We start from the raw sequence: 144,179 nt of genomic DNA, 5'->3' as shown, positions 1-144,179 counted from the left end.
TTATTTATTTATTTGCTTTAAAAAATTTTTTTTCTTGTAACCTAGAATAGATTTATAAGGAGATCCTGCTGAATAGCATTGAGAACTATGTCTAGATACTCATGTCGCAACAGAAGAAAGGGTGGGGGAAAAAACTGTAACTGCAATGTATACATCTAAGGATGACCTGACCCCCTTGCTGTACAGTGGGAAAATAATAAAAAAAAAATTTTTTTCTTGTAAATGATTTTTATTTTTTCCATTATAGCTGGCTTTTTAGGGCTGCATCTGTGGCATATGGAACTTCCCAGGCTAGGGGTCCAATTGGAGCTGCAGCTGCCAGTCTACACCACAGCCACAGCAACACAGCATCCGAGCTGCCTCTGCAAGCTACACCACAGCTCACGGCAATGCGCGATCCCCAACCCACTGAGCGAGGCCAGGGATCAAACCCTCATCCTCGTGGATACTAATCGGATTTGTTTCCTCTGTGCCACAATGGGAACTCCTGTTTTGACTTATTTAAAGGGCTGAAAAAGAGTAAACATATCTATAAAGCCATGTGACACCTTTCAAAATAGAAGAAATGTACTTCATATATTCTCTTCAAAATAGTCATTTTGGGAGTAACACTGAGATATGGAGAGTATAGGTGAAAAATCAAGGTGAACTCTAAGTATGTGACTAGGAGACTCACCTTAAATGGTATTTCAACACAGGGCTCCAGGCAGCAAGAACTTCAATTGGGTGAGCATATAGGCCTCCAAGATGACTGCTTTAAAGAAAGCACTGACTTGGAAGTATGTATTCTGTTCTCAAAAACAACAAAATTGCTCATTTGAGACAATATGCCTTAATATTTAAGAGTATGGACATTCGATTCAGACATCTAAGTATTCGAAACCAGATTCCATCCCTTACTAATTGTGTAAATTATTTAGCTTTCTGATCCTCACTCTCCTCATCTGCAGTGTAGAATAGTAATAGTACCTATCTCATTTTTTTTTGTATTTTTGTTTTGATAGAATTTCAAACTTAGAATTGTTTATATTTTACCTAATATGCTTTGTTTACTTTATCATTGTGTGTGTGTGTGTGTGTGTGTGTGTGTGTGTGTGTGTATTTTTCCTCCGAACATTTGGGATCAAGTTGGAGACATTATGCTTCTTTATCCCTAAATACTTCAGTGCATATTATCTAAAAACAAGGACTTTCTTTCTTTCTTTTCTTTTTTTTTTTTTTGCTTTTTAGGGCTGCACTCACAGCATATGGAGGTTCCCAGGCTAGGAGTTGAATCGGAGCTACAGCTGCCAGCCTACACCAGAGCCACAGCAACGCAGGATCTGAGCCGCATCTGCGAACTACACCACAGCTCACGGCCACGCCAGATCCTTAACCCACTGAGTGAGGCCAGGGATCGAATCAACGACCTCATGGTTCCTAGTCAGATTCGTTTCTGCTGGGCCACAACGGGAACTCCTGAAAACAAGGACTTTCTTTTACATAAACACAGTATATTTGTCTACGTTAGAAAATTTTAAATTGATACAACACTGTTATCAATAGTACACATCCAAATTTGTCACTTTTATGAATGTTATCCTTTAGAGCTATTTTTTCCAATTCAGGATTCAAAACAGGATCATGTGCTCAAGTCAGTTGCCATGTTTTATTAACTTCCTCCAATCGGTAATAGTTCCTTGGTTTTTATTTGTTTCATGATATTGACATATTTGAAAAGTACCGGCCAGTTATTTTGCAGAATGTCTCTCAGTTTGGGTTTGTCTGTTGTTTTATCATGATTAAATTAAGATTCCATATTTTGGACAAAACTACCACTGAAGTTATGTTGTGTCCTTCTCAGTGCATCGTATAAGCAAGCACAATGTCAGATTGTCCCCACATATGTAGTGTTAACTTCGGTCACTTGATTAAGGTAATTTCGGTTGGGTCGCTCCACTCTAAATTTACTATTGACCTTTGGTAACTAATAAGTCATTTATAGAGCACTATAAGTTAATTTTCCTAGGATCAAATGAGATGATACACAGCAAGTATCGGGCACCATGCGTGGCGCATTGTAAGTGTACAAAAAATATTAGGCATCATATTTGTTATTATTCCTACTATTGTCATTGTTCTTATGAATCAAAACTATTTTAAGACCCAGACCTAGTTTTCTATACCTGATGTAACATGAAAGAAGTCAGAAATGTAGAACAATATGTTAAGGAACCATAGAGTTCAAGTTCTTGGTGATATGGTGGACAGTGGTCTCTGACCATTGAGCCTTGGGATCCTAGATGATGTTTTTTGAACTAGTGGCTGATTATAAGATGCTAGAGAAGGCTGTTTTGCAATTTCATTAATTTTATTTTTATTAAAAAATTTTTTTATTAGATCATTTCTTTCTTTCTTTCTTTTTTTTTTTTTTGTCTTTTTGCTACTTCTTTGGGCCGCTCCCTCGGCATATGGAGGTTCCCAGGCTAGGGGTCCAATCGGAGCTGTAGCCACCGGCCTACGCCAGAGCCACAGCAACGTGGGATCCGAGCTGCGTCTGCAACCTGCACCGCACGCAGCTCACGGCAATGCCGGATCGTTAACCCACTGAGCAAGGCCAGGGATCGAACCCGCAACCTCATGGTTCCTAGTCGGGTTCATTAACCACTGCGCCACGACGGGAACTCCAATTTCATTAATTTTATACCCTCACTTCAGGTTATCTTTCTTCTTACTGTGCTGTATTCCTAGAAATCACATCACTGAAGGAGCATTATAAAGGTTACTGGATTCCTACATGAGCAACATCATAATTAGATGACATGTTCCTGATTAAGCCTGAACTAAATCATAGCTAAGGTAAGGTAAAGCAGATATGGAACATTCATAAATTTAGTCACAACTGTTTTTTATGTAAAACCAGTTTTAAAAGGCAAAGCTGGAGTTCCCTTTGTGGCACAGCGGAAACAAGTCCGACTAGGAACCATGAGGTTGCAGGTTCCACCCCTGGCTTTGCTCAGTGGGTTGAGGATCCGGCGTTGCCGTGAGCTGGGGTGTAGGTCGCAGATGCGGCTCCGATCCTGCGTTGCTGTGACTGTGGTGCAGGCCAGTGGCTACAGCTCCGATTTGACCCCTAGCCTGGGAACCTCCATGTGCCACGGAAGTGGCCCTAGAAAAGCAAAATAAATAAATAAAAAATAAAAATAAAAAGTCAAAACTATGCCTATAGAGGAGCAGACCAAACAGTACAGAAGATCTTATGACGAGATGCAGATTTTCTCTACTCCTCTCCCGCATCTCCTCTCCCCACCCCAGCTCCACATACCAGAGGTAATGTCTTAACAGTTTGATGTTGGGTTTTTTGTTGGTTACCATCTTACCTCTGGATCCGTTGCACACAGAAGGCCACCAGGTCACACCTTTCCCAAAGATGTATTTTGTTTAGTTCATGTAGTGTTTTCTTTCCCCCTCTATTTGTTAAGGTTTTTTTTCTTTAATAGTCACACCTATGGCATTTGGAAGTTCTTGGGTCAGGGATTGAATCCAACATGCTGCTGTGACCTACATCACAGCCGTGCCAATGCCGGCTCCTTTAACCCACTGCACTGGGCAGGGATTGAACCCACACCTCTGCAACAACCCAAGACACTGCAGTCAGATTCTTTTTTTTTTTTTTTAATTTTCCCACTGTATAGCAAGGGGGTCAGGTTATCCTTACATGTGTACATTACAATTATATTTTTCCCCCACCCTTTCTTCTGTTGCAACATGAGTATCTAGACAAAGTTCTCAATGCTACTCAGCAGGATCTCCTTGTAAATCTATTCTAAATTGTGTCTGATAAGCCCAAGCTCCCGATCCCTCCCACTCCCTCCCCCTCCCATCAGGCAGCCACAAGTCTCTTCTCTAAGTCCATGATTTTCTTTTCTGAGGAGATGTTCATCTGTGCTGGATATTAGATTCCAGTTATAAGTGATATCATATGGTATTTGTCTTTGTCTTTCTGGCTCATTTCACTCAGTATGAGATTCTCTAGTTCCATCCATGTTGCTGCAAATGGCATTATGTCATTCTTTTTTATGGCTGAGTGGTATTCCATTGTGTATATATACCACATCTTCCGAATCCAATCCTCTGTCGATGGACATTTGGGTTGTTTCCATGTCCTGGCTATTGTGAATAGTGCTGCAATGAACATGCGGGTGCACGTGTCTCTTTTAAGTAGAGTTTTGTCCGGATAGATGCCCAAGAGTGGGATTGCGGGGTCATATGGAACTTCTATGTATAGATTTCTAAGGTATCTCCAAACTGTTCTCCATAGTGGCTGTACCAGTTTACATTCCCACCAACAGTGCAGGAGGGTTCCCTTTTCTCCACAGCCCCTCCAGCATTTGTTATTTGTGGATTTATTAATGATGGCCATTCTGACTGGTGTGAGGTGATATCTCATGGTAGTTTTGATTTGCATTTCTCTTATAATCAGCGATGTTGAGCATTTTTTCATGTGTTTGTTGGCCATCTGTATAGCTTCTTTGAAGAAATGTCTATTCAGGTCTTTTGCCCATTTTTCCATTGATTGATTGGTTTTTTTACTGTTGGGTTGTATAAGTTGTTTATATATTCTAGAGATTAAGCCCTTGTCCGTTGCATCATTTGAAACTGTTTTCTCCCATTCTTTAAGTTGTCTTTTTGTTTTCTTTTGGGTTTCCTTTGCTGTGCAAAAGCTTTTCAGTTTGATGAGGTCCCATGGGTTTATTTTTGCTCTAATTTCTATTGCTTTGGGAGACTGACCTGAGAAAATATTCCTGATGTTGATGTCAGAGAGTGTTTTGCCTATGTTTTCTTCTAGGAGTTTGATGGTGTCCTGTTGTATATTTAAGTCTTTCAGCCATTTGGAGTGTATTTTTGTGCATGGTGTGAGGGTGTGTTCTAGTTTCATTGCTTTGCATGCAGCTGTCCAGGTTTCCCAGCAATGCTTGCTGAATAGACTTTCTTTTTCCCATTTTATGTTCTTGCCTCCCTTGTCAAAGATTAATTGACCATAGGTGTCAGGGTTTATTTCCGGATTCTCTATTCTGTTCCATTGGTCTGTCTGTCTGTTTTGATACCAGTACCACACTGTTTTGATGACTGTGGCTTTGTAGTATTTCTTGAAGTCTGGGAGAGTTATGCCTCCTTGCAGTCAGATTCTTAATCCACACTGAGCTCCAGCAGAATGCCTAAAGATTTGTTAAGATTTTATTTATTTTTAAAAAATTTTTTATTTTATTTTATTTTTTTTAATGAGAGTTGCAACGTTTATTTCAGGTTCTCTCTTGGTTTTTTTTTTTTTGTATTTTTTTTTCTTTCTTGCCACACAGGCAGTATGTGGGAATTCCTGGGCCAGGGATTGAACCTACGCCGCACAGCAGCAACCAGAGCCACAGCGGTGAGAACAAGCAGGAGCCTCAACCCGCTAGGCCATCAGAGAACTCCCTGTTAAGATTTTAAAATTTGAAGATTTCATACAAAATCGAATTTCCAGCCTCTCTTGAGAAATTGGAACCTCGGAACTGGACATTGTGCAGCCTAAGTTGGCTAGCCAGTTGCCCCCTCTATTCAGGGTATACACTCTCTAGTTCATTGTGCTCCTCACCTAATCAACTTCACACTTTTGCTACCTGCCTAGCTTTTATAAGCATTGGAGTTTGCAACCTATTCTTTATCTCGTTGTTGCTCAAAATAAAGTTTTCCTATCAGCATCATGGGCACCAACTGGGAACCTTCTTAGAAATGCAGAATCTTGGATCTCATCTCAGACCTACTGAATCAGAACTTGCATTTTAACGAGGTTCATAGGTAATTTGTATACACATGAAATTTTAAGGAGCTCTGGGATACAGAATATGCTTACATCTGACTCACTTTCTTGATATATCAATTTTAGATGATTTCTAACTACATCATATGAGAGATGAGGAAGTGGACTTTCAAGCTCTTAGTTGATATACATCTTCAACTTTACTAGATATCACCAAATTAGGCTCCAAAAATTTTTTGCAAATTTTCACTGTCATCGGTGGAGTATGAAGTTCCATTTCCCCATATTCCCGCTGACACTTGGTGCTGAATCTTTCAAATTTGTAGTCAGTCTGATGGGTATTAAATGGTATCTTGTTGCTTCATTTTGCATTTCTCTGGTGACTAATGAGGATGAGCATTTTTCACATGTTGTTTACTTCCAGTTCTGTGAATCACCAGTTTATGTGTCTGTCTTCTTCTGCCCCTTTGGGGTTGGTTTCTTTTTTATTTACATATTCTAGAGCCTGAATAGAGCTGAGCCATGATGGGAACTCTGGAACTGTTAAATTATCTGATACACCTACAAAGTCAGAAAAAAAATTGGTTGACTTCTGACTGATTTAATAAAGCATTTTGATGGAACCAAAGGAAATAAAAAAAAAAGCACCCTCTAGTAACCCTAGGAAAAACAAAAAGGAGTAGAAGAAAGGAAACACAATCATAGAATCTACTTGCCTCAACAGTGCAAGATATTTACATGATCATAACCATGTAAATACTGACCACCCATTTAGCAAAAATGAATTGGGAGGATGGGGGCCGTGATCATGTATCAAAATAAGAATTCAATAGATAATGCAAAAATTGATGATAAAGAAATAGTAATATAAGCTTAGAGATTACACAGAATTATGCAGTTAAATATAAGAAGAACCTAGTTAAAAGTGATGAGAGTATGAGAGTGGTTATTCTTTTATTTATTTTTTGGGCAGCTCCTGGGGCACTTGGAAGTTCCCGGGACTTCCATTGAACTGTCGCCTCAGCAGCAACACAAACACAGCAGGGACAACACCAGATCCTTAACCTACTGCACCACAGCAGGAACTCTGAGAGCAGTTATCCTTGAGAACTGTGACTAGGGGGGGAAGAGGAAAAGAGATCACATCACTTTTCATTTTAAGCCTTTGAGTACTATTTTCTTTTTTAGATTTGTTTGTTTACGTCAACTGGTACAGACTCGGGGGTTCCTTATTTTACCCATGGGTTCTAATCTCTTATACGCTCATGTATTTATTTTTAAATAGAACTTTTAACGTTGAGATTATTTATTTTTTAATCTTTATTTAAAAAATTTTTTTTGTCTTTTGTCGTTTTAGGGCAGCACCCGCGGCATAGGGAAGTTCCCAAATTAGGGATCAAATCAGAGCTGCAGCTGCCAGCCCACGCCACAGCCACAGCAATGCAAGATCCGAGCTGCATCTGCGACCTACACTACAGCCCACAGCAACCCCGGGTCCTTAAGCCACTGAGCAAGGCCAGGGACTGAACCTGCATCCTCATGGATGCTAGTCAGATTTGTTTAGGCTGAGCTATGATGGGAACTCCTATTTTTTTTAATCTTTAAATTTTTGTTGGAATATGGTTGATTTACAATGTTGTGTTGGCTTCAGGAGTACAGCAAAGTGAACATATAAACATATATATATGATTAATTGAGATTATTTCAGATTCACATGCACTTGTAAGAATTAATACAGAGACAGCTCTTGGATGCTACCCAGTCTCCCCCAGTGGTAACATCTTGCAAAACCACAGCACCCACTCTCAAAAGCAGGATATTGACACTGATACAGTCAAGATACAGAACAGTTTCTTTACCCTTATGTTGCCATTTTACAGCCACGGACACTTCCTTCCTGCCTCCAACCCACCCCTTAACCTCTCGCAACCACTAAAACTACGATTTTTGTCATTTCACGCATGTTATAGAAATGAGAGCAGACCATATGTATTCTCTGGGATTCGCTTTTTTCATTCCTTGTCTATGGAGATTCATTCCGGTGGTTGTGTGTATGGATGGGTTGTTTCTTTTTATTCCGGAGGAGCATTCTGTGATATGGACCTGCTCCAGATTGTTTAACACTTGGCCTGCTGAAAAGCCTCTGGGTTGATTTCAGTTTTGACTTAAGTGCAAATTAAGCTGCCATGGAGTTCCCGTCGTGGCGCAGTGGTTAACAAATCCAACTAGGAACCATGAGGTTGCGGGTTCGGTCCCTGCCCTTGCTCAGTGGGTTAACGATCCGGCGTTGCCATGAGCTGTGGTGTAGGTTGCAGACGCGGCTCGGATCCCGTGTTGCTGTGGCTCTGGTGTAGGCCAGTGACTACAGCTCCAATTAGACCCCTAGCCTGGGAATCTCCATATGCTGCGGGAGTGGCCCAAGAAATAGCAAAAAGACAAAAATAAATAAATAAAAAACAACAAAAAACCAAATTAAGCTGCCATTAACATTCATCTGCATATTTGTGTGTGAACAGGTCTTCGTTAATCTGAAATAAATGCCAGGTGTAATTGCTAGGCCACATGGTAGTTGTATATTTATTTTTATGGGAAACCGCCTAACTGTTTTCCAGAGTGGTTTCACCACTTGACATTCCCACCAACAGTGTAGGAGTAACCCAGTTTTTCTACTTCCTCACCAGTATTTGATGTTGTCACCGTTTTTTATTTTAAGAATTCTGTTTCATTCCTGGTATCAGTAATTTTTGTCTTTCTTTTTTCTTTGTCAGTCTGGCTAGAAGTTTGTCAACTTTATTGATCTTTTCAAAGAACCAGGTCTTTGTTTCATTAATTTTCTTGATCATTTTTCTTTTAAAGCTTTCTTGGATTTTTTTCCTAACTTTATTATTTCTTTTTTATGGTTGCTTTGTGTTTATTTTGCTTTTATTTTTCTGGTTTTTTGAGGTGCGAGCTCAGATTATTGATTTGGGACTTTGCCTTTTTACAAATAGAACCATTTAGTGCTATAAGTACCTGGCTCAGGACTTAACCTATGTTCCACAGATTTGGGTATATTGTATTATCATTTTCATTCAGTTCCGTGCCTGTTTGTTTTAAAAAAAAATTTTAAGACTTCCTCTTTAACTCATAGATTTAGAGGTATGTTATTTATCTTCCAAGTGTTTGAAAAATGTCCTGCTATTGATCTCTATTTTGTTTCACTATGATTGGAGAACACTTTCTGTATGATTTCAGATCTTTTAGATTTGTTGATGCTTGTTTATGGCTCATGATATAGTGCATCTTGTCATGTGCTCTATGGGTGCTTAAAAGGAATGTGTATTATTCTGTTATTGTGAGGAGTTCTCTACAAATTTCAACTAGATTCTGTTGGCTAATAGTGGTGAATTCTTCTATATCTTTGCCGATTTCCTCTCTGGTTGTTCCGTCAAGTGTTAAGATAGGGATGTTGAAGTCTCCAACGATAAATGTGCTTTTATTTATTTCTCCTTTGAGTTCTATCAGTTTTTTGCTTTACAAATTGTGTAGCTATCTTTAGTATATGCACATGGTTTCTTCTTTCCATCCTTTCTTTCTTTCTTTCTCTCTCTCTTTCTCCCTCCCTCCCACCCACTTTCTTTCTTTCTTTTTATTTTAGGGCTGCGTCCATGGCATATGGAGGTTCCCAGGCTAGGGGTCCAATTGGAACTGCAGCCGCTGGCCTATGCCACAACCACAGCAATGCAGGATCCGAGCCGAGTCTGTGACCTACACCACAGCTCATGGCAATGCTGGATCCCCGACCCACTGATTGAGGCCAGGGATGTAACCTGCGTCCTCATGGATGCTAGTCAGATTCATTTCCATGAGCCATGACAGGAACTCCCTGAACATGGTTTCTGAAGAGAAACAAACTGTCATTCAATTTAGTTTTCTCCATATAGGCAAGGTGTTTTTCTCGGGCTGCTTTCAAGATTTTTCCTTTGTTTTTAGTTATAAATTTAATGATGATGTCTCTTTGTGTGGATTTCATTTTAGTTTATTTTGTTTTGGGTCTGTTCAACTTCTTGAATCTGATTTGTAGGTTTATGTCCCTTGCCAAATTTGGGACACTTTCAGCTTTGCTTGCCCATTTTTACCCTTGCCCATTTTCTCTTTTCTTTCTGGAATTCTGGTGATATGGATATTAGATCTTTTGTTATAAGTTCATAGGCCTTGACTGTCCTTTTTCTTTTTAGTCTGTTTTCTCTTTATTGTTCAGATTGCGTCATTTCTTTTGTTCTGTCTTCTAGTTTATAGATTCTTCTCTCTGTCCCTTCCATTCTGCTGTTTAACCCATCCACTGAGCTTTTCATCTTGATTATTGTATTGTTACATTCTAAAATTTTGACTTGTTTTTTTAGTTCTTTGTGTCCTCTATTTTTTTTCCTGAGATTTTCTATTTTTTTTCATTTGTTTCAAGTGCATATGTAATCATTGAAGTTTTTAAAATCACAGCTGCTTAAAATCTTTGTCGGATAAGTCTGACATTCTCTTCATCTCATTGTTGGCATCTGTTGTCTTTTATTATTCAGTATGAGATCATTCTGGTTCTTGATATGATGAAAGATTTTAAATTGAAACCTGGGCACATTCATATTATATTATGAGACACTACGCTTCCTTTAAAAGCTTCTGTTTTTTACTGGCTTCTCTGATACCCTTCCAGCAAAGCAAAGGGTAGGGCTCCTTCATTAATTTCATGTAGAGGGAGATGTCCAAGATCGCCACTTGGCCTGCTGAAATGTGAGTTAGGGTCTCCTCGTTACTGCCATATGAGGGTGAAAGTTCTGGCTCCCCACAATAATCTCCACTGACACCATGGCAAGTGGGGGAGGGATTATTACTGGCCAGCCAAGGTGAAAGTCTCGGCTTTCTCTGACATCACTTAAGTTAGGATGTTGAAGTACCTCATTGCAGTCTAGTGAGAAGATAAGTCTAGGCTAACCAGTTGGCATTTGCTGTATGTGTGTGTGGGAATGAAAGTCACTGTCTTTTTCTCTCTTGTTTAGCTAGACTAGGGTGGTATTGTTTGAAATTTTTCTGCTTTACTAGGCTGCCTCTTTCCCAGTTCTTTGATTAAATAGAACAGACTTAACTGCCTTGATATTTTTTTTTCTGTGTGTTGGTGTTTCTGGGTTGCCAGTTTCTTCAGCTCCAAGTTTAGAATGTGTGATGCAAAAGGAATATCCAGGTAAATTAGAACTGTGCACTTCCTTGGGTCCTGAAGTCCCTAGCTGCTCTGGTTTCGTTTCTGGACCTTTCAGAGTCTTCTTATGTTTGCTTTAAATGTAAGATTCAAGGTTTTCAGTTGCACTTAGGGGGAGAAATAGGGAGAAGTACAGCTACTTCATCTTCTGAGGAGCAGAAGTCTCCTATTTTACTTTTGTAACCATGCCCATGCTTATCTTGATCTATCTATATCTCTCTTTAAAGAAAGCCATCTAATGAAGCTGCAGCTAAAGTCTTTTTTCCTCCCTTTAGGAAGTAGAGATATTGGCAATCATTGCATTTACTTTAAAGCCATACTCAAATCACAAAAGCATCTGCTCAATATATTTCTGTTGATGTTAATGGCATTCCTATCATTACACTTATTTTATAAGATACAAGCTGACTAATATTTCTCCTCTACATTTTCTCATACTATGAAATGTGAGCGGTGATTGGAGGAACAATAACCTAGATAGTGTTGCTAAATGGTATCTGCAAAAATACTGAACACAGTGGATAAGTATCTGAAGCCCTAATTTTGACAAGGCATGACAGAACATCCACTGATAAAAATTTTTAACGCTTTATTAGATTTCACTGCCCATGTGTATGAAATTTCTGCAATAACACAATGATATGATTTAATTGGACAGTCATATATTTGGTATTGTTTTATCAGACAACAAGCTCAAATGCTGGACTGTCTTTGTCAACCCAGACACCTGGCAACCCCTGAACCTGGTCAGGGAGGGCCAAACCTGCTGGAGCAGGGCAGACAATCTGGGAAGTTTCCAGGAAGTTAAATTCAATAAGCATTTATTGTGCAATGAGAGGACATCTGGACCAGTGTATAGCACATTGGTAAAGTCTAACAACAGGCACTGGGTAAACAGATCGTTGGCATCAGAGGGCTCTCACCAGGGACTGTAGGTGTGTCCCCCAGTAGCCTGGACAGGCTCACTGAGAGAAGCATTTGGCTATAACCAAAGCACTGGGATGGCTAGGCGTATCAGGAAACAAGTAGAGGAGACTGAATTTTAAGCAGAGATGATGGAGAGAGAGAGATGGGAATGACAGAGTGCCAGGTCTAGAGGAATTAGTATTCTGAGGTGACCCAATCAGGTATGCAGAGATAAAGGAGCAAGATGAAGACCAAGTTAAAAGAAACAAGGCCAGAGTCTAATTATCAAAATCTGAGTACAAAGAAGCCTGAGTCATCTACTTGAGTCACTTTATATGCACCTTGTACACCAACTCATTTAAGCCTGTGCTGTGATTGGGTGAAAAAAAAAAGTGTGAAGCTTCTGTACTCACTTTGTCTCTAGAATTTCTTCATGGTTGATATTATTCACTCAACTCTCCTTTACTTCTTTTTAAAATTTAATTGATTAATTAATTTATTTATTTTGTTTGTTTTTTTGGACTTTTTTGTCTTTCTAGGGCCACACTCGCAGCATATGGAGGTTCCCAGGCTAGGGGTCGAATTGGAGCTGTAGCCGGCGACCTACACCAGAGCCACAGCAACACGGGATCCAAGCCACGTCTGCGACCTACACCACAGCTCACGGCAATGCCGAATCCTTAACCCACTGAGCCAGGCCAGGGATTGAACCCAAAACCTCATGGTTCCTAGTTGGATTCGTTTCTGCTGCACCATGACGGGAACTCCTTTATTTATTTATTTATTTATTTTTTGTTTCTCTTTTCCTTCTTAGTGCGTTGTTATTTACTTGCATTCATTTTGTTTTGCTTTGCCCTTAGTCTGATTCCAGACTTTAGCTCTTGCTTTCTATTGAACCTTTTGGAATGTTGCCTCCATAGTTAAGCAAACTGCCTTGGCTTTGGTTCATGGCACCCTCCAGGACACCTGGAAGGCCTGGCTGTGCTCTCAGGCTTTTCTCACTCTAGCCACAGAGAAACTGTGCTGTGTTCTGGTTCCGCTAAAGTCACTCACTTGGTCCTACACTTTGTCCAGCCCCCATCTGACAGGGGAATGGGATCCAATACAGACTAATACCACAGTTGGCTTACTGCTGAGACACCAGAGCTATTGGCCTAGGGCTTCTTAAATCTCCTTGATCAACATCCTTAGTCCTTGCAACCAGGGTGGAGCTGTGTCTGTAGGTGGGGTCTAAAGGCAGATGCCCAGTCAGGCAGATCATTTCGCTGAACTTCCTACTATCTTTAGAGCTCACTCTCAAATTTAAACAAATACCACTTGGAAGGAATAATTGTGGTTAAATCACTCACTTTTTGACAGCACTTTAAAAGAAAAATTGTATATGACAATTACTAGGTTGTTAAGGCAGAGGTACAAAAACAGTTCTCATAGAATGTCCAAGACAGACGTAAGACTGCATATGGGCTCTTGGTATGTCCAGACACTGGTGGGAAACGCTGAATGAATGGAGGAAGGACAGCAAAATCGGAGGAGTCTCAGAATCCATGACAAGTAAATAATTAAAAGCCTATGCTTTTAGAATCACCTTCCTTTCCATGTTTCCTTGGCACCAGAGTGCCTTAATCTTCCTGCCAAATACTGTGCTTTGTCTTGCTGGTACCCTCACATCTCAGCCAGGGATTTGCAAAGAGCCGCTCTCACCTTCAGGGTGTCGATGAAGTTTTCCGGGATGGATTCTTGCCTTAACAGGAATGATATTAAGTTCCAAATCTCGGGAACACTGGACCAGTGTCAAGCTCTTATTTGTCCCTTTTACCTGTTGCCAGGACTTCTAGCTTTTGTTCTAATCTTTGACATCAAAACTTCAAATCTGGCTTTGAACCCTTATAATCTTTGCCTGAGTTTCTAGTCCATTCTTTTTTTTTTTTTTTTTTTTTGTCTTTTTGCCTTTTCTGGGGCCGCACCCACAGCATATGGAGGTTTCCAGGCTAGGGGTCGAATTGGAGCTGTAGCCACCGGTCTACGCCACAGCCACAGCAACGCCAGATCCGAGCCACGTCTGCGACCTACACCACAGCTCACGGCAACGCCGGATCCTTAACCCACTGAGCAAGGGCAGGGATCGAACCCACAACCTCATGATTCCTAGTCGGATTCGTTAACCACTGAGCCATTATGGGAACTCCTCTAGTCCATTCTTTTTAGTGTGTTCTAGAACCACTCTCTATTCTAATTTTATACTTTCCTAAACCTCCGCTCTTGTCTGAGTATCTCATTCTGCCTACCATCTGGCTCTGCTAACCTTTCTTAATCTGGTTTTCAGACTTCAAACTTTGCCTTGGCCATCCATTTCTGTGATCCTCACCAGACATGGCCTATTGTGTACCTATCTTTTGTGGATCTCTAGCCTTGGCTTCTGTCGTTCAGACCTGGGCCTTTATTCTGGGCCTTGGTATTGTCAGCCTCCCCCATGTTCCTAGTTTTGATGCAGGACCAACCTGACTTTGGTCGTGCAGTCGGTAAGTTGCCCTTTGGGCCTTCATATTGATGACCTTGCCTCCTATTCCAGGGATCCCCATCCCGCTCATCCTTCCTGTAACTGCACTCTATGTCTCCAACTTTTCTATGCTCCTCCCTTCCAACAAATATTAACCAGCTTTTTGTCCTAATTTCTTACCTATGCATGTCTTTTGACCATGCCCATGGCATGAAGAAATTCCTGGGCCAGGGACTGACCCCTGGCCACAGCAGTGACCTGAGCCACAGGTGCGACAATGCCAGATCCTTAACCTGCTGAGCTGCTGTGGAACTTTATATTTTTAATAAACTAATTCATGTTAACAGTTATCTAACCATCCCTTCCCCCACCCCCAGATCTTTGTGCATTTTAAATGGGGATTTTATCTAGAAACTTTTTTGACTTGAAAGAGGAACTCTAACCAGGGGTAGGTGGATTGTTAGATACTAAAGTAGGCAACTAGAGACAGGTTTTTGGGTGGCCGAGACTTTGGGGTTCCTATTCAATCACAGTAGCCCATCTATTTAAAAAATTTTTATTTTATTAGAGTTGATTTACAATGTCGTCCCAATTTTTGCTGTATAGCAAAGTGACCCAGTTTATATCTATATATCTATATCTATTCTTTTTCTCATATTATCTTCCATCATGTTCTATCCCAAGTGATTGGCTATAGTTCCCTGTTCTGTACAGTAGGACCTTGTTATCTATCCATTCTAAATGGAATGGTTTGCATCTACTCACCCCAAACTCCCAGTCCATCCCACTCCCTCCCGCCTCCCCCTTGGCAACCACAAGTCTATTCTCTATGTCTGTGAATCTGTTTCAGTTTTGGTGATAGGTTCACTTAATTATTTTTAGTTTTAATTATGGTAGAAGAACACATAACACAATTTACCCTTCTTAACCATTTTTCAGTGTACAGTTCAGTAGTGTTAATTCTGTTCACATGGGCAAACGACAGATCTCCAGACCTGTTTCATCTTGTAAAAGGGAACCTGTATAGAGGTATCCCCTGCTTTTCAAAAGTTCATTTTCCACTATTTCGCTTTTATGAAAGACCAATATTAGTGCTTGTTTTCACTAACCAAAAGAAATCCAAAGAGGATTTTCACTTTTACAAAAAAAAAAAAAAAAAAAGCAAAAATAGCATTTAGGGTTTGTTTTGCAGGGAGCTATTTTAGAGGCAGTGCACCTAAGCAGGGAGAGTGGCCAGATCTCAGCATCAAGCTGCCATAGGCTTTCAACTGTATCTGTGAGCATCTGTGATTTATTTCAATTCATTTTGTGTGTCAATTAGTAGGATGTGTCCTGAGGTAATTGTTTCTTTGCCATTTTGCTTATCAAAGATTTCATAGGAATACGCCACTTTGACATAACAGGGGAAACCCCCTACTCATTAAACAACTCCCCTTTCCTACCCCTCTTCTCAGTCCCTGGCAATCACCCTGGATCTACTTTTGAATGGCTTTGGCTTCTGCTTATAACGGGCCCAATATGGATATTAAAGGAAAACCATGCTCGTTTTCCTTTTTAGCCCCAAATTATGAATGGTAGTTATGGGATTGTTGATGGACCAGTTCTATTCCAACAAGCAAGAAAGACCTAAGTAACCCTGATGGTTGCCCCTCATTTTGAAATGTGAGAAACTCTAGAGGAAAAATAAGTGCTAGGGAAATCCATTTTTTGTTTAAAAGATTCTCTTGGATTGGAGTTCCTGTGGCAGCTCAGCAGGTTACGAACACGACTAGTATCCATGAGGATGCAGGTTCAATTCCTGGCTTGGCGCAGTGGGTTAAGGATCTGGTATTGCTACAAGCTGCACCATAGGTTGCAGATGCCGCTCAGGTCCCGCGTTGCTGTGGCTGTGGCATAGGCTGGCAGCTGCAGCTCTGATTCGACCCCTAACCCTGGGAACTTCCATATGCAATGGGTGTGGCTGTAAAAAGAAGAAAAGAAAAAAGAAAGATAAAAAAAGATTCTCTTGGATCTTGAATGTGCTGTGATCTTTGTCTAAATTGGAAGAAATCAGCTAATAATCAATCCCTAGGTCTTTTTTCCCCTCATTATGTAGTTGACATTTTCAGAATATAAATGCAACAAGAGAGGTTTTAAGGTGTGAGCACATTTCAACAAATAATGTCACTAATTCCATTCAGTGATATATACAAACCTGATATAGCCTTTAGATAGGTATTTTTCAGTTGAATTAAGATTAGAAGATAAATATTTCCTAATTAGTTCATAAGATAAATACCTTCAGCATTAAGAAAAAAAAATCCCTAAGAAAACTGAGGGAAAGTTTGCCTACCTAGAGGGTTTGTCTTTTTTTTGGTCTTTTTGTCTTTTTTTTAGGGCTGCTCCCGCGGCATACGGAGGTTCCCAGGCTAGGGGTCAAATGGGAACTGTAGCCACTGGCCTACACCACAGCCACAGCAATGCAGGATCTCAGCCAAATCTGCAACCTATGCCACGGTTCATGGCATTGGTGGATCCTTAACCCACTGATCGAGGCTAGGGCTCGAACCCATGTCCTTATGGATGCTAGTCGGGTTTGCTAACGGCTGAGCCACAATGGGAACTCCCAAGAGGGTTTGTCTTTTGAAGGAAGATCTGAATCACCTGTGTGTTTTAAATCCCAGAGGAACGTGAGCAAATCCCTAGAGCCAGGAAAAGGCTTTAAGATGAGATGATTTTCCTTGCTCACACTTGCCCTGTGATAGTCTGAAGGAAACATCTTTGTCAGATGTGCTGGGTTTGTTTTGTATCATTTAAAATGATATGGCTACGTCTTATCTATCATTCCAAGAAGACTTTCAATGGTAAATTCTCCCATGTATGAATACTCTCTATATTAATTTTCTACTGGCCCACATGTTCTCCAAGAAGCTCATTTTGACTCAATTTTCTGAAGCAAAATCACAAAGAGCCCCCAGTACCTAGTGTTTCTTAGAGTATTTGGAAACATGGGGACTGCCTTACATGGTCCACACTTTGGGCCATGGATGACATCAGGGCCAGAGTCATTCACGAGAACAGGACTCAGGAAGGTGAGTCAGATATTCAAGGTCAAATAGAAGTCCAAGGAGTTAGGCAAGTTGTGAGGGCTCCTGCATTTCTTAAAGGAGGAGATAGGAAAAGGTCCCAAATCCAGAAAGACATGGAATTTGAAGGGCAGTGACCGTGGGTACCGCATAACCTTCTTGTGCCTCGTCTTTATTATCTGTAAAATTAAGAAACAAGATTAGTCAATGTTATGGCTTGAATTATTTGCCCCCAAAGCTGTTTTGGAATCCTAGCTACCAGTAGCTCCAAATGTGATCTTATATGGAAATAAGGTCATTGCCGATGTAATTAGTTAATATGAGGTCATACTGGACTAGGGTGGACCCTTAATTCAACATGACTGGTGTCTTTATAGGAAGAGAATAGAGACAGACACACAGGGAAAATTCTGCATGAAGATGGAGGTGGAGATTAGAGTTATGAAGCTGCAAATCGAGGAATGCCTGGGGCTGCCAGAGCTTGGAAGAGACAAGGAAGAATCTTTCTTAGAGGCTTTAGAGGACCAGAGAATAAGTTTCTGCTGTTTCTAGCGATCCCAGTTTGTGTTACTTTTTTTTTTTTTTACATCAAACCTAAGAAACTAATACAACCAACATCTACATTTCCTTTTCCCACTAAAACTTTTTGATTGTGACTTCGGAATGCATTTCTGATGGGTATTGTAGTTTCATAGTTCTAGGCACATTTAATAGCCAGTGCAATGCAGATGGCTATTCCAGGTACCCAGAGACATTTATGCTGATCATAACATGTCAAAGCTCATTTTGAAGAAAGCCACATGTTGTCTAAAAAGTCGAAAGAGATCTTCATTCAGATCCATGGGGAGACAGCAATATTTCCAGACTGAGCTATCACACTGGAAGATAAAATACCTGTTCTAGAGCCACACAATTAATGTGGTTTTTTTTTTCCCCAAAAAATGCCTGAATGCAAGGGAGGAAAGGGGAGTATAAGTCTGTGTGATGACTCATGTTGAAATGAAATAGGAAGCAAGAGTGGGAAGAGCCTACGTCGGCCATCATGACAAGGAAATTGGAGGAGTTAAGAGGACAGACTCCTTTTTACTTGAGTCATTACGTAATCCCTCAAAAGACCAAGTTCAGGGGCTAGAATGAGAAGGTGTAATATGCAAGGTGTGCAGATATAAATGGACAAAAGACAGCATCTTCCTTTGTCCTGATTCATAACAGTAATTGGTGATGATAATGATGACGTTGATGATGATAATTGTTAGAAGCAGCAGTCTGCGTAGCCCCTGAGCATTCCAGTATGCTCTTGCTGGGTATGCCAGTCACGCAAAGCCCCAGCTACTCTTTACCTGGGCCATTTCTCAGAGCTGAGATAAGACAATTCTTCTTCCTGGACAAAGAGCAGGTTTGCTTACTGCTTACTGTAGAAGTATAAATCCCCCAAGCTCATTGTTCCTCGGCAGTGATTCGAACCCACTGTGTGCTCAGCATCTACCTGGGTTCTCACACGTCATCCCTGTGGGAACTGTGGGCAAGGGAACCAATGCAAATACACAGATGCTCATGTTGCTTGCTGTGCTGTAAGTAAAAATCCCTTATTCCTGAAACAGTAGTGTCCTGCCAGCATCCATGAATTTGCAGCAAGCCAATTTGTTAGCCTGAAAGTAGGGTGAAATGCCACATCATGACAATACGATAAAGTGTCTTCATCTACTGTGGTTAATAAGAGTAATAGTAATACTAATTTTAAAGGATAATAACAATGCCATGTATTGAGGGCTTACTATGTGCCAGGCACTGCTTTATGTACTTTACATAAATTATCTCATGTCATGCCCACACCGATCTTACTAAGAAGTTAAATGACTTGCCCAAGGTCACATATTCTCAAGGCCACCAGACTGTTATCATTACTATTCTTTCTTCTTTGCTACCATCGTTCTTTCTTCCTCACACCTACCTTCTTACTGTAATTTCTTTTTCTCACAATCAAAAAGACTATCATATAAAAATAATGCAAAACTCCCCCCCCCAACTCTTTTGTATCTCATGTTTCTTCTTCTCAGCAGGGTAGTTAAAAGCCCAGATTCTGGAGCCAGTCTTCACTCGCTAGCTGGGTGACCATGGGGCAAGTTATTTAATTTCTCTGCGTAAGTTTCCTCATTTGTCAAATAGGGGAGAATAACAGTACCTCCGTCTTGGGTACATTGTTGTGGGTCTCAGGTGGGTTAACACAGGTAAAGGGTTTATGATTGTGTTAAACAAGTAGCAACAGTTCCATCCCAACTAGCTCTGCTTCTCATCGGCCTTCTTTTCTGAAGCCAGAGTATTCCTGCCTCATCTTTTCTACCACATAAATTCCGGATTGCTGGTAATTATAGTTATTATCTTCAGTGCCATCCTTGGCTTCGATTCAGTGCGTACCATTTGCAAGATAGGTACCGTGTTTCCATCAGAATAATGGAATAATGTGGCAAGCCCTTCAGGTAGATCATTGCATTTCCACTTCCGTCAAAGTCTAGCCTGTCGGGAATCTAACCCCACTAGGTGTAACCGGGAATGCAAAGCAAGTTGAGGGGCATTGCCCTGGCCCTAAAGAACCTTACAACCTACCGACAAGAGTAACACTCATGAGCTCGTTAGAGGGGAATAATGATTGGTATGATATTGCTCATCTAAACTCATATAAGTACAAAATGAATTGAGGGAAGGGTCACAGCAGGGTGGCTAAAGCAGGCGAGGAAGCTTTCATATGGTAGAAGTAAGAATCATGCTGAGTCTTAAAGTGTGGGCAACATTGACACTCGGGGAAAAGGTGAAGACTCGACATTTAACTTTTTCTAGTTTTACATTCTTTTCTATATGTGAACTTATTTTATCTTTGCAGCAAGCCCTTCAGGTAGATCAGATCTGAGTCACAGTTACAACCGATGACGCAGCTGTAGTGACAGTGTAGTGCAGTGACAGCCCCACTGTACCTGGCCGAACCTGCGTCCTGGCGCTGCAGAGACGCCACCACGCGGCATTTTTCTTCTAGCCCAAAGGTGGATCCTGATGCACAGAGTGGTAGATAACTTTCCCTGGGTCTAGACCAGTAAGTGGAGGCACTTAACCACCCCAGCTCCAGCAGAGCCTCTGCCTACAAGGATCTTACACCTGTTAACCATGACTCTCATCCAGGTATAAAATGAACGTGTTAATGATTTTATGTAACTTGTTAGTAATGAGCGAGCTGGTAAGATGCTGCCACTAGTTCAAAGGAGTAGTCAAAGGTACACACCTTTATATGGAATAAAGAAATGTTGAAATGAATTTAAAAATAGATGGGAAACTGGCTTTTTTCCATGGGGGCTAGGAAGGAGGAGGAAAGTCATTTGAGCCTCTACCAGACAGAATTTATTTGTATGTCTATGGACAAGAATTATTTTTCCGTGCCACTGTTTATCTCCAACTTGCAATGTTTTAAAATATCTCAAAGAAAAATGAAAGACTGGAATCATATAACCCAGAAGAATCTGCTCTAAACAATGCATAGTTTCCATTGGAGACACCTGGTAATCTTTTATTTGCTTCTTATAAATTTCCCTATTCACCTGAATTATAGACATAGACAGAATACAAATGATGTAGTACCAAATGGGAACAGGCTACAGGATTGGAAGTGAGGTTTAGAGATACCCGGCACCATACCTTGAGCTCCCAAGCCAGACTGGAGCTTCTTAGGATCAGGAACCTAATCAAGGGTAAAGGAAACTGGTTTGTATTAAGAAGATGCATTCAGAGGGGTCTTCTCTAAGCCAAGCCAATTATAAATTCAAGGGATGCTTGCAGATGGGGTTTCCAAGTCACTAAGTGGTAGATGGTGGTGGATGCATTCCAGGCTGGCCAATTTTATAGCATTCAGATTCAGCAGTTGTGATCACCGTTTAATTAAGTTTACATCTAGCATAGCATTTTTTTTTATAAAAAGAAAGTAGTAATTAATTTTATGAGCTCAACATATATGCACTTGCCTTACTGCCAGAAATTAGGGGTACCAGGTGAGCAAGGAAGAGGTTTTATTGATGTCCTGATGAGGGGGTTGTACAGACATGCAATTGTGAAAGTTGCATTCATACATACCTTCCAATGTAATTATGTACTTATACAAGGTGCTACAAATATTAGTACATAGACTTGGCCTTACATGTAAGCAGCCACCTACATGGTATGATCTGAGGGGTGATTTAAAGCCTTCCCTGCTCCCAGATGTTCCCCTGGTGATCTGCCTTAATTTAAGACATCGCCACTATTAATGTTACTTCTTTGGAGAAAGAGTTCCAAAAGGACCATGTCAAAATGCAACCAGATCTTTTTTTTTTTTTTGCTTTTTAGGGACGCACCTGTGGCATATGGAGGTTCCCAGGCTAGGGGTTCAATTGGAGCTGTAGCCACCAGCCTACGTCAACAGCCACATCAACACAGGAGCTGAGCCATGTCTGCGACCTATACCACAGCTCATGGAAACACCAGATCCTTAACCCACTGAGCGTGGCCAGGGATCGAACCTGCAATTTCATGGTTTCTAGTCAGATTCATTTCCTCTGCATCTCGACGGGAACTCCCAACCAGATCTTTTAAAGAGAACTAAAAAAAGATTGGGATGTGAAGGTCTAGAATGCAGGCAGAGAGGGCAGGCCTGAGAAGGATGCCATGAGGGCATCTCTGGAAAGTGCCATGGGGGGGGGGTGCCATGATACCTAGAAGGAGGATCAGTGACAAGGAGGGCAGGAAAGGAAGACTGGAAGCATTAGAAGACAAAACTGGGAATTCCCATCGTGGCTCAGTGGAAACGAATCTGACTAGCATCCATGAGGAAGCAGGTTTGATCCCTGGCCTCACTCAGTGGGTTAAAGATCTGGCATTGCCATGAGCTGTGGTGTAGGTCGAAGATGTGGCTCGGATCCGGCGTTGCTGTGGCTGTGGTGTAGGCCAGTGGCTACAGCCCTGATTTGACCGCTAGCCTGGGAACCTCCACATGCCATGGGTACAACCCTAAAAAGACCAAAAAAAGAGAAGACAAAACTGGCCCTACCACAGAGTTGTGATGGTTCTATAACCATATCTAACAATGCAAATGCTGTACATTTAGAATTACTCTGTATAAGAATTAATTTCAAAAAGCCAAGTCAAGTATTTTATGAGAGGCATCTAATTTTCCTAATGTTAGTATGTCGTTGGAAAGAATTTGGCTGAGAACTATTAACTCTAGGAGAAAAGTTGCAAATCAGGCATTACCAGAAAGCAAAAGTGAAAGTAGGAGAACTGGTTTATCAGCCAGGGTTAAGGACATAAATGGAGTAGCCAAGAGAGACATCTTTACCACCATCTGCATCTTCATCTTCCTTGGGATCAAAGCAGTCATTAAATACCTATTGGGACAATGAGCTGTAGCAAATTAGCCAGCAGATGCAGGATCCCTTGCCCTCATGGCATTTCTAATGGTGTAGGTGATTCCATGGCAGAAGTACAGCAAATAAAGTCAGAACTTAAAAAACGAACACCTGGAGTTCCTGTTGTGATGCAGCAGAAATGAATCTGACTAGGAGTCATGGGGTTGCTGGTTCAATCCCTGGCCTCGCTCAGTGGGTTAAAGATCTGGCATTGCGGTGAGCTGGGGTGTAGGTCGCAGACATGGCTCAGATCCTGAGTTGCTGTGGCTGTGGCATAGGCCAGCGGCTACAGCTCCAATTTGACCCCTAACCTGGGAACCTCCATATGCCAAGGGTTCGGCCCTAAAAAGCTAAAATAATAATAATAATCATAATAACAATAACATCTTACGTTAATTTAGTAAATCACACATTTTCACTGAGTGCAGATGAAAAGGTAATTGCCTTTATCAGAAAGCTGAGCAAAGGAGCTCGAATAAGGAAATACTGCCGTTTTCTCTAGATTTGTCTGGTGGAGATGGACTTTTTTTGGGTGACTAGAACCTCCATATGTGGCCCTTTTATTTATTTATTTTTGGGGGCTTTTTAGAAACTCCGTATGAGGCCCTAAAAAGACAAAAAACAAAAAAACCCAAAAAGAGTGGAGGTCTCACATCTCAGCTATCTATGTCTTCCAGTCCGGTTTTGTAACTGATATTTTCATCTCCTATCTGACTCTGGTGTTTGTGTCTCAGTTGCTTTCAAATGAGGATGAGGAAAAGGAGTGTTATTGACAGTTCTCCTAAAACCCGACAGGACAATGGGTAAATTTATCAGAGAGAAGTAGAGAGGGCTGCTAAAAAGACAGAAAGAAACTCTTGCAAACTCCATGAAGAAGCTCAAACTTGACTGCCTTCCATTTTCCTCAATACAATAGTCATCACAAAGATTGGCTATTTAGTCCAGTGCTTCTTTATATCACTATCTATATGGTGAAAGACCAGTATTTCTTTTTTTTTTTTTAAATTCAAATCCGGAGTTCTGGTGGTGGTGCAGCAGTAATGAACCTGACTAGTATCCATGAGGACTCAGGTTCCATCCCTGGCCTCATTTAATGGGTTAAGGATCTGGCATTGCTGTGAGCTGTGGTGTAGGTCACAGATGCAGCTCGGATCTGGCGTTGCTGTGGCTGTGGCATGGGCCAACAGCTACAGCTCTGATTCGACCCCTAGCCTGGGAATTTCCATACACCATGGGTGTGGTCCTAAAAAGACAAAAAAAAAAAAAAAAAAAAAAATCTGGGAGTTCTCGTCGGGGCGCAGCAGAAATGAATCTGACTAGGAACCCTGAGGTTTTGGTTCGATCCCTGGCCTCGCTCAGTAGGTTAAGGATTTGGCATTGCCGTGAGCTGTGGTGTAGGTCACGGACTCGGCTCCGATCTGGCGTTGCTGTGGCTGTGGCGTAGACCAGCAGCTGTAGCTCTGATTAGATCCCTAGCCTGGGAACCTCCATATGCCACAGGTGTGGCCCTAAAAAGACAAGACAAAAAAAAAAAATTCCAATCCATCATGAGATGATGCTTTTAAAGAATAAAATGAGTCCATCAACAAGCAGATGAATGGATAAAGAAGATGTGGTATATATATACACAATGGAATACTACTCAGCTGTAAAAAAACACAAATTTTGCTGTTTGTAACAACATGAATGGACTTGGAGGGTATTATGTTAAGTGAAATAAGTCAGACAAAAACAAATACCATATGATATCACTTATATGTGATACCTGAAAAATACCACAAACTAGTGAATAAAATAAAAAAGAAGCAGACACAGACATGGAGAACAAACTACTAGTTACCAGTGGGGAAGGGAGTGAGACAATATAAGGGTAGGGGATTAAGAGGTACAAATTACTATGTATAAAATAGATAAGCAGTGGTGCAGTGGGTTAAGAATCTGACCGCAGCAGCTCAAGTTGCCCTAGAGGCGCATGTTCAATCCCCGGCCGGGCACAGTGGCTTAAGGATCTGGCGTTGCCACGGCTGTGGTGTAGGTTGGATTTAATCCCTGGCTGGGAACTTTCATATACTACAGGTGCAGCCATAAATAAATAAATAATTAAATAAATAAATAAGCTGTACCACTGTACAGCACAGGAAATATAGCCAGTATTTTATATTAACTATAAATAGAGCATAACCTTTAAAAATTATGAATCACTATATTGTACACCTGTACCATATAATACATACATCAACTATATCTTCATAAAAATACAGTAAGAATGAATTATTATAAAATGACATTAATAAAAACCAGACATATAAAACACAAGCCCCAAACTTTTAATAATTAAGTCTGGCAGACATTAAGACACTGTTGCATTGCTATAAGTGTTTGTAAAAGCTATGTCTTAATTTCTTTCTTTCTTTTTTTTTATGGCAACTCCCACAAAATATGGAAGTTCCCAGGCTAGGGGTCAAGTCAGAGCTGTAGCCACTGGCCTATACCACAGCCACAGCAACACAGGATCCGAGCTGCATCTGTGACCTACACCACAACTCACGGCAACGCCAGATCCTTAACCCACTGAGCGAGGCCAGGGATTGAACCTGTGTCCTCATGGATGCTCGTCAGATTCATTTCTGCTGAGACATGATGGGAATGCCTTAATTTCTGACTTATCACAGATGAGTAACAAGCAGTCCAAGAACCACCACTGGTCTGCAGCCCACACTTTTTAGTAGCATTGATCTGGTTCACTCAATTCACAGCATCCTCGTCATCCTATAAGGAAGCAGAGTAGTATAGTGGTTAAGGGCACGCCATCTGGCAACAGACTTCCAATTCCCAGTGAACGAATGGTGGAGGCAATATTAATACCCCCCTCAAAGGGTTGGTAAGAGGATTAGATGGGAATTTGTACAAAGCACTTGACTGTGTCAAGCCTCTTGTAAGTGTTCAATAAATGTTATTTGTATTCTGGACAGAGATCCATGTTGGGGGGCAGGTTTCTGCTTCCTGTTTTGGAAGAGACCTAAATGGGTATGAATAAATATCCCCACAATTCATTCTTTGCATGAGTCAAATTGCATTATCAAGTATTATTTTTCCAATAATTGGGGGTAATTGGGTCTTTGTGTTTTCTTGCTCAAAGGATGACAGAGTCTGTGCAAGTGAATCAAGGGGCTTGAAGACTGGGTCCTGAGGCTGCATTGGTTCATCCTCAAGAAGAAAATATGGGAGTTTCCATCGTGGCGCAGTGGAAACAAATCCGACTAGGAACCACGAGGTTGCGGGTTCCATCCCTGTGCTCGCTCAGTGGGTTAAGGATCCGGCATTGCTGTGAACTGTGTTGTAGGTTGCAGATTCGGCTTAGATCCTGTGTTGTTGCAGCTGTGGTGTAGGCCAGCAGCTGTAGCTCCAATTGGACCCCTAGCCTGAGAATTTCCATATGCTGCGGGTGCGGCCCTAAAAAGCAAAAAAAAAAAAAAAAAGCAGCAAATATGACTCTTTGACTCTCTGGGGTAAGTGCTAGATAAGTAGTCTAATCAAAATCATAGTCATAAATAGCCTTAAACAGTCATACTCAAAGGTCTAGCCTAGCTTCAATGGATCACTTCTGAAATCAGTGGATCACTTCATTCTCTCTGGAAATATTTGCAATATTCATTGGTATTACCCAGCATTGTCTCCTAAAATATTGGTTCTGTTTTCCAGGACAAGCAGGCCTGGAAGGCATGCATGGAAGTAGAACAACTCGGGAGTTAGGTGGGATGAATTGTGGGTGCCCTGGAGCCTATAATGTACCTGACTGAGCGGGATCAGGAAGCAAAGTGTGCCAAATGGCCTCATAACAGGGGCGCATAGAGATTTCTATTTTGTCAGAGAATTGGCTGACCATTCCAGCTCCTGCCCCCTTCCTTGGTATTTCCTCTTCTGCAGTTTTCCAGTGCCAGCTAAATCCACCTCATTACAAAAAAGTAGTAAAACTACACCTGAAAGGCATAGAACAGTAACTGTTTTTTTTTTTCCCCCCATACCAAACAAACAAGCATGCTTTTCAGAAAAGGAGAGCTAATGAAAGTTCGATTTGCTCTCACAGTTCTGGTCTGTTCAGTCTGTAGGGCCAGAGCTCAGGTGGCTGGGGTCAGAGGGGCTATTTAGAGCGTGGCTCGCCACTGAGTTTCCTGCTCTGTGGAGCACTGAACCGACTTAATTATTTCCAGTGTGGTCTGCTAAAGCTACAGGTTTCATGTTCCAAATTTACTTCAAGTCACTGCAGAGTTGATTCCTGTGTGATTTATAACGGGAATACCATTGCCTGAGACAGGTGAGCCAAACCTCTCAGAGATTAAATTTTGTTTTTAATTTAATTAATTAATTTATTTATTTACTTTGTCTTTTTGCCTTTTCTAGGGCTACTCCCCCGGCATATGGAGGTTCCCAGGCTAGGGGTCTAATTGGAGCTGTAGCTGCCGGCCTACACCACAGCCACAGCAACACAGGATCCGAGCCATGTCTGCGACCCATGCCACAGCTCACGGCAACGCCGGATCCTTAACCCACCGAGCAACGCCAGGAATCAAACCCGCAACCTCATGGTTCCTAGTCGGATTCGTTAACCGCTGAGCCACGACGGGAACTCCTAAATTTGGTTTTTAACAGAGGGAACAAGCTCAGTGACATCCGAGGGCCAGTGTGTACGTGGGGTTGTGGTATTGCAACGCCAGGCCTTCAACCAGTATGTTATGATCTCTGAATTTAATGCTTCTGAAGCCCCATGAATTGTCACCAATGGCAAGGAAGGAGATTTGTCACATTGTTATAGTAAAAAGAAAGCTGAGCAATGAGTAAGACATTTTCCCCTAGAAACAAGGCCATCTGGCAGGTCCCTGGCAGAATTGAAAATGATACAAAGAATGTTAATGATCAAATCCTCCTTCAAAATCAAAAGTCATCTTTGTTCCTCAGCTAATGAGTGAAAATGGTACATATTTACTTGGAATATCAGCTGCAAATTCCTGTCATCACTGTCCTTGAAGTTTTTTGAGATGAGTGGAGTGGCTTTGTCAACAAATGAAGTAAAATTAACCTCCCTTTGAAAGGATCCACTTCCTGGTGGGAAGCCTCGCTTGGGAAATCAGATTCTTTGTAGCCACATATTGAAATTCAGTTAGGGAGGCCATGGGAAATGATAAAGAGAAGAGCTGTTTTTAAGAGGAAGTCAATCTTTTGATAAAGCCGAACCAAAGACCGTCCCCCAGGAGGCCTCGCGTTCCCTTGTGTCATTTTCTGGAAAGCAGAGTATAAAGTAGTCACTAATGAATGAGAATGCCTTGGTTCTCACCCAGTGGAGTCCCTGAATAGCCTGGGCCACAGGGAGAGAATACTTGACTAAAATGCCCTGGTAACCTGGAGCTGCCAAGCACACTGTAGAAGCCACTAATGTTCCCATGGCATTTAGCCCCCACTTACACCCCAAAGTCCATCTGCCATAGAGGATTCACCTGACTGCGTTCCTCCCACCATGTGAGGTTTTGGGGATTTTTTTTGGTTCATTCATTAATGTTTCAGATTAAGTAGGATTTAGTCGTGTGGGAGTCCTCTTTGGTTAACATGTGACAATCTTCTGAAGACTTTCTAGTCTATTTTTATTTGGGGCTGACCAAACCTTCTCAGGAAGGAAGAGTCAATGGTTTCTGTTCTGGACTACCTCAAGTCCTATGAGATCCAATCCAGACCTCCAACCAGATTCTTTTTTTTTTTTTTTTTTGTCTTTTTAGGGCTGCACCTGCAACATATGGAGGTTCCCAGGCTAGGGGTCGAATTGGAGCTGTAGCCACTGGCCTATACCATAGCCACAGCAACGCCAGATCCGAGCCACATCTTCGACCTATAGCACAGCTCATGGCAATGCTGGATCCTTAACCCACTAAGCAAGGCCAGGGATAGAACCCGCGTCCTTATGGATACTAGTCGGGTTTGTTAACCACTGAGCCATGATGGGAACTCCATCCAATCAGATTCTTGAACGTGTACTGCTTTCCTGGCATCCTCATGATTCCTGAACTGGCCTAGATGCAGGCTGAGCCTTCTAGATACAATAACTGTGTTATATGGGGTTTTTAAACCTTATTGACTTGCAGGGCCTCTTAAGCCATTCGTGGACCCAAGGATGTGGGATGAATATGTTGAATGGTCTAAAAATAGTTTTGGGGCAGCAAGGCTAGCCACCTTGCTACTGGGATAGAGAGAGAGAGAGAATATTTATTATACTTAATGCTTGAATAATCTTTATAGTTTTCAATGTGTTTTAATATTGTCTCATTAAATCCTCCCAAGCTGTGAGGTGAGGGGGTGGGTATTGCCATAAGGAAATTGAAGTCAGAAGGTTGAGTAACTTCCTTAAATGAACTATTCCAAACTCTTTCAACTGGAAAGGTAACTTGAGCACAAAAGTAGATGGATTTGTTCACATAACTCTGTGGTACCTGGGAGAAGTGAAGGGGGAAAAACTTGCCAGGATCCAGGGGCCTCAGAGATTGAAACAAGGACCTGACAATGCCAGAACTTTCTCTCTACTCGTCTTGTTGTTGTTGTGCCTATGTTTTATTTTTTTGACTTTAAGTGATTTTTATTTTTCCATTATAGCTTGTTTACAGTATTCTGTCAATTTTCTACCGTACGGCAAAGTGACCCAGTTATGATATATATATACATTCTTTTTCTCACATTATCATGCTCCATCACAAGTGACTAGATATAATTCCCAGGGCTATACAGCAGGCTCTCATTGCTTATCCATTCCAAAGGCAATAGGTTGCATCTATTAACCCCAGATTCCCAGTACATCTCACTCCCTCTCCCTCCTCCTTCCCCATGGCAACCACAAATCTGTTCTATAAGTCCATCAGTTTCTTTTCTGTGGAAAGGTTCATTTGTGCCATATATTAGATTCGAGATATGTGATATCATATGGTATTTGTCTTTCTCTCTCTCTTTTTTTTTTTTTTGTCTTTTTGCCATTTTCTTGGGCCGCTCTCGCAGCATATGGAGGTTCCCAGGCTAGGGATCAAATCAGAGCTGTAGCCACCAGCCTATGCCACAGCCACAGCAATGCAGGATCCGAGCCGTGTCTGCAACCTACACCACAGCTCACGGCAATGCCGGATCATTAACCCACTGAGCAAGGCCAGGGATTGAACCCACAACCTCATGGTTCCTAGTCGGATTCGTTAACCACTGCGCCACGACGGGAACTCCTGTCTTTCTCTTTTTGACTTACTTCACATAGTATGAGAGTCTCTAGTTCCATCCATGTTGCTGCAAATGGCATTATTTTTGTTCTTTTTTACGGCTGAGTAGTATTCCATTGTGTATATCTATCACATCTTTTTAATCCATTCATCTGTTGATGGACATTTAGGTTTGTTTCCATGTCTTGGCTATTGTGAAGAGTGCTGCAATGAACATAAAGATGAAAAAATGCTCATCACTGATTATTAGAGAAATGCAAAGCTACTCATCTTTATTTCTTCTTGTCTCTGCTTGGATTCCTTCTATATACAGGCTCTCTGTGTGGTGGGAAAAGTGGTGGGTAGTAGCCCCAATCATATACCCTTAACCACTCATGATCAAAGTGAGGACCACCTTTACTTCAGACAATTTTGGATAAGGATTCCAATTTGCTTAGCTGAAGTCACATGCCCTCTACCTTGGACCAATCACCACTTCCCAGGAGATGCGGTGCCATGGTTGGGTGAGGGCTGGATTATATGCCCACCTCTTGTAGTGGAGAGTTGGGGGTGAGGGTGGAGCACTTGGTTGACTACTTCAGCAGAGGGACAAGGAATGGGGAGAGGGTTCTCTAAAGGGAAGGGGATGATGTTACTAGGCAAAGAACAATGGGGAACTATGTGGAGTAGACAAAAAGCACAATGACCACTGCCCACTACACCGATATTCTGGAAAATGCAGGTCATTCTTTCCAAAACACCATGCTAGGAGAAAGTGAAGAGGAACAAATTGCCTGAACACACTGCAGAGTGTTTAAGGAATTTTAGAGTGCTATTTTGCAGCCCTTAGTCATTATTTTTGAGGAGTCATGAAGAAGAGAGAGATTTAGAGATAAGAAACATCTGCATACAGCCCATAATTGAAAAGAGGAAACTTGTCTTGATAAGAGTGCTGCTTGGAAAGTTAAGAGAGCAGCAGTTTTAAAATATTTTGGTCTAAAGAGCCTCTTACACTCTTAAAAATTATGGAGGCTCCTAGAGATCTTTTGTCTATGGGAGGTCTAGCTATCCATAATGATCAAATTAGAAATTAAAACTGCTTAAAGACATTTACAAATATTTCTTGCTTTAAAGATAATGATAATGATAATAAAAAGAGTATTTTGGGAGTTCCCATTGTGGCACAGCAAAAATGAACCCGACTAGTATTCATGAGGATGTGGGTTCGATCCCTGGCCTCGCTCAGTGGGTTAAGGATCCGGCGTTGCTGTGAGCTGTGGTGTAGGTCGCAGATTTGGCTCGGGTCCTGCGTTGCTGTGGCTGTGGCGCAGGCTGGCGGCTACAGCTCTGACTCAACCCCTAGCCTGGAAATTTCCATAGGCCACGGGTGCGGCCCTAAAGAGACAAAAATAAATAAATAACTAAATAATGTTTTAATGAAAAATAATGATAATTTCTACTGCTTCATCAAGGGCATTCCTAAACGAAATGGCATTTCTTTTTCTGTAAGTGGATGGTGGTGAAGGATATAATGGCTAGTAGTAGAAATTCATGCCTCTGCCTTGATTCACATTAAGGCACCAGCAGGTTTACCCATCACTGCCTTTTTGCCACCAACGCAAATGCCAACACTCCAGAAAAAGCAAATCATGCTTTTAGTATTATTATGAAAGTAATTCAGACCTCTCCAATGCCCCAAAGGGCCATGGGAACCCCAAGCACCTGTAGGCTACTCTTTGAGAATCAGAACTGCTGCAGGAGACTCCAATAATCTATTTACCCATCCAGATTTGTGTCGAGTGTTGGGTAGCAATCAACCCAACTTTATATAAAGGAAATCATCCCGTGACATTGTAATTTCCTTCTTTGATAGAAAAATAGGCCAAGGAGTTCAGAGTGAAACAGTATCATTGTAATGAATTACTTTGAAACTGTTTAAAAGTCTTGTTAGGTTTGCACCATCATCAACATCAAAAAGCATTTGTTAAGCTTGCAATTCCCTAGAATAAATCCCTGTTTCTTCTAAGGATTTAAAAATGTAATTAGAATGGACAGAGTTTGCCACAGGAATAAATACGTAAGAGAAGCAGGTGGAAAAAAAATGTTTAAGTTCAGATTTAAACAATCGAATTCATATGTCAAATACTCAAATCTAGTTGATTGTCACAGTCTTGCCCATGATACATACCATCCTCACTAGCAACTCATGTAGACTTGTCACATGGGGGCCACATCTGTCTGGAAACTCACACCCCCCAAAATGATACTATCAGTGGCTCCTTATTATAACCCGGAAGTGATGTGACACATGGCGTTTCACAGTCTGAGCCCTGGGCATGATATAGCAAATCCACCTGTGATTCCAAAAAGAAATGAAGTGAGTAATCTATCTGTATATAGCTTTAACCAGGGCACTTGGTTAAACTGGGACTAAATCTTGGGACCATGCCAGGAAAGTAAAAAAATATATATCAGGCCACCGGACAGAGTTTCAGGGCATTGAACTTCTGGAGGCAGAACTTTGTTATAGATTTATTTGTGTGTTAGTTTAATGTCCTCCTTTCTCATTCACCAGAGTACCCACAGAGCTTAACACAGTGTTCAGTCAATATTTGCTGAGTAAATAAATAAATGATGGCTACTACGTGGTCCTGCATGGTCTGACTTCCACCTCTTCTCCCAGCCCCATCTCCCACCATGTTCCTCTTGACTTTTTGGACTCAAATCATACGACCTTATCTTCATCCTTTGATGACACCATACTTTCTAACATCAAAGAGCCCAGGCCGTTATTCCCTTTGCTTGGAATGGTCTTCTACTCTATTCCCTAGTAACCACTCATTTGTCAGATAGCAGCTCGAGTTTTAGGTTTAGGTTCCTCAGGAAAGCCCACCTTTTATTTTTTTTTTTGTCTTTTGTCTTTTCAGGGCCACACTCGTGGCATATGGAGGTTCCCAGGCTAGGGGTCTAATTGGAGCTGTAGCCACCAGCCACAGCCACAGCCACAGCAACGCAGGATCCGAGCCAAATCTGCGACCTACACCACAGCTCACAGCAACGCCGGATCCTTAACCCACTGAGCGAGGCCAGGGATCGAACCCGCAACCTCATGGTTCCTAGTCGGGTTCGTTAACCCCTGGGCCACCATGGGAACTCCAAGGAAAGCCCATCTTGAGCTCCATGACTAGAGGAAACTTTCCCTCCTCTTAGAAGCTTGGATGGGACCTAGCACAGGTGCAGGGTTCCACTTGTCTGTGTGACTGTTTCACTGATGTTGGTCCCTATCCCTACCTCATGAGGTTGTAAGTTACACAAAGGAAGGGACCAGGTCTGTTTTTACTCAGCATTAGAGGTCACAGCATAGTGCCTGGAGCATGGTGAGTGCTTCATCATTATTTGGCCTTTTTTGTTTGCTTTTTGTTTTTGTTTTGGCTGTGCCCTGGAAGTGCGTGGGCCAGGAAATGAACTCACGCCACAGCAATGACAACACCTGGGTCCTTAACCCGCTGAGCCAGCAAGGAACTCCCACCATTACTTGTTAAATGGAGGAGAGAATGAATAGAGCATGCTGTGCCCTTGTCATGGAAGGCATTCGATGCCATTTAGGGTGAGGGTGGGACATTGGAGGAGCCATCTCTTGTCCTCCAATTTCTTCAATTCTTCTCACTCCCTTTATTCTCCTTCCCAATTTATTTGCTCTCTATGGTTACTCAGCTGAAGTGGCCATTAGAATCCCGATAGGATAGGATAATTATTTAAAGCAGGGGTGGTCAAACTATGACCCATGGGCCAAATGTGCCCTGCAGCCTGTTTTTGTAAATAAAGTTTTATTGGAACACAGCTATGCCCATTCATTTACATATTGTCTATTTCTGCTTCTGCCCCACGGCAGCAGAGTCGAGTAGTTGCAACAGAAACTGTCTGCCCTTTGAAGCCTAAAATAGCTCCCATCTGGCCCTTTACAGAGAAAGTTTGCCAATTCCAGCCCGTGTATTGTTGGACTTCCTAGTTACACACTTAGAAATGATTTCTGTATATGAGGGCTTGATACAAAAGGTTAATAGGCTACTAAGAGTCTTTCCCACAGTCTTCACAAAAGAAGGGGTTCTTTGATTTGTAGCCAGAGCTGGCCCTAGAGGGCCTGCAAATTTTGTGTTCCTTGCGTATTGATAGCTAATATTTACTGAGCACTTTCAGTGAACCAGGCTCGATATCAAACACCTTATGTGGAGTTAGCTCATTTATTCCTCACAACGACTCTATGGTGCATAGATAATCATTACTGCTGCTTTACTGATGAGGAAAGTAATGCAACGAGAGGTTACACCACATGCCAGTATCACACAGATTGTGGAAAGACCTGAGCCAGAATTTGATTTGGGAGACTCTGACTCCAGGCAGGACTTGTGCTTCGCCACCCCACCATCCCGCCCATTTGGTTCTGTCACTCCAAAAAAGCCACTCTGCATGTGATTTCTAAATATGAAGCCAGTTTATGTGCTATTGTTGCCACGTGGGACCACTTAGAGTTTTGAGGTTAGGAGGGATGGGGAAAGGCTTTTAAAATCCTGCTGCTTGGCTGACTACCAGACACGTAAAATTCCATCAAGAAAGGTCTTCATTGTTCTTGAAAGCGAGATGACATTGAAGAGGAAGGGGATGAAGACAAAGAATTCTCCACTAGGAGTTTCACCTCATCGTAGGTCATTACCAATGCATGAGGAAATAGTTTCAAGTATTGGATTCACTGCTTAGGGATCTGGCTCCTTCTGAGTATGTGACAGGAAGTAGAAATATCTCAATACTTTGATTAGTTCTTCCTTGTAAACAAGATGGAAGATAGATGCAAACAGTAATTAATTAACTATGGTGCAGAATCAATAAGCCATACTCCGTAAAGATGAAAAATAATGAGAACACATGTCACGAAGTGAAATAGCACACCTAACCTGTTTCACTCAAGCTTTCTGACATGATTGAACCAGACTTAATCAAAACGGTTTTGTCTCCACAATCAATACTTAGCTCTTTTAATTTCCCCCTTTCTTTATCTTGTTCATTGTTCTCATGGGCTCTGGTTAGTTCAGTGGTGTACTGACTATCCCCTCCTCTCGTAAAAGTGGTTATGGGATCGGAGACACTGGGATCATTTAAAGAGTAGATGCCCAATTGCAACAAAGTTGAGATTCCCTTCCACCAGCACATTGTGCTTCAGTTTGTGCAGGAAGTTTTGCCTGCGTGCTGATAACTGCCCCATTTGGGGTCCGCATTGGTGGCAGTACATGTCACACCCTCTGTTCTCTGGTTTGTGTTGCAATGAACTCACATTTTTTTTCAATGCCAGTGGTGGTTACTGGTGAATCTAGTAACTTGGTTACTGGTAAATCTGTCCTGACAATTAATGCTAATTATAGCTTGTAGCTGACCTCAACACACTTATTTTGCTAAGATAACAAGCTTAAAGGACACCTAGATGAGATAGCCAATTCCCACTATTGGGCCCATATTGTTTTAGTGAGACGGAACTTGTGAATCTGCTAGAACTTTGCCAGATTGCCAGATTTATTCAAAAGTTGCCATAGCCCATTTCTGTCAATGGCATTAAGGACTTCTGTTGGGTCAAAATACCATGTGTGATTTTTGCAAAACCAGCCTCTTGATCAATGCCCAGCAAGAGCATCCTGCTACTTTGCATCCCACTTTGACTTCTTGAGTTCATGGTTGCCAGGTGCTGTGTTAGGAAGGATTTTGCCAGTCAAAGGAGTGGTACGGATATGTTCTTTCACTCTCCCATTCAACAACCATTTATTGTGTGCCTATGTGTGCTAAGCTCTAAGGATACAGCAGTGGAACAAACCAGACAAGAATTCCTTGTTTTCATGAAGCTCACATCCTTTTTTTTTTTTTTTTTTTTTTGATTTATTTATTTTTTAAACTCCGGCATATGGAGTTTCTGAGCCAGGGATCAGATTTGAGCCACAGTTGTGACCTATGCCGCAGCTGTGGCAATCCCGGATCCTTAACCCGCTGTGCTGGGCTGGGGATTAAACCTGCATCCCAGCGCTTCCAAGACACTGCTGTTCCCATTGCACCACAAAGGGAACTCCGGAACTTCCCTTCTTATTGGGAGAAAACCAGAAAAACAAATACAGGATGTCATGTGGATATAAGTGCTATAAAGAATAATAAAACAGAGTTCCCGTTGTGTTAATGAACCTGACTAGGATCCATGAGGACGAGGTTCCATCCCTGGCCTTGCTCATTAGGTTAAGGATCCGGTGTTGCCGTGAGCTGTGGTATATAGGTTGTAGATGCGGCTGGGATCCTGTTTTGCTGTGGCTGTGGTGTAGGCTGGCAGCTACAGCTCTGATTGGACCCCTAGCCTGGGAACCTCCATATACTGTGGGTGCAGCCCTAAAAAAATAATAACAGTAAAGCAAGGTAAGAGGAGGGAATGACAGACATGGATGATCAGTGTTAGGGATATGTGCTACTTTAGAGAGGGCAGTTAGGAACCCACTGAGACCTGAATGAAAGGAGGGGTGTCAGAGGGAACTCAAGAGTAGCAGCAAAGCGGAGGTCATGGGGCAAGACAGTGCTTGGATTATTCAAACAACAAGGACAGCATAGCTACAGGGCAAAGAGTGAGGGAAGGGGGATATAGCACGTGGGGAGGGTTGGAAACTAGATAACGGAAGGTCTAGTGGGCTCAGCTCATGCTCTGATAAAGACTAATCTTGGTTTTACTTTTTTTGGTTTGTTTTAGAGTTTCCATTGCAGACTGGACACTTGATTAATATAAATGGTTTATTTCGATCTTTTGATATTTAGTTGCAGTGGTAAAAGCAGCTAGCATGTATCTCAATCACTCAGAAATCTTTATTTTCAAAGGAAACATGATTTGGAAATAAGACCGACCAGAAATTGATACATGCGACGTGGAACGAAGTTGTGTCTTCTTTAAGACAGACTGGCTCCCATGGCTTACTTTTTGGCATGATAATGTCTGATAGTTTCAAAATGATTCCAGGGCTGTGATCTCATCAGACTCTCATGACAACCCCAAGAGATGGGGGGACAGGTGGTGGTGCTGATATGGAGACGGAGGGAGTTGATGTGGTTTACCCCAAGATCGTGCAGCGTATGAGTCAGTATCAGAGCGGGAGACTCCTGACTCTGAATACACCACCCCCCCATCGCCTGCTAAAAGGATTATTGAGTAACTTTTTGACTCAGAGGTCAGGATGTTGAATCAACCAGATTATTAGCTTGTTCCTCCCTTCTAGCTCCCAAGGGCATAAAAAAATATGCACTACAGAATTGAGTAAGAAGGCGAGGGATCGCTGTCTGTCTCTCCGTTTCTGTTTGTCTCTATCTTTCTGTTTCTCTCTTTCTCCCAGAGCAAAGTCATTGACCAGAAGCCTCTATACTTTAAAAGCATCGCCCTACTCCTAGAGAATGGTTGGGGATGCATCTTGAAGATCACAGTAATATAGGGGCTATCTTCTCCCCACCCTGCCAGAAACCACTCCGGAGAAGAGCACAGCAGCTCTCTCTGAGTCCCACGTGTCTACAAACAAGGCTCGGTACCTTAACAAGTTAAACTGAGGGCCATCATATTCTCAATTGAACAATATCCACATTTTTCTAGTTTTATTTAAAAGTATGAACAGTTATGTTTGCTAACATCTTCCTAAGGATACGTGGTTAAAAAGTAAAAGTACCCCCTCATCAAAAGAGCACAATCTCCTCCAACAAGTGGAATACTGATTTAAAGAGGGGAGAGTTATTTTTTGGACATCATCAAGAACCTGGAGTAGCAAAACAAAAGCAAGAATTCAGGATTTCCAGAGTGGAGAGAGAATGCACATATTGCCAGAGCTACCTTTTTATTACAAATGTTGCCTTTTCCTGAGGCTCAATCCTCAGGTGTCTCCCATCTCTATGCTCCCTCCCTTGGCTCACACGCTCACCCACATCTGCAGCTCAACTACCATGTGCACACAGATGAGCTCCCCAATGCCTTGTGCCAGCTCTGACCTCTCATCTGACCTTCAGGCTGATATATCCAAATGGCTACTGGACCACTCCTCTAGGATGTCCCAAAGCCCCCTCAAATTCAACTTGCTCCCTCAAACCTGTCCCCTTCCAGCCTTTCCCACCTCTGTGGATTGCCCTACCGTTCCATCCAGCTGTACTTAGGAAATCTCTTGATTTCTCCCCTTGTTCCTCCTCCACTTTGGAACATGCCTTGTTTGGGTCACATTTTTCTTATTTTACTTCCTAACATCTCCACAGTCCATCCAGTCCTTTCCATCTCCATTACCGCCATCCTACCATCACCTCTTTCTTAGACTACTGCAGTAGCTCCTTATCTACCCACAGTCACTCTGGCTCCCCTCTAATCTGTTCTCTTGATTAGAACCAGGATGGTCTTAGCATAAGGAACGCCATCTCATCCTCATGCTTAAAAGCCTAATGGCTTCCCATCCCTCTGACAATAAACACAAACCATACTCTTTCATGTAGCTTACAAGGCCCTGCATGACATGGCACATACTTCTTCAAGCTCATTGCAACCCCCTTCGCTCTCCTCACTCACGGCCACATTTATGTTCTTCATGTCACCATGCTCCCTCCTGCTGTGGGACCTTTGCATATTCAGATTTCTTGCTCCTTTCTCACCTCTTATTCATCCTTTAGATCCCATTTTGAGCGACTCCCCCAGGGTAGCCTCCCTTGATTCCCCTGACTAGGTCAACTCCAGCTGTTATCAAGTGTCTTTGCCTTGTGTGTGAGCTTTTGTAGGACTTCTTATAGTTCATGTTTGACATTTGTTATTATAGTTCCTTTTTGACAGTGTGATTACTTAATTATTGTCTGTTTCCCCATTAGATTGTTAGTTCCCTGAGAGCAAGAATTTAGCACAATAATCCTAGTGCCTAGCACACACTATATGCCTGGCGCATAGTAGGCATTTAATAAATAGGTTTTGCATAAATAAATATGTTTAAGTACATCGGGTCAGTACTTTTTTCTTTGGAGAACAAACACTGGGCCTTTTCCATTTTTTACATTCCTTAAAGCTACCGACTGGATTCCATAGCCATGCTCAAGTTTAAATAGTTGCCTAAGTTTTGTAACAGACCATTCAAGAATGGCAAAAAATAGACCTAGTTAGGGCTCCCATAAATTTAACTACCAGTGAAACAAAAGGAATAGAGTTTGCAACTGGAATTCCTGATGTAAACCATTGAAAAGAATGCCACCTTATTAGTGCCCTTAGAATGATTTAATTTTTAACATTTTGTCCATTGGGGTGTTTCTCCTTTTAAATCGACTTTATTTTGTAGAGCAACCTTAGGTTCACAGCAGAACTGAGCTGAAAGTACAGAGAGTTCTCATATACACTCTGTCCCTAGACACACACAGCCTCCCCTGCTATCAACATCCTGAACTGGAGTGGTACATTTGTCACAGTCGATGAACCTACATTGACAGGTTATAATCATCCAAAGTCCAGATTTACCTTAGGGTTTACTCTTGGTGTTGTACATTCTTTGGGTTTTGACAAATGTGTAATGACGTATATCCACCATTACAGTATCACACAGAATATTTCCACTGCCGGAAACATCCTGTGTTCTGCTTCTTCATTCCCCTCTCCCACCTTACCCCTTGGCAGCCACTGACTTTTTTTAGAGTGACCATAGTTTTGCCTTTTCCAAAATGTCATACAGCTGGAATCATACAGCATGTAGCCTTTTAAGATTAGCTCCTTTCACTTAGTCACATGCATTTAAGGTTCTTCCATATCTTTTCATGCCTTGATTTCTTTTTAGCATTGGGTAATATTGTGTTGTCTGGATGTGCCACAACTTATTTATCCATTCACCTATTAAAAGACGTCTTGGTTCCTGCCAGGCTTTAAGAATTCTGAATAAAGCTGCGATAAACATTCATCTGCAGGTTTTTGTATAGCTGAACGTTTTCAGCTCATTTGGATAAATACCAAAGAGTGCATCTACCAACCGCAAATTAGAATGGATAAGCAATGAGGTCCTACTGTATAGCACCGGGAACTATACCCAGTCTCTTGAGACAGACTATGATGGAAGATAATAAGAGAAAATGAATGTGTATATATACATACACTTATATATGACTGGGTCACTCTTTGTACAGCAGAAATTGACATTACACTGTAAATCAACTATTCTCTAATAAAAATAAAATTTAAAAGAATTTAAACATGTCAATATTTGCAAACAAATACAGAAAATATTCAGAAAAAAAAAAAGAGTGCAAATGCTCTATCGTATATTAAGAGCATGGTTAATTTTGTAAGAAACTGCCAAACTAGCTTCCAAAGTGGCTGTCATTTTGCATTCCCACCAATTACAAATGAAAGTTCCTGTTGCTCCACATCCTCACCAGCATTTGCTATTGTCAGTGTTCTGAATTTCGGCTATTCTAACAGGTGTATAGTAGTATCTTGTTGTTTTAATTTGCATTTCCCTAATAATATATGATGTGGAGAATCTTTTCATATACCATCTGTATATCTTCTTTGGTGAGGTTCAGTTCTTTTGTCCATTTTAAAAATTGAATTATTCATTTTCATATTGTGAAATTGTAAGAGTTCTTTGTATATTTTGAACAGTGGTCCATTATCAGATATGTTTTTTGCAAATTTTTTTTCCCAATCTATGGCTTGTCTTCTCATTTTCTCTCTCTTTTTTTCGTTTGCTTTTTAGGACTGCACCCATGGCATGCAGAAGTTCTCAGGCTAGGGGCTGAATCAGAGCTGCAGCTGCTGGCCTACACCACAGCCACAGCAACAGGGGATCAAAGGCACATCTGCAACCTACACCACAGCTGATGGCAACTCTGGATCCTTAACCCACTGAGTGAGGCCAGGGATTGAATGCACATCCTCATGGATACTAGTCAGGTTCATTACTACTGAGCCACATCAAGAACTCCTTTTTGTGTGTGTGTGTGTGTACTTGCAGGATGCTTAAGTTCTTGGGTCTGAGATAAAACACATGCCTCTGCAGTAACCAGAGCCACTGCAGTTTAGATAATGCTGGGCCCTTAACCTGATGAGCCACAAGGGAACTCCACATTGTCTTAACATTGTGTTTCACAGAACTGAAGCTTTTAATTTTAATGAAGTCTAGCTTATTATTATTATTTCTTTCAGGGATTTTGGTTTTGGTGTTGTACTTAAGAAATTGTCACCTTACCCGAGGTAATCTAAGTGTTCTTTTATGTTATCTTCTAGGGATTTTAGAATTTTGCATTTTACATTTAAGTCTATGATCCATTTTCAGTTAAATTTTATAAGAAATATAACTAGAAATTTCTCTTTTTTGTATATGGATGTCCAGTTGTCCAAGTACCATTTGTTTACAGGATTATCTTTGCTCCATTTTATTGCTTCTTCTCCTTTGTCAAGGATCCATTAACTATATTTTTGTGGATCTATTTCCAGGCTCTCTATTCTGTTCCATTGTTTTATTTGTTTATTCTTTCATTAATCCCACTTGGTCATGGTATATAATAATTTTTATACAATGTTGGATTTGATTTGCTATTATTTTGTTGATGCTTTCTGCTTATATATTCCTGAGAGATATTGATCTATGGTTTCCTTTTTTTGCCATGTCTTTCTCTAGTTTTGGTATTAGGGTAATGCTGGCCACATAGAATGAGCTTGGAAATATACCCTCTCTTTCTATCTTCTGAAGAGATTGCAGAGACTTGGCATAATGTCTTCTTTAAGCGCTTCATAGAATCCACCAATGAATCTATCTGGCCCTGGTGCTTTCTATTTTAGAAGGATATAAGTTATTAACTCAATTTCTTTAATAGATATTGGCCTATTCAGATTGTCTATTTCCTTTTGTGTGAGTTTTGGCAGATTGTGTCTTTTGAGGAATTCGTTAATTTCATCCATGTTAAGAAATATGTAGCCATGGCATTGTTTGTAATATTCCTTTATTATCCTTTAATGTCCATAGGATTTTAATAGTGCTCCTTATTTCATTTCTTTAAAAATTTTTTTATTAAAGGATTGCTGATTTACTATGTTATATCAATTTCTGCTGTACAGTGAAGTGATTCAGTTATATACATTTAAATATATATTATTTTTATATTATTTTCCATTATGGTTTATCTTGGGATATTGAATATAGTTCTCTGTACTATATAGTAGGATCTGGTTGTTTTCATTTATAATATTAGTAATTTGTATCATCTCTTTTCTTAGTTAGTCTGGCAAGAATATTGATTTTTTTTTTGATCTTTTCAAAGGACCAACTTTTGGTTTTGTTGATTTTCTCCAGTGATTTCCTGTTTTCAATTTCATTGATTTCCTCTCTAACTTTTATTGTTTTCTTCTCTGTGCTTGCTTTGGGTTTATTTTGCTTTTGACCTTTGGAAGTGTCTATTGACACATCCTCAAACTCAGAGATTCTTTCTTTGGCCATATGCAGTCTACTAATGAGCCCATCGAAGGCATTTCTCATTTCTGTTACAGTGTTTTTGATGTATAGTGTTTCTTTTGTATTCTTTTTTAGAATTTCCATCTCTGCTTATATTATGCAGATATGCATTAATGTTTTTTCTTTACAGCCCTTAGCATGTTAATCATAGTCTTAAAAACCTCCTGTTCATAACTCCAGTATCTCTGCCATACTGAGTCTGGTTCTGATGCTTATTTTGTCTCTTCAAACTATTTTTTTTGCCATTTAGTATGCCTCATAATTTGTTGTTGAAAGTAAGACGTGGTGCACTGAATGAGAAGATTCTTTAGTGATATGCTGCTAAGATTTAGAGAGGAGGGACAGTTTCCTATTAGTCATATGACTAGGTCTCAGTCTTTTAATAAGCCTATAAAATTTACCAGCATTTGTCAGTCCTCCCCCCATCATCGGAGGTGGGATAGGATGGCTGAAGGGAATTGGAGTTGGGTATTTCCCTTCTTCCCAAATCAGGCATTTCTCTTTCCCCATGTGGAAGGCTAGAGTAAGCTGAAATTGAGTATCTCATTTCCCCCATGTCAGTTAGGCTCCAATAAAACTCCAGTAGGTTAGGCTCTGGTAAAATAGATTCTCTTGAAGGTAAGTCTGGTTAAGAAGAACAGGATGCTCTGGACCATTTGAAAATGGCTACTTTCCTTCTCTTCCCACCAGAAGCCTAAGGGAATTTTCCTTTTTCCCTCACTATAAGAAGGTGGTAGAGCTCCAGGAGATAAAACTCATGAAAGTGTGGGGTCTCCCCTGGAGTTTCTGACTCACAGAATTGTCCACACTAGGCCTCCGGTAATTCATCAATTACAATTCAGGTTTTCCTGCCCCCGTACTGATTCCTGTGGAGGTTTCCGCTTATGTAAGCTGTGATTCTCTGTATCTGTCTGTCTTTCTCTCCAATTTTGAGGGCAGTATTTTACTGTGCGACCTAACTTCATTTGTGGATCTAAGAAGAGCTGTTGACTTTTCAGTTTATTTAGCTTTTTACTTTTTATCAGGATGGAGTGTGAACTTCGGAGCTCTTTACGTGCTGGACAGGAAACCAGCAGTTCCTGTTGCGTATTTAATGCCACCTTTCAATGTAGATGTTATCTCTGCAATGTTTAGATTAAAAACTTTAAAAACGGAAAAAGGAATCTGACCTGTGGTAAAGAGTGAATGCTTACTGAAACATTGGGGGGGCTAGAAAGATAATTGTCTGTTAACTCTACAATTGATCGACTAGTTATCATTCTCCCCTAGGCAAGGGTTACATTTTGGTAATCAAAGGACTTTGACCTCAATGGGTAGAACAATAATGGCTCACTTTCAGAAGACAGGGACTACACCTCAAGCCATTCTTATTTATTTCCACTTGCCTCCATTTCTGCATCCTCATCACCTTCTCTTATACTATTAAAAGATGCCACTGTTGGCAGAGTCCTCTGTGCGTGGAAGAGTGATTGGAGTCTCAAAAGTGAGAGTTTTCTCTACGCTCATGTGTGTAAGGAGATCTAGCTGCCATTTCTGTGGCCTTTCACAATTTACAGCTTTAAAGCTCTATTCCCATTTGCAGGCTGTCTCTCTCCAACTTCCTTCCAACTCTTCCCCAACACAAATCATCTGCTTCAACCAGGCCAGTCTTCAAACTCTCCTTGGCATGCCATGTTCATTCCCAGCTTCTGCCATTGTTCATATCGTCTGTTCTTCCAAGAAGCCCTCTGTTACCCTCTCCTGCCCTCCTTCAGTATCTGTCTGGCTTAAATCCAGACTTCTCTGTGAAACTCTCCAGTACCTTGGCCTTTTTGGACTTATTCTGACACTTCTAGTCAGCATCACAGCATTTAGCCTATTCGTTTTATTTTATAGCTTCCTCTGGTTTATGTATTGAAGTCTTGTCTTCACAATAAGAGATTATATCTTATGACTCTTTCACATGCCCCATGGCACCTAGTACAGTGGAAGGCACATCATTGTAACTTCTGCTTGTTGATGATTTGCTTGACTGTTATCTGGAGGATGTCTAAAGTTCCACTGTAATGGGAAAATTCTCAGAGCTCTGCTTTACTTTGACTTGATGGCATTTTCCAAGGGTCAAGGGGACTACGTGTTTATAGTTACCCAACTTGCACTTGCTATGTGGAAACTGTTAGAATGTGCATCAGATCTAGTATAATTCCACCTACCTTCATTCTAAGACCTCTTTTTTTGATGATCCTGGTTTTTCATTTGATTTTAAAGACAATGATGATAGAGTTTTTAAAGAAACCCTAGGAGTTCCCATCGCAGCTCAGCGGTAACAAACCCGACAAGCATCCATGAGGATGCGGGTTCAATCTGTGGACTCACTCAGTGGGTTAAATGATCTGGCGTTGCTGTGAGCTGTGGTATAGGTTGCAGACACGGCTCAGATCGTACGCTGCTGTGGCAGTGGTATAGGCTGGCAGCTACAGCTCCCATTCAACTCCTAGCCTAGGAACTTCCATATGCTGTGGGTGCAGCCCTAAAAAGGCAAAAATAAACAGAGAGAGAAAGAAAGAAAGAAAGAAACCCTAGACCCAATGCTGAAGTTCTTTGGACTGATCTAAAGACTTATGTTGCTTTAACACTATTCCTGCTTATTTAATCTCCTGAGACACTGATTTTTTTAAAAAAATATTTTATTTTATTTATTTTTATTTTTATTTTTTTTGTCTTTTGTCTTTTTGTTGTTGTTGTTGCTATTTCTTGGGCCGCTCCCGCGGCATATGGAGGTTCCCAGGCTAGGGGTTGAATCGGAGCTGTAGCCACCGGCCTACACCAGAGCCACAGCAACGTGGGATCCGAGCCGCATCTGCAACCTACACCACAGCTCACGGCAACGCCGGATCGTTAACCCACTGAGCAAGGGCAGGGACCGAACCCGCAACCTCATGGTTCCTAGTCGGATTCGTTAACCACTGCGCCACGACAGGAACTCCTAAAAAAATATTTTAAATCATTATTTTTAATTATAGTTGGTTTACAATGTTGTGCCAATTTCTACTGTACAGTAGGTGACCCAGTCACACATGATGTTATAATTTTGGTTTTCTGCTTTGTCTAGATAGCAGAATTTGTCACTCATTTTTGCTAGTTTGTCTCCATGATTATCCTAGGATGCTATGTAATGTTTCCATTGATATAGCTAGTATATGACTTCAGTAGTATTTGATTTATTTTCTTGATCATTTGCATGTTATTTTGTTAATGTTTTCCATGGCACATATTCAGACTACAGGAGCGCTTGGATCTTGTATGAATTGCATGTTAATTGAGATGCAGATTGGAAGCTTACTCCAAAGACAAGTTTCCAAATTTCTTGTTGGGTTATTAGTCTTGGCTGCCAAAGATAAAGATGAACTTACTGCACATTCTTTTTTTTTTACATCCTTAATGATAGAGGGGAATGGCCAGAATACCAATATCTACAATATAACTAATTGTATTACTATGGGATCTTAAATGGATCTCATCTGAATCCTAGCGATGAGACATGTGACTAAAGTATAGGAAATTTGTTCTAAATCTTTTGTCAGTTGATAATATGGTCTAGAAAGAAATCTTGGTGTTCACTGAAATTTTTCTGTATCTGTCACAATGCAAAAAGCAAGAAAGCCTGTTATTTCACATTAGCTAAACAGTTCAAAGCAAAAGAGACGAGGAGCAAAATAATGTTATATTTATCCAAGAATTGAAAAAGTCTGGAATTTCAGCAAAGCAATGATTTGAAGTGATCTACTTTCATAAAAAGAAACATTGGTCAATGAAAGAAGCAAGTGACTTGCTGTGAGAAGTGTTTATAAAGGATATTTAGGGCTTATCACGGGGGATAAAGCTAGATAACCCTTTCGAAGGAGGAGTGTCCTTATTGACTTAAGAGACTATCTGAGGAAGACTAACTCTTGGGAATTTACAGAGGATGAGAACTATAGCCAGTTAATATGACATTAGATAAGATAACTCGAAGGACTCTCAGTGGAAATTGCAGTAGAATTCCTTTAGATCTGGGGAATGATGGCTTAGGCCTGGAGCAGCAGCAGTATTCTACAATGGAGGTAGGCTTAAGAAGTGTCAGGTTTTTATCAGAAGTGAGACCTAGAAGACAGGAATTATGTAACACAAATAAGTCAGACTTTTCCAGCTGGTGAGATGAGATCACATGGACTCTACAATCCAAATTTCATCAGCTGCAAAGCCCCACCTGTTCACAGAGGAATTTAACCCCCTTCCTAAGACTCTCCAGGTATTTCTAGCCATCCTTAGCAGGAGGGTTTACCAAATGTGTTGAGACAATATCACTCATATTCATTTTTTTTTGTCTTTTATAGGGCCACACCCACAGCATATGGATGTTCCCAGGCTAGGGTCTAATTGGAGCTGCTGCCGCCAGCCTATGCCAGAGCCACAGCCACGCCAGATCCAAGCCTCATCTACGACCTACACCACAGCTCACGACAACGCCGGATCCTTAACCCACTGAGCGAGGCCAGGGATCGAACCCTCAGCCTCATGGTTCCTAGTTGGATTCCTTTCCGCCGCGCCACAATGGGAACTCCAATCACTCCTATTCTTATAGTCCACCAGACAAGTCACCTCATCACTGCCTCTGTTGCCCATACCTTTCATGCAAATAGCTCTGTGCTTCCAGTCCCGAGGTATTGCGATCTGGGGCCCTTACCTGACTTTATATTAATTTGATCGATTTGGCCCTAAATAGCAATATTTGAGCCCAGAACTAGTGAAGGTCCTTCAAGAAAATGGTTTATTCAGGTTTTGGCTCTATCTTCTCTATTGAGCTGGAATCCAAAGGACTAGCCTGAGCAACAATCCGACCTCTTTCTCTGTTCTTTCAAGCTCTCTCTCTGTCTTCTGTGTGCCCCAGGCAAAAAAATCACAAGCAAACCCCCAGCTTATCACTCCTTCTTCAGCCAAAACCCCAAAGTCTCCATGCATGGAGACTTATGCTAATAGGTAAAGGAAGGCATAGGGGAAAGTGTCAGCTGATTTCTTTCAAAGGTCTAGCACTAGCTTCAGCTTAGTCAAGATAGTCTGTTACACGTATACTAAAAACATAGGCTATGTTTCTTTTAGGGTAGAAATGGGAAGAGCGTATCTGAGGAAGGAAACAGTGGTATAAAAGGAACCACTACTTCAGAAAGAAAATTAAACCTTTAAAGAGTTAGTGACTCTTGGCCATTCTTTCGTACTGCTCTCTTTCATTTCTCTCAGGTTTAATTTCAATACTGAATTTAACTCTTTTGTTCCTTCATCTTTAGATCCAGAGAGGGATAGAAATTAATTAGTATTCATGACTGAACAACCATGAGTTAAGATGGGTTTTCATTGCAAAATGCTATCTATGGTGGCATTCCTATTGTGGCACAAGCGGAAATGAGCCCGACTAGTATCCATGAGGATGCAGGTTCGATCCCTGGCCTCGCTCAGTGGGTCGAGGATCTGGCATTGCCGTGAGCTGTGGTGTAGCTAGCAGACATGGCTTGGATCCCATGTTGCTGTGGCTCTGGTATAGGCCAGAAGCTGTAGCTGCAACTGGACCCCTAGCCTGGAAACTTCTATATGCCTCAGGTGTGGCCCTAAAAAAGCAAGCAAGCAAATGAACAAGCAAAAACTACAAAATGCTGGAGTTCCCGTTGTGGCACAGTGGTTAACGAATCTGACTAGGAACCATGAAGTTGCAGGTTCGACCCCTGGCCTCGCTCAGTGGGTTAAGGATCCGGTGTTGCCCTGAGCTGTGGTGTAGATTGCAGATGCGGCTCGGATCCTGCATTGCTACAGCTCCGATGGCTACAGCTCCGATTCGACCCCTAGCCTGGGAACCTCCATATGCAGCGAGAGCGGCCCAAGAAATGGCAAAAAGACAAAAAACAAAAACAAAAACCAAAAAACTACAAAATGCTATGGAAAGTGATTGATGACATTGAGTTTGGTAGACATCTTTGCCTTAAATTAATTGGATTTCATGTCTAAATCAGAAGACTTCTGTTCCAGAATTCAGTGGAATATCCTTTTAGGCAAAGCAGCCTTATTATGAAGATAATATCACTCTCAAACTACAGTTATTACAACAGTGAAGACATGCAAGTAATTGCCCCCTCCCCCACCATTCCTGAAGCAGAGAAAGGATTATTGCAGGGCCAAGCAGAGAGAACTGGTAGATCATGTTCAAAAGACCTGAACTCCACAAGTAACCCCTTTAAGTTAGTCACCTCACTATGAAGATTCTAAAATCGTAAACAAGAAACAAATAGCTGGACAATTACCCCATATATTGAAGTAGAAGAATTCACAGACTTGATTTGTTAGATATTGTTACCCCCGAAGGAATTGACAATGAACCCCACTTCAGTTAGTATGTTGCGAATTGCCAGGCAAAGTGGAGAGGAGGAATGTTCTGGAAGCTGTGGATGAGGACTCAGGAGATTTTACAATTATAAGAAAAATTCTTGAGCATCAAGAGTTGCTGACAATATACCAAAGAATCTGGATTTTAATTTAATATTTGGAAAAATATTAAAAAGAACGGAAAGTGCTATAACAGCAACAACAAAAATGGTTAGATTGATCTAGAACTGTGCTTCTCATTGGGGGAGATTTTGCCACCTAGGGGAATTTGACAATGTTTGCAGACATTTAAAAAATAACCTTTTAAACTTTGGTGAGGCTTTAGAGTTTAAAAAAATGTTGCAAACACAGTACAGAGACTTCCTGAACATCTCTTGTTAGTTTTCCCAATTGTTAACATCTCACATTAGTATAATATATTGTTACAACTAAAGAAACAATATTAGCAAATACAGTTTTTGTCCTATTCAGATTTCCTTAGTTGTTATCTAATGTCTTTTTTTTTGTTGTTGTTTCTGTTTCAATATTCTATGAAGGAAACCACATGGTGTTAATTGTCATGATCCTTAGCCTTCTCTAAGTGACAGTTTCTCAGACTTTCCTTGCTTTTGATGATCTTGGCAATTTTGATGCGTACAGCTCAGGTGTTTTGTAGAATGGCCCTACAGTTGTGCTTTGCCTGATGTTATTCTCATGATTAGACTGGATTTGGGGGGTTTTAAGGTATGCAGTGCCATTCTCTTCACATCGTATCTAAGGCTATCAACATGACTTATCACTAATGGTGTTTATCTTGACCACCTGTGTAAGATCGTATTTGTGAAGTTTCTTCACTATAAAGTTATTTTCCCCCTGCAACCCATAATCTATTCTTTGAAAGCAAGTTGCTTGCTTGTGTAACCCTCACTTGCAGGGTGAGTAGTTTTGCTTCATCTCATCGAAGAAAGAGTGTCTATGTAAATTACATGGAATTCTGTTTGGGAGGTTTGTGTCTTCTCCCACATTTATTAATTCACCATTCATTTACATTATTATGGACTCCTAGATATTTATTACAGACATTTAGAATTTTTTTTTTCCTTTTTAGGGCCATGGCATATGGAGGTTCCCAGGCTAGGGGTCGAATCGAAGCTACAGCTGCATTCCTTCACCAGAGCCACAGCAAAGCCAGATCTGAGCCGCATCTGAGACCCTACACCACAGCTCACGGCAACACCAGATCCTTAACCCACTGAGCGAGGCCAGGGATCAAACCCGCCACCTCATGGTTCCTAGTCGGATTCGTTTCCGCTGCACCAAGATGGGAACTCCAACATTTAGATTTTTATAATGGACTGGTTAAGGGTGCTTATGGCATCCAGTGGGAAGAAACCAACTGGTCCTATAATGAACAGGACAGATCTGAAAATCTTGGATGTTCTATGTTAGATATTGCCTATGGAAATGCAGGTCTAATTTTATAATTGAAGTCAGTGAATAAAAGTTCTGTTTGCAGTGAACTCTGTTGGAATGCATAAGGGGAATCATTCTTTTGGTGTTATATAGACATAAAGTAGGAGATTTAGTCTCTCTAAGGCTGTGTATAAACAAAATGAACTGGGAAGTTGAGGCAGCTACCCAGACTGTTCAAATCCAGTGGCATCCTCCACCTCCTGCCCTGCTATTGAAAATTTCTGACTCAGAGTCGTGGCGTGGTGGTTAACGAATCCCACTAGGAACCATGAGGTTTCGGGTTCAGTTCCTACCCTTGCTCAGTGGGTTAAGAATTGGGCGTTGCTGTGAGCTGTGGTGTAAGTCGTAGAACACGGCTTGGATCCTGCATTGCTGTGGCTGTGGTGTAGGCTGGCGGCTACAGCTCCAATTCGAACCCTAGGCTGGGAACCTCCATATGCCACTGGAGCGGCCCCAGAAAAGCCAAAAAGACAAAAATAATAATAATAATAATAATAATTAAAATTTTATTCCTGAGTATTTTTCCCATTTAAAAGAAATGGGAAAACCTTGAGGACAGATGAAAACATCAAGGCTTAAAATATTAGGGTTTTTTTTTTTTTTTTTGTCTTTTCTAAGGCCACACCCGTGGCATATAGAGGTTCCTAGGCTAGGGGTCTAATTGGAGCTGTAGCCACAGGCCTACACCACAGCCACAGCAACGTGGGATCCGAACCGCATCTTCGACTTACACCACCGCTTCATGGCAACGCCCGATCCTTAACCCACTGAGTGAGGCCAGGGATCCAACCCACAACCTCATGGTTCCTAGTCGGATTTGTTAACCACTGAGCCACGACGGGAACTCCAAATTAGTAGGTTTTAAGACTTAAGGTCTCTAGCAGAGATTGAAAACATTCACTCTTAGAAAACAAGCCAAAAGAAGTGAACAAGAAAAACACCTCACAACTCACTGAACATAGACTTTAACCCTGGGGGACACTGTCTATTCAGTTTTATTTTCTCAAATATTACTATCAGCATTGAAATACTACTGAGATATTATTGTTTTCTTTGATGCTTCATTTCATGGAAAACAAAGGTGTGTTTTAATTTTTAAATTTTATTGAAGTCGAGTTGATTTACACTGTTGTGATCATTTCTGCTGTACAACAAAGGGATTCAGTTATACATATACATACATTCATTCTTTTTCAGATTCTTTTCCCATATAGGTTATCACAGAATATTGGGTAAAGTTCCCTGTGCTATACCCTACTTTAATTTATTTTTTTCATTTATTGTTTTGGAAAACAGAAAATTTATAATCTTTTGCTTTGTTCTTTCAGTGCATATATTTTTTTTTTTGACAATGCTGGATCCTTAACCCACTGAGCAAGGCCAAGGATCAAACCTGCATCCTCATGGATACTAGTCAGATTCGTTTCCACTGAGCCACAACGGGAACTCATCAATGCAGATTTTTTATAATAGTTTAGTGAGGTAAAATTCACATTGTATAAAATCAACTATTTTAAAGTATGCGATTCAGTGGCATTTAGCCCATTCACAATGTTGTGCAACTGTCCCCTCTGCCTAGTTCCAAAACATTTCCAGAACTCCAAAGTAAAACCCTGTACCCATTAAGAAGTGTCCCCTCTTCCTTTGGCTCCTGATATCCAATTTTCCTCATTCTATCTCTGTGGATTTCTCTATTCTGGACATTCCATATAAGTGGAGTTAGACATTATGTAACGTCTTGTGTCTGGCCTTTTCACTTGACATTGTTAAGGTTCATCCATGTTGTCACACATATCAGTGTGTTGTCCATTTTTATGGCCAAATAATATTCCATTGTATGGTTATCCCACATTTTGTTTATCCATTCGTAAAATAATACACCTTTGGAATGTTTCCACTTTTTTGGCTATTGTGGATAATATTACTGTGAACATGGGTTGTACATGTATTTGTTCAATTACCTATTTTCAGTTATTTTGGGTATATGCCTAGGAGTGGAATTGTTGGAGAATATGGAAATTCTACATTTCCCTTTTTGAGGAACTGCTGAACTATTTTGCACAGCTGTACCATTTGGTACTCCCACTAATAATGTAGGAGGGTTCCAATTTCTCCATCTCCTTGTCAACGCTTGTTATTTTCCTTTTTTGTAATAGCCTCCCTAGTGGGAGAGCAGTGATACCTCATTGTGGTTTGGAGTTACAATTCTTAATGACAAATGATGTAGAGCATCTTTTCCTGTGTTTATTGTACGTTTTCCATGTAGATTATTTCTGACTTTAGAATATTTCTGAACTTTGACAGTTCCTTTTACATAATACAGAAGCTAGAAAGATCAGAGGTGAACAGGAATGAGAGATCTAGTGTTATAAAATGATATTTGGCAGATGCCCCAAATATCTTCTTGGCCTCAACTCCTGAGAATGTCACCTTTTCCATAACACTGGCAAGTTCCCTTCTGATATCAGGTCTTACTGGCCTTGAATATTTGCTGAGACAGTTAAATGGACTAGCAGGAATGTCATAGAGTGGCAGATAGGAAATACAGGAGGCGTGTAGATGGGGGCAAGCTGACCATCAACTCCATGGATCCATTGGGTAAGGAGGAGGTTGCAACCTGGATTAGACCTTTGTAGAGAAGATTGACCACATGTATTGGATTGACCAAGATCGACAAATGTGTTGGAAAAGTTTGCTATTTTTCCCTTAACAAATGAGATAATGGAGAAGAAATCATCTTTCCCTTCAAAATTTCCACTTGTTTTCTCAGACATATTCCACGTAAATTGAACAGGCCATATTGTCCTGTTTTTTTCCTAGATATCCCTGACTTTAAAAAAAAAAATTGAAGCAGGTCAGGGCACTTTAATAACTGTGGTTAGGGTAATTTTGCTTTATAGTTTGATTACCAAACCTTTGGGAAGTTGATATGAGGTAGGCAACGTAGCAAAATAGGATGAGCTTTGCGCCCAGTCAGGAGATCCGTGTCCTAGTCACCAGTTCTAAAATAACTAGCTTTGCAACCTTGGATAAGTGATTTAACCTCTCGAAGCCCCGATTTCCTCATTTGTAAATAGATGAATGTTTGGACTCTAGATAGTCTTTAAGAAGTTCACGTGTTGTGCTAGATTTCAAAGGCAACGAAGAGCTTTCTTTGTTTGCCTATATAAAAATTAAAGCTGTTGCTTCAGTTCAAACCTGTGTCAACAGGGTAAGCTAAAAAAGAAAAAAAAAAAAAAAAAAAGGCCCAGAGGCACAGACTTTCAAGTTCTGAAGCTTCACTGCTCCTCTTTGTGTACTGGCTAAGTGCCTCGGTACTTTCTACATGTGATGATCTGTTCTCTGCCCTGAGGTTTCTTAATCAACGTTTTGCAATGTGTGTTGTAGATGTTTGTTTATTAAACATAGTTAACTGGCTCAGACTCATAGCACTATTTCCTAGTCAGTGGCTAAAACATTTCTCATCTCCTGAACTTTCCGAGTCTTAAATTCCATAACTTCTGTGACCTCAAATGATGATACTATGACTTTCACTTAATCTGATGATGCATTTTATTTTCTGAAGGAAGATACTGGGTTTCGAAATGCCCTCCCCACCCCCCTTAACTTGTAGGAAAAGATTATACTAAATGGTAAGGGGATTCTGCCTTGTCACTGTGGAGTCTCTTTCCAGGCTTTCTAAACACAGGACCCAGGGAGCTCTGGGTCTTTTCATTGCCAGGAGAGTACAATTGGCAACTTTAGTCCCTGATGAAGTGTCAAGAGCTTACGATCTATCTGGGAAGTGTTATGTTACATTTAGATAAGGCATAGCCTAAGCTTGTTGGTAATCTTGGGATTAAAATACAAAGCCAATGGATGAGTCTAGTCATCTCAGATGAGAGGAGCTGACGTGGCATCTGCATTAGTATTTATTTCCAATTTTAGAGTTTTCTCACATGAAAAACTGTAGTAGATAAGATAAAGGCTCCATCAAAATTTATGGTCACAGGACTTTACCGGAAAACTGATCTCTTCTGCATTAGCTTAAGACCTGTTTTTGATATATTTATCACCCCTTGACTGTATCTTTTTTGTTCATTTACAAGTATAACTTTGCATCGTATTTTTCTTGGGTTTCTGAATTTCGTCTTTTTCGAAGTCCTAGGTCAGCTTGTTTATTTCCCCAAAAGCAGCAGCTTCTGCAGAATGCTGGGAAACAGGGTAGAGTATGGGGTGTGGGGGAGGGAGGTGTGATTAAAGCTGGGGGGACTTTTAAGATTAGTGTGTCCTGTTCATTTAAACTGCCTCTCTCAACGTTTGTTTTGTTTTTTTTTTTTTCCTACGACAGAATATTAAAATCTTGTACTCCTGCCAAAAAAATTCCCAAACTCAAATCCTAACAAAAGAAACAACCTCTCTACCCGGAGTCAAACACTATTTAGTTTGTTGGTGATTTCTTTCAAGAATCATTTAAAATCACCTTTGTGATTTTACAGCATAAGTACATGCATTTGTTTACTTATTGGCATCTATTTATAAATAAGACTCTTACTACAAAGTAGTATTTTCAATTTCTTTTGGAAATCAGAGGCAAAGTGTTTCGGTGATATGAGTCAATTCTGTTGAAATGTGTCATTTGATTCAGTAAGTCTAGAACTAGGAGTTTTTCTAAGAAAATAATTAGGGAGATACAAATCTATGTTCAAGAATGTGCACAGCAGCATCATTTATAGTACCAGAAAAATTTATGAACTGACCTAAATGTCTGGCAAGCAATAGGTGACTAGTTAAATAAATTATGTGACTTCCATATGCTGGAGTATTACGAGGCCCTAAACATTGGTTTTAAATAATTTTCAGTAACATGGGGAGACTCATGTTAAATGTCAAGTGATAAAAAGGACATGATATCTAATTTTGTTGTTCTTTGTATTTTATTTTATTTCATTTTTTGGTCTTTTTGTCTTTTCCAGGGCTGTACCCGTGACATACGGAGATTCCCAGGTTAGGGGTCCAATCGGTGCTGTAGCCGCCGGCCTACTCCACAGCCATGGCAATGCCAGATCTGAGCCGAGTCTGCAACCTACACCACAGCTCATGGCAACGCCAGATCCTCAACCTACTGATCGAGGCCGGGAATCAAACCCACAACCTCATGGTTCCTAGTCGGATTAACCACTGAGCCACGACAGGAACTCCCACAATATCTAATTTTGGAAGAAATATGCATAAGAAGAAACTGATAAAAATATATCAAAATATTAAGAGTGGTTCTCCCAATGCAGCAGAATTGCAGATTTGAAAACCATTCTTTAGGAAGTTCCCTGGTGGCCTGGTGGTTAAGGATCCAGCACTGTCACTGCTGTGGCTTGGGTTGCTGCTTTGGCATGGGTTCAGTCCCTGGCCAGGGAACTTCCACATGATGTGGTAGTATGCCCCCCCAAAAAAGCATTCTTTACACATTTTTGGTGTTTTCCATATTTTCTATAATGAGTAGTTATTACTTTTTTTAGAAAAATACAAACCAATGTCAAACATTTTAACAAAAGCAAGTTAACGAGATGGCATTGTTTGCCTATCAGATTGGCAAGATTTTTGAAGACTGATAATATTCAATGTTTTCAAGAATATAAGGAAGGTGGTGTTCATATACTCTAAGTAGGAGTGTTAATTTGGCCCTTTTAAAAGACAATTGGACAGTATCTTTTAAAATTTAAAACAGACAGGAGTTCCCGTCGTGGCTCAGTGGTTAACGAATCCAACTAGGAACCTTGAGATTGCGGGTTCGATCCCTGGCCTTGCTCAGTGGGTTAAGGATCCGGCGTTGCTGTGAGCTGTGGTGTAGGTTGCAGACGCAGCTCGGATCTCGAGATGCTGTGACTCTGGCGTAGGCCAGTGGCTACAGCTCTGATTCAACCCCTAGCCTGGGAACCTCCATAAGCCATGGGAGCGGCCCTAGAAATGTCAAAAAGACAAAAAGACCAAAAAAAAAAAATTTAAAACGGACATACTCTTTGACCCAGCATCATTTCCACTTATAGGGCTCCACTATAGAGATGCTTGAACAAATACACAAAGAGATATGCATAGGGATATCAACTGGAGTATGGTGAAAAATTAGGGAAAAACCCTGAATGTACATCAATAGGGATCTGATTAGTACATTGTGGTATATCCATACTGTAGAATACTGTGTAACAGGGAAAAAGGATGAGGTATAATTCTTTATTATCTATCTACATACAAACATAATGACATGGAATGATGTTTATGATATACTATTAAGTGAATAAAAGAAATTTGTAGAGCAATATGCATAATCTCATTTTGGAAAAATAAATGTATATATGTGCACAGCAAACATTTGGAAAGATAGATACCAGATTCTTCACAGTTACACCTGTGGAGAGAGATCAGAGATTCTTTACTTAATATACTTCTTTTTTTTTTTTTTTTTGGTCTTTTGTTTGTTGAGGTCCACGCCCATGGCATATGGAGGTTTGAAGACTAGGGGTCCAATCAGAGCTACAGCTGCCGGCCTACACCACAGCCACAGCAACGAGGGATCCAAGCCGCCTCTGTGACCTACACCACAGCTCACGGCAATGCCCGATCCTTAACTGCGAGGCCAGGGATCGAACCTGTGTCCTCATGGATACGCTTCGGGTTCCTTAACCACTGAGCCACGACGTGAACTCCCACATACTTCTACTGGGACAAAAGATGTGAACATGTACTTTGTTTGCAATAAAATGATAATAAAGAGACAATCAGTGGAATGTGGGGCTTACTGTGTGAAAGTCTCCTGTGTAAACAGCCCTTCAGGAATATATTAGTCCATGTACAGTGTTGTAGAGCTTCAGAGAGTTTGGCCACCTCCACATAGAATTTAATCTGTGCCGTGGCTCAATAAAGAAAAAGACTCACAGGCAGGAACTGATTCATAAACCGATCTAGACAGCCATACCAAAATTTTGCCCAGTGGCAACAAAATCAGATTTGTTCAACTCTTTCATAAATTCCATTTAAATGAGCTTGCAGAAACTTGAGGTTAGCCACCGATTCTGAAAGCTGCCTGTATAGATGGATTAGACATATATCATAGCTAAAAGTGACTCTCAAAATCTATGAGTTCACCTTCAAGGTATTTGCTTTAAACGTCCTTTTGTAGGAGAGATTTTCCCTAGGTCTAATATAGAGGTGGAATGTTCCAAAATGAGATTTTGCTTGTCTCTTAGATGGGTTTATGTGATAATGAGATGGATATGAAACACATTGCTTATTAAGCCATATGTATATTTCCTCTGGAATAATAACAGTATCTACCTCATAGGCTCATTGGGAGGGTAAAATGAAAATACCTGCAAAGAGTTTGGGGACGCACCTGGCACATACTAAGGACTCAAAATAATTGGTGGCCATCATTATCCAATCAGTGGGTAAATATTTTCCATTTAAATAACAATAACTTGACCTGTACCAGGTCCCATATATGGTTCAAGTGAAGAAGACAGTTTTCTTACAGTATTTAGTGAATTTGGTAAAGTCACAGGATACAAAATTAATACACAGAAATTGACTGCATTTCTATACACTAACAATGAAAGATCAGAAAGAGAAATTAGGGAAGCAATCCCATTTACCATTGCATCCAAAAGAATAAAATACTTAGGAGTTCCCAGTTGTGGTGCAGTGGTTAACGAATCCAACTAGGAACCATGAGGTTGCGGGTTTGGTCCCTGGCCTTGCTCAGTGGGTTAAGGATCCGGCGTTGCTGTGAGCTGTGGTGTAGGTCACAGATGCGGCTCGGATCTGGCGTTGCTGTGGCTCTGGTGTTGGCCGGTGGCTACAGCTCTGATTTGACCCCTAGTCTGGGAACCTCCATATACTTAGAAATGGGAGCAGCCCTAGAAATGGCAAAAAGACAAAAAAAAAAAAAGAATAAAATACTTAGGAATAAACCTACCTAAAGAGACAAAAGACCTGTACTCTGAAAACTATAAGACACTGATGAAAGAAATCAAAGATGACACAAAGAGATGGAAAGACATACCATGCTCTTGGATTGGAAGAGTCAATATTATCAAAATGACTATACTACCCAAGGCAATCTACAGATTCAATACAATCCCTATCAAATTACCAAGGACATTTTTCACAGAACTTGAACAAAATACTTAAGTTTGTTTGGAAGCACGAAAAACCCAGGATAGCCAAAGACATCCTGAAAAAGAAAAATGGAGCTGGAGGAATCAGGCGCCCTGACTTCAGACTACAGTACAAAGCAACAGTCATCAAAACCACATGGTACTGGCACAAAGACAGAAATATAGATCAGTGGAACAGGATAGAAAGCCCAGAATTAAACCCATGCACCTACAGCCAACTCATCTAGGACAAAGGAGGCAAGGATATACAATGGAGAAAGGACAGTTTGTTCAATAAGGTGCTGGGAAAACTGGACAGCCACATGGAAAAGAATGAAATTAGAACACTCCCTAACACCATACACAAACAGAAACTCAAAATGGATTAAAGATCTAGATATAAGACCAGATACTATAAAACTCTTAGGGGAAAACATAGGCCATACATTCTCCTACATAAACGACAGCAACATCTTCTCAGATCCACCTGTTTAGAGTAATGACAACAATAATAATTCCACTGCTGGGCATCTACCCAGAGAAAACCACGACTCACAAAGACGCATGTTCATTGCAGCACTATTTACAATAGCCAAGACATGGAAACAACCTAAATGCCCATCAACAGAGGAGTGGATCAAGAAGAGGTGGTACATATACACAATGGAATATGACTCAGCCATTAAAAAGAACGAAATACTGGCATTTTTTGCAACATGGATGGACCTAGAAACTATCAATGCTAAGTGAGGTCAGCCATACAATGAGACACCAACATCGAATGCTTTCACTGACATGTGGAATCTGAAAAAAGGACAGACTGAACTTCTTTGCAGAACATATGCTGACTCACAGGCACTGAAAAACTTATGATCTCCAGAGGAGACAGTTTGGGGGGTGGGGGGATGTGTCTGAGCTGTGTTATGGAAATCCTGTGAAATCAGATTGTGATAATCATTATACAACTACAGATGTGATAAATTCATTTGAGTAATAAAAAAAATTAAAATTAAAAAAAATAAACAAATGGGACTTAATTAAACTTAAAAGTTTCTGCACAGTAAAGGAAACCTTAAAAAAAATAAAAAGAAAACCCACAGAATGGGAGAAAATATTTGCAAATGAATCAACTGAAAAGGGATTAATCTCCAAAATTTATAAACACCACCTACAGCTCAATACCAAATCTTCTTATATGTAAAAAAGAAAGTAAAAAAAGAGAGATTTAAGGTGACTTATGATAGTCGATGACCTTTCCCCCTAACATTACTGTGCCTGAATCACTACAGAAAATGGGCAAAAATATACAAAGGTAACATTTTTGCAGATTTGATGACTACCACTGCCCATTTCACTTGCTTCAGGCCTTATGGATAATAGGAATATTTTTAGGAAGGTTGCTAAATTAATTTGCAAGGATACCGTGGAGGATTTTAATTAATTAATTAATTAACTAATTTTTGGCTGTGCTCTGTGGCAGGTGGCAGTTCCATGGGACAGAGGTTGAACCCATGCCACAGCAGTAACCTGAGCTACAGTAGTGGCAACACTGGATCCTTAACCCACTGAACCACCAGGGAACTCCAAGATTTTATTTAGAGGGGATAAGAATTTTTTTTTTTGTCTTTTTAGGGCCACACCCATGGCATATAGAAGTTCCTAGGTTAGGGGTCAAATCCAGCTACAGCTGCTGGCCTACGAAACAGCCACAGCAACCCGAGATCAGAGCTGCCTCTGCAAGCTACATCACAGCTCATGGCAACGCTGGATCCTTAACCCACTGAGCGGGGCCAGGGATCGAACCTGCAAACTCATGGTTACTAGTTGGATTTGTTTCCGTTGCGCCAAGACGGGAACTCCAGGAATTTGTTTTTTAAAAGATAAAGAATGAGTTAATGAGAGACAAGGAAGTCAAGTTTCATTAAAACCCTGTTGGGATTTTGATTTAGACCACACTGATTTTATGGATGAACTTGGGAAGAATCCAGTGTTTACTGTGTCTTCCCATTCAGACTCTTTAGATGTCATTTCATTTCTTTCAGTTTTTCAACTAATTTAAAGGACAGAGAAATATACTGGAATGAAAAGAAATAGTTATCTGAAAAAAGTCATTTCTCCAAGAATGATATTAAATCTAGCTACTATGGCTTTGACCATTTTTGAAAGGAGTAGCTTAGGTTATTATTTATGTTCACAGTGAGATCATCTTTTGTCTAGGTTTCTGATTTCACCAGTTGTTTCAGACACGCCATTGAAGACAATATTTGGCTTGGTTATTGGGTCTGAAAAAAAAATAAGGTCTTATGAATGACAAAGCATAACATCACTTGCCTATGCAAATATTATTATAAAGTCTTGCTGCTTGCAGTTGGACCAAGGGGGAAATTATTATTTTACAAACATGTGAAGTATGTTTAACATGCAAAGGCTTGTTACACAGTCAATGAAGAACAGTTGTTTTCTGCCCTTCCATAAATAACTAATGCCAAGAGCAGCCTGGCTATCTGTTTCGGCTTCTTGTTACAGGAGAGTAAAATGGGCAAGGCCTAAATATCAGTACCTGCTAATAGAGCTGCCCTGAAAAATTCTGTTTGCTTTCAGTTTAATTTCCATGCTTCCAGTGCTCTTTATGTTGTATTTTGAATTGGGCAGTTGCCCTGTACATTTTCCTAACTCTTCTGCATCTTCATATGTTTCTCTCTTCTATTTTGGATCAGACTTGTAGTTCTGGGAAGGCTTTATTACCTAGGAAGCCTGATGTAGTGGCAGGCACCCTGGTCTAGGAGTCAGGAGGACTGTGGTAGGAAATCCAGGCTCTGCTACTAGTTAGTCGTATGCCTAGACAAGTTGTTTTACCTGCATCTGTTTCTCTATCTGTGAAATAGTGATAATAATCCCCTGCCTTCCTGACTAGTAAACAATGGTGCAAATGTTCTTTCTGAAATGTCAGACAGCTGGCTGGGGAAATGTTTGGCTCCTGGGTAGTCGTTCTGGAGGGTTTCTGGCAACAAGAGATTAAGCAAGGTTTGTTTTGACCCTGAAAAAGTGAAAAAAGAGCAGCTAGAAATAGTGTGGAGACACTTGGTTTCCTTTTCGGAGATGGGCTCTTCTAGCCTCTTCACCCTGGGTGTAGTTAACTGGAGAGGAAAAGGTGAGTTATGGTGGGTGCGAGAGGTAGCCAGAATAACAGCATCCTAAGTGATAAAAATGGTGAAAATTCAACTAGTTTCTTGGTCTGATAAATATCTCTTTATATTTATACACATGCTTATACATAGGTATGTATGTAGACCTATTCATACATACAAACAAAAACTGAGAGCCTTAGGCTCTTTCCTTTATACCTTGTAAAGCTGGAGGAACTTTAATAATCCAGCACTGACTCAGTGTTCAGAGGAAACTACCTAATTGAGAAGGTCTGGGCTAAATGACTGCTAGTAAAGAAAAATGGACCAAAGTACTCTTTTATTACATGTTCTTTCTCATCTTAGTCTGATTTATGTGCTACACTGGGTCTGTTCTGTGTCTGTGTTTTATTTATTTATTTATTTATTTATTTATTTATTTATTTCTGTCATTTTTTTTTTTTAGGGCCACACCCATGGCATAGGGAGGTTCCCAGGCTAGGGGTCAAATTGGAAGCTGCAGCTGCCAGCCTATACCACAGCCACGGAAAGGCAGGATCCTAGCCGAATCTGCAACCTACACCACAGCTCAAGGCAATGCCCGGATCCTTAACCCACTGAGCGAGGCCAGTTGATCAAACCTGCGTCCTCTGATGCTAGTCAGATTCGTTTCTGCTGAGCCATGACGGCCCCGCCTGTGTCTGTGTTTTAATTCCACCGCTAGACACCAAGTCTGTTGAGAGCGGGGATGATCATTTTCTTGATTTCATTTGTATTAACCCTGCTGTACATGACAGGGCTCTGTGCACTGTAGGTACTCCGTGAATTACAGAGCTGACAAATGATTACTTATTTCTGGTACTACCACACGATCTCATAAAATAAACATGACAATTAAACTTGTTTGAAGTCCTGAACTTTCTAGGTCACTCTCGATAAAGGAAGTTATATGTCTGCCACAGCAATGTTCATAGGCATATTATATATAAATGGGTGGGCCTGTTGGAAATGGGATGAGTAATCCCACTCAAAGAAGTAACATATAAAGGCTGTAGATTTATGCTCTCCAGTTGTGGGCCTCCAACCACCTATAGTGTCACCTGAGATGCTTAGTGAAGATTCAGACTTCACAGCCCCACTCAGATCCAGGTATCAAAGAATAAGTCTAGCCTGTAATCTGAGGTGGTCTATCCACCCCCCACACATGCAAACACACGTATGTTGTTACCTCCAGTAATTCTATGGGAAAATGGAAAATAGCAAATGAAATGACATGTCCATTCCCAGCAAGAAGAGGAAGCTAGTCCTCCATTATGTATCAAGGAACTGGAAGAATACTGGCGTTTTCTTTCTTGCGGTGATACATTCTTGGCAGTTGGTCGTGGCTCCTTTGCAATTATGGTCTGCCCCTTTTGAAGTCCCAAGACAGTTCGCCAGCATTTTATTTTTAACAACAATTTCTTGAAGGTCTTGGGAACTGTATTTGCAGGACTGGCTCAGAAGCAACGATCAGGGCCAGTAAGATGCCACAGTGCTGCGGTGACTTGTCCTTATCAGTTGTGAGCTCTTTGGCCATTACACCACCGTGGAAATGCAAGGCATAAAGTGAAAAGCCTGCATTCTTGTGATATTTCATAAACGGGGGTGACGGCAGGGGTCTCAACGCAGTGAGAGGCGAGATAAAGCGAAGACAGGCGTGAGCGCGGGCTCGGAGGAGCAGGGTGTCTTAGGCAAAGAAGGTTAAGATCTCTCGCCGAAGGGAGAACAGTCAAGTCCGAAGATGCTTATCTTGAGAGGGCAGGCTGGAAGATGACCCGAGGGCAACTTTCATTACAGGGTGGAGCCCTAAGAAGCGAGCGCAGGTGCGGGCGTGGGCCCGTTCCGCACCTCGCTGAAATCAGATAGGCGCCCGAACCTCCCGAAAACACGCTCCATCACGTTGCCTCGGGACAGGAGCTGGACCCCGCGGCAGAGCCGTTAGCCGGCTCGGCTCCCCCGCCGCACCCCCCTCCATCGCCCCCCTCCATCTCCCCCCGGCAGCCGCTAGCGACCAGCTCGGGGCTCCTCCTTTTCGGCTGACGTCGGGGCGAGCGGAGGCGGGAGCGTGGGTGGGCCGAGCGGGCCGTCGCCCGCGATTCGGCCGGCTGTGCCACACCACCGCGCGCCCCCGCTCCGCCCGCCCCTCCGGGCGCGTCTTTTCCGGGCCCGCGCCTCGCCGCGCCTCGCCCCGCCTCCGCCGGCCCTCCGGGTGCGCGCGCGCCGCTGCGGCTTTTTCTCCGGCCTCCGCGGCGCGCCCCTCCTCGAACCAGCGCTAGCGGGCACGCGGCTCCTTTCCGCCAGCTTCCCGAGTGCCCAGCGCCTGCCGGCTGCGAAGACGCCGTGGGCAGCGCCTCTGGTGAGTAACTGCAGCCCGCGAGGCTCCGGCCCCGGCACCTCTGTCCTCTGGCTGTGGCGGGGCCCCCGCTCTGGCCGTGCCACCGTCCCACACCTGAGCCCAGAAGAGGTTGAGGGGACGTTCCTGTTCCCGGAATCCGCTGGCTTGCTTCTTGAGCCCGCCCCCCTCGTCCGGGAAGATCCCTAAGTCCCGGTATCATCTCCTTTGCTGAGGTCTGGGGTCCTCGAGACCCTGGCTTGCCTCTACCTGCCGATCGCTGCCCTTCGAGGGGCAAAAGCATCTTCCTGATCGGGGTGCTAGGCTTTGCCGTGACCCTTTCCGAAGGAGCACATCAGCGACTCGCCAGACCTCCAAACGACCTTTAGGGCGCCCCTGGACCTCAGCTCCATTTTGTCCCCTTCCAGTCGCTGTCTGTCTGGGAGCTAGGGGGTCTCTCTGGCCCTGGAAGCATCCGCCCTTTGAATTTGAGGGATGCCCTAGGTTCCGATATCCTCTCAGCTTCCGGATCTTTAGGTGTGTTAGAAAACGGCTGGTTTCTAGCAGAAGCGGGCTCTTATTTTTTCCTGTTCTACCTATCTACATCCCTGTCCTCCGTGGGTGCTGTATATTTAACATTAGCTTTATTCACTTCCTCTTCCTCTCATTCGAGGGCCCTACAGAAAGAACTGTGGGTGATGTCTATCGCACAGAGGAAAATCGAGGAGAATATGATTCATTGCCTAACCCCCATTAAGGGGTTACATATTTTAAATAAGACGTCATTTCTCCTCTTGACTCCAGCATCTCCTCCTTCAAAAGGCATTTTTTTTTCACCCTCTTGAAATGACTTTGCCCTAAATCGCTCTTCACCTTAAAAAAAAAAAAAAATCAATCATCGCTCTGAGAAACAACGGGGAGATGGAGAATAAGGACGAAATGGCATTTAAATGAATCTCTTTGAAAAAGCAAGCCATCTGCTTCATTGGTTAATGGTTTAATCAGCGCCTCAGTTTCCTCATTTACAAAAATGAGGATGTTGGAATGAGGGTTCCTTCTTGGGTTCTGATTTTAGGACCTCTAAATTCGCTCTTAGTAACATGTTGCTGCATAACAGAGATTGAACCTGATGAAATCCTCGTGTCTTGGTAGTTGCTTGTCACTTTAGTTTTTCTTTTGTATTGCCTCTGACTAATAGTTTTAACTGTTATTGGTACAGAAGGCTGTAAGGGGAGATTCAATGTCTGTACTGTCAATGAGCATATCAAAGATTTTAATAGTCTAAGGCCTCTTCCTTGAATTGTAAAATAGCGATGAAACCCGCTAAAAGGTGAGACCTGTAAGACTCCTCTAAGAATTAACACTCTCTCTGCCATTCAGGTGGAGGATGAAACATTAAACTGTTGGTCTACTGGCAACATAGAATGAAGTACCTTATTGTTCTGGTAGGAGAAGTGATTTGACCCTTACAAATCCACGGAAGGTTTACGCAACAATGGAAATCTTGATTACATTGGTTCCCCCCCCCCAAAAAAAAAACCCCTACTTTAAAAAGAAGTGATTCAGATTAAGATTTTTGTTGAAGTGTTTTTTGGGGGGTTGGGGTGGGATGGGTGGAGAAAGGAGAGGCTTGCCCAGTTGAGTGGAGAAGAGAAATGAATTGGGACCCTGGAGGGGCTCTGGTTCCAGTTCCAGCACTAATTCATTATATCACCTTGGACAAGTCACTTTTCCTCTCTTCAATTTAGCTTCTGTAAAAGAGTCTTGATGTTGGTAGAACGACCCATAAAAGTCCACCAATTTGAAATATATATAAAATGCAATTTGCATTTTAAGACTGTGCCATAAATCCTTAGTTGAAGTTAAGGCAAATCCTTAGTTGTTTAGGACGTTTTTCTCTAGCATAGATCTGCATGTACTAGTTCCAGTCTACATATGCAGAATTCTTAACTCATCCTTATCAAGTGAATTACTGTAGGTGGAAATCTAGAAATTGGGGAGCATTTTATAGAAGCCAGGTATTGTTAACCTAGGCTTGCAAGTGAATTGTGTACAATACCACGCTTTATTTATTTTTAAATGTTCAAGGCTTTTAAGAAATTTGTACAGAAATGTATACATACTATCTTGTGACTGTAATTGGCTAGGCATTTGAATATGCAGGCATCTCATTCACTCATTCATTTGTTCGTTCATTCAACTTAACTCCTTCCTCCATCTGTTGCTGATTTCGTGCCAGGCCACTCGGATATGATGGTTAAGAAGACAATCCTTACCCTACAGAGTTTAATTTCATAGTCCAGGATGGTGGTGATGGTGGTGGGGGTTGTGGAGAGACAGTTTGTATGTCAGTTTATTATTTTTTTTATTAGCAATGACAATCAAATCAGGGAAATAAAATCCTGGGGAAGTTAAATCTCCACAGGGGAGGAGGAGATGATTTTATTAATTATAGCCTGTAGACTGTCTTCTTGGCATTACCCCCCTTTTTTTTCTTTCCTTGACTTTCGGTTACTGAAGCTTTAGCAAAAAGAAAAGCTTTTATTTTTCACTCTTGCCACTGGCTGGTTTTATATCCTCTTTCTTTCTAACTGTTTAAGATAGTTTTAGATTCTCATAAAATTGTTATACACACACACACACACACACACACACACACCCTTTCCTTTTCTCTACTGGTAACATCTGGCATAATTGTAGCAGAATATCATGAGGAAATTGAAATACATTCCCTCCACCTGAATCAGACTTCCCCAGTTTTACATGCACTCATCTGTGTGTGTGTATGTAGTTCTAGGCAGTGTTATCACATGTGTAAATTCCTATAACCAGCACCATAGTCAACATACCGAACAGTTTCATGATGCCAAAGATCTCTAATGTTGCCCTTTTAGAGCCAAGACATCTCCCTCCCTCTCTGACCCCTGGCAGCCACTGACCTGTTTTCCATGCCTATAATTTTACCATTTCATGAACACTGTATACATGAAATCCTACCACATGCAATCATTCAAGATTGGCCTTTTTTTTTTTTTTCTTCACTCAGTGTAATTCCCTGGAGATTCATGCAGCGAATGTGTCTTGTATCAACAGTTAGTTCCTTTTCATTCCTGAGTAGTATTCCATGGTATGGATGTATCCCTGGAGATTCATGCAGCGAATGTGTCTTGTATCAACAGTTAGTTCCTTTTCATTCCTGAGTAGTATTCCATGGTATGGATGTATTATAGGCATCTGGCTATTTCCTGTAGTTTTTTTAACCTATTATGAATAAAGCCCCTATGAATAATTGTGTACTGGTTTTTATATGGACATAAATTTTCATTTCTCTGGGATAAATACCCAAGAGTGCAATTGCTGGTTGTATGGTAACTGCGTGTTTAGATTTATAAGGAACTGCTGAACTGTTTTCCAGAGTGGCTGTGCCTTTTGACATGCCCCCCAGCAGTGCATGAGTGGTCATCATCCTTGCCAACACTTAGTGTTATCACTGTTTTTTATTTTAGTCATCCTGATAGATGAGTGTGTAGTGTTAACTTGCCATAGTTTTAATTTGCATCTGCCTGATGGCTAGTGATGCTGAACACCTTTTCATGTGCTTATCTGCCTTCTCTATATCCTTATCTGTGAAATGTGTTTGTTCACGTCTTTTGTCCATTTTATAGTTGGACTTTTTTTTTTTTTTTTTTTTTTAACTGTCGAGTCCTGAGAAGTCTTTATTCTCAGTACTTGCACTTGGTTGGCCACGTGGTTTGTAGATATCTTCTCCTAGCCGGTAGCTTGTCTTTTTGTCCTCTTCTTACGTTTTGTTTCACAGAACAGAAGTCTTTAATTTTGATGTGGTCCAGTTTGTCAGTTTTTCCTTTCATGGGTCATGGCTTTCGTGTCAGGGGGTCTTATGGACCATTGTCATGTAATGTTACACCTTGCTGTTCTGTATAAGATCCAGTATTTCTGTAAGCAGGGTGAACATTTTTTTTTTTCCTTGAGCAGCTTTGGAGCTCAGGTGTAGTCTGGGAATAAGTGGCCTTGATGGCTTAGAGTGGGGATACATGCTCATATGTCCTCTCACCATGTGAAAATGGCTGCCATCCTTTTGTGCCTTAAAAAGTACCATTTCTGCCTTACCAGGCAGTCAAATGTAACATTAAAGTGAATATTTTAAAATTAAGAAGACACGTCATATGCCAAGGAGATTTTTGGTTTCACTTTCTAAATTTAAAATATGTTGGCAAAACTGTATAGTTTTAAATCAACATTTCTGGTAAGCAATCCAAAGGAAAAAAATTTGTGTTCTCATTTAAATGTTCTTTGAATTAGACTTACGCATTTGACGTAGTGAAGTTGCAAATATCATGATAGATTTTGTAGTTTTTTTCTGCTAAGAATAATGAGCACAAGACTTGAATCTGTCTGTCTAGACTGCATATTTTCCTTTTGTAATAGCTACTTAAATGTTCATTTTAATTATCTTTTAAAGTAAATGTTAGTTGTAAGGTGACTTACACTGTTATATTTTGAAAAATGTATGTGCCCAAATTATGAGAAGAACTTACAGGAAAAACTTAGTGATTGATTTTGAGAGTATTCATTTCTGTAAGGTGTTACTTAAATTATTACTCATTCCTTCAGTGTTAACCATATTTGCTCAAATAAGTGTAGAGCCAGGGTAGTGGTTTTTTATTTGAAAAAGATTAATCATTGGCATAAGACAAAGGCCAGTAAAATACTGCCGGTGGCCAAATCCTGCCCACCACCTGTTTTTGTAAATAAATTTCTATTGGAATACAGCCACATCCATTCATTTGTGTGTTGTCTGGTTGCATTCGAAATACAGTGTCAGAGGTGAAACAGAGAACTTATGGCCCTAGAAGTCAGTCTACTCTCTGGTCCTTTACACAAAAAGTTTGCCCAGAGATAAAGCAACCTTATAAATTATTGAGTCTCTAGGTTATAAAGGAAACTTAACAAACGTTACCTTGACTTTTCGTAACTCTTGGGTATATTTCCCTGGGAAACTGTAGTTTGGAAGAGTGTATTCATTTTCTATACAAAGTCTAAAGGCACTGTGGTCTAGGAGCAACATCAAGGAATGGATGGAGAGGTGGGAAGGTTGATTTTGTTGGGGCTGTTGTTAAATGAGGGCTATTTCAATGCGAATGTCAATTTACAAGTATGGCAGCTTAGTGAGATTCAGAAAGATGCCTATCCAGTCGTGATGTCCTTTGGAGACCCTGTTGTGAGCCAGACTGGTAAGGACCGAGCCAAGTATGACAGCATTGTGGCTCCTGCTCCCAAAACGACTGTGATCTGTGATCTGTAAACACATAGTAGTAGTTTGAGCCTGTCAGTTTGAGCCTCACAGCTTCCTTTGGTAAGTCAGAAGTTGTTACTTTAGTTCTTTTAAATTACCTGCCTACCAGTGATGTTGAAAATGGAAATTGAGTTAGGACTGTTGGGTGTATATTTGGAAAGAAATGGGTCCCTGCCTCACATCATACACAAAAATAAATTAAGGATGTATTTAAAAAATCTAAATATATATTTAAAAAATGTCTGGAAGGCATAAGACACCATAACAAAGTATAAAAGGCATATGTGACTGGGGAAAAATAGCTTCTACATACATGGCAGAAGCTTTAGTTGACTTCCATTTACCTGACTCACTATGTTAAATGATATTCCTCATTTCTTTTGTAAAATACACTGTGCACTGAACACTTGCTATTAGCAGGTTGGTCACCAGTTGGTGACAGTAGGCTTGTGGCCCCACCTGTAGAACAGATGCCCTTATTACTGAACCTATACATGCTCATTCTTGTTTTTGTAGATATGTAATGTCTCTTCTTTTCTTTTGTCTTTCTGGGCATACCCACGGCATATGGAAGGCCGGGGTCGAACTGGAGCTGCTGCTGCCAGCTTACGCCATAGCCACAGCAACGTCAGATCTGAGCCACGTCTGTGACCTACACCACAGTTCATGGCAGCACCAGATCCTTAACCCACTGAGCAAGGCCAGGGATTGAACCTGCATCCGTATGGATACTAGTCTGGTTCATTACTGCTGAGCCACGATAGGAACTCTAATTTATTTTCATATTTTATAACTTGATATGGTCTGAGTAGTGGGGAATAGAAGTTCTTACTGAATATTTACAGGTGAAACAATGTGATGTCTGAGATTTGCTTCAAATTAAATGAGGGTAGAGGTGCAGAGTGCCTAGAGATGTGAAAGAAATAAAATTTAGCACATACAGATAGTTGTTGAAGCTGGGGGATAGGTTCATTATACCAAAACAAATGGGATGTTTTGGAAAGAGTAACGAAAGCAAGTTATTACTGTCCATCTAGGTGTAGGTAAGACAATGCTAAGATTTGTATAAAATAAATATAGAAATCTGAAGTGTTCTTCACTCATAGTTCCTTGCAAGTGTCTTTTAAGTTCTTTGAAATCCTACATTTTCTAAGAATTCAGTTGAGATTTCCTTAGAGTCAGTAGGCCTGGAGTTAAAGAAATGTTTTGGCCTCTTGGCCCTTTATCAAAAGTTTGATGAATGAGTGTACATTTACCACTGATAAAATAAAATGAAGATAAAATGAAATGTTTGTCATGTGCCTATTTTTTTATGATTGTTCACCTTAATTGACATTTTCAATTTGCTAATCAACTGTTCCAAATAACATTAGATAAAAAGGTTTCTATTATGTAATATCTATGATATATAAAGAGCTCCTACGGATCAACAAGAAAAAGGAACCCATTAGAAAAAGTGGCAGAGGGTTTTGAATTGGCCTTTCTCAGACAAAGAAATTAAAATTACGATTAAAAAAGAAAAGATGCTCAAACTCACTCTGCTAATTAGGGAAATGAAAACCATTTTTCACCAAATACATTGGCAAAAACTTTAGTATCCACTTTTAGAAAGCAATGGGCACTGTCATACACTGTTAATGAGAGTGTGCATTGTGTAGCTTTTTGATAAAGAACATCAAAATCCTCTCATTTTAAAATGTACATGTATTTTGGGCCAGCCGTTCTGCAGAGCACTGTTCTGGGGAAATAGCTGCCCATTTGTATAAAGATAGGTACAAGATTTCACTGCAGTGAAACTGGTCATACCAGTGAGAACTTGGCAGCAACCTGAATGTCCAGCAGAAGGGGAATGATTTAAATAATAACATGTTTTATGGAATAACATGGGGTTATTAAAGGAAAGAAACCCCTCAGACCTATATAAACTGCCATAGGAGTTTCAAAGTAGGTTGTTACAAGGGGGACGCACAGGGGAGGAAGTTATAGAACAGTCCATAAACCATAATTCCGCTTACCCGGAAAAAACCCCCAAACCTTACCATGTGTGTGGATAACACAAGAAGGTGTGATTAACATACACCATGAATACTTCTCTCTAGGTGTTAGAGGAAGGCAGTATAGCGTTACTTTTACTTTTTACCCCATACAATTTCACGATGCATGTTAACTTATGATGACTATTTTATTTATTGTTTTCAGGTTTTTATTTTATTAATAAACTCTATTATACCTTTATTTTCTCTTCTGTACAAACTTTTAAAAGGCATCCTAATGGTGTTAATAGACTATTTTTTAGAGGCGTGCTCCTTTTTATTTATTTTTTTAAATGATTTTTACTTTTTCCATTATAGCTGGTTTACAGTGTTCTGTCACTTTTCTACTGTACAGCAAAGTGACCCAGTTATACATATATATACATTCTTTTTCTCACATTATCCTCCATCACGCTCCATCACAAGTGACTAGATATAATTCCCAGTGCTAGCCAGCAGGATCTCATTGTTTATCCACTCCAAAGGCAATAGTTTGCATCTATTAACCCCAGACTCCCAGTCCATCCCACTTCCTCCCCCTCGCCCTTTGATTACTGTTTTAATAGTAATTATACAGATTCCTCATGGGCAGCATTTACACACTGGAGGATACTTGCAGTGTAATTCCTTCATTGTGCCTTATAGAGTGACACTGTGCTAGAAATGGAGCGAGTGAGTGCCTGCTTAGTGAGTACTCAGGTAGTTTTCAAAACAATTTTCCTCCCTTTGTTAAAGTACTGTTTATATTTTCTAAATTTTCTGCACTGAAAATATTAAGTGTGAAGAAGAATAAAAAAAACATAATCTCATACCCAGAGAGATCTGTTGTCAACTTTGGGGTACATATGCACCCTTATGTTTGTGTACACACATGCATGGATGCTCACATGCACACGTGTGCACACACACGCACATGTGCAAACATACATGTGCAAATACATGTATCTCTTTTATACAAGAACGGGTTCTTGCTGTACATACCGATTTGTAACTTGCTTCTTTTAATTTGACTCTCTATTGTGAGCATCTTCCATGATCAGTAACTCTGAATAAGTGAAAAAGACACCTTAGTGGGAAAAAGAACAACACTGTGTCATGTAGATGCAGTGTTCTAGTTAAAGTAACTGATTTCCAGAACAAACTATAATCTTAAAATTATGGTCACCAAAAGTAAATAACCAAGGAATTTGAAAATGCTCAGGGTTAAACCAGTTCAGTTCTGTTTTGAATTTAACTATTATAATGATGTAAATGCAAGATATTAAAATGTTATCAGCATGGCTGTGGCTGTGGCGTAAGCCGGCAGCTACAGCTCCGATTCGACCCCTAGCCTGGGAACCTCCATAGGCGGTGGGTGTGGCCCTGAAAAGACTGAAATAAAATAAAATAAAAGTTTTTTAGGAATATTTTGGGTGGAGTTTGGTTTTAATGACAGTTTGAAAACTGAGCTTGGACAGTTATCTTGGTTCAAAGAAAAACCAACTGCTGTGACTAATTTTCAATAAAAGTGTGGGTGTAGTTGTGTTCTTTCATAACTTATAAAAGTAAAGAAAATCTGGCTCTCTGTAGCAACATGAAACTTGGTCAGTGGTATCTCAGTCCAGAGTGTGTCAAATGGAACATTAGGAGAAACGTGTTGCAGGACCCGGTTTGATTTGGGCAAGTATGTATGTATTCTGCTCGCACGTCCTCTAGAAGCGTTCATTTAGCACATCCACTGAAGGCTTATTATAATCATTTCTCGGTTTATGCTGTGGCACTTAGAGGTGAAAATACCTTACTTTACCATGAACTCCACAGAGTATTTCACAAAAGAAGAGTTGGCCTCGTAGCCAATGGTGTTAATGTGAGAGCCCAGCGTAGCTGCTCAGATTTTTGTCGTGGCCATTGGAACAGTGTCCCTGTTCTCCAAGGCCATGCATCCTGTGCATTTTGGCCTTTTTAGATTCGATTTTGCAGCCAGAGGATTTTTTTTTTCCTTTCATAAGTGCTGTGAAGCTAGCAGATTGTATGAGGGAGTCAGAAGAGAGGTTTGCCATTTCTCCCTTGATTCATGGCAGGGGCATGTGACATTAGACTATGACAGAGGTGTTGAAAACATTCCTGGTAGAGTCTAGTGATTGTTAGGAAGTTAAGGCATGGCGAAATACCTGTTTTCTCTTAGGTATTCTGTTTATTACCTTGAATGTATACCTAAAGCATTTTAATACTATAAACGAGTAATTACAGGATATTGAAGGACCACTCCCCTGGGGGTACCCAAGTAATGAGTCATCACAGAAAGCCTGGAGAAGTGGGCAGAGCTGCTCTCCCTGAGATGGCGGTCATTCATTTTTCTCAGAATATGTTAGTCATTTCTGCTTTTCAAATGAACTGAAAGCTGAAAACTTCCCGCAGACAGGAAACAGGAACTTGGTTGAATGAGCTTAAAGTTCAGTTATGGCTTTGGAAATAGAAGAGAAGACAGAGCTAGCACTGGTATCTCATGGGGCCAAATCCAAGGAAAAGATGCTGTGTTCCACATGACTACCAAAGATGCTAAGTTGAGAAGAAGCTGAAAAAAAGGGCACTGAGAACTCTACTCAGCATTCTGTGTTAGTCTACATGGCAAGAGAATCTGAACAAGAATGGATGTGTATATATATATATAACGGAAACACTTTGCTGTACACCTGAAACGAATACAACGTTATAAGTCAACTATACTTCGGTCAACTGTAAAGCTGTATTTTTAAAAAGTAGTTAAGAAGTCATAACTTGACTGAGGGGTGGAACCAGGGAGAAGTAGCTATAAACAACTGTCGAATGAATATGTTTCAGACAAACAGAGCAGCAGATGAGAAAAGCAGGCCAGGGATGGTGGTATTCTTGTACTTGGAAAAAACAGAAACCTTCAGGATTTGGTCAATTGCAAATAAGCCTTTGGTAAAATATTTGGGATTCCCTCTGCCCAGGCATTTCCTTGCAGGAGTAGGTTAGAATTTCTGTGAAGCAAGTGGTTTCCATACCCTGGAAACTAGAAAAGGCAGGGGGCAGGCTCACTGTTTGGTGAATTATAGCAACCTGCAGTTGGGAAGCTTTATCGTGTTTATTTCTCCACATAGAAAGAAATGTCAGCATTAGCATATTTCCTTAAATATAGTTACATGTTACACATTTCTAAACAAAATGACTGCACTTGTAAGGATGTTATACAACTCAAATTTTCCACCAGAAATTTTTGGATTCGTCTGCTTAGGGTTTTTTTCTGTCAAGTATAAAGGCCAGGGTTTTTATGAGGAAGCAGGTTTTTAATTTACGCCCATATTTACATTAATTTTAATATTCCCTTGATCACCAAGAGATGGTTGAGTATTAAAATGTTGGTAGGGGAATAGCTTTCTTTAGGAAGTATCCCCCAAAGAAATTTACTTCTTTACGAGTAATTTGTAAAAGACAACTGCAAAATGGAAACCTCGCTGGTGAATCTCTCGCCTTTTTTAAAGTATAGTTGATTCACAGCGTTGTGTTGATTTCTGCTGCACAGCAGAGTGACTCAGTTTTATATATATATACACACACATATATATACATATGTACATATATATAAACATTCTTTTTAAAAAAATATTCTTTTCCATTATGATTTAGCATAGGCAGTTGAATATAGTTCCCTGTGCTATCCAGTAGAACTTTGCTGTTTCTCACCTCCTTTTTTATGCCTGTTTTCCAAATGGAGTCCCCTAACCTCACTTATACAGCCTTTCTTCTGGGACAGAGTGGGTAGAACTGAATGAGGGATGATTCTTGACCTCAGATGTACAAAGTATTCAGTGGGGTTAAAAAGACACCTGCCCCAGCCATGCTGGCCGAATTGAATCCTAGCTCAGTAGGGTCACTCTACCAAAGTGGTGCCTCTGGCTCTTGGGAGAAGAATATTTCAGAGCTTAGATATAGCTTGCCAACCCCTGTCTTATCTCGGTGGTACCCCGCGTTTGAGCCATCTTTCTTGGGTTACATGAAATGTTTGCATGGCGTAATTGGCCTATGATGGCAATGATAGACGTGGTGCAATGGGAGAGTTCTTCCTAACTCAACTTTCAGACAACTGATCTTTTTCTCAAAAAGTCCCTAAGCCTAGAGATTGTAGTTTTTTTTTTTTAACCTCTTAGGGGGTAAACTGCTTGCTTACAATCTTGTTTCTAGTTGTCTGCAACTGAGGAGGACTCTTGACTACCTTCCTTCCTGCCTTTGATCAAAGGGTCATGTTGCTTAGGGCGCTGGCCACAGGAAAGAAGTGTTGGATGCTACACCAGGGCATGACCAAAGGAGTAGGAGGTGGCCATGAACATGTGGTCTGTAGCCAGAATGTACTTTGAGTTTTGAAAACTAGGACTCTCAACTCTAGTTTGTACTTTGGAGACATAGTTTAAAAACAAGTTGTAGCCTATCGAATCCCTAAGCTAAGAGTATATTGAGAGGCCCTGTGGTTGTTTAATTTGACGATGTCACAGTATGCAGTGGAAATCTGCTAAATCGAGTCAAAACTCTATTCATCTTTTTCAAAGACGGGATTGTTATAAAACACATATATGTTACTTTAATGACGTTGATGAGATGCAAGCAACTCATTCTGAAACAGTTAATCTTGTTTAAGATTTCTAGAATTACTTTTCAACCTAGAGTTAATTTCTTTAATTTTGCATCGTCCTTAGCTAATGTGACACTAAGGCCATTTTATTTGTCTGGTTTCTTACAGATGTCATAACATTTTGGCATGAGATCATGAGAAAATGTTTCTTCTGCTTTGAGAGGAGTGATTAGGGAATTTGTTTAGGAAGGAAAATCAGTTCTTAGATTTGTTGCTTCTGCTGCTGACCTCTATCTCCTCTGTGAAAGGAAATCAATGATGTTTCAAAGTCACACAGATACATATTCGAATTGCATAAAATTGTTCTGTGGAATGAGCTAAACCTTTAGAATGTGTGTTGAGTTTGGTACTTGGCCAGGTCTGGGGCCATGTCCTGCTATTGCCAGAGCCCTCCTTTAAAAAATTTTTTTTTCTTGCTTTTACTGCCCCATTGTTGATGAAAGATTAGGATGTTGCCTGGGCTTGGTACCAGGTGCTGAACCTCCATGTCTTTCTCTTCTGCTTTCAGACATAGCAGCCCTGGAAACCATAAGATGGAGGTGCCGGGAGCAGTTAGAGCATACTTTTTCTTATTCTTTAAAAATATGGCCTGTGGCTGTCACACAGCCATCAGACCTCAAGATGCATGGTCAACAGAGAACGTTTGTTTTCAAAACCCCTTCTGTGACCTTAGTTTTGCTTTCAAAGAAGAGTAAGCAACAGATTGTACATAGGAAAGCAGGCTACGTTCTTATCATGTGCAGATGCTTCAAGGAGGATGGAATTATAACCTAATTGAAAGATGATATATTTTCACTTAAATATTCACAGAAATAACTGAAAAGGGATGTTTTTTGCTTTTTAGGGCTGCTCCCGCGGCACATGGAGGTTCCCAGGCTAGGGGTCTCATCGGAGCTACAGCTGCCAGTCTACACCACAGCCGAGCTGCGTCTGCAAACTACACCAGAGCTCATGGGAACGCCAGATCCTTAACCCACTGAGCGAGGCCAGGGATTGAACAGGCAACCTCATAGTTACTAGTTGGATTTGTTTCCACTGTGCCACAACAGGAACTCCACAAAGGGATGTCTGAAAGGCAGATAACATTGAAGATGCAGCAGAAGTTCAGTGCTTTAGGGATTCATGGGTAATATCTGCTAGTAGGAAATATCAACACTGTTGAAACTGTAGCAAGCTTCTTGGCTGACCTCTGTGTGGGGATACATAATTCCCCTTCCTTAAACAGTGTTTCATTGAGATGAGAAAAAGACTCCTGCTCTGCTTGGGAGTTTTTAGTACACTGGTGCTTCTCTTTAAATCTGTTTTTGAAATTCTTGTTTTGGATCTCATCTTATGCAAAAGTGCCTTTTATTGACACATCTTCAATATTCAAGCAATGAAACTGTAAGTTTACCTCTGTTGAGTGTGTTCCAATAATGGAAGTAACCTATTCCAAGTTTCACACTTGCCAGAGTAGTTCTGTAACCAGAAGGTTATAACCTGTTTGCAATAGCTGGATAGTAGTCTGAAGATGAAAATGATCGAGGCCTTTTAGTTTTTGGTTGGTGTTTTTTATCACTGCATTTTTCCTTTCCATTATTCCTTTTCAGAACTTCACGTTCATCCTTTGGCTTTGTATAGCTTTCCTTGTCCCAATTTCTTCTTCTTCTTCTTTTTTTTTTTTTTTTTTTTTGCTTTTTAGGGCCCCATCTGTGGAATGTGGAGGTTCCCAGGCTAGGGATCCAATTGGAGCTACAGCTGCCGGCCTACGCCACAGCCACAGCAACATCAGATCTGAGCCACATCTGTGACCTACACCACAGCTCACAGGCAACATCGGATCCTTAACCCACTGAGCGAGGCCAGGCGTCAAACCCACAACCTCATGGTTACTAGTTGGATTTGTTTCCATTGCTCCACAACAGGAACTCCTCCTTGTCCCAATATTTCAAAGAAGTTTTTTTTTTTTTTTTTTTTTTAAAGAAAGAATCCATTTTGGGCAAGCCAGCTGGTACCTAAGGAGTCACAGGTATAACTGGATAATCCCAGAGGGTAGCTTTTATTGTTAGCTTTTTAAAAAGTATATAAGGGAGTTCCCGTCGTGGCGCAGTGGTTAACGAATCCGATTAGGAACCATGAGGTTGCGAGTTCGATCCCTGGCCTTGCTCAGTGGGTTAAGGATCCGGCATTGCCGTGAGCTGTGGTGTAGGTTGCAGATGCGGCTCGGATCGTGCATTGCTGCGATTGTGGTGTAGGCCGGCAGCTACAGCTCTGATTCGACCCCTAGCCTGGGAACCTCCATATGCTGCGAGAGCAGCCCAAGAAATGGCGAAAAGACAAAATAAAATTAAAATAAAAAGTATATAATCATCTGGTTGGGCTATTATTATAGGGTTGAGGTTGGCTCACAGGCGACCCTCCTTCCCTATTCTACATGTATGTCTGTTCTGTGTTAGTCTCATGTCCACTTGCAGTGTTAGCTATTGAATAGTAAGCTCCACAAGGACAGGGCCGAGTGAAGGCTCACTGAATTTTTCCTGAACGAATATATGTGCTCATACCTGTAGCTGCCCAGGACTTAGGAAACTCGATTTTTAAATACTACAAGAGAGTTGTTACTTGCTGTACTTATTTTTGATTCCTTCCCTCAAATGTTCTCGTGGTGGTTACGGTAACATCACTTTCCTCTTACGAAATTCTCTGCATGTGTCATTAAGTCTTTGTAATCCTCAGTTGTCATCCTAGAAGGCATAGTGACTTTCTACCAAAGAAGACTTATTCCACCATATTCTTGTTTAAATGTAGGGATCTCTTAACCAAATGGATTTTTTTTTTCTTCTAGATTTAAAGAAAAATGTGATCTTAGTACATGGCTTTTTAAAAAAAAAATGTTTCGTTTTGGAATAATTTTAGATTTATGGTGAATCTATAAAGATAGTTCAGAGGTCCTGATATCTTTCCCCAGCTCCTCCTAATGTTAGCATTTTTACATAACATTGGTGCAGTATTCTTAACTAAACTATAGAATTTATTTGGATTTCCTGAGTTTTTTTTTTTTTAAACAAAATATTTTTTTCCTGTTCCGGGATCCAAAATTGTTAAACACGTTTATTTTAAGAAACATGTATGGCTAAAAAGACCAAAAAAGGTATGGATAATCCCCCTACCCAGAGACAATTATTGGGATTTTTTTAGGATATATCCATCCATATTTTTTTCTGTAGATCAGTCCATTCCCCCCAAACTTTTTGGATTCTCCTAAAAAACAAAATGTGTGTGTTTAAAAAACATTTTATTTTATGGTTCTGCTTGTGGCATATGGAAGTTCCTGGGCAGCTGTGACCTACTACCATCCTGCGGCTATGCCGGATTCTTAACCCACTGTGCTGGGCTGGGGATCTAACTCTTGTCGCAGCAGAGACAATGCTGGATCCTTAGCATGCTGTGCTCCAGTGGGAACTCCACAAAATATGTTTTATTTACCATTTTGTAATTAGCTTTTTTACATTTAATATAGCATTTACTTTTTGGTGTACATCTTCCCATGTGTGTTATTTTTAATGTAGTTTAATCTAGACCCCATCCTTAGTTATTTTGTTGTTTCCATTTCTTCATGATTTAAGGCCAAACTGCATATTTTCCCAATCTTCCCCCTCAACAAACCTGAAAAATAGGACACTTTTATCAGTAACAATGGCTCATTAAGCCAGTGATTCTAAATATGTGTGTATTGGGTTGAATCATTTGAGATTGCTATTTTTTGTATGTAACAGCTTTTTGACTATCAGCGATTTGATGTGGTTCAACCTAAGAGTTTGTAAAAGCTTTCTTGGTTATTCTAATCCCTTTTCTCCCTTCTTACTTCACTGAGAATCCCTGGTCTCTTTACTAAGAATCACTGCATTTAGAATGGTGCGCTGGGAGTTCCCCTCATGGTGCAGTGGAAATGAATCCGACTAGGAACCATGAGGTTGCAGGGTCAATCCCCGGCCTTGCTCAGTGGGCTAAGGATCCGGCGTTGCCCTGAGCTGTGGTGTAGGTTACAGACGCGGCTCAGATCTGGCGTTGCTGTGGCTGTGATGTAGGCCAGCAGCTGCAGCTCCGATTCTACCCCTAGCCCGGGAACCTTCATCTGCCGCAGATTCGGCCCAAAAAAGCAAAAAAAAAAAAAAAAAAAAAAAAATGGTGAGCTGACTCTGAAACATTTCACCAGGCAAAAATGTTGACAAACCACCTTCCAGGTGTCTCTGGTAAACACAACATCCTTAAGACCTATGCCTGAGTTGATGACATATACAGAGAACTTGAACCCTGGTAAATTGCATCTGTCCATCAGTATGTTGAAAATAGACTTCTGAGTATTCAGCCTAAGCCCTGGGAGATACTGGCTGATTGATGGCTCTGTGGCCTGGTTCCTATCTGTATTGGCTAGCTAAGGGCACTGGTGCCACCCAGTGGTACTCTGTAGATGAGCAGCTGATGTTGCTCTACCACTACTTTCGCTTTTTTTCTTTCATATTCTTCCCCTTCATGGTCTCACCTTCCTTTTCATCTCTCCACCTGGGCCGGTTGCACTAACGAGTTTCATTTAGACCAGTTGATAATAATCAGAGAAATACACTAGCCATATCATTTTACTGGGATATCCTTATTTAAGTAAAGACTTTGGAATATGAGACATGAAATAAAAAGCGTAAACATACTGAACAGACTGTTGCTCTGCCTGTGAAATCATGATTCTTACCCCAAATGGGTGTAAAGTTTTGTACTCTGCCAGAATATGGTACATCTCACATTAAATTTCAAGCTTCTCAATATATGAGGAAGCACTCCTATGTATCTCAGACACAAAGAGGCCTACATTTCTGCCTAGAGTGAAAGATTAAACTTGGAAATCATTCTTTGGTTTCCTTTCTCTTTAGTATGACTTGTTGTTTCACTCAAGGACTATTTAGTAAGTACCTACTGTGTCCCTGTACGATGCTAGGTTCTGAGGATTATAGCAGCGATCCAAACAGACATGACCTCCGTTGTTAAGGAGCTTATAGCCCAGCGAGGGGACAGAAACTGGAACAAGTTTAGGTGCTATGCTGAATGGGCGCTTGGAGAGCAAATAGTAGAGTCCCCTGACATAACGTGCGTGCGGGTGGTCAAGGAAGGCTTTTTAGAAGTGTCATTTAAACTAAGCCCTAAAGGAAGCCAGGAAAAGGAAGAAGAGAATGTTCTTGGCAGAGAGAAGAGCATGTGCTAGACACAGAGGTGAGAGATTAAGCTTGGGGCTTTTGAGAACTTAGAAGAAGTTTATGATGGCTAGAGCTGTGAGATCAACTCATTCAAGCTAGTATTCCCCCCATTTTAGAGTTGTGGCGAATGAGGCACAGAGGGGGCATAACTTGCCCGAGGTCACCCAAGTTGCGTAGGTGGCACCTCCTGGAATTGGACCCAGGCCATCTGGCTCCAGCATATTGGCTCACGAGTGCCCTCTCAGTAGGGCAGTGTGTTATACTGCAGGGTCATTGTCAATCCTGTACCTTTCATAAAGTGCGTAGCACCATATGCTGTTAATCTCTGGTCTTTTTTTTTTTTTCCCCTGATGGGCCAAGTTAAATAACATCTTTCTTAATAAACTGAACGTTAGGCTATACTAGGCACAGACTCTTCTAAGAACTGGTGCTTTATAAATATGTGAAGAATTTCTTAAGCTTACAATAAATATCTTGGTTTGCCTGGAAGGTCTCCGGTTTGCTTTAGTCTTTCGTCATCTGCTGGGAGTCAGATACCTCGTTTGATATGCAGCTCTGTGGTTGCTAACCTGTACTTTCCAGAAAATCTTAGATAGGAAGTTATAATTGGTTGCATTTAAAAAAAAGACTATAAGATATTTGTTACCTGCAAGGCTAGAATTTTTGATTGCACGCTAAAGTTGCTTTGGCAATATCCTTTTCTCTGACTTAAACTAGGTTGAATGACTTAAAAGGTAAACACAACTTCTTAAATAGGACTATAGGCTTTAAAAGTCATATAAATTGAAAGCCTATATGTGGAGATATGTTCTTAATAGTGGACCTAATTTGTCATTTGTGTATTTAAAATACAAGTGTGTGCTCTGTGAGATGAAGAATTGCTTTCAGTTTGATGTTATCAATTAAGGTTTAACTCTAGATTCGATTTGATTTAATTTGATTTGGTTTTTTTATAGGGCCACACCTGGCATATGGAGGTTCCCAGGCTAGGGGTTGAATCAGAGCCACAGCTGCTGGCCTACCCCACAGTCACAGCAATGCCAGATCCGAGCCTCGTCTGCGACCTACACCGCAGGTCATGGCAGCACCGGACCCTTAACCCCTTGATTGAGGCTGGGGATTGAACCCGCAACCTCATGCTTCCTAGTCAGATTCGTTTCCACTGCACCACAACAGGAACTCCTAACTCTAGATTTTAGAAGTTGGATTATCAATATTCAGTTGTACAGAAACTATTTAAAATTGTTGTAATTTGATATTGTGGAAACACTTGGAGTAGTCATATATGTGTGTGTTTAATGACACAAAGCTGGCTCGTTCATTTACTTGCCCATTTGTATCTGATTGTGGGTTCGATCAGGAGTTAGTACTTGCAAGTGTCTTTCCAGTAGTGAAGGTTGGCTTCAGCTGATGCAGCCATGCGTTCTTGTCTTGTTCTCAGCGGGCCCAGAGTCAGGGTCATTATTAGGGTCATCACGAGGGATGATTTTGCTCCCCAAACCTGGGCACCTTGATAAAAATTACTCCGCGACAACATGTGTAAACCAGGGGACAATACCTTGGCAAGCTGGGAAAGGCGAACACGCCGGTCTTAACCGATTCACACAGGGATCAAATTTGTGAGCTTAGCTTCAGAGGCACTGGCTCAACCCACTTGAGTTACCAGCAGCCACAGATAGCTTCCCTTTTACTTTGGAGTGAAAACATTAATTTTCAAGTGTACGTATCATTGTGTATCGCAGCGGAGTTGTATGCCCAGCAGCTGGGATCCTTTTATAGTTTTGCGTATTGTGCACCCGGTGCCGCTAGGCCCTGTCGAGGTTATTGCAGGACACAGTCAGAGCTGTGTGGGCCTTACAGGAAGTGAGATTACTTAATGATACTTTACTGTTGCCCGAAACATTTTGAAATGAAAACTTTGAGGGAAAGAAATGATTCAGCCGTTTCTGCCTCCTACTGCTGTCTGAACTCAGCTAGTACCCATTCGTAACATGATATCAGTTGATTGGAACGGCTGAAGCAAGACAGCCTTGGGTAAGATGATATCCTCTCAAAGTCCCGTAGCTGGTCCCAGAGATTGGGCTGTAAACAACCCATGTAGGTACAGATGGAGAACTAACTTCTGAAATCTCCAGGCTTCCTCAGCCCTTGTGGAACAAAGAAGTGATAACCCACTGGGTGCCTTTTTCCTGTGACACCTTTCCTGGGGCTGGGCCCCAGTTCCCGTTAGGGGGCTGATTCTGGTTAGCTGACAAACCTTGTCCTTCCAGGGCAGAGGACTGCGAGCATGGCTCTTCTCAGACCTTTTAAGCCTATGCCACCATCAACCAGCATCTGAGTTCCTGTTGGTTTTAATAAGTGAGTAAAACTCTTGGCTTTAAGGAAATTATATATAGTTCTACCTGGGTGGAACCCCTCATGATTATCTGGCTTTTTGATAGTCTCTATTCGCAATCTCATCGTAGTTTTTTTTTTTTTTTAATCACATTTTGACACAGGGGACATGGGGATGCTTAGCTTTAGGAAACATTTAGCCTGGTAGGTAGAGCAAGAAGAAACTTCATTTTATTTCGCTTCATAGATTATATTACATGAGCAAAAGAAGTTTATTTTATTTCTGAGTCTAGATTTAAAAACCAAAGTCTCTAATCTTCTTTCTGTAGCGCAGTCCAAGTCAACTTTTGGCTCCTTTTGTGGTATCGTTTCACCACGCCTTATGGGCCATATTTATTGTCACTTATCAACACACACGTACTCACACAGCCACCCACTAGAGTTAATTGAAAGACTGGTGCTATATCTTCTACTTATCTATTAAATGATGAAAGTACTATGTCCACTGCAGAAGTTTTAGGAACTAGAGGAAAAAATAGAGGGACAAAACTCAGAGTCACCTAATTCTACAACCCAGCGATTAATATTCCAGCTTGTAGCCGCGTCTATTTGGTTAAGTTTCATCTTAAGCCAATTTCGCTTTGTGTATCTTGAGCGTTTTCTCACATCCTTAAATATCTTTGACAACATTGTGTTATGTCAGTCTTAAGGATACATCATTATTTTACCAATCTCCTTTTGGACATTTGAAGTTATTTGTAGTTTTTCTGTTATCTGTATCACAACAGTGACTGTTGTCTACATTTTGTGTGTGTGTGTGTGCCTCAGACTATTTTTTTTTTTTGTCTTTTTGTCTTTTTAGGGCAGCTTCCTGTGGCATATGGAGGTTCCCAGGCTAGGGGTCGAATCGGAGCTGCAGCTGCCGGCCTATGCCAGAGTCACAGCAACACAGGATCCGAGCTGCGTCTGCAACCTACACCACAGCTCACGGCAATGCCGGATCCTCAACCCACTGAGCGAGGCCAAGGATCGAACCCACAACCTCACGGTTCCTAGTCGGGTTCGTTAACCACTGCGCCACGACAGGAACTCCTGGACTATTTCCTTAAGGTATTCTTAGAAGTAGAGAGTGAAATTACTGGGTCATGAGGTTTGTATGACATAAGGCCTCTTGCTGCCTATTGCTAAATTGCTTTCTTTAAAGTTTGTACCAATGTACCCTTCTGTCAACAGGATATAAAGTACCTTTTAATATACATTTGGCAACACTGAATAATTTCTTTATTCTTAATTGGCACTACTTTCGATGGGACCCCAGTGCATCGCTATCTGTTTTAGCAAATAAAAATTATTCCTGGCAGAAATGAAAGTGAGGATGTAATATTATAAACAGTGGCCCCAGATACCTTGAGAACCAGCAAAACAGGCCATGTTTTCGCTCTAAGAGTGTGTTTCTAAAAATGTATTTTTCCTTTCTCAAGCAGTTTATCGATCTCATCTTTATGCAGAGAAAAGTGCTAATGTTTTTCTCCTAAAATTATCGCTTCATTAAGTACTTATTGTTCATTACGTTAGTGCTTTCTCTTCGTGTATGTATTGCCTCATATCTTTAAAAACACGATGTAACTTCTGGCAAAAATTGCCCAAGTTTTTGGAAAGTTTTGATTGTTACACAGCGGTAGTTTCTGGTCAAGATCTCTTAAAGTAACAAATACTTCTTTCAAATATAGTTCAGATCTTTAGTATTTTAATAAAAGCCTTATAAATTTGGAATCATTCATGTATTAACCCACTGCTTGAGTAAACTTGGGAGGAAGACATTTCGCAAATCCAGTGTTTGATATTATGCAATCTATTTGTCCAAGATTAAAAAAAAAATCAGTCTTGTAAGATTGTTGGTCCTGAGTCAAGAATTACCAGAGTGACAGAAATTTTCATCTATTAAAAGTTTTTTCCTCCAGTGTTTGTTTACTAATAGTCAAGCTATGTGTTAGGTGGATCTTACAAATAGGATTTTTGATGTTTGTGACTTTTAAAAAATTCTTATTTAGGAGTTCCCGTCATGGCTCAGTGGTTAACCAATCTGACTAGGAACCATGAGGTGGCTGGGTTCGATCCCTGGTCTCGCTCAGTGTGTTAAGGATCCGGTGTTGCCGTGAGCTGTGGTGTAGGTCGCAGACGCGGCTCGGATCCTGCATTGTTGTGGATGTGGCGTAGGCCAGCGGCTACAGCTCTGATTAGACCCCTAGTCTGGGAACCTCCATGTGCCATGGGTGTAGCCCAGGAGAAGACAAAAAAACCCAAAATTCTTTTTTTTTTTTTTTTTGCCTTTTTCTAGGGCCGCTTCCGAGGCACATGGAGGTTCCCAGGCTAGGGGTCCAATCGGAGCTGTAGCCGCCAGCCTACGCCAGAGCAATGTCAGGTCCGAGCCGCGTCTGCAACCTACACCACAGCTCAGGGCAACGCCGGATCCTTAACCCACTGAGCAAGGCCAGGGATCGAACCCGCAACCTCATGGTTCCTAGTTGGATTTGTTAACCACTGCGCCACGACGGGAACTCCCCAAAATTCTTTTTTTGTTTGTTTGTTTGTTTGTTTGTTTGTTTTTTGTCTTTTTGCCATTTTCTTGGGCCGCTCTCGCAGCATATGGAGGTTCCCAGGCTAGGGGTTGAATTGGAGCTGTAGCCACCAGCCTACGCCAGAGCCACAGCAACTCTGGATCCGAGCCGCGTCTGCAACCTACACCACAGCTCACGGCAACGCCGGATCGTTAACCCACTGAGCAAGGCCAGGGATCGAACCCGCAACCTCATGGTTCCTAGTCGGGTTCGTTAACCACTGTGCCACGATGGAAGCTCCCCAAAATTCTTATTTATATGCAGTTGACCTATTGAGAGCTTTTAGAAAAAAATGTGCTTTTCCCTCTTGATACTGTTGTTAATTTCATCTTAGGTAACCAAAAGGATAGGAGTAGTCCACTTTTTTGTTGTTTTCTAGTATTCTTGCATTCATCTTAAGAGTGAAACTAATGAATACTGATTAAAAAGAGATTCTTTTTTTTTTTTTTTTTGGTCTTTTGTCTCTTTTTAGGGCCACACCTGGGGCATATGGAGGTTCCCAGGCTAGGGGTCTAATCAGAGCTGTTGCTGCTGGCCCACACCACAGCCATAGCAACGCCAGATCCAAGCTGCATCTGCGACCTACACCACAGCTCACAGCAATGCTGGATCCTTAACCCACTGAGAAAGGCCAGGGATCGAACCCGCTGCCTCATGGTTCTTAGGTGGATTCATTTCTGCTGTGCCAAGACTCCTAGAAAGAGATTCTTTTTTTTTTTTTTTTTTTTTTTTTGTCTTTTTGCCATTTTCTTGGGTCACTCTCGCGGCATATGGAGGTTCCCAGGCCAGGGCTTGAATCAGAGCTGTAGCCACTGGTCTACACCAGAGCCACAGCGACGCGGGATCCGAGCCGCATCTGCAACCTACACTACATGGCAACGCCGGATCCTTAACCCACTGAGCGAGGGCAGGGATTGAACCTGCAACCTCATGGTTCCTAGTCGGATTCATTAACCACTGAGTCACGATGGGAACTCCGAGATTCTTAATTTTTGTGTATAGAGAAGCACATAAGATGCTTTCCTAATGTTCTAGAAAATAGATGCTATTTTAGCTCCTGTGGTCATTTGGAGGGGAGAGGGAGTAGAGTTTCTTTTTAGAGACTAGTTCATCACTCTCATTTTAAAGCCTGTTTCAGCTCTGAAAGTCTATAGCTTTGTAAGTAAGGAGTGGAATTTATATGCGTGTAGTTTATCTTCCTATCCCTGGTGAAGTCTCTGGTATTTGTAGGTTAGGTACTTGTTATTTTTACACACACACACAATTTGTATATGTGTGATATATAAATTGTGTGTATGTACATGTGAGTGTGTAATACATATATATATGTACACACACATGCATTTTATAACTATAAAAGTGGTAAAACTACGTGTGTGTGTATTTATATACATAATTTACCATATTGGTTATAGGAGGGAGAAATTATGTAACAGAATGGAGGATAACAGAATGGAAAAATCTTAGAGTTGAAGTATTTCCTTTAGCATTCAAACTAGACTCTGTCTCTGAGCTTGGGTAATGACAATGGGTGTAGGATAACAAACATTGCTTCAAAATTGAGAAAGTGAAACAAAGAACTTATCCCAGAATACCAAAGATTTAACTATTCAAAGAAATGCTCATTGTCGTCATGGATGTACAATGTATATGTTCTTCCTGCACTGGAACAAATTTTTGAGTTAGGAGTAAAGTGAAGGATTTTGTGTTTAGCTAAAATCGATGATCATCATTCTAAAATATAATGGTAGTTTTCCTTATAAGTACTTTCACTAAATATCTGCTGAAGATGATAAAGTAAAAAAAAAAACACCTAGTTTAAAAATAGTTACAAATGAAGTGAAAGTTGATATTAATTGTGAAGAAAAATTCACTTAGCGCCCCTTAATGTAAACATCCTACCTGGTGTATATAATATGTTGGTACAATACTATTAACTAAACTACACACTTTATTCAAATTTCATATGTTTCTACTAACATTTTTTTTTCCAGTCCAAGGTCTAATCCAGGAGCTCACGTTATATTTATTTATTTATTTATTACTTTTTAGGGCCACGCCTACACCATAGGGAAGTTCCCAGGCTAGGGGTCCAATTGGAGCTACAGTTGCCAGCGTATACCACAGCCACAGCAATGCAGGATCCAAGCCAGGTCTGTGACCTACACCACAGCTCATGATAAAGCTGGATCCATAACCCACTAAGCGAGGCCAGGGATCGAACCCTGCATCCTCATGGGTACCAGTCAGATATATTTCCACTGCGCCGCAATGGGAACTCCTCACGTTGTATTTAATTGTCATGTCTCCTTCGTCTTCTCCAGCCCACAACAGTTCCTCAGTCTTTTATGACCTTGACAACTTTGAAGGATTACCAGTTAATTTGTATTATGTTCCTAATTTGGGCTTATCTAATGTTTTCTCATGGTTAGGTTGAATTTATGCTATTTGAGCAAGAAGACCACAGAGGCTGTGCTGTGTCTTTGTCAAGTGCATTGTGTCAGGGGGCACATGATGTTGATGAGCCCTGTCACTCACTATGGTAACCTAGAACGCCTGGCTAAACTGTGTTTGTCCATAATAAAGTTATATTTTTTTCTCTGTAATTAATAAATACTAATACTCATACTATATTGTATTAATACACAGAGGCAATACTTTGAGGCTATACACATGCACACATATATATATTCAATTTCACCTTTAAACTTTCACCTACCAGTATTAGCATCCATTGATAGATTTTACCTGCAGCAATTGTTACTGTGGTGTTCTAATGGAGATTTTCTATTTCCTTTATTCCTTCCGCATTTGTTAATTAGAAATCTTCTGTAGGGAAGATTTCTCCCTTCTCTCTCCTTTATTTGTTTATTTGCTCAATCATTCATTTGTATCAATATGGGCTTAAGGATATTTATTTTATTCTTTGGAATATAATCTAATACTATTATGTGTTTTGCTAAAATTGTTCCTGCTTTGATCATTGGGAGCACTTTTGAGCTGGCCCCTATGTCCTTTCAATGTGTCTCTATCTTCTTGTTTTTCAAAGTACTTCCTTAGCTTTTGGCCCCAGAAGATACCAGAGCCAACTTGCAATTTTTTTCTGCCCTGGCTCTAGAACAACTGCTTCTCCAAAGTCTCCTGGTTCCTTTTACTGGAGAAAGGTTATTGGAAACCCAAGATCTGGATGCTGAGTATGATCATTACAGTTGTGGTGTCTCTGTTTTCAGACCTGAAAAACAGTTTTAATAACCTAAAATCTAAAATGGTCATACCCCTCTGGCCTACCAGTTTTGCAAGAAATATATCCGGCAGAAGGACTGGTATAAATATATAGTTAAGGATGTTCGTTGCTGTATTTCTAATGATGAGAAATTAGAAAATCCAAAATATCCATCAAAAGGGAAGGTTGGTGAGACCTAATTTTGATATGGTCATACAATGGAATACCACAGAACTGAGGTATTAAAAAGCATTATGTTAGATCTGTGTGTTCTGGCACAGAAAGACTTACAAGACTCATTTTTTTTACAAAGAAAAAAATAAGTTGTAAACCTGTATGTACAGTATGATTCAATTTTTTTAAAATTGTGTGTGTGTGTATTAGAACATGCTTAGAAAAAAAGTCCTCAAGGGTATCCACACCACCATTAAAAGCTGTGTTTCTAGAGGATTGACTAAACAGGATGACTTTCTCTTTGTATTTGATAATTTGTAATGTTCGCTTTTTCAAGCAGCTTTATTGCAATATCACAAATAGTTTATAAAATACTTTCTGGTTTGGGTTACCTAACTTTTCCATGAAGCAGCATTTTAATCCATGACTAGTCTGTGACTAGTCTAGAGTCTGGAATTATCTCCATACTCTTTACACTGTCCATGATAGATTTTGGGTAGTTTTACATAGGTTATACTGTTTCTTTAATGTTTAATGTTTATTTACGAAGCAAGTGACCCACAATCTTAGGAACATTTAAAGCTCCTGGACCACTTATAATCAAGTATATTCTTAAGGGGGAAAGAAAGTACTCTACTATAGCTTAGATTCTGATCAGTACTCTCCAGTAATTTGACTAGCTTACGACATTCATATAGGCCTGTTTTTGCCCCCCCCACCCCTGCACATGTGGCACGTGGAAGTTCCCAGGGTAGGGATTGAATCAGAACCACAGCTGCAACCTACGCCTAAGGTGTGGCAATGCCAGATCCTTAATCCATTGCAGTAGCAGGAACTTGCAGGTCTGTTTTAAATGAGTCATTTTCTTATTCCTTTAGGATTTTTAAAATTTAAATTTTTTTTTTTTTTTTTTTTTTTTTTGCTTTTTAGGGCAATACTCACGGCATATGGAGGTTCCCAGGCTAGGGATCGAATCAGAGATATAGTTGCCGGCCTACACCACAGCCACAGCAACACAGGATCCGAGCTGCATCTGTGACCTACACCACAGCTCACGGCAACGTCGGATCCCCAACCCACTGAGCGACGCCAGGGGTCGAACCCGCAACCTCATGGTTCCTAGTTGGATTCATTTCCACCATGCCACGACAGAAACTCCTAAAAATTAATTTTTAAGTAAATGGCTTATTTATGGAAACTTTGGAAGATACTAAATCAAAGAATACAAAAACATATAAAATACTAAAGCATGTAAAATTCACTCATAATTGTACCACACAACAATAACGAGCATTATTTGGTGCATATCTTGCTAATTTTTCTATGAATATGTACCCACTCAAATATATGTGTATACAATAGAGGCATACATTACTATTTTATACCCGTGTTATTTTTTGATTTCAACATTTCCAATCTTTGAACTATCATCTGTCTAGCATGGCAGTTTTTCTCCACTAGTTCTTGTCAGTGTATGTGTATATCTAGAGACCTATAAAAGACTATTACTTAGGGGACTGTTTCGTAAGGAACTTTCCAAAATTTGCTTTTAGATTTGGATGTAATGTGCTTAGGACTCTGTTACTATTTCCCTCTCTTAATATAAAAGATGGCACAAATGAATTATCTGTAGAACAGAATCAGACTCACAGACATGGAGAACAGACTTGTGATTGCCGAGGGGGAGGGAGTGGGATGGACTGGTAGCATGGGGTTGGTAGATGCAAACTATTACATTTAGAATGGATAAGCCATGAGGTCCTGCTGTACAGCATAGGGACCTATATCCAGTCTCTTGGGATAGACCGTGATGGAAGATAATATGAGAAAAAGAATGGTATTTATGTATGACTGGGGCACTTTATTGTACAGCGGAAATCGACACAATACTATAAATCAACTATACTTGAATCAAAAAATTAAAAATCTATTTTTCTGTCTAAAACATATTTCCCACTCTTTTCCGAAACATTCTTTTAAACTTATTAAGATTGGTCTTTGAGACATTAAGTATAGGAGGAGGATTCGTCATGCCTGAAACATTTCCAAACGTTGCTGTCACATTTTTAGTATTGATTTGACCTCTAGAAAAATGTTTCTAAAATATTGGTTAGCAGACGAATTCATTTGCAGAGAGGGCAGAAACGAAACACATTGATGGTTTGTTTTGAAGTCTGTCTCAAAACATGAGGTTGAACAACACTGCCTTGTATTTGTATTGCTTCTCCTTTAATCACTCTCTTGTTAGCTGCTCAGATACTGTTTTGCTCCCTGGTTTTTGGTGAGTAAGGCTTTCTCAGTGCTGCCTCATTCCCTAATTGAAAGATGATAAGCTGAAGATGCTGTATTATCCCCTTTTTTTTTTCAGGCCTTCAGGTGATTATTAAGTGGAAACAAACCATGTTATGTGCTTCAGTCTGTTTAAAAATTTGCTATGCTAAGGATTTCCAGCTTCCTTATGTTGCAAAAGCTTGCATATCCATGAAAGTGAAAAATATGATTAGAATTTGCATTATAATTTTAGCCAGATCATCCCTATTCCTGATCATCTGTACATAGAACCTGCATGGTGATAATCTGCTTAGTTTTTTTATATCACATTATTTCTTCAATTTATTTTCATAGAATGACTTTAAGAGGAGGATGCTATTTTATCGAGAGGGGGCCTGGAAAAGAGGCGCGTGCAGGGTCAGTTTTTGCTGTTGCATAGCGAAACTTAATTAGGCTAGGTTAGGAAATGTGATTTGGTTATGTTTTATCTACTGGGCAGCTGTTGCTTGCTTGCTTTTTTATGATGAAAGAAATGGCCTTTAAGGTTATAGGCACTGAGAAAAATTATGTCTGTCTTTTGTATTAAAGAATAACCGAGAGTTGCTTTGTCCTGCCCAATTGATTGAGGGCTCTGAGACTGCAGATGAGCCAAACATTGGTGCTGGGGCTCTCATCTAGTCGAGAGAGCCCTCACACGCTTCGAATTATCCGCTACAACATCTCCCTTCTTAGGACCAATGACCAAGCCTCAAGTCTCCTTTGCAAACATTCACTGGTGAAATTATTTGTCAAATTATGCAAACCACGGGATAGTTTTGTATCCCCTCCCCACCACCTATAGATAGTTACATGATGTCATAGAAGGTTGGTTTTTGTTTGTTAGTTTTCTGAATTAATCTGTGGGGGAAATACATACATTTGCTTAAGAAATAGGAAGTGTTTCTTCCCCAGCAATCTCTTTTTGAGCTCTCAGGACTTTTCTTTTAATATGTACATGCAGGGAGTTCCCGTTGTGGCTCAGTGGTAATGAACCCGACTAGTATCCATGAGGATGCAGGTTTGATTCCTGGCCTCGTTCAGTGAGTTAAGGACCCAGTGTTGCCATGAGCTGTGGTGTAGGTCACAGACGCTGCTCACATCCTGAGTTGCTGTGACTGTGGCGTAGGCTGGAAGCTGCAGCTCCAATTTGACCCCTAGCCTGGGAACTTCCCTATGTTGTGGGTGCGGCCCTAAAAAAAAAAAAATGCACATGCAAAGTTTTCTCCTCTTGGTGTTAATATCAAATGCTAGCCTTCAGAGGAAAAAGGAGAAAATGTTAAATAGCTGCACCTTCTGTTTATAAATAATCTTTTTTTTGTTTATAAATAATCTTAACCACTTGTATTCACATAGGTACTGATACTGTAGCCAACATCCCCCCCCCCCAAAGTAGATTATGGATATTAACTTCATGAAACAAGAGGCATACTGAGTTCATGATAGGTCTGGGTATAAACCATTCTTTCCTTCATCCTTTTAGTGGTAGCAAAGGAGAAAATTAACTGAGTTAATACTGGCTAGTATGTGTGGTGATATGGATGTTTGTTTTATAACTTCCATTGGGGTGTCTAGATTTAAAAATTTTTTGAATGTTATTCTCATAATCAATATGCAAATAGTACTGAGTACTACTGGATGGATATAAAATTGAAGCATAATATCATGCCCAGGGATGTTGAAATGTAAGTAAACAGTATCGAATTACTGAAGGATCTTATTTTAGTGTTTTGAGTATTCAGATGGTAGTTTTTTTCCTGCATCGACCAAAATAGGTACTGAACCTTCCATAGTGTATAGATCTTAAAGAACATCACAAGACTGATGAAAAATACCTCTCATTTCTCCTTAAACCAGTGCTGTATTCAAATTTGGAAAGAGCTTTGCATTGTTTAAAGGAAATTGTTCGTTTTTTGGTTTTCATGCGAAAATGGCTGGGTTCCTGCAGGCACGGAGGGCAGGGATGACTAGTCGGTCTCGTTGGCTCGTCTCCTGTAGTCAGACTTTGTCTCTGAACTTGGCTCCTCTCCTGACTGTGGGAGACTTAAGAAGGACAAATGAAACCATTAAGATCACGACTCCTGCTACTTGTCATTTTTAAAAGTTTTAATTATATATTTTTATTGAGCTATGATCAATATGTAACGTTGTATAAGCTTAAGGCACACAATGGGTTGATTTGGTATATTTTTGTATTTTACAGATTACCACCTTAGCATTAGCTAACACCTCTATCATGTCACCTAACTATCATGTCTGTCTTGTGCCGAGAACATTTAAGACCTAATCTTTTAGTGATTCTCAAGTGTACAACACAGTGTTGTTGACCGTAATTACTACGCTGTGCATTAGATCCCCAGAACTTATTCATCTTCTGGGTGGAACCTTGAACCCTTTAACAACATCTCCCCAATTCCTCTACCACCCCAACCAGTCTCTGGCAAGCAGCATTCTACTCTCTGTTTCTTTAAGTTCAGCTTTTTTGGATTCCACATATAAGTGATATCACACCCTATTTGTCTTTCTTTATCTGGCTTATCTCACTAACTGTAATGCTCTCAGGGTCCATCTATGCTGTTGCAGAGAGCAGAATTTCCTTTTTTCTCGTGGCCAAGTATGCGCCACTGGATATATACATCACATTGTCTCCATCCAGTCGCTCCTTGGCAGACACTTAGGCTGTTTTCATGTCTTGACTATTGCGAATAGTGCTTCAATAAACATACAAGTGCATTGAAGAGATCTTTAATATCCTGTTTCATTACCTTTGCATGTATAAGCAGAAGTGGGAGCGGGATTGCTGGATCCTATGATAGTTCTATTTTTAATTTTTTTGAGGAACCGCCATGCTATGTTTTATAGTGGCCCTACCAACTTATATTCCCACCAACAGTGTGGGAGGGCTCCCTTTTCTCCACATCCTCACCAACACTTGTTATCTCTTGTCTTTTTGATGACAGCCATTCTAACAGGTGTGAGGTGCTGTCTCATTGTCGTTCTGACTTGCATTTCCCTGATGATTAGTGAGATTGGGCACCTTTTCATGTACCTTTTGGCCATCTGTATGTCTCCTTTGGAAAAGTGTCTACTCAGCCTTCTGCTTATTTATTTATTTATTTATTTTGCTTTTTAGGGCCGTACTTGCAGCATATGGAGGTTCCCAGGCTAGGGGTCGAAACGGAGCTGTAGCCACCGGCCTACGCCACAGCCCCAGCAATGCAGGACCTGAGCCACATCTGCGACCTACGCCACAGCTCATGGCAATGCCGAATCCTTAACCCACTGAGCAAGGCTAGGGGTTGAACCTGCAACCTCATGGTTCCTAGTTGGTTTCGTTTCCACTGCACCACGACGGGTACTCCGAAAGTTTCTTTTTAAAGATCTGTTCTCATGTCACTGTACCCATACATGTTGTCTTTTATTGCAGATTGAAAGCACGAACAATAGACAGGTTCTTCTTAAGAGAAAAAGAAGAAATCTGTAAGTATTTGTCCTTTAAAAATTCTAAATTTGTAATCTTGTCCGCTTTTGGAGAAAATTAAGTGACCAAACTCATAGTCATCTTTCCTCTTTATTTTGGAAAAACCCTGCCAATATTTATGTTTGTGTTAAAAAGGCAATATTTGGGAAATTAAAATAGGAAAACCTTTTGCTCTGTGCAGCTTCTAAAATTTAAACCATCTGTCACTCGTTTATGAAAGGGGAAGTGATAATTCAAATCTCAATACAGTCTTTTCCTTTTGAGTATCATCAAAAATGGAGTCACAGGTTGGAGTTTCAGTTCTGACTATGGAGGCATATAGGCTGTGGGTTTTTGACAAGCTACTTAGCTTCCCTTTGCCTCTATTTCCTCATCTGTAAACATGAGCTTAGTAGGAAGTGTCCAGGGAACAGATGGAGTTTAATCTGTAGTAGTGTCTACTTTCTCCAATAAATTGAAGCTTATTCTAGGTACTATTTCTCAAACTGATTTAAAGATATTTCTGATCTTCCAGAATCTAAGCATTATAGTACTGTCCTTCACTGAGGCACCTACTCTAGACCATAATATAGAATGAAAGGATGTAACAGAGCACCTAAAATTAGAATTTTAGTGTTTGAGCCTTAGCTCTTGAAAATTGCCTAGTCCAGGGGTTCCCAAACATTGACTTTGAGACCCGTACCCTGGCCAGTGAAGAGTTTTTACTGGCCTATGATGAAGTGAGGAAAATAAGGACTGTAGGCCATGGTATTTTTTAAAGCTCAACTTTTTTCCATTTAAAGAATTGCTTCTTATTATAAGATATATACTTCTAATTTTGGGGAATTTGACATGTTCTATATTTTATGAAATGATAGTGGTAGTAAATGATAGGTTTGGGGGATTTTTTTTTTCTTTTTATGGCCACACCTCCAGCATATGGAAGTTTCCGGGCTAGGGGTCAAATCAGAGCTGCAGCTGCCAGCCTAACCACAGGCACAGCAACGCATATTCTGAGCTGCATCTGTAACCTACACCACAGCTCACAGCAATGCTGGATCCTGAACTCACTGAGTGAGGCCAGGGGTTGAACCCATATCCTCATGGATACTAGGGTTCTTAACCTGCAGAACTACAATGGGAACTCCTGTTTTTTGTTTTTAATGTCTATACCTGTCATTGCCCTCACTGTCCTTCATTTTTAAAACTTTTACTGCTCCACGATATCTTACAATCTGAATCCAACTTTCTCATTTTACAGATGAGGAAACAACCAAGAGGTTATTTAATTTATTCCAGATCCTACAGCTCAGCAAGCTGCTGAACCAGGACTAAAACCCTGTATAGAATGCTGCCTCTCTTGTATTTCTTGTCTTCCAAGGATTGCTTTCATTATAATAGGTTATGAAATTGAAACAGTCTAGTAGTTCTTATATGCTAATGAATATTTTTGAATTCCAAGTATAAAGAAATTCAAAAAGACTCAATGTTCTTATATGTCCAAGTGCTAAAGTCTACTGATTAGCCTGCATCAGAAAAATCTTAAACATGACCAAAGGCTTTAATCAACAGACCAGAATTAGCGCTCTTTCTCTGTCTCTCTCTCTCTCTCACACACACACACACACACACACACACACATACACCCTACACAGATAGATAAAAATTTACAGTAATTGGCCCTCAGCCCATCTAGATGTGTGAGAGAAAAAAACCACCAAGGTGGAGGATTAGGAGTTGCCAAAAGCATTAGTGAGAGCATCTGGCCAGTTGTGTATAGGAGTTTACAGATGCTTAGGAGATTCCACTTCAGTTAGCATAGCTCTGCCTTGGCCTTGGCTATCCCAGAAATACACTTCAAACCTAATCCCTTTATCTCCCTTGCTTCACTCACATTTGTGAAGCATGCATGGGCCAGGTAAACAGATGAACGTGGAGAGAGAACAGAATGGAAAGTATTCCCCTTGCCTAACACGGAGACATTAACTAAAGAGTCCTTTTCCGTGGCTTCTTGTATTTGGTCACGTGTGGCTTCCTTCTTTAGTTAAAAGTCCTTCAATTTCTCAAATGTCAGGCACACCCAAAAGGAAATGTTAAGAATAAAAACACAATCTGAATTTTCTGCTGTCCTTGGAATATCTGTGCCTTTCTCTTCTTTACTAACGCAAATAATTTAAGAGTTGACGGAATGGCTGTAAGAGTTCAGTCTTCCACAGAGTTATCAGCCTTTGCGTTCTCTTATTTGTCTCAGTTATAAAGTATATTTAATACTAAAGAGCAGAGTGAGGTTGTTTTGTTTTGTTTTGTTTCCTACCACAATGCAATTTCACATTATGGTGGCCAGGTAGCTGAATGCTAGTGACTGATTTGGCCATTTTGTAAAAAATGGTTTAAGACTACATTGTCCTATAATTTTTAACCGTGTGAAGTACAGGGAAATAACGTTAACAAAGAACTAACCTATTAGGCTGGCCCCACCTCCAGCTAATGCGGAGGATAGGTCACATGGCAAAAAAGCTATGTGTTGCAAAATTCTCCCTGGAACACAAAGACATTCCTGTGGGAAGTATCACTGCTGATTTCAGATTTTTTTTTTTTTTTGTCTTTTGTCTTTTTAGGGCCACACCCGAGGCATATGGAGGTTCCCAGGCAAGGGGTTGAATTGGAGCTACAAAGGCAGGCCTGCGCCACAGCCATAGCAATGCCAGATCCAAGCCGAGTCTGCGACCTACACCACAGCTCACAGCAACACTGGGTCCTCAACCCACGGGGAGAGGCCAGGGATCAAACCCGCATCTTCATGGATACTAGTCGGGTTCATTAACCAATGAACCACGACGGGAACTCTGGATTTTTTTTTTTTTTTTGAACCGGTGCTCATGGTTGGTAGCCTGTAGTTGTATTGTTTTATTATAATAAGAAGATTAGATAAGATAAGATGGTAGGAGATAGATGCATAATAAATAGGTTAGATGACAGGAGATGGGGTCTGTGTATTTCTCATTCAGATGAAACACATATAGCTGTGAGCTAATTTGAAAGTTTAGCTCAGAATCACTTGGTTTTGATTAAGTTCTGTTAAGATCATAGAGAAGGAAACTCCCGGTAAATGGAAGACATTACAGACAAAATTTAAGTCTACACCTTGCGTAATGGGCTGTCTAATTTAGCAGCGGGGTTTTGTATACAGGGTCCTGTAGCAGACCCTCTCTGGCAGCAGCTGCAAGATATTGGAATTGTCATTGTCATTGTCATTGTGCTGTCTGCTCCCTTTCTACAGCACTGAACCCTTTATATTCCTCCCCAAATATATGCTCCTAGGACTTAGTTTTTCTCCCCCTTTTCATGACGTCTGATCAAATTGGATTGTAACATGCTGCTTTGTCAGGTGGTGCCACCTCTAACATGATTTATCTTCAAAAATTCCTTACACGTAGGCTTTGGATTAAATGATACCCAACCCACTCCTGACTTTAGAAAGCTACATGTTTTAAAATGAAGTGTGTTGCGATCACTTAAAACGAAGAAGAGATATGTAATTAAGTGCAACATGTGTGAAGTGTGTAGGCGCAACATTGGCTCCTAGATCTCATTTCAACATATATAGATAGGATCCCAATTATACTATGCTATGACCTAGAAAAAAAGCATTATCTGATGCATACTGGGATGTTCTTGGCTTATGGGAGGGAACCTTTGCTAGAGCCTGAAAGGGCATATTCAGCATGGCAGCTTTTTCTTTGCTGGGGAAAGCCGGGAAGAGACTAGCAGGATGGCGACTTCAGGAGTTAATATCTCTCCAGGTGATGAAGGAAACAGTGCAGTGTGTGTGTGGGGGAAATAGTGCACCTATGTGTTCACCCTTGGTGTTTGTTTCTGTTTGTTCTTAGAGTTCAAATGCATTTATTACAATTACTGTATGCTGGCTTTAAAGTTTGACTGTATTTCATATCGATTAGTTACCAGCTTTGAGTCAGATGAGACTTGCAAGGGGCAGATGGATCTATATTTCACATGATTATTCTGTCCTGTTGATGGAGAGCAAACTACTTTTAATGCTTACTTTTAATGCCTTTTATTTTCTTAAAATATTAACATTTTAAAAGTTTTAATATGAAAATATAAAGTTCCTTATATTGTACTATAGATCCAAAGTTTGATTTCATTAAGCAAATGCAGCCACTTTTTTGAACACGTATGTGAGCTTTCTCCTATATATTTTAAAATCATTTGGAGCTTTTTAATAGTGTGTGAAAGAAAATAGGATTTTTTTCTTTTTTAAAAAAAGCACTCCAGCCCTTTACAGAAGGGCTGTAATATCTACGTAGAAATATGATCTTTTAGGAGTTCCTGTCGTAGCTCAGCAGTAACGAACCCAACTAATAGCCATGAGGATGTGGGTTTGAGCCCTGGCTTTGCTCAGGGGGTTAGGGATCCAGCATTGCCATGAGCTGTGGTGTGAGCTGCAGATGATGTGGCTCGGATCCCAGGTTGCTGTGGCTGTGGTGTAGACTGGCAGCTGTAGCTCTGATTCAACCCCCTAGCCCGGGAATCTCCATATGCTGCAAGTGCAGCCCTAAAAAGCAACAACAACAACAACAACAAAACAAAAAAAAAAAAAAGAAAAAAGAAAAGAAAAGATCTTTTAAAGTGCAGAGGTATGCTTCTCTGTTTAATCTCTTAGAATTTTTATAATTGCTTTTTTAGTGGATACAGCTTATCCTTTTCAGAAGGCAAATTACATCTTTATGTGGTATTTAAATTACCCTTAAGTGGTATGTGATTTGAAAGTGTGATTTCTTCAAGTGACATAGTTAATCACTGATTATCAAATTGATATTTTTTACATTTTAATGAGGTGTTATATCAAGGACAGATGATGTTCATTTGTCCCTACCACGTGTTTCAACTTGGTGGATGCATGGATACTTGCTTGGTTTAGTCCATTTTCTAAATCTTTTTAAGAAAAGGTGTTGGCATTAATTAACTTCAGTTTGTTTTTCTCTTTAATCCTTAAATGGGTGTTGTGTCACATGCTTCTGGGAGAGATGATTTCTTCTTTTAAATTCAGACTTTAATCAGTATGTAGTGTTTGTTTACTTTATGTAGTAACTAATGCTTTTTTGCGTTTAACCTAACTATCTCAGAGTGTTTGAAGTAACTGGACTGAAATACTTAACATTCAACCTGCCTTCAAGACAAAAAAAAAAAATAAAGTAAAACTGCAGCTGATTTTCACTTAAACTTCTAGGACTTACTAGATTCCTAAAGGGCTTTTTTTTTTTTCCTCTATAAAAATACCTTAGGCTGTAGGACAGATCATTGCTCAAAGTGTCAACAGGATTCTTCATACACAAAGTTTGCCACTCTCACCATTTAGATTATATCACTCTGACCAAGGTTACAGACAGTAGGGCTTAAAGCATGGATTTTTAAATCAGCTAGACCTGGGTCAAAATCCCTACGTAGCTGTGTTACCTTGGGCAAAGAATCTCTCTGAACCTGTTGTATCATCGGTTATGTTATCAGGAGTTTTCTGAAGGGTTAAATGCAATAATGTGCCTAAAGGGCTCAGCGCAGTGACTAGCCCAGAGCACATGCTCAGTAGTGGTTATTAACCTGACTCCCATAAGGAATCTGGGCATCAACAGGAATGATTAGCTATTCCCCGACTGAAGCCGATGCCCTGCCCTTTTCCAGCTGAAATACAAGTGCACCACTTGATTTCAAGGAAGCTCAAACTCAGGGTTTATGTCCTGCTAATGGTGTGACAGCAGCATCCCTCTTCATACGTGGCCGGACAGCACACCTCTGTGGAAGGCATCACGAAGAGGCACTTAGTACAAATTCTCTAACCTTCAGGCTTTTCTAACACCAGTCTTTTCCCTCTGTGCAGCAGGCAGTTTTTCCAGTTTTGTATTTTCTATCAAGCCATTGACAGCATGTTCAAATTGAATCACCAGGGATTTTAAGAATATACCATTTCCCAGAGTGTTGGGGTGGACAAGGGATGTTTTAAAAAGATGACGGGCATTGGTTGTCTTCAGGCTATTGCACTTAACATCCCTTTTTACTTCCTAGTTTCAGAGCAATGGCCATGTCCATTCTCATTTCAGGCAACAAGTTTCTTGAACAACTAACACACGGAGATACTGTTGTAGGACGATTCAGCAGCAAACAGGAAACTCTCTGCCTTATGGAGCTTTTATGTTCTAATGGGGATCTTGATGACCAACACAAAAAATAAAGCCTATGACATAGTAGTGGTAAGGGCCAAGGAGAAAAATAAAGCGAGAAAAGGATGGGAAGCCCTGGAGGGGTCGGGTGGGGGTGTGATTTTTAGAGTGCCTAGAGAAGGTCTCCCTGAGAAGATGACAGTTGAGTAAAGAAAAAAGGAGGTGAGAGAATAAGCTATGCAGATAGATATCTCAGAAGGATGTTCAGGGCAGAGCAGATAGCATGCACAAGGGCCTTGAGGCAGTGTCATGCTTGGTATGTTCCACAAACAGCAAAGAGCAAGAAGAAGTGCAACACAATGAGCCAGGGGAAAGTGTCAGATATAAAGTGGGAAACCTAAGATCCTATGTCATAGGTTGGAGTGAGGAGCAACTTTTCTTCTGAATGGGTCTTATGGGAATTCTTTGAAAGGGTCTGAGCAGAGGCATGGCATGATCTGTCTTCCCCTTCAGCTCGAGCCCTCTGGCTGCTGACTTTAGAGTTTATTGTAAAGGTGGAAACAGGGAGATCAAGGTGGCTGTTGCATTTATCCAGGGGAGAGATGACAGCGGCTTGAACCAGGACGGTGGCAGTGGAAGTGGTGCGCAGTAATGGAATTTGATATCTGTTTTGTAAGTCGAGCTGGTAGGATTGCTGCCAGATGGAATGTGGCATGTGGGCAGAAGAGAGAGGAGCAAAAAGTGCACCTGATCGAAGGTTTTTGGTTCAAGCAACTGGAAGTACAGAGACGGGCAAGACTGGGTGGGATGGGTTTGTGGAAGGATGATCAATATTGACCATACGTATTAAGTTGGAGTACATACCTGATTGTAAATGGATTGGTCGAGGAAATGGTTGGGTCTACAGACCTAGTGTTTAAGAGAGGCCTCCAGACTAAGGGGAGAAGTTTGGGGAGTCAGCACCATTTATGTGCTATTGAAAAGTTGTGAGAGTAAGTGACATTGCCATGGGAGCGAGCGTAGATCAAAGAGAGCTTCAGGGACTGAGCAGTGTAGCATTTAGTGGTCAAAGTGATGTGAGGAAAAAGCAGTGCAGATGGAACTGGAATGGCCAGGCAAGTCATAAGAAAACCTGAAGAATGGGATCACTTGGAAGCCAGGTGAAGTTTCCAGGGAAAAGAGGGGTCACCAGGGATAAAGGCTGGTGGTGGGTCGAGCGGGATGAGCACTGAGCTTTGATTCACCTGGGTATCTGACAACATGGATGTCATCGGTGACCTTGATCAGAGCAATTTTATGGAGTGATGCGGGGAAAGCCCAGGCTGGGCAGGTTCAAGACAAAAGAGAAGAGAACGGGGTGGCAGAGCTGACACAGCTCCTTAAAAGTCCTGCAGAGAAGGAGAAGAAATGGGGCTGTAGCCGGAGAAGATGGTACAAGAGAGGGAATGGTTTTAAGATGAAAGAGGTAATAGCCTGTTAGGAGAAATTAACAAGGCAGGAGAGAGAGGGAAGAATTGGTAGAACAGGGCTGCCAGGTCTTCAAGGGTGTCTCACACGAGTGAAGGGGTCAGCCTTAGCTGGGAGCATCACTGGTCCATCTCTGGTCACGGGAGAGAAGAGAGCACATGGCCACAGATGCCACTAGATGGGGACACACTGGTGGGAGTCTGTGGAGGTTCTCTTCAAACCGTTGCCATTTTCTCAGCCAAATGTTAAGCCAGCCACTCGGCAGCTGAGGGTAAGGACAGCAGAGGAGCCTTGGTGATCTGAAGAGAGAGGACAAAGTATGAAACGCAGGAGAGCAAGCCTGTGAGGGGCCTAGTGCAGCGCATCATGGTTTCTGTGCACATTCGAGGGCGTGGTCCTGGATCTAAAGCACAGTTGTGTTTTTCTCCAGCCAAGTTCAGCTGCATGGGTACGGGGGTTTAACCAGGTTGTGGTTAGCCGAGTAAGTGGACCAGAGTGGGAGGCAGGCAAGGGGGTTGAGAGTATATTCCAGGGACTGATTATTAATGTGCAAAGAATTTTTTTTTGTCTTTCTCTCTTTTTAGGGCCGTACCTACAGCATATGGAAGTTCCCAGGCTAGGGGGTGAATCGGAGCTGTAGCTGCCAGCCTATGCCACAGCCACAGCAATGTCAGATCTGAGCCGCGTCTGTGACCTATACCACAGCTCATGGCAACGCCGGATCCTTAACCCACTGAGCAAGGGCAGGGATCGAACCCGCAACCTCATGGTTCCTAGTCGGATTTGTTAGCCACTGCGCCATGATGGGAACTCCTAATGTGCATAGAAATGAAGCTGGATAAGACAAATAATTCTGCCAGCAATGCCATGACATAGATGACACAAACATTCCTTCTAGATTATAAGCCCATCCAAAGCTGTCTTCTACTTCTGCAGGCCCAAGTCTGACAATTTCTCAGATGAGGGTGAGGTGGTTACTCCCCGCTTAGGGGCATTTTATCAATCTGAAGACTTTTGTCTTCTGGTATTGCCCTGACAATTTACATAGGGAAATACGTCTTATTTTATTTTGGATTGATTGCCTTTTGGTACTTCTTTATATTACCAGGAATAATTTTTTTTTTAAGAGCCGCACATGCAGCATAGAGAGGTTCACCAGGCTAGGGGTCAATCGGAGCTGTAGCTGCCGGCCTACGCCACAGCCACAGCAATGCGGGATCTGAGCGATATCTGCGACCTACACCACCGTTCACGGCAATACCAGATCCTTAACCCACTGAGCAAGGCCAGGGATCGAACCTGTATCTTCATGGATACTAGTCAGGTTCGTTACCACTGAGCCACAACAGGAACTCCAGGAAGGAATTATTTTTAAAAATATTGTGTGTATATAGACTATCATCTGTGACTATCCTTTAAGATTTATAATGGGGCATTATAAAATACTGTTCACAAGAAAGAGATGTTGGGTTTGATGGGGTTGAGAACTATTGGTCTGTGCTCTATACTTAGATGCTGAGATGTTTTAAAATGATGGTATAATCAAGGATCTGAATGATTGGCAGACATTTCAAGTGATGTGGAAAATCAGAAAAAGGAAAGATTATCATGGATTTAGGTGGTCATGGAACATCTGATGGAGAAGAGGGTCGTTAGAGGGGATCTTGCCTATTGAGACTCAGGCAGTATGGGAGACACTTGACGTACCTTATCTTAAAAAAAAAAAATGAATGACCAGACTTGTCAGACTGAGAAAAACAATTTCTAGGTGTAGTAAACCATAAAATGTAAAGTCAAAAGGGCCCCAGGGAATCATCTAGGCCAGAAAATCTTAGTGTAAGGATGGTCTTACCCTTTGGCCTTCATGGATGGATTCGAGGGAACTCGTGAATACCTTGAATTTGTGTCTATCATTTGCATATTTTTCTGAGGACAACTGGGTTCAGAGTTCTCATTGGATTCCCAAAGGGGCCCATCACCTCTAGGAAGTTCACGGCTACCGACTGATCTAGTCAGACCGTAAACTCAGAAGGATGGTTTTGCTCAAGGCTACACAGCCAGCTAGTGAGAGATACGGGGTCTGAAACCCAGATCTTTTCACTGTAACTTATCGCTTATTTCACCACACTCAGTCGAAGGGCATACACAAAAGCAGAGGCAGGACTGAGGAATAAGCTGCCGTTTTACAGCCCCTGGTATAAAAACAAACAGCTGTCTTGGGCTCAATAGCCTATTTCCACAAGAGTTGCAGAAGGATGGGCTTCAATTTGTCTCCTCAACGTAAACCAATATTTTAATATTTTAGAGTGGCAATACACAACTGCCCCTCACCAAAATAGCTTTCTCAGCTGAAGGCAAGCTCCCTGAGAGAGATTATTGTCCCTGAGGCGGTTCCTGCTGTTCCTTTCCAATTGGCACTGTTTTTCTGACCTGCAGTGGCCTCCAGTTTCCTGCCAAATCAAATCAGAACTCTTTTGCCTGATTTGTCAGTCCTGTGCTACTGTAGCCTGTTTAGCCAGCGAGTACTCTGTGCTCCAGTCAGAGTGTCCTTACCCTGGGCACTCTCTCCTCTCCCAAAGTCCTTGCATTCCTACCTCTCTATCTTTCTGCATGTGGTTCCCCAGCTGGGAATGACCTCCATTCCTTCTCCTTTGTTTCCAGATCCCCGACATAAGGGCCAGCTTAAATCTAATCTCCACAAAGCCTTCCTGTAGTTGCTGTTGGCCACGTTGCACTCGCTCTGAGCTCCTATCACGTGTGTTACTTGCACGGCCCACCACAGCACTTAGGGATTTCTGCAGACTTTTCATCAGAAAGGCTTCGGTGGTCACTTTGGGAGTAGGGTTCTAGGAAGTCCAGGGTGGGACTCTGGGCACCCCCCCAATCCCTGCTTCAGCCACTTTAGTGTCGTAAAGCACTTCCGCTTTAGTGTCGCTCTATGGGAAGTCTGCCTGAGCGTTTCTTCGAAGAAATGGTTTAGCCGCCACCCTCTCCAGCAGAAAAGTTTGAAAAAACACTGGATCTGTCTTGTGTGCTGATGGGCTCACAAGTATTAACTTGTAATGAGTAAAGATCAGGATTTACCTGCTCTAGACTTAATACTACCGCCCCCAGGCAACTGATGCAATTTTGTGCACAAAGTGGACCCGTAAGAAATGATTTTAGGAGTTTTCTTGTGACTCGGAGGCTTAAAGATCCGGTGTTGTCTGCAGCAGCTTGGGCTGCTGCTTTGGCATGGGTTCAGTCCCTGGGCCAGAAACTTCCCCGTGCCATGGGTGTGGCCGAAAAAAAAAAAAAAAGACATGATTTTATGATTGTATTGCTCCAATGTGAGGGATAGGAGATAGTTAAGAGCATGACTGAGAAATGTACTTTAATGAAGAACTCAGAACATTTTTGGGTGGATCTTTGAGAACGAGACCTAAATTGGAGGATTTCCCCCTCTTTTGGATATAGAAGCAACTCCTATTTAAAGCTGTCCAGTTTACCCTTACATGTTTAAAAGAACCCTAATTATTGGCATTCTTTATCTCCCAAAGTTTAGCCAAACATACGTACCATATGCATGCACTCCTATAAGCATTACAGTGTTACTCAGCTGACAGAAGGATGTGCAGAGTGTACCAGTATCCCTAAAACCCTACGAATATTCAGTTCCAAAATTTATGGCAATCATGATTAAAAATGAAAAATGCCAGTCTTTCAGACCAGTTATTTCCGCTTTCTTGTATCAGATCAATTATATAAACTAATAAAGACCTGAGTATTTAAATCAATGGTGCTATCAACTTGTTAATACTCTTTTGTTTTTGTTTTTTTGTGTTTTTTTTTTGTTTTTGTTTTTTTCCTGCTTTCTGCCTGGTTCATTGTCTTCACCTACAGGTGTACGTTATTGTCGGCTTCCAAAGATTACTAACTCTTCTCTGTATCATTAAAATTGAATTGCCTTGACTATTCTGCTCCTCTTACTGCTGCTTCCATTACTGCCTTCTTCAGCAAAATCAGGCTTTCCAAAGCCAAAGAATAACAAGAAATAAACACCATTTTAGAAGCCTTGCCACTATGAAACTTAAGCAAAATGTGCTCACCATTATTTTGCTGCCTATCCACTTGTTAATAACAATATACAGTGCCCTTATATTTATTCCATGGTATTTTCTTACCAATGCCAAGAAGAAAAACGCTATGGCAAAGAGAATAAAAGCTAAGCCCACTTCAGACAAACCTGGAAGTCCATATCGCTCTGTCACACACTTCGACTCGCTAGCTGTCATAGACATCCCTGGCGCAGACACCCTGGACAAATTATTTGATCATGCCGTAGCCAAGTTTGGCAAGAAGGACAGCCTTGGGACCAGGGAGGTCCTAAGCGAAGAAAACGAAATGCAGCCAAATGGAAAGGTGTTTAAGAAGGTAAAGCATTTTTGCATTTTCTATTCTTTGTAAAGGGGGAAGGTACACTTAACTTTTTAAAAAATCAAGTGCATTTAAACACACTGGTGGAAGTTCCCTTGTGGCGCGGCGGGTTAAGACTCCAGCGTTGCCGCAGCTGTGGCAGAGGCTGTAATGGCAGCGCGGGTTTGATCCCTGGCCCAGGAACTTCCACATGCCGCAGGCACGGCCAAGCAAACAAACACTGGCATTCGATCACAGTGCTGTGTAGCTAAACTCTCAGACGTTCCTGGCTTCTCCGGATTCACTTAAGAGCATTTTTATTTATTTTATTTTTTTCACAATACAAATATACTTTATTTATTTTTATTACTCAATAAATTTATCACATCTGTAGTTGTATGATGATCATCACAATCCAATCTCACAGGATTTCCATCCCACAGCCCAACTAAGAGCATTTTTAAAGGTCTGCATGTTGAATCACGTTGTAATTGCTTGCTCGAGTACCTATGCTAATATTACAGTATGTCTCACTGTAACAGTTAATTCTTGGGAATTATAAATGGATGAACTATCTCGAAGTGAACCTCAGAGTGAATAACTTTGGTAGTGGACTCACTGCCCTGGGGCTAAAACCAAAGAGCACTATTGCCATTTTCTGTGAGACCAGGGCTGAATGGATGATTGCAGCACAGACCTGCTTCAAGTACAACTTTCCTCGTAAGTGCCTCATGTTTTTGGAGGGGAGGGAGTGGGCTTTACTTACACATGAAATCGTCCCGAGAGCCTCTTGTTTTCAAAGCATGTGTTTATTCAGAATCTATTGATCTTAAGAATCTTAAGTGACCAGTTTAAGAATCCTTTTGACCATTTGTGGCACTGTCAGTGTTTATGGGTTTCTGAGAATTTGTAAGAAAAATTTGTGGCTGCCAGGAAGTTTGAGGCAAGTTTGAAGGGTAATAGCAGAGACTATGAAATCAAATTAGATTATAAAATGTCTTTGCATCTGTGAGCGTATCTATCATTAAAAATTGACTTAAGGAGTTCCCATCGTGGCTTTAGTGGTTATCGAACCCGACTAGTATCCATGAGGATGCGAGTTCGATCCCTGGCCTCTCTCAGCAGGTTGAGGATCCTGCGTTGCTGTGGCTGTGGTGGAGGCCAGCAGCTACAGCTCTGATTCAACCCCTAGCCTGGGAACCTCCATGTGCTGTGGGTGCGGCCCTAAAAAGACAAAAAAAAAAGAAGACTTAAATAGTATATCTAATAAATGTTTATCATTTAACTTTTGTGTTTATTTTTTATTATATAGTTGTGACTTTATATGCCACACTTGGCAAAGAAGCTGTAGTTCATGGGTTAAATGAATCTGAGGCTACCTATCTGATTACTAGTGTTGAACTTCTGGAGAGTAAACTTAAGGTAAATATGAAATTTGCTTTGAATTCATGGTGGTATTTGACAGCATAGGAAAATATTCAGTAATTGAGTTCATTGCAGGCACAGGTTTAATAACTAGATTTTCTCTGCTCAACAGACCGCATTGGTAGATATTAACTGTGTGAAACATATCATTTATGTGGACAATAAGACCATCAATAAAACAGAATACCCTGAAGGATTTGAGATTCATAGCATGCAATCAGTAGAAGAGTTGGGATCCAAGCCAGAAAACTGTAAGTAAAGCAGTTAAAACAAACTTATTAATCTATTCAAGCCTTGTTATTCCAGTAGATTAGGAAAAGACATAAGGAAATGAAAATTATAAAGTTCTGTAATTTAAAAAATGTTTTTTATACCTCGATAAAGATAACGTTTAGAGTGTTTAAAAACTATGAAGATCATGTATGATTAAGGTTTTATCTCCCTTCCTCCTCAAAAAGGTAACCACTGTTTGAAAATTTCCTAAATGGTTGAGAAGTGTTCATTGGGACTTATGGCATTTGCTGCCAAACTTTCCTTTTTCTTTTCTTTTCTTTTTTTTCCCCAAAAAACCTAATGTGACCTTCCAATCTGGACCTCATGTAATGAAAAGATCTCAGGCATTCCATTCAGTCAACTTTCTCTTATTTTATTTTTTTGGCTGCGCCCGCAGAATGTGGAAGTAAGTTTACAGGGCAGGGATCAAACCTACACCATAGCAGCAACCAGAGCTGCTGCAGTGACAGCATCAGATCCCTAACCTGTTGTGCCACAGGGAACTCCATCTTTTTTTTTTTATAATGCTTAATGTTACTGATTTTAATCGTGTCTCAGAGGATGCAAAGCTGTTTGCCAAGGCCATACTCGGAATTATTCTACTACTGATATGGTATTTGCTATTTCATTTGAAACAAGTTAAATGTATCTCTTTTTTTAAATCTTTTTTTTGGTCTTTTTAGGGCCAGACCATGGCATATGGAGGTTCCCAGGCTATGGATCTAATCGGAGCTGTAGCTGCCAGCCTATGCCACAGCCACAGCAATGCCAGATCCAAGCCTCATCTGTGACCTACACCACAGCTCATGGCAACGCTGGATCCCCAACCCACTGAGCGAGGCCAGGGATCTTGAACCCACAACTTCATGGTTCCTAGTCGGATTCGTTTCCACTGCGCCATGATGGGAACTCCTGAAAGAAGTTAAATGTATCTTATAGCAAAATGTCAGTTGGTCATCAGGAATGAGAATTGAGAAAATGAAATACCCCATTTAAATAGTTTTCTGTCTCATGTTTAATGAGATCACAATGCTCTACTAGATGAGGAACCCACGTCTTTTATAACCGGCAATAAGTACGCCTGTCCTTTGCCCTGGAGAAAGCTATTTTCTTTATTGTACTGGACAGTGAGCATGCCTGCTCTTGCTCTGGAGGGAGACAATTTGCCTTCCCTGTTCACTGTGCAAACATCCTTGCAAAGGTAGTCCGAAACAAAGTCAGTGTCTCTGCTCACAAGATGTGCAAAAACTCAAGAGCCCCGTGGAGAATTGTCACTCAACACCAGGCTGACCCTGCAGGATTCAGGTATACCTGACTGAGAAGCCCCACTTGGTAGGGACCTATTGCCAGTTCTTTTGATTCACCCAAAGGTGGTGGCATAAAACTATGGGGGACATGGGCCTTATAATTTTGTGTGAACCACAGCGTGGTGGACCATATATTCCACCTAGTTCCACTCATTTCTGCAGTTGACAAGACACATATTTTTTGTGATACTTTACCTGTAGACAATTGTTGTGATGATGACAAAAAGTGAAGTGTTGCATTGTGTACTTAGCCTGAGAAGAGCTTAATATATCTACTGCTGCTGCATCCATTAGTTACCAGAAGAAGGATGCAGTTCCTGTTTGCTTGGTTTATAAACTATGACAGTAGAAGTCTTTACGGAGCATTAACAGAAGTTCCCGTTATAGCTCAGCAGGTTACAAACCCGCTAGCCTCCATGAGGATGTGGCTTCTATCCCTGGCCTGACTCAGTGGGTTAAGGATCCGGCATGGCCGTGAGCTATGGCGTAGGTCGAGGAGGCAGCTCAGATCTGGCGTTGCTGTGGCTGTGGCCTAGGTCGGCAGCTGCAGCTCCCATTCGTCCCCTAGCCTGGGAACTTCCATATGCAGCAGGTGTGGCCCTAAAAAGAGAAAAATAAAGGGGCATTGACTTATTTTTTAAAAGTTTATTTTGTAGAACAGGTAGAGATTCATAGCAAAACTGAGGGGAAGGGATGGGGATTTCCCATGTGTGTTTGTTACAGTTGATGACTCTACATGGTCACATCATTATCACCCCAAATCCATAGTTTACGTTGGGGATCTCTCTTGGTGTTGTACATCCTCTGGGTACATGTATAGTGACATGTATTACCATTCTAGTATTGTGCAGAATATAAACTCATTTTTTTTTCACAATCCAACAATCTTATTCAACTTTTACTTAATTCTGATAATATATCTGTTGATTCTTGGTCATTTTGGTATATTCTGGAAAAGAAAGGCAATTACTAGTTTGGCACATTACACTGCCTTGAAAGTAGAAGTCCTGATGTCCTGCTAATTTTTTTATTTTTTATTTTCATTTTTTGCTTTTTAGGGCCACACCCACGGCCTATGGAGCTTCCCAGGCTAGGGGTCAAATCGGAGCTGTCACTGCCCGCCTACACCACGGCCACAGCAACGCAGGATCCGAGCCACGTGGATCCTAGTCAGGTTTGTTAATCACTGAGCCACGAAGGGAACTCCCTGGTGTCCTTTTTAAAATTTAGCATGTAAGAATTTTAGAGAGTATGTCACCTTAAAGATCAAGTCAAAGACAGCAACAGCAACAACAAAAAGGAACTCAAGAAGCTTAGGGAACTGATAGATATGTCTAGTACCCTGATTGTGGTGGTGGTATCACGGATGTTTGTATCTGTTCAGTCATCAATTTGTACACATTAAAATATTCAGTTTTAGAGTTCCTGCTGTGGCACAGTGGGTTAATGATCTAGCTTGTCTCTGTGGAGGCATGGGTTTGATCCCTAGCCCAGCACAATGGGTTAAGGATCTGGTGTTGCTGCAGCTGTGGTGCAGCTTGCAGCTCTGGCTTGGATTCAGTCCCTGGCCTGGGAACGTCCATATGCTGAGGGTATGGCCAAAAAAAAAAAAAAAAATCATTATGCCAAAAGCTAAACATCTTATCTTTGTTTAGCATTTTCACTTTTTTGTTTTGTTTTGTTTTGTTTTGTTTTTTTAGGGCTGCACCCATGGCATAAGGAGGTTCCCAGGCTAGGGGTTAAATCGGAGCTGTAGCCGCCGGCCTACACCACAGCCACAGACACATAGGATCTGAGCCACATCTGCGACCTACACCACAGTTCAGGGCAACACTGGATCCTTAACCCACTGAGCAAGGCCACGGATCGAACCTGCGTCCTCATGGATGCTAGTCAGATTCGTTTCCGCTGAGCCCCGATGGGAACTCCTCAATGTAACTTTTAAACTAAAGAAAATGTGGTGCTTTTTCATTCATTTAGTGAGTGTTCCTCCAAGTAGACCTAATCCTTCAGACATGGCTATCGTCATGTATACCAGTGGCTCTACTGGCCGACCGAAGGGAGTGATGATGCATCATTGCAATTTGATAGCTGGAATGACTGGACAATGTGAGAGAATTCCTGGACTGGGGTAAGCGAGAAATATTGAACTTTATTCTTAGAAACCGGAGCTCATGTTTGGCATTCTCTATCTAAACTCAATCTGTATTAAAATGATAAGGTTATTGAGTTTTCTCATTTACAGTGTCTTTTTAAGAATGGCTAAAATGTTTCTCTTCCTTTGTTTTAGACCAAAGGACACATATATCGGATACCTGCCTTTGGCTCACGTCCTGGAATTGACAGCAGAGATATCTTGCTTTACCTATGGCTGTAGGATTGGATATTCTTCTCCACTGACACTCTCTGACCAGGTGACAAGCTTTTCAGTATATTGGCATGCTCATGTGAAGTTACAGTGTTTGGCTGAGAACATATTTCTAAAACATGAGATATTCTGATTCCGCTGGAACATTCTTCTTGGCTTCAAAAATAGCTCCCATATGCAATATGTACTGTGGTAAATAACCTTGTGGGTTTGTTAGCATTGCTTTATCTAAAATTTTTTAATTAGATAAATTTAAAAAAAATTATTTTTAGGCTAGCCATTGCTTTTATCTTGTTTTTCTCTATTAGGTTTTTATTTTGGAGAGCTAGGATAGAGACTATAAATACACTGAGCCTTTTTGACCTCTTACCCATGAACAGTGGTGGGCTTGGGGGCAGGAGATGTGGTGATAGGGCCATGGCCCAGTTTGGCTCCGAGTTTTCTTTAGAGCTGTGCTGTCCCACGCAGTAGTTACTAGCCTCATACTGAAATACAGATGAATTAAAATTAGATTAGAAAATTTTAGTTTCTCAGTTGCTCAAGCCACCTTTCAAGTTTCCAATAGCTATGTAGGACTAGTGGCTACCATATTGGAGAGCGCAGATACCAACCATTTTCATCTTTACGGAAATTTCTGTTGGACAGCGCTGCATCATGTCCAGAGGCAGCCTTCAGCTTTCCACCCAGAGTAAGGGTTCTCCCTTCTCCCTGTGGTTCATAGCAGGAAGCCCAAGGAGAGATTGGGCCACCTCATGTATTTAAACTCATTTGAAATCATACATCTAATCCTACTGTCTACAGTTCTGTATAATTTCTTTGGAATAGTTGCTATAGAAAAGCTTCAAGCAGACATTGGGGGGTGGTGTGAAGCTTCTGGGGGAGCTGTGGGGTTCAGGATGCTGAAAAATAAACTGAGTATAGGTGGGAATGACTTGACTCTCTGTGTGGCTTCTGCTGCTCCCATCCCTGGAGCCCAGCTGTTATATTTCACAACTCCAGGCTGTGCTACCTCTTATGTGGGAGCCTCACTGGAGCATGCATTCGGTAAAAAGATATGCCCTTGGTGCTCACAGTTAGAAGTTATAATGCTTTTCTTTCTTTCTTTCTTTCTTTCTTTCTTTCTTTCTTTCTTTCTTTCTTTCTTTCTTTCTTTTTTTGGTAGAAAGAATCATTTTAGGGAGAGGTTGGTAGGTTGTGTAACATTATTAAGACAAAAAAGTTAAATAGATTTTTGGAGGATTTATTTGAGATTTTAACCATCTTTTTGGGGGGGGTGTTTTGTTTTTGTTTTTGTTTTTTGGATAACTTAAAATGCACAAATCTTAAGTATAATGCTTGATTGAATGTGACATACATGTACATATATAGAACTCTGTGGCCATCGCCCTCTAGATCAAGAGAAAAAGAACATTTCTAGCACCCCAGAAAGTCCCTGTGACCCTTCCTAGTCATTACATCCCCACCCACAAAGATAATCCAACCACCTTTTTAAGGGGCTTTTCTATGAGAAAAATCTTCTGTGCTCTAAACAACCACCTAGTTGGTACTTAGGGAACACAACCGCTTTGTAAGATGGAGAGCTGCTGTGTTTAACCATCGCACTCAGCGGAAAGTTCACTTTTAAAATCCCCTAGATAGTAATGGAGAGAATAAGGGAACTATCAAGTGAGCTAATAAACTGGACTTCATTTAGCAGAGTCAAAACAGATCTATGAATAAGAGTGGGGCTTACGTTGTAAAGTTTTTAGAAAAATCTGTGATGATGACATTTTGATGCATTATAGTGGGTTTCTCTTAGGTTCAGAGACATTTTCGAAATGTGAAATGTGAACTTACTCTTTCAGTAAGTTTCAAGTAAGAATTTTTTTTTTTTTTCCTGCTGGGTAAGGTCAGAAGCTGAAGATTTGTTTTCACTGCCTTTCTGAAAACAATAGCCTCAGTGTGGGGCAGGGTGGCAGTTGGAGTCTGTTGCTGGTCTGACTTCATTCTTGGTGTCTCTTAGGCCAAGCAGTACATTAGAAGCCAGTTACAAAAATGTCGGGGGCATTCATACCTACTTTGTTAATGAACTGTATGATAAAGAGTCTCAATCTAACTAGGAACCTAAAGCCCAGGCGTCTCCCTCACATAGGAAATCAGAAAAAGATGGGAGACCAGGGACACTGACCATATTGGAAGCTGGCAGATAGTAGCGATAGTGTCATAACTAGGGTTCCTGTGATCCTAATAAGATAGGATAACAGCTAACATTACTAAGAATAATAAAGAAACTGAGGGCCAGCTCCTTGTGGCTACTGCTGCCCTGGAACCATTCCCTGTAGCAAAAACTAGTCAGTAGCATGTGGAAGGCAGCTCTGCCTTGAAGGGCATCAGAGCCCATCTTTCTCTGCAGAATAGGTCTCCTGTATGTGGTGTGCATATGAAGGTATGGGTTTCTGCTTGCGGATGGGCACATACTTGTACATACATTTGAGGAGTTCCTGTCGTGGCTCAGTGGTTAAGGAACCTGACTAGGATCCATGAGGATGCGGGTTCGATCCCTGGCCTCACTCAGTAGGTTAAGGATCCAGCGTTGCCGTGAGCTGTGGTGTAGGTCGCAGATGTGACCCAGATTGGCGTTGCTGTGGCTCTGGTGTAGGCTGGCAGCTGTAGCTCTGATTGGACCCCTAGCCTAGGAACCTCCATGTGCTGCAGGTGCAACCCTAAAAAGCAAAAAAAAAAAAAAAAAAAAAAAAAAAAAGGTGTTTGATTTCCTTTATCCATCTTAAAGAAAAGTAGGATAAAAGCAGTTTTCTGGCAACAGAACCTTCTCTATGGCAAAGCTGGTGGTGCTGGTGGCTCACACTGCTTCTTCAGAGCTGGTTTTCTTTTGCCTGCATTAGCCCTGGCTAACATGTGATACATCTAAACTTACAGACTAATGAACTACATTATAGCAGGTTCTTGTTTTTATCTAACTGTTTCAGTGGATTTCTACCTACTAATCTGATATTTGAAATCCCAAATAGTGTTTATGTGTATAAGAAAGAAAGGGAAGGGAAGAAAGAAGAAATATATACTCATTTACACATATATGTGCAGATCCCCACATGGCCACTGGCAGTGTCTTAAGGTATCAAATTAGCAATTCTGGATAAGGTTAGTAGATGTTGGTAGTGGTGTCTTTGAGATGGCTTTGCCTTTCAATTAAAGAAATTAAATCAAAGAAAATTAAATTATCTTTAGTTTTGATTCGGGTGTTTGATATACCTTACCTTAGTTGAGGTTTTTTGCTTTTCGTGTGTGTGTGTGTGTGTGTGTGTGTGTGTGTGTGTGTGTGTTTTGAAAATGGATGGTCTTTGCTATGTGTACTGATATATTATTAATAAGAATACTAAGTTTACCAAAATATCCCATTTTCCTTTATTCTGGACCAGCATTTTCTCCTCCAAGGAAAGGTGAAATGTGCTAGCAGAAAACATCTACAGAATAAAACACTAAAGCACTCATACCTCTCAGACTTGTAGGTTATGACAGTTGGAGCACATAACTCAGCGAGCAGTAGAAGATCAAATTCCGTGTGTAAAAGTCTGTCTTTGCCCTGTAAATATTTGAATTACAACCTTTTTTTTGCCAAGGGCGGTTTCCTTGATCCTATTTCCTTTTTCTTTACTCTAGTCCAGCAAAATTAAAAAGGGAAGCAAAGGAGACTGTACTGTACTGAAGCCTACACTCATGGCAGCTGTCCCGGTGAGTACAGAATGTCAATATCATTCATTGCCTGCACTTGGACTTTTTTTTTTAATTACTCAAATGAATTTATCACATCTGTAGTTGTATAATGATCATCACAATCCAGTTTCACAGGATTTCCATCCCATAACCCAAGCACATCCCCCCACCCCTGAAACTGTCTCCTCCGGAGACCAAAAGTTTTTCAGTGTCTGTGAGTCAGCATCTGTTCTGCAAAGAAGTTCAGTCTGTCCTTTTTTCAGATTCCACGTGTCAGTGAAAGCATGTGATGTTGGTGTCTCATTGTCTGACTGACTTCACTTAGCATGATCATTTCTAGATCCATCCATGTTGCCAAAAATGCCATTATTTCGTTCCTTTTAGTGGCTGAGTAATATTCCTTTGTGTATATGTACCACTTCTTCTTGATCCACTCCTCTGTCGATGGACATTTAGGTTGTTTCCATGTCTTGGACTTTTAAAAAAGTAACCCTCTTAGGTATTCATCTACATTTTAAAATAATTTTACTTTGTGGAACTTGTGGCAAAATGGGTCCCTTAAAATCTTAGGTAAGCGTTACGGAAAGATGGAATGGCAAACTTCTGACGTAGCTGCCATATCGTTTCCCTTAGGGCTTAATTCTTAAAATGGAGATAGAGTTGATGTACAATATTGAGTTGATGTACAATATCAGGTGTACTACATGATTTAACATTTGCATGCCATACTTTTTTTTTTTTTTTTTTTTGGCCACACCTGTGACATGTGGAAGTTTCCAGGCCAGGCATTGAACTTGTCTTGCAGCAGTGACATGCGGCACAGCTGTGGCGATGCTGGATCCTCAACCTTCTGTGCCACAGGGAACTTTCATATACTTTTTAATTTTTATTTTATTTTATTTTTTTGCTTTTTTTTTTTAGGGCCACACCTGTGGCATATGGAGGTTCCCAGGCTAGGAGTCAAATCAGAGCTGTAGCTACGGACCTATGCCACAGCCATAGCAACACGGGATCAGAGCCGTGTCTGCAGCCTCCATCACAGTTCACAGCAATGCTGGATCCTTAACCCACTGAGCGGGGCCAGGGATTGAACCTGCATCCTTATGGGTACTAGTAAGATCCGTTTCCATTGAGCCACAACAGGAGCTCCCCCATACACTTTTTAAAAGACGGATAGTTAGAGATGCTCAAGTCCTTTTAGAGAACTTTTGGGATTTCTCAATCACAAATATGAACAAAGATTTCAGTTGTACAGTAATGATTCCTTTTATGGAAATGGAGAAAACAACATTGTACTATGCTTGAATGCTGTGCCCCCTCCCCACCCCCCGCCCCGGTTTTATTGAGATATAATTGACACGTAGGATTGTGTCAGTTTAAGGTATACAATATGATGACTTGATATGCATATATATTGTGAAATGATTACCACAATAAGGTTAATGTTATTACCACTTATCACCTCACATAGTTACCGTTTGTGTGTTTATGATGAGAACATTTAAGATCTTTTACCAACTTTCAGGCATGCAATACAGCCTTGTTAACTAGTTACCATACTGTACATTGGATATCTAGGTTTTTTTTTTTTTTTTTTTTTTTTTTTTGTCTTTTTAGGGCCGTACCCGTGCCTTTTGGAGGTTCCCAGGCGAGGGGTCAAATCAGAGCTGTTGCTGCCAGCCACAGCCACAGCCACAGCAACGCCAGATCCAAGCCGTGTCTGTGACCTACACCACAGCTCACGGCAATGCCAGGTCCTTAACCCACTGAGCGAGGCCGGGGATTGAACCCACAACCTCATGGTCCTAGTCGGATTCATTTCTACTGCACCAAGACGGGAACTCCTGGATCTCTAGACTTTTTCAAATGGAAGTTTGTACCCTTTGACCAACATCTCCCCATTTCTTCCACTCCCAGACCCTGGCAACCACCAGTTTACTCTGTTGCTATGGGTTTGGCTTTTTTAGGTTCCACATAGAAATGAGATCATGCAGTATTTGTCTTTTTCGGTCTCACTTTTTTGACTTAACATAATGCAAGGGATGGCTCTGCTGTCCTCATTTGTGAATGGTTCTATTCTAATATTGAAAGGGCATCCATAGAGTTCTTCATTGTAACACAACTGAGTTTACATTAATTGCTATTTTAAATATTTAAAACTAGCTATTTATAAATAGGTATGCTATACTTAACAAATCTTGTTAATTTGTGCTAAGCAATGCCAAGAAAACATTTAGTCATGGTCAGGGCTGTTTTGCTTTGTTTATTTAGTTTTTTTTTCTGTTTTGTATATATTAGCTTGGGAGTCAGTATATCCCAAACCTAGTCCTACATCTAATTTTCCAAGGAGCTGTGAGCAAGAATCCTATTTTTTGTTATCTTAGCTTCTTTTAAAATGGAATAGAAATGACTAAATTATAGGGACAAAAGAATTTTAAGAATCTGTAAAACTCTGCCATGCTGTAAGAGTTACAAGGTAGTAGTAAAAAACCATCAGGATTAGATTAACACAGTTGAATGCTTGGTTCTATTTGAGAATAACTGAAAATATTTGAGAGAAAAGAATTTTTAGGGAGTTCCCATCGTGGCTCAGTGGGTTAAGGATCTGGCGTTGCCATGAGCTGTGGTGTAGGCTGCAGACGCAGCTCGGATCCTGTGTTGCTGTGGCTGTGGTGTAGGCCGGTGGCTACTGCTCTGATTCGACCCCTAGCCTGGGAACCTCCCCGCGGCCCAAGACATGGCAAAAAGACAAAAAAATAAAAATAAATAAAATAAAAAAATAAAAAGTTATCTTTATATGACAGATGAATGAATTTTTTACACTCTAGTTAATGTTTTTAGTGTACAGAACTGAAGAAGCCTCTGTGTTTGTCCTTAGTATTTTTAAGGGAAATTAATGATATAATAAAGTAAATATCTCCATTATACTAAAGACTTTTACCTAAGATATTATAAACAGGGTATTTTCAACTAAAGACCGTCTCAGTGTTGGTGCGGTTCCTTTCTGATTATTTAATATGTTGCTTCTTACCTTTTAGGAAATCATGGATAGAATTTATAAGAATGTTATGAGCAAAGTCCAAGAGATGAATTATATTCAGAAAACTCTGTTCAAGATAGGGTATGATTACAAATTGGAACAGATCAAAAAGGGATATGATGCCCCACTTTGCAATCTGTAAGTATATCTTATAGATTCTATAGTTTGAGCCTTTAGATCTTTTCGTGTTTTTACATTTGGAAGATGAATAAGCACATGGCAAGGTAATTACCACCAGCGTTGAATTTCTCTTTTTTTCACTTCTAAGCCTCATTGCTTGTGTAGCAGGCACAGGACCTTGAACTCTGATCTTGGCAATTTAACACATTTTAATAATTGAGAATGTTTTAAAAATTTAATTAAAAAATTTGGTCTCATGAAGAAAAACTACAACGGACTCTTGTGTCAAGACAATTGAGTTTTAAAAAGTGATTTTTCAAGATTTATTTTGCACAAAGCTTTCTGACTTATTGTAGTCACAAAATAACATATTAGGGGTATGAATATAAGTTATTTTAAATGTGGTGCTGGAGAGTCAGGATGGGGAAGTGTTTTCATTGGATGGGAAATAAGATAGATGACTAAATGTTCCAAGGATAACTACAGTTTTTCCATTGACATCATCATTTTCTTTCATCTCCTGTGTGTCAAAGTAGTTTCCCAACACGGCATTTTTCTTTTTGCATTTTTAAGAGTTTTCCTGACTTTTCTCCTAAGGTGTTACTAGTGGTCTCTTTGTTAACCTCTCATTATCGCAATGGTCCTAAAGTGTAGATGTTTGACCCAAGTTGAGAAATCTTTTCCAGAGCCTGTAAATTAGTATGTCACCAAAAATAATCTATGCATATATTCAAATCATTTATTTCCCCCCCCTTTTATCAAGGCTACTGTTTAAAAAGGTGAAGGCTTTGCTAGGAGGGAATGTCCGTATGATGCTGTCTGGTGGAGCACCCCTGTCTCCGCAGACACACCGATTCATGAATGTCTGCTTCTGCTGCCCGGTTGGTCAAGGCTATGGATTGACAGAATCGTGTGGCGCTGGCACGGTTACTGAAGGTAAGCATTTTTAACAGGGCAAATACTTCTATATTAGTTGCTACTGGCAAAGCCAATTTGCTTTGCCTTTGGGAACCATGGTAACTTTCTACCTCTTAAGTTACATCAGAGTCAATGCAAATCTGCGTAGTTTTAGTTTTGGAAATGTTTACTTGATTGTGTGTACCTTTTATTTTTTATTTTTTGCTTTTTTATTTATTTATTTTTTTTAGGGCCGCATCTGCGGCATATGGAGGTTCCCAAGTTAGGGGTTGAATCGGAGCTGTGACTGTTGGCCTACACCACAGCCATAGCAACGCAGGATCCGAGCCATGTCTGTGACCTACACTGCAGTTCACGGCAATGCCAGATCCTTAACCCACTGAGCGAGGCCCGAGATCGAACCTGCGTCCTCATGGATCCTAGTCAGATTCATTTCCACTGAGCCACAATGGGAACTCCGTGTACTTTTTATTTTTAAGCCTCGTAAATATTTATGCCAAATTGTCAGTCCTCAGAGTTCTGTCACCCTGGTCTTTTAATCTTCTCTAAGTGATCACTTCTGTGGAGAACTGAACTCTTAGAATAAAGTATCACTTTTGTCCTCCTTCTCAAATCTATATTCCTGCCCTAAGTTCTTGTTTGCTTTCTCTTCTGTTGTTTTCAACAGTCTATAGCAGGGTTTCTCAATGCTGACACTCTTGAAATTTTGAGCCAGATAATCCTTGATTGTTGGGTCTTTCTGGCACACTGTAGGATGCTTAGCCACAAGATAGCAGCTAGATAATGTGGCAATGAAATATATCTCCAGACATTGCCAAATATGTCCTCAAGGGCAAATCACCCTGGATTGTGAAACAGTGGGGTATAAAGTAATTTTCATTTCATCATCTCACTTTTACTTTAACCTCATGTACAAAGTCAAGGCCATTATCCAAAAACCGTCTCTCCATTGCCAAATTGTTTGTGACAGTGTTATTACCATTCCTCAAGTCATTCAAGGCATTGACTTTGAAGTCATCTGATTTTTTAATAGCTTTAACTTTCATCAGATCCTCCCATTTTTTCGTTGGCTTTCTCCCTCCCCTGCCTGCCACCTTTGGCATCTGACATTTTACTACTTCACACTGCTCTGAGGTAACAGCCTTTCAACTGCTTAGGATTCATCGATGTCACTTAGGATTCATCCTGTATTCTTCTCTTAGACAACAGCCACCTCAAACACGGCTCCATACCTGATGAACCTAGCTTTCAAGAGGTCTCTAACCTGGCACCATTGTGTCTGTTCTTCATAATTTCCCTCCTGTGTACACAGCTGGGTTCTTCTCTCCAGACAAGCCAATCTTCTTGCTCTTGTATTTTCTTTCTTTCTTTTTCCTTTTTCTTTTTTTTTTTTTTGTCTTTTTGCCTTATTCTAGGGCCGCTCCCGTGGCATAGGGAGGTTCCCAGGCTAGGGGTCGAATCGGAGCTGTAGTCACTGGCCTACGCCAGAGCCCCAGCAATGCGGGATCCGAGCCTCGTCTGCAACCCACACCACAGCTCATGGCAACGCCGAATCCTCAACCCACTGAGCAAGGCCAGGGATCGAACCTGCAACCTCATGGTTCCTAGTCGGATTCGTTAACCACTGTGCCATAAGGGGAACTCTGCTCTTGCATTTTCTGTTTCTTTCTTTTGGAAGGTCCTTTTGGCTGTCCAATCACGGCCATCTTCTTGTGTGCAACTCTTCAATTAGGTCTTTCTCAGCTATTTCATTTTACATTGTTCTTTCTAGTCTTTAAGGGGCTACTGTGCTCACCAGCAGTACCATGCAGGTTAGAATTTAAATGTGCTCTAAATTATTGCACATACTTTTCTCTCCAGGTTGTTTCTTTCCAGCTCATGGAGGGCAGCGTCTCCTTACCTTTAATGTGTTTTCCTCACAATGTTTAATGTAATGCTAGGTACAGAATAGGTTGTCCGTAGATATTTGCTCATTGCTGGCAATCACCACAAACTACAAAAGGATGATATCAGCACCATTGTCCTGTTTGATAACAGCCACTAACATTTTTTTTAATTTTTATTACTCAAATGAATTTATCACATCTGTAGTTGTATAATGATCATCACAATCTGATTTCACAGGATTTCCATCCCACAGCCCAAGCACATCCCTCCACCCCCCCAAACTGTCTCCTCCAGAGACCATAAGTTTTTCAATGTCTGTGAGTCAGCATCTGTTCTGCAAAGAAGTTCAGTCTGTCCTTTTTTCAGATTCCACGTGTCAGTGAAAGCATGTGATGTTGGTGTCTCATTGTCTGACTGACTTCACTTAGCATGATCGTTTCTAGGTTCATCCATGTTGCTATAAATGCTGGTATTTCGTTCTTTTTAATGGCTGAGTCATATTCCATTGTGTATATGTACCACATCTTCTTGATCCACTCCTCTGTTGATGGGCATTTAGGTTGTTTCCTTGTTTTGGCTATTGTAAACAGTAACAGCCACTAACATTTATGGAACACTTTGTTTTTGCCAAGAAGTATTAAGCACTGTCCACAGATGATCTCATTTAGCCCTCACAGCATGCCCCTAAAAGAAATTGGTTCTGTTATTACCCCCATTTAGCTAGATTAGGAAATGGAGGCTTAGAGAAATTAAGTAACTTGTCCAGCCAATGAGTTGTAGCAGAGGAATTCCAATCGAAATCTGTCTTACCAGAATCCTAGGTAGAGAACGGTGGATCCAGCTCTCTTCCTTTGACAGAGATTTTTGTGCTTAATTATCCAAAATATAGCCGTGAGAAGCCAAAATGATGTACCAACATTGGAAGCAATTGCACTGTTCAAATGAAGCTGACTATTGAAAAACGATCACGCTTTGCACTCCTCTCTCTATGGCCTCTTCTTTTGTCATCTTTCAGAATCTGGCTCTAACTCCAGGATTCCTGTTAACGCCCTCGTGCAGGTCTGAAACATGATATACTAACTGATATCTTTGTTGCTCTTCTCCCTGTAGTTACTGACTATACCACTGGCAGAGTTGGAGCCCCTCTTATTTGCTGTGAAATTAAGCTAAAAGACTGGCAAGAAGGTAAGCATTTTATGTCAAGCTCTAGTGTTTCTAGATATGCTAAAAAGCACTGTGAGCCTCTAGACTTACTTTTTTTTTTTTGAACGTGTTAGGTTGTCTGCGGTAGCAAGCACATCTTTGCTGTTGCTTGTTCCTTGTGCTTTCTTTTTTCATTGGAACATCATTAGGTTCCTAAAAGGAAAAGAACGTCTTTAGAATCGAGGCATGATGATTCTGAATTTGGGAATACTTGATGGTGAAAAGGAAAAAAATTCTTAGTGGGGCATTGCCTGCGTTTGGAGAAGGATATACATCCTATCCTTTGAAGCTCAGATTTCCCAGTGAGGAGGTTTGGTCTGGGAAGTGAAGTCCCAGATTTTCGGGGGACAGAATGACTAATCTCTCTCTCTCTCTCCTTCCCATACACACACACCCTGACTTCTTAGCTCTTGACCCCAGCAAACATTTTATGGTTGAGAATCAACTGTCCATCTATTCGTATAGTTTAATCAATTGTCTAGCTATTCGTATAGTTTAATCAATTGTCCACCTATTTGTGTAGTTTAATCAGTTGTTCAGCTATTTGTATAGTGTCTCAAAAGGTGAGCCACTGAGAGGAAATTTCTGCTTTCTAGACATTGATAATCCTTTTTATAAATCAGCTGGAGACAAAAGTAAAGCAATCTTCTTAGGATGAAGTTGTGAAAAATATTAAACATACTCATGAACTGCAAAATAGATAATTCCTAGCCATGCCAGATAAAGGGAGAGTAATTTAAAAGCCTAAGATTTTATTTTATTTTTCAAGTTAATATATTTGACATATAACATTGTATAAATTTGAGGTATACAACATGTTAAGTTGATATATGTATATATTGTAATATAATTGCCACCATAGTGATATTTAGCATCTCTATTACATTACATAATTGCCTTTTCTTTTTAGTGGGTAGGATAATTAAGTTTTAGTCTCTAAGCAGGTTGATGAATATACTACAGTACTATTGTCTGTAAAAAAAAAAAAAAGTTTAAGATTTTTAGAGAGAGTATTCACCTTGGAATGGAGCCATAGACTGAAACTTTAAAGAACCAGTTACCTTGTAAGACACAAGGTTGTTCAAACCCACAGCAACTTGGGATCTGAGCCGCGTCTGCGACCTACATCATAGCTCACGGCAACACTGGATCCTTAACCCCCTGAGCAAGGCCAGTGATTGAACCCACAACCTCATGGTTCCTAGTCGAATTCGTTAACCACTGAGCCACGACGGGAACTCCTCAAAAGTGTTTCTTATGTGACATTTTTATTATGTGCATCATTGTTGATGCTCTATGAGCAAACAGCTGTTCCTTTTAAAATACCACAGGGAAAAGCCAATTTCATTCCCAAGTGTTTTTTACATCTTGGAAATAAGTGCTCCTGCTTTCCTCCATGGTAACGCTCTTCCAATTTTCTTTTTCTTTTTCTTTTAATGTAATGATTTTTTTTTCCCATTGTAGCTGGTTTACAGTGTTCTCTCAATTTTCTACTGTGTAGCATGGTGACGCAGTCACACATACATGTATACATTCTTTTTTTCTCACATTGTCAGGCTCCATCATAAGGGACTGCTCTTCCAATTTTAGATCGAAAATTTGAGAAAATATAGGGAGTGTGTGCCTATGTATATTTGGCATTGGTGTCAAAATTGCTTTATTAAATGGGTTATTTGTTAAGTAGTGGAGTCCAAGAAATAAGGTATATGGTGAAACCTAGTAAGGAGAATTTTGCCTTCAGTTTTTATTTTCTGATTTTCTGGTAATGCATATTAAAGTCAGTTTTGGGAATTGGGTCCATATTTGGAGTTTCCCTTACTGTGAAAGAACTTTTGCTTTATGTAATAAGAATGATTTTAATGTTATTCATACAGTGGGTTTTGTCTTATTGAAATATTGAATAGCTTTAAATTTATGAGGAATAGCTAACAGCTGGAAGGAACTCTACTTTTAAATCTTTTATCACAAAATCTAACCAAGATCTCGGTTTATGAATTCAGATCTTTGTATCTTTTCCTTAAAGTAAGCTGTATTCTGTAATAAACAAATATTTTCATAGCCGTTGTTAATTATTTCAGTTAATTATTTCATATTTTCATAGCCATTGTTAATTGTTTCAATTATTATTGTTATTTTTTGGCCACACCTGTGACATGCGGAAGTTCCCAGGCCAGGAATTGAACCTGTGCCACAGCAGCAACCCAGGCTGCTGCAGTGACGATACCAGCTACTTAACTCACTGTGCTACAGGGGAACTCCAATGGCTTCCATTTTGAAAGTCATGACTGGCCACGGGCAGAGCTGAGAAATAAAACTCCCTCCCACTTAATCGTGTTGCCTTTGATGGGTACTTACTACTCACTCTCTTGATTAAAACCTCCTTGGAATATAACATATTAATAATTTACTTATAACAGCTTCAAGTGTTAACCCTTCTTGGGAGTAATTTTATCTTAACGTAGCTCTATGAACTCTAAGCTTTAATGAGGTTCCAAGTGTGAAATTTTATGGTCCTGGGAAGGTTCGGGGATGGCTCGTGGTTGGTGACTCTCATTGAGCCGTCCCTGGTCCTCCTGAAGTCACAGTCACTCACTATCCACACACAAATCTGAGTAAATATAAATTAATATGCTCCTGGAAAGTGAACTAAAGTTTGATCAGCAGAAAAATACTAGCGAAGGGTCTTTAAGGATTAACGCAAGTAAATTTCGTTTTGAAACAAGAACTCATTTGCTTCTGTGACTTCCAGGCGGTTATACAGTTCACGACAAGCCAAACCCCAGAGGTGAAATTGTAATCGGTGGACAGAATATCTCCATGGGATATTTCAAAAATGAAGAGAAAACGGCTGAAGATTATTCTGTGGATGAAAATGGCCAAAGGTGGTTTTGTACTGGTGACATTGGAGAGTTCCATCCCGATGGGTGTTTACAGATTATAGGTCAGTGTGTTTACTTTTTGTGCTTTTCTTTAGTATTTGCAACTTCAACATATATAAAAGGTAATATTGGTCAAGTCACTAATAGGGTTGATGATTTCATTGGTTTAAACTTTACACAAGGTCTTTAACTTACGTCTGCACTTCTCCATCTGTTTTGGGGTTAAATGAGTTGAGATATATATATATATATATATAGATAAATATATATATTTATCCATATATATTTGTATTTATCTCTCTCCCTATATATAGATGTATATATATCTCAACTCATATATATACATCTATATATATATAGATGTATATATATGAGTTAAATGAGTTTATATATATATTAAATGTTTAGAAGAAGGCAGTGCCCACACCTGAGTAAGTGGTAGCAGAAGCAGCATCGGTGGGGAGGATGGGCAGGACAATAGCAGTTTGTATTGAAAAAACAGAAATTACTCAGAAGAGATTATTTTTGTCAATCGCGTGTGGTTCTGTATAACCATCGACTGTAACATGCCCTATTCTAGGCTTTCCTCCCCATTTACCTCCCCACCCAGTAGGCATTATGGACACATTCTTTTCCCCAGTGGCCCTTTATAGGACTCTAACTAGCCTAGACACTTAGGAAATTATCATATCCGTCCTCAGAACAGATCTGCATGTTGTAATATCTGTTCTTCTGAGAATGTCAGTTGGCTCGGCGTTGCTCTTATTGAGCCTACCGAAATAGACTTTTTAAGTTCAAAGCTACTCCAAAATAGCCCTTACGCTCTTCCCTTTAACTAGGCAAAAGTTAAAAATCTGCCTAGCTGGTTAGGACCCAGCTGATTGGGCTGGGTCCCCTTCAGGTCCTTGTCAAGCCATAAAATTTCCTCAGTCATATCTCTAGTGGTCCATTTAAATCTGTTTCTAGACCCAAGTGTGACCTCAATATAGTTAGAGATTTCCTGGGAAAAATTGGTTCTTCGCCTAGGAGTTTGATCTGCCAGGGAAATTCCCAGGAAGCATGACTCAATCTCTAGACTAAATAACCTAACCCCCTCCTGCTTCGTCCCCTCGATCCTTAATTGTGCTGGAGTCCAAGGCTGGCTCTGGTGGCATATGGAATGGGTTCCTAGCCTATGGGCAGGCAAGTCAGCACTCACACAAAGAATGTCAGGCAGCTTGATGATTCTCTAGGCTGTGCCATCCTGTGCCAACGTGTTATTAGAGCACTTCCATTTTAACAAGATACTGTCAACTCCAGAAAATGGGGAATTAACATTTATTCTCTGTGCTCCATATGCCAGACATTGTGCTACATGCCTCTATGAGGCAGATATCGTTATCCTGGATAAAGTTGAGGATTGGAACAGTCAACTGATGTGCCCAGGGTCACATAGCTAGTAACAGGCAGAACTTCCATTCTAATGCTCCAAAGTCTTTGTTCCTTCTATGACATTTATGATAATAAAGATTATAATAAGATATTAAAAGCTTTCAGTGTAGGATGGAACATTTTAGCCAGTACTTCTTTAACTTGGCATTTCCTTTTTTTTTTTTAATCTTTTTAAGGCTGCACCCACGGCATATGGAGGTTCCCAGGCTAGGGGCTGAATCAGAGCTGAAGCCGCTGGCCTACACCACAGCCACAGCAACGCCAGATCCGAGCCACTTCTACAACCTATATACCACAGCTCACGGCAACGCTGGATCCTTAACCCACTGAGTAACACCAGGGATAAAAACTGCATCCTCAAAGATGCTAGTCAGATTCATTATCACTGAGCCATGCAGGAACTCCTGCATTTTCTTTTTAATTGATGTGTATGGGCAAGCATTATATATAAAAAGATTTTAGAAGTACCTTTATAAATAAGGATTGAGGCAATGAGATTGTAAGAAAATCAGAATTGTGCCTACCTTCATAAAAGCACTATGGATAATTTAACATGCTTCATGACTTACAGATCGTAAGAAAGATCTGGTGAAGTTACAAGCAGGAGAATATGTTTCTCTTGGGAAAGTAGAAGCTGCACTGAAGAACTGTCCACTTATCGATAACATCTGTGCTTTTGCCAAGAGGTAATTTTATTTATTTTTTTCAAATTAAAGTATAAAGAAAATGAATTTTAGTTGCTTTACAATGTTGTGCCAGTTCAAAAGGGAAATTTTAAAGTTGCATTTGTGTTTCGTATTCTTATAATAAAAGGATAATTGGGAAAGCCTGACATAATCATGAGAAAAACATCAAACTTGCAGAGTTGGGGAAAAATATTCTCAATAATGTATGACAATACATTTATGAAAGTTCTTGAATTTAACAGTTTAAAGGTCATTTGAGATAATCCAGACATTTAAACTATTTATTAGACCATCTACTATGTCTTTCTAAGTAATTATTCCACAATAGTTATTTCATTTAACATCCATAACAACTGAAGCTTAGCCTAAGCAATTCTCCCAAGAACGTCACACAGCTAGTACAAGTTTTCTAAATCAAAAACCTGAGAAATTGAACCATTTTCTTTCTTTATATGTTAATATGGCTTATCTTTCTGAGCTTTATTACTCCCTTAAAACTTTAATTGTAAAAATCGCAAAACCTAACTTTAGCATCGTAACTATTTCTAAGTGTACAGTTCACTATGTTAAGTATATTCACATTGTGGTACAGCCAATCTCCAGAACTTTTCATCTTGCAGAAATGAAACTCTTTATCCATTAAACAACTCCCCATTTCCTCTTCCCCCAGCCCCCAGCCACCACTACTGTACTTTCTGTTTCTGTGAATGTGACTATTCTAGGTACCTGGAGTAAATAGAATCACACAGTATTTGTCTTCCTGTAAGTGGTTCTTTTCACTTAGCACAGTGTTCTTCAAGGTTTACCTATGTTGTAGCATGTGTCAGAATTTCCTTCCTTTTAAAGGCTGAATAATATTCCATTTGTATAGCCCACATTTGGTTTATCCGTTCATCCATCGATGGACAACTTGGGTTGCTTCCACCACTTGACTATTGTGAATGATACTGCTATGAACATGGATATTCAAATATCTCCTTACGGTCCTGCTTTCAGTTCTTTTGGACATATGCCCAGATGTGAGATTGCTGGATCATATTGTAGTTCTATTTTTATTTTTTGAGGAACTGCCATACCCTTTTCCGTAACAGCAGCACTGTTTTTTTGTTTTCTGTTTTTTTAATTCTCATCGACAGTGTACAAAGGTTTTAATTTCTCCACATCCTTACCAATACTTATTTCTATTTTTTTGTCTTTTTAGGGCCGCACCCACGGCATATGGAGGTTCCCAGGCTAGGGGTCCAGTCGGAGCTGTAGCTGCTGGCCTACACCACAGCCACAGAAACGTGGGATCCGAACCGCGTCTGTGACCTACAGCACAGCTCATGGCAACGCCGGATCCTTAACCCACTAAGCAAGGCCAGGGATCGAACCCGCAACCTCATTGTTCTTAGTTGGATTCATTAACCACTGCGCCACGATGGGAACTCCTGACTTTTTTTTTTCTTTTCTTTTTTTTTTTTTTAAGATTCTACATTTAAGCAGTATCATGCAATTTTTGCCTTTCTCCGTCTGGTTATTTCGCTTAGCATAATGCCCTCCGGGTTCATCCATGCTGTCTAAAATGGCAGAATCTCCTTCTTTCTCATGGCTAAGTAATATCCCACTGTATGTATACGCCACATCTTCCTTATCCACTCATCCGTTGATAGACACTTGGGTGTTTCTATATCTTGGCTATTGTGAACTAATGCAGCAATGACCATGAACCAGATTATCTCTTTATAACCTATTTTGATTTCCTTTGAATTTATACCTAGAAGTTGGATTGCTGGATCATAGGGTAGTTCCATTTTTAATTTTTTGAGGAGTCTTCATAACCGCTTTCCGTAGTACGTGCACCAATTTACATTCCAGCAGTGTACAAAGTTTCCTGTTTATTCACATTTTCACCAAAACTTGTTATTTCTTGGTTTTTTTGATAATAGTCATTTGAACACATGTGAAGTGCTAGCTCATTGTGGTTTTGATGTGCATTTCCCTGATAATTAGTGATACTGAGCACTTTTTCATGTACCTGTTGGCCATCTGTAGGTCTTCTTTGGAGAAATGTCTATTTGGTTCCCCTGCCTATATTTTATTTTATTATATTTTTTTATCTTTTTGCATTTTCTAGGGTCGTGCCCACAGCATATGGAGGTTCCCAGGCTAGGGGTCAAATCGGAGCTGTAGCCGCTGGCCTACACCACAGCCACAACAATGCGGGATCTGAACTGCGTCTGCGACCTACACCACAGCTCATGGCAAGGCCAGATCCTTAACCCACTGAGTGAGGCCAGGGATCAAACCTGCAACCTCATGGTTCCCAGTCGGATTTGTTAACCACTGAGTCACAACGGGAACTCCCCCTGCCTATATTTTAATTGAATTTTTTGGCTATTGAGTATATGAGTTTTTAATGTATTTTGGATACTAACCCATCATCAGATATGATTTTCCAATATTTTCTCCCATTTTGTAGACTGCTTTTCATTTTATTGATGGTTTCCTTTGCTGTGCAGAAGCTTTTTAGTTTTATATACTCCTACTTGTTTATTTTTGATTTTGTTATCTTTGCTTTGGTTTCAAATGAAAAAAAAGAAAAACATTGGCACAAACTATGTCAAAGAGCTTCCTCCTGTGTTTTCTTCTAGGAGTCTTGTGGTTTCAGGCCTTTGCCCATTTTTTAATGGGGTTATTTTGTTGGTGGTGGTGGTGTTATTGAGTTGTAGGAGTTCTTTATACATTCTCCATATTAACCCCTTATCAGACATATGATTCGCAATTATTTTGTCCAGTTCCAGGGATTGCCTTTTTACACTCTGTTGTGTCTTTTGATACACAGAAAAGATTTTATTTTTGTTGTACTCTTCATCTATTTTTTTCTTTTGTGGCCTACATTTTTGGGGTCAAATCTAAGACAGCATTGCCAAATCCAGTGTCATGAATCTTTTCCCCTATGTTTTCTTCTTGGTGTTTTATAATTTTAGCTCTTATGTCTTTAGGGCTTTGATCTATTTTGAGATCGTTCGGGTATGTGCTATAAGTTAAGAGTCCAACTTCATTCCTTTGTATGTGGATATCCAGTTCTCTCAACACAGTTTGTTGAAAAGACTTTCCATTTCCCACTGAGTGGTCGTGGCACCCTTGTTGAAGATCATTTAACCATATCTGCAAGCAAGGGTTTATTCTGGACTCTCTATCCCACTGGCCTGTGTATAGTATATGTCTATCTCTATGGCAGTACTATGGACTTTATTACTTCTTTGTGAAGGTCTAACAAATAAGAGAAATATATATATATATTTGGAATTATGTGTACTATTTCATTGAATAATTTTCATATAATTGCTCTTAATGTTTTAATTTCTATTTTGTCTTATTTTCTAATTTTTTAGTGACCAGTCCTATGTGATAAGCTTTGTGGTTCCTAATCAGCAAAGGTTGACACTTTTGGCCCAACAGAAAGGGGTGGAAGGAACTTGGGTTGATATCTGCAATAACCCTGCCATGGAAGCTGAAATACTGAAAGAGATTAGAGAAGCTGCAAATACCAGTAAGTAAATTGCTGTCCATTGAAGTCCCTAAAAGTCATTTAATGATATCCTGCACATTAGGCCTTTCAACATGTCTATTTGTTTTGTTTTAATTATAAAATACAGGTTTTTAGGAGTTCCTGTTGGGGCTCAGCGGTAAGGAACCAGACTAGTATCCCATGAGGGTGTGGCTTCGATCCCTGGCCTCCCTCGGTGGATTAAGGATCTGGTGTTGCCGTGAGCTGTGGTGTAGGGTTGCAGATGCAGCTTGGATTCGGCGTTGCTGTGGCTGTGGCATACGCTGACAGCTGCATCTCGATTTGACCCCTGGCCTGGGAAGTGCCATATGCTGTGGGTGCAGTCCTAAAAAGCAAAAAAAAAAAATCCCGAAAAACAAAAACAGAGGTTTTTAAAAAAACTGCCTCTTAAATATATATAATAAATGTCCCTGTTGGAAGGATCTTTAAATGTTATATAGTAGAATAACCTAACTAGTTCTTTATGACCTGTCACAGCATCCCTGCCAGGTAGTCACCTAGCCTGTTTTTGGAATGTTCCATCTTTGTTCTGATAGTTCATAAGGATGTGTCCTGGTGTAAATCTTTTATCATTTACCTTTGGGTATAACTTACTTGATGTGGGCCCTATTAATCTAGAGATTTCTGCCCTTCAGTTCTGGGAAATATCCATTTGCCATTTTGTGTTTGCTTTTCTTTCATAGCGTTTCCCCTCCAAGTTTTATGTTCATGTTTTTACCTGGACTATTTTTATATGGCTGTTGACCTTCTGCTTTCCTCCTCTGATTTTATTATCTTTTTGCTTTTGTGTTTTATCTTGTTCTTTTTGTTTTGTGTCCTGGAAGATTCCTCAACTCTATCATTGCTTCTGTCTCTGGAATTTCTAGTTGGCAATATCAGTATTTTTCTTTTTTTTTCCAGTGTCCTTTTAATAGCATGCTGTTGCTCTTTCATGGGTGTAGTCCTCCTCTGAAGTTGTCAAAGGGATTCCTTTTATGAAGTTTTCTTCTCCTGTTATTGTCTCACTTTCCTCCAAGTTTCACTTTCTGCTTGCTTTTTGGTCATAGCCTCTCACAGATCTGCTGATCCTTTTTGTCCATTCATATTTGAGAACGAGGTCCTAAAAAGCTGTTTGGAAAGCTTAGTGGGCTTCACTGAAAAGTTATTCAAATGTAATTGTCCTGGGTCATTCCATTTCTCCAAAGAAGCCTTCTCCAGTCTCTTATCTGGGGGCTGTTAGCCTGACTACAGGTATTCTGATAGCCACCCCCCGCTTCCTCTGTTGTACCTGGTGTCCTTGAGTCCAGGGTCTCTCTAGTTCCGTTTTTCCAAGCTGTCCTATCGATCTCTAGCCTGGTTGGGGAAGAGCAGGATGAGAGAGAACCGTCCTCTGAACCGTGGGGGCCAGTCCTCCCGTTTTCAGCGGGCCCCTCCTCTCTGTCCTCTACCCCTCAGCTTCCTCTGTGGGCCTGGGAGGTCGTTTGCCTCTTGTTGGCGTCCCTCAATGTTGGCACTTAGCTCGTAGAGCTCCCTTGGCTCTCAGTCAGCCGCTGCTAGTCCATTTGCTTTTGGTCTTCTAAGATTTTGTTGAGCCTCTCATCCAGCGTCCTCTCTGTCTCGTTTCATTTTTTTTTTTCCTTTGTGGTTAATACCTTTTTAATTTAAAAATTATTTGGAACTGCTTATTTTCCATGGGAGCGCAGGTAAACCCTGTACTCTTCCTGTTTAACTGAAAGCTATGAACTCAGTTATAACCTGTTGCCTTCCCTCCTAAAAAGTGAAAACATCATCTTTCTGATTATTGGTCACCTATATTTGTTGTAAAATACTGGACAATACAGAAAACATAAAAGAGGAAGTAAAAAAAAATCACTAGATGGTAGTTACCTTTGGGTAGTGACATTACATTCTGGTTTATATATTTAACCGATCAACGTCATTAACTGTTTTCTAAGTCAGTAAGATATAGAATTGCATTACCAGGTGTTCCCATTGTGGCTTAGCAGGCTAAGAATCTGACTAGTATCCATGAGGATGTAGGTTCGATCCCCGGCCTTGCTCAGTGGGTTAAGGATCTGGTGTTGCCATCAGCTGTGGTGTAGGTCACAAGACGCAGCTCCTCAGATCTGGCGTTGCCGTGGCTGTGGTGTAGGCCGGCAGCTATAGCTCGGATTGGACCCCTACCCTGGGAACTTCCATATGCCACAGGTGTGGCTCTAAAAAGAAGAAGGGAAAAAGAATCATATTACCATTTTTAACAGCTAAATAGTGTTCTAGCATAGGGATATCCACTTAAGTCCTTGTTAGAGTTTTTCCATCCACTGTAAACAAACAGAATATCTGTCTTGTATACTCATTATTTTCTTAGTATGGATCCTTAGAAATGGAATCTGTGAATCAAAGAGAATATATATTTTAAAGGCTCCTTTTCCCTTATGTTGCCAGATAACCTCCTCTCCTCCCAGGAAAACTGGACCAGTTTATACTCCTAACTAGGCTACTATTATTATTATTATTATTATTTTTTGTCTTTTTAGGGCCACACCCGCAGCATATGGAGTTCCCAAGCTAGGGGTCGAATTGGAGCTGTAGCCACCGGTCTACACCACAGCCACAGCAATGCCAGATCTGAGCCACATCTTCGACCTACACCACAGCTCATGGCAACACTGGATCCTCAACTCACTGAGCGAGGCCAGGGATCGAACCCGCAATCTCATGGTTCCTAGACATATTCGTTTCCGCTGAGCCACGACAGGAACTCCTATTACTTGTTTTTTAAATGAAGTACTTGGGTTCTATTTTGATTTAAAAAAAAAAACATTTGTTGTTAGCAAGTTGAAATTGAAAAAAATATTTCCAAGAGGAACATTCTTACAGTTAACTCCGGACACTGTAAAGTTTTAAATAACAGTTGCCTATTAACATAATCTGAAAAGTAAGTTACTGTATTAATATAGTACCTTCCTTTTTTCTTAAAGTTGGTTTAGTTTAGTATTATCGAAATATCACACTTTTCATGTCACCAGACTACCAGAATTTTCTTTGGTACAAATCCTGATTTTTTTCTTTAAATATAGTTTTTTTTTTAAAAAAGTATTTAAGTCAAATTTGAACGTACTAATGAGGTAGAATGTGACCTGAATAAGTTGTCATTGTATATTTAACTGTGTAAACGCAGTAATGGGCGAAGTTAGGCTGGATCACAGTCAGGTGGAAAATAGAATAAAATTCTGGGATCTGCTAGGCCTCTGTAACTTTCCTGTGCTTGGATTGAGGCATGAAATCAAACAATTCATCATTTGGATAATGAGCAGTAATCATGAGCTCAATGTATGTAACTCATAGGCTTGTCTATGCCACAAAAGATTTATTTTGCCAACCTTTTGCTTCAAGTTACAATTTCAGAGGCTTAGGCAAAAAAATATAAAATGATTTTGATTGTATTCAGTTAAATCTGCCTGAAGTCAAACATTGTTCACAGCAGGCCTCTTCATGTTTTAGATGTAAGTACAGGGTAGAGGTAATATATAAGAACACAAAACAATTTGGGGTGGTGATTTGACAACTACCAATGGCTAGAAAAATTGACACTTGCTGCCACCTGCAGGTCACATTTCACAATGTTCTAGTTAATTCTGACAAAATGCCACGTGTAAAAAATTTTTTTTCTTCCCCTAATCTTTTTCACTTGTTGGCAATTTATCCTGTTAATAGGAAACTGGGATTGCCCATTGCTCTCTTTAGCTTATGGTACTAGATAATGTTTAGGAGTTTCTAAAACTATGAAACCTCTGTTGCTACCTTAAAATATGTGTGTGTGTGTGTGTGTGTGTGTGTGTGTGTGTGTGTGTGTGTGTGTTATATATGTGTTTAACTAGTTTATGTGCAATTGTGTGCCTGCTTTATCCCATTGTTGTCAGTGCTTCTGGAATAGGACCTATGTAAGGAGGGAAAGTAGTATGAAATAAAATGTGTTGGAGCCAGATCAATATTACAGAATTTAACTGTTCCCTTGAAATCCAAAAGTGACCTTAGGAGCGGATGGGCTTATTTCAGGTACCTCTGCATAACTGGGCTGTAATCTATCATTAGAGCAGATATGGTTAATTTTTTTTTTTTTTTGCTTTTTTTTCTTTTAGGGCTGCACCCAGGGCATATGGAGGTTCCCAGGCTAGGGGTCGAATCGGAGCTGTAGCTGCCGACCACAGCCACAGCCACAACCACAGCAACGCAGGATCCAAGCCGCGTCTGCGACCTACACCACAGCTCATGGCAACGCCGGATCCTTAACCCACTGAGCAAGACCAGGGGATCAAACCCACAACCTCATGGTCACTAGTCAGGTTCGTTAACCACTGAGCCATGACGGGAACTCCCAATATGGTTAATTTGAACAAGTTTTATATTCCTTTGTTAACTTTTCAGGCATTACTTTTGGGAAGTTGGTCCTAAGTAATTTGAAAGATTATTTTCCACACTCAGCTTTATTTTTTTCTCCTATTTTAATGAGAAACTCACCAATTTGACCAAGCTTTCATAAAACCCAGACTAGCATGAGAACAAAAAACTTCATTGAATTTGAGTTCTTTGTGCTTATTGCTGAAACCAAATTGTTTCTAAAGTTACTTGACTGTTTAGCAGTAGTTTTTAAACATGCAGATGTTTGCTGCTTCGAAATTGCTATTTTAAATAATTGCATAGAAAATAAAACTCATCTATAGGTTAGCATTACCGTTAGTGGGCCTTCAGAATTTTAAGGATGACCTTGTAGTAATAATAAGTAACTTGATGAAATACAATGTATTAAATTTAAAATTATCACTAGCATCCATGTTCTTATTTGCACCATTTTTCTTACATTTCTTTCAACATGTGGTGCATTGTCTAACTCAAATACAATATACGCTGCATCAATTCTTCTATCACTTAAGAGTATGAAATTTACAACCCCCCCTTTTGATTCTTATTTGAATTAAAATAAAGCTTATGAAGAACAGTTGTCTAGAGGCTCATTTTCTGTACAATGAAATACATATGTGTTTATCGAGGGCTCAATGTAGCCTATGGATGGCAGTGAATAGAACAAGGCCCTTGCTTTCACGGCGCTTCCATTCTAGTAGGTGAGACAGATGTATTATATGTTGGGTGGTGATAAGTATTTGAGGAAAACCCAGTGTAAGAGGATCCGGAGAGACAAAGGGACTTCTGTTTTGTTAGGAGTTATCAGGGAAGTCCTCTCTGAGGAGGTGGCATCTGAACAGACACACCTGGATGAAGTAAGGAAGTGAACCATGCAACCACAATGGGAAAGGCCATCCTGGGGCAGCGGGAGCAGCAGATAGAAAGACTCTGAAAAGGAAGCTCTCTCTACATCTAAATTAGGGGGAAAAATGCGTAGACCAGAGCCATCCAACTGAAATAATTAACGTGTACTTCGAGACATATGAAATGCTCTTTTCAGGTAGTGGTATCATTAATTAACCATACCATTAAGTAAGTTTGTCTCAACACCTGCATCATCTAGGTAAATTCTGCAAAATTCATGTTTTATTAATTGTTTCTCTCTCTCCCACCTCCCCCATTTTTCCAACCATCATCACACTTCCCCCTCTTCTCTTTCTCTTTCTCTCTCTCTCCCCGCCCTTATCATTTCAGTGAAATTGGAGCGATTTGAAATTCCAATCAAGGTTCGCTTAAGCCCAGAGCCCTGGACCCCTGAAACTGGTTTGGTCACTGATGCTTTCAAACTGAAAAGGAAGGAACTGAAGAACCATTACCTCAAAGACATTGAGCGAATGTATGGGGGCAAATAAAGTGCCACTCTCTTATTTATGGTTATGCAGGAGGTGGCCTGGTGGTTTATCGGTTCTAGAGTTTTAAGCCTTGTTGAGCTGTCTGTTAGAATGTAAGGTGTATCATTCTAAAGACATGATAATTTAAAAAAAAACCAAAAGTGATTAAAATAGTCATTGAGCCTACTTTAACTTAGTTTTACATAGTCCTAGTGAAGCTGAAATTGAAAAGTTATTTCCCTGTAGCTGTGTTATTCGTTTCGGAGCAAAATTTCTGTTTTAAAAAATTAGCCTAAGACATATTGGTTTTGTTAAAGAAAAATATTTAATGTTGAACAAAAACCTTGGAGTTGGAGTAGAATGTAGCTCGAGGAAATTTGCAACTTCCAATATCTATTGTCTTCCTAGTTCAGAAGATGCTTAAATATTAAGCATGACAAAAAATTGTATTAACACTACTCAAAGCAGAAGTGCTGCAGGGCTTTAAAAATCTCTTCCAACCAATTATTTTGAATCATACTTATAATATACAGAATCAAATAGTACTTTGGAAACCATTTTAGGATTCATAATTGTTGTGTAGGTTAGACATAGAATCACTATAATATTGTGAAAAATTACAGTGCCTGGAGTAAGAATAAAACAATATAAACACACCAAAAAAATACCTAGTAATATATTTAAAGGGGAATTGAACTGCTTTTTTGAAACTTGGAAATCTAAAATCAGTAACTGTAATTATTTGAATGACTTAAAAGTATATCTTAAAAAAATGCTGAAAATAGCCTTTCTATGATTATTGAAAATAAGACTGAAACCAAGAGTTAAAATGATAGAAAGTTAACCAAATTTTAACAGGAAACATTTTCTCTGTTAGAAAAGGTGATGAAATCCTAAGTATTTAGAATTCCCACCCTGGCACAGCACTGAACCTGGGAAAGGATTTAGACTTTGAATTTATCTTTGATAACAGGGATTGATTTTTAAAGAGTATTAAATCACACATGAATTTAAGATCTGTTCGCTGTTGCTGATTTGATTCTTGATCAATAATTTGTATTTCAGAAAGCATTTCACCTTGCTTTAATTTTAGCAAAACGGGTTATGACGAATGACTTTCCCAATATTTTGTTTGAACTGATGAATGATTAATTAACTTGGATGAGTTTGGGGAAGTTAAAGGGAAGAACATACTGTTACCACTTTTTTTTTTCTTGTTTGTGAGAAGAGCTTAGAAACTGGAAATGCTGGGTTTGGGAGAAGGGAAATTACTCAATAAGGGACTGATATCTGTACAGTAACTTGGTGTGCGGGCTTCTTCTTGAATCTTTAATTAAAATCTGGGATGATGTATCCCTGCTAGATAGTCACACTTGAACTATAGTTACTGTAAAAAAAAATTCTTAATACTGTTATTCTTTGCACTTTTTTCTTAATCATTGTGTGTGTGTGTGTGTGTATGCCTATATATACATACACACCTATATATATATGTTGCTTCCATTGCTTTGTACAGATGTGGGCCACCACTGCAACAAAACACATTCTTTTTGCTCTAGAGTATTTATAAAGAAAATATTTAAATGTTATGTATATGGTGGTAAACAGGAAAAATCATCTGGTGTTATTATAAGCAAGAATGAAGGTTTTTGTAAAGAATGTTCAGTGTTTCGCAATGTACACTTTGAAGCAAGGTCTCCCTGAAGTTGTGTGTATGTGAGTGTTCTCATTCTTCCCAACTTGCCTTCGAAGAGTAAAAAACTGTTCTTATCAAGTAGACTACTGTTCAGCTTCTGCTGGTCCTGGCCCGCTGTTGATCCTCTAAGGATGTGCCCTTAGACTTTTTCAATATGTGATCTTTCCCCTCCTTTTGGAATGATGATTTTCAATGTGTGAGTGCATGTATACTCAGATATTTGCACCCCCACCCACTCCCATCTCCCGGAAGCTAGAACACTGCCAACTAATCTGTCGTTTAGGTCCTTTAGAAACACGTAATTAACACTTAAGGTTGGGTGCTGCTAATTCTTTGCGAAAATCCAAATATTGTTAAGGGACCAGGGAGATGCCACTACCCCCTGATTTTTCATCACAAAATATACATGTTTATGTAAACAGATCTTTCCATATTCATAGTGACTTTTCAAGTATTTGAGCCTAAATATTTTGATCCTACATTTTTATACCTGTTGAAATTGTTCAACTGTTATTATTACATGTCGGCCATCAAATAAAGTTGTACTTTAAAAATTTCCTACAATTACGTACATTTCTAAGTCAGACACTTGTGATTTTTGCTTTAATTACATGGAAGTATCTTGCCTCCTTGATATTTGTACTGATTCTTTTTTTTCTGGAGTGGAGGTATAATTGTATTACATCTTGGAGCTGAGATACAGATGAATGGTGCAAAAAGTCAGAAGTTAAGGGAATAATATTTCTTTGGTCATAAAGACTGATTGATAATCCTTGCCTATATTTTCCTGATAGCATGTGGCAAATGCTTCTGGAATAACAAGATGAGAACAGATAAAGGATTGTGTAGTATTTGGGATTTAGAGAGAAATATTTTAATTTTCAAATGTAGTTGCAAATTAGAGTATATTCATATTTGTACTTTCTGTTAAAATGCACGATTGCAGGATTGTTACTTAGATTTTTGTGTTTATTCTTGATGAAGAGCTTTGTTTGTTACGGTTTTTAAGTTTGCACTCAGATCTTAAGAAATAAATCCACCCATGTTATCAAGTCAATTTGTGCTTAATTATGCGCCGAGATAAAATCTACAAGTTTGAAGAACATTAGCCAAACTTTTAACCCATATTCCAAAAGTTGCCATCTCTAGGTTTATAAAATTGCATTAAGCAGTTAAGCTGGTTTGTATAAATCACATCCATTAGTTTGGAGATCTGAACCCAAAGCTACCACTTTTCAGACAGTATAATAGAGTAACACCTCTTTGTAGCACTGATATTGTAGGACAAAACATAGTCATGTTGTGTGGATCATTAGTATCTGCTAATAAATGATAACTCTTAATCTTTAAGCTAATTAAATTTTAGGGCAAAATTAATGTATATAAAATTATGTTAGAGGAGTCCCCATCGTGGCTCAGTGGTTAACGAATCTGAGTAGGAACCATGAGGTTGCAGGTTCGATCCCTGGCCTTGTTCAGTGGGTTAAGGATCCAGCATTGCCGTGAGCTGTGGTGTTGATTGCAGACGCGGCTTGGACCCCATGTTTCTGTGGCTGTAGTGTAGGCCGGTGGCTACAGCTCCGATTCGACCTCTAGCCTGGCAACCTCCATATGCCGCGGGAGCGGCCCTAGAATAAGGCAAAAAGACAAAAAAAAAAAAAAAAATTAAAATAAAAGTATGTCAGAGCTCTGGAACCATTGCCTCAATCTGTTTCCTGGCTCTGCCACTCACTAGCTGTTTGACTTTGGGCAAATTCATTAACATCCTTCCGCTGCATTTCTCCTTCCTGAAAAAATGAGGTTGCTTGATGATAGGATCTACTTCATAGGATGGTTGCGAGGGTAAAAATGAGTTAATCCATATAAAGTGTTTAGAACATAGTCAGCCTATGTTAGCTGTTATCATTACTGTATCCAGGCAACATTATCAGTCAAGTTGTCGAGTGTATTGCCTAGCACACTCGGGGCCTTAAAGGATTGCTTGCTGCTGAAGACTTTGTAGGAGGAGCTCTAGATTTACAGGTGAGGAGACCTGGGCTCATTCTGTCACTAGTTTTGTAGCCATGGACAAATCTCCGGATACCTTCTTAGTTTCTTCTTCCTGTATAGAACGAGCGAAAGGAAGAAGGAAGGAAGGGAGGAATGGAGGAAGAAAGAAAAAAGGGAAAGACTGGAGTTCAGAAAAAGATGCTCTTTGTAAAAAGGGAAAGATGATTGCCAGAAGAAATAGGGAGTGTAATTGTCCCTAAGGTCCAGCACATCTAGCTTTCATACTGCAATCTTGTTGTCCCAAGGTGGTTTTTGTTAGTTTTTTAATGATGCCCTAGGTCCCAAGTTTCCTATACAGGTATGAAGCTGTGGATGATGCCACCACAAGAAGTGAGGATTCTACTAGGTTTCAAGGAGTTTCTGTCACCCTCATGCTTTAAAAATCAGAGTTGTGCACACGTAATTTAAAGCAGTGCTTTCAGTTTTTTTTTGTTTTTTTGCTGTGATCCACGATCACATGCGTGCTTGTGTGTGTATAAAATAATATTTTATGACAGTATTTATGTGAAAGAACCGTACTAATGAGATGTGCACTGACTTTCGTTTATTTAAATGCTGATCGTGACCCTCTTAATTGATTGTATGACCCTGCAAAATAGTGCTGTCCAATGGAACTGTTGGAAATGTTCAGTATCCATTACACTACCATTAGTCACGTGTGGCCATTGAACATTTGAGATGTGGTTAATGTGACTGAAGAATTCAACTTTTAATTTCATTTCCATGTTGGTCAGCATGCCTCTAGATAGTGTGCAAGCTACAGTGTGGCGAGCACAGATTGGAAGTCCACTGTCCTGTGAAGTCCATGAAAGAAAGCTATCCCTCGGAATTCCCGTCGTGGCTCAGTGGTTAATGAATCCGACTAGGAACGACGAGGTTTCGGGTTCGATCCCTGCCCTTGCTCAGTGGCTTGGGGATCTGGCGTTGCCATGAGCTGTGGTGTAGGTTGCAGACGCGGCTCGGATCCCACATTGCTGTGGCTCTGGCGTAGGCCAGTGGCTACAGCTCCAATTGGACTCCTAGCCTGGGAACCTCCATATGCCGTGGGAGTGGCTCAAGAAAAGGCAAAAAAAAAAAAGACAAAAAGACACACACAAAAGAAAGAAAGCTATCTCGTTCCCTCATCCTCTCACCTCCTCTGACTCAGAGGCAACCACTTTCAACTTAATGAACGGTCTTGGATCTAAATAATGGGTTTGTATTGCCACTTCTCGGCTTTGTCATTATTTATTGACCTCTCACTATACAGAGGCACACTTCCCATCCTCCCCGTATAGATGCGTAAAGTCGCTAAGGGTTTAAATTATGAGAACTATGCTATTCAGAGCTGAAGTGTGTAATAGGAAACCTATGACTGAATTTCTGTTCCTGCACTTTTAACCCCATGGCACTATAATAGTCTCTCTTACATTTGTTTACTTTTTTATGTCCTTGTCATTAAGAATTCAGCCCCAGGCTCTCCACCAATTTGTCCATATCGAATAGCAAGATTTGCAGATAACAAGAATTCTAACAATTTCATCTTCTGGAAGAAATCTCTCCTAGAGCCTTCTGACCTCCTTCAGTCTCTAGATCATTCACTCTCCTTTACCTGCTGCAGGGCCATTTGGATCTACCTTCACTATCATCCTGAGAGTTCCCTTCGCCTTTATCAGATGTTGGATCCCCTATTTCCTATATCCCATGTCTCTTGCTTGCTTGCTTGCTTGCTTGGTTTTGCTTTTTTCAGGGCCACATCCACGGCATATGGAAGTTCCCAGGCTAGGGGTTGAATTGGAACTGTAGCTGCCAGTCTAAACCACAGCCACAGCAACTCCAATCCAAGCCTCATCTGTGACCTACACCACAGCTCACAGTAACGCCGGATCCTTAACTCACTGAGTGAGGCCAGGAATTGAACCTGAATTCTCATGGATCCTAGTCAGATTCGTTTCCAATTCACCACAACGGGAACTCTGAGCTGGGATTTTTTTGTCTTCTATGTGTTCCTTTTTTTTTTTTTTTTTTTTTTTGCAGCTTTATGTTCTTGTTTAATGGTAGTTTTCAAGTTTTTTATTTATTTTTTTTGTCTTGGGCCGCTGCCACGGCATATGGAGGTTCCCAGGCTAGGGGTCCAATTGGAGCTGTAGCCACCCCCCTATGCCAGAGCCACAGCAACGTGGAATCCGAGCCATGTCTGCAACCTACACCACAGCTCACGGCAACGCCGGATCCCCAACCCACTGAGCAAGGCCAGGGACCGAACCCGCAACCTCATGGTTCCTAGTCGGAATCGTTAACCACTGCACCGCGACGGGAACTTCCTCAAGTTTTTTAAAGCTTTCTTTACAGAACCAATTTACCCCAATTTGCTTTTTTTCTCCTTGCTTTTATCTCTAGTCTTCAAAGTAATCCTTGCCTCCTCATTTCA

The 144,179-nt window shown here is 40.6% G+C and overlaps 1 protein-coding gene across 9 annotated transcripts; it reads left to right on the top strand.

The window, feature by feature from the left end:
• Positions 1-63,991: 63,991 nt before the first annotated feature.
• On the top strand, positions 63,992-140,772 carry ACSL4 (acyl-CoA synthetase long chain family member 4). 9 transcript variants are annotated; one of them, XM_013986330.3, is made up of 17 exons: positions 63,992-64,120; positions 83,566-83,653; positions 95,379-95,431; positions 107,231-107,467; positions 107,992-108,169; positions 108,762-108,871; positions 108,987-109,125; positions 112,435-112,585; positions 112,745-112,868; positions 116,480-116,551; positions 119,572-119,711; positions 120,457-120,629; positions 123,609-123,683; positions 126,451-126,642; positions 128,583-128,697; positions 132,075-132,232; positions 137,888-140,772. In XM_013986330.3, exons 4-17 carry the CDS (start codon positions 107,240-107,242, stop codon positions 138,043-138,045), a joined length of 2,013 nt encoding a protein of 670 aa, XP_013841784.1. In that variant the 5' UTR covers positions 63,992-64,120; positions 83,566-83,653; positions 95,379-95,431; positions 107,231-107,239; the 3' UTR covers positions 138,046-140,772.
• Positions 140,773-144,179: the final 3,407 nt, after the last annotated feature.

Source organism: Sus scrofa, chromosome X, assembly GCF_054392235.1.
Source record: "Sus scrofa isolate SSC_HxYL_T2T_F1_AM1 chromosome X, Sscrofa_HxYL_maternal_Yorkshire_Landrace_v2.0, whole genome shotgun sequence".
NCBI lineage: Eukaryota > Metazoa > Chordata > Mammalia > Artiodactyla > Suidae > Sus > Sus scrofa.
The sequence above is the reverse complement of the archived record's forward strand: the minus strand, read 5'-3'. Positions and strand labels throughout refer to the sequence as shown.

Bases quoted from the DNA above. Each gene is read 5' to 3' on its own strand.
- ACSL4 (XM_005673819.4), top strand. From the start codon at position 107,117: ATGAAACTTAAGCAAAATGTGCTCACCATTATTTTGCTGCCTATCCAC. The intron at 108,872-108,986 runs GTAAATATGAAA...TCTGCTCAACAG, and splicing joins TTCTGGAGAGTAAACTTAAG to ACCGCATTGGTAGATATTAA. The intron at 128,698-132,074 runs GTAATTTTATTT...CTAATTTTTTAG, and splicing joins ATCTGTGCTTTTGCCAAGAG to TGACCAGTCCTATGTGATAA.